At 34.2% G+C, this 144,179-nt stretch overlaps 1 pseudogene; it reads right to left on the bottom strand.

The window, feature by feature from the left end:
* Positions 1-44,404: 44,404 nt before the first annotated feature.
* LOC125921348 (40S ribosomal protein SA-like) lies at positions 44,405-107,531 on the bottom strand (annotated as a pseudogene).
* Between the last annotated feature and the right edge of the window lie 36,648 nt (positions 107,532-144,179).

Below are 144,179 nucleotides of genomic sequence, written 5' to 3'. Positions count from 1 at the left end.
CCCTAGCCATTTTAGCAATCTACAAAATACAGAATAAATAATTTCAATATATTTATTTAGTAATCATGGTTCTTTAATGGCAATATTCAGTTATGGAAAAGGTACAGGTTTCCTGATACACTGACAGTGGGCTTCTTCTTGATATAAATAGAAAGAAATTTATTAAAATTGTCAAAGCTGAAATATCACTTGGATTTCATAGTCCCACATGTAGGAATAAATATCAAGAAAATGATATTATATATAGAATAAAACTTCATGTTCTACAGTGAAATATTATTTTGAATGACATATTGGAAACATCTTAAGTGTTAAAAATTTTTTTTTAATGTGTATTATTTGAGAAAGAGACAGAGAACAGGCAGGGGAGGGGCAGAGAAAGAGGGAGACACAGAATCGGAAGCAGGTTCCAGGCTCTGAGCTGCCAGCACAGAGCCCAACGCGGGGCTTGAACCCACAGACCGCGAGATCATGACCTGAGCTGAAGTCGGCCACCTAACCGACTGAGCCACCCAGGCACCCCATTTTAAGTAAGTATTAATGCAATAATTGTTATGGAATATTGGTAATGGTGTAATTCTTCTGTCATTGAAAATGATGCTAATGGAGAATTTGTAATGTTTACATTAAGTAAAACATGTTTAAATCCCATGTTTAATTTAAGTAGAGAAAATAAAATAAAAATTCAAAATCTGTAAAAAAAATGAGGTTTAAATGTTTAAAAATGCATAGAACAAGAAAAAAGGATGCAGAACCCTATGTTAACAATAAATATTTCTGGGCAAAAAGTTATGCATAATCTACTTCTTTTTAATATATATTGTATTTCACAACGTTATATATGGACATTATTTTTACATATAAGTGAAATGATTTAAAATCCAGAAAAATAGTTTCCCAGAACACCCCTGGAGAAAAATTTTATTATCTCACATTTGTTAAGAACTACAGCGTAAACTGACCTTGAAATTATGCCAACATAAGTAAAAAATAGTATAGAGATGATTAAATTTGCTTCACATTCTTATGTCTCAAAAAAATATTTATCTCTTTTTTATATGGGAAAACCACAAAGGAACATTTTATCAATTCAGTTTCCTAATTTAAGGAATATATGATACATTTCTAAAACAATAAAATCTTTTAAACACTGAATTGGTTTACACACATGTAGCATTGTGGGTTCATGGATCACTAGTAATACACATGAAAGATTTCATATGTCTGTTCCCATCTGCAATGCTATCCATCACTTTCATAGATTTAGGACCTCCAGTAGTCTAGGCTGACTGCATGTTCATCCTGTCATTTTTTTTCCCCAGTTAACTTTATTAGTGTTGATCATGCCTGACTTTTCTAAGATTCCTTTGGCTCCTTTAACCTTGGCTTTACTGACCTGGAATAGATAGCAGCCAGGTGATACCTTGGCTAACTATATTTTTAGACAATTTCCTATGTTGTTGAGAAAAGAAATAAGGGATTACAGAGATAAGTTAAATGGATCTACCACAAGAAGGAAAATAAGAAAATATGAGTAATGCTTCAAATAACTGAGTGTTTAGTTCAGTATAAGGTCAGATTTAGGGGAAGTTATTTTAGTATGTGATTGTATTGGGCACAAACGTAAACAGAAAGGGAGAAGTTAGTAGAGAGAAAAAGCTGAATATATTCATGAGAGTTGTTTAAATTGATGAAACGGGTCACAGGAGGGATGAGAGGACACTGAAATTAGTGGACATGTGGACAGACTATTCTTTAACTAGAGAAGAGATAGAACTGAAACAGAAGAGAAGAAATTAACAATACATTTAGGTGCAGGCACATTTCTAAATGTGGTGGGGCAGCTGACTGAGTGCATAATTAGTTGCCTTTATTTTTCCTATGAAGGAGGAGGTGATTTAGGTAAAAAGAAAACTAAGTAGATTGAAAAAGCTTGAAAATGCTATGACATTCTTACAGGAAGAAAATGAATAAGTAATGGAGCTGGTCAGGGAGAAGATAAGTGCTTCTTGAGCATACATCATTAATGTTTGAACGAAATCAAGACATGGTTTCCTTTTGATGTATGTTGGCACCTGGTGCACTCATGAAAGACAATGAATTATTTCCTTTAATTGAACTAACGTTTGAGTGCCCAATATGCGACAGATACTCTGCTAGACACTGAGAAGAAAATCAAAAGACAAATAAAATTTAATCTTATATCTCAAAGACCCATCTAAACAGTACAAAAGTTAGACATATAGATAATTGAAATCTAAAGCAGAAGTGTTAGGCACACAGCAACTATTAAGAGCATGGGCTTCACCATGAGAGTAGGTAGGACTGAATAATAGCTGAACATACTTAAACAGTCCCCTTAACTCACGTGCCCTTTACTTTCTTCTTCTCTAAAATCTGGCTAATAGACCTCATAGCTGGATCATGTATGTGAATCACTTTATAAATTCTAAGGCTTTATGAAAATATAGTTTTCTTTATTACTATCTTATATGAATGTTTTAAATTTCTAAAAACCTTTAAAAATAAAAAGAAGGAGAGACAGAAAAGGAGAGCGGGAAGAGAGCAAGAGAAGATAGAGAAAGAGAGAGACTCTCTCTCTCTCTCTCTCTCTCTCTCTCTCTCTCTCACACACACACAAACACACACACACACACACACACAGGTGCTCTGGTTAGAATGTTTAGATACTCTTTACAGTGGAAGTGAAATTTGCCCCTGGATTTGTATAACATAGCCACAAGTAGAATTAAGGTCACAGAGTTAGAATAAGTAGAGGAAACCACTTCAGCAACATTTTAGAGAAGAAAAAGCACAAACCATATTGAGGAATAGAAAGAAGACCATATTACATAGAAAGTAGGGGAGTAAAAAGGCATAAAACGTAGTTGTGAACATTTATTAAGGGCTCTTAATTCCATATTAAAGAGATGTCACTTAAATTATGGTTAGAACATAATATAAAACTTAAATATTCTACAAAGTGGGCCTACATTTTCTGCATTTTCAGGAAGACTGTATGTACAACCTCATTTCAATTTCACTTCTCCTTTGCTATCCATGCTCCAGCAATACTGTTTTTCTTTTGGTTTCCTAAATGTGACAGACCCTTTCAAACGTCTTTTTGTCACAAAGGTCTGTGCAAATACTCTTTTTCAACTGCTTTCATTTGGTAGATTCATAGCTCACTCTTATCACTCAGTTCTCAGTGTAGAAGTCATCTTCTCAAAGAGGTCTTCTTTGACTATCTTGTGTAAAGTAGGACACCTATTACTCTGCATATGAACATTGCTTTCCTTTTTAACATTAGATATAATTTTAAATTACTGTTTTTGTTTAATTCATTTCTGTCCCTTACTCTCTCTTGTACATCTCCTAGAATATAATCCATGAGGTTAGGGATTATGTTTATTTTTCTCACTGTTCATTGCCTACCCAATTTTTTTTAATACATAGAGGTGCTTAACATTTATTGAATAATATATTAAAGGGTATTTTCTTTATGGAGGCATTGAATAATTTTGTGCATGGAAGATATTTTGGGGAAAAGGACTGTGCCTCAGAAAAAGTAAACTAATACTATATTATCTAATATATTAGAAAATATGAGATGGAACATAAATCACTTAGTTATTGCAATAGTGATGCATTTTTTAATGAAGATCAGATCTACCAAAGCACTGCAGAAGTGAGGAATAAGAATAGGGCTGTCCTGAGATTGTGAAGGAAAAAGAAATAGGAATAGAAATAAGGTAGAAGGAGACTGGGTTCAAAGATGACAAAAGTAGGAAACATAATTTTTCTGTTTCATCTGGTATGGGGTATCCATCTGGCTCTGTTTAACCTTCCTCTAGCTGGGAGAAGGTGATACTGAGCCATTTTAAGAGTCTCTGATAGTTAACTTGATTTAATCCAGTGTATTACCAAAAACTCTATAGAGCTGAACACTAAAGTACATTGTTAAGGTATTATTTTGGAGAAATTTATTACAAAGTTTCCATTTTTATCATTTGAGGGTAAGGTCATTCTGAATTTCTGTTGTAAGTTTCACATGTCAGTACTTTATAGCTCAACCATTTCAAATGACAAGCAAATCATTCTTCACTAGTTGTCAACACAAAGAATTTTATGTTTTAACTTCACCAAAATACTAAAAGAGACTTTCTCAGTTAAACACATCCAAGTTGCTTTCTAAAAATCCTTGGGAAATTTCCAAACCGTAATTGAAGGGTTTGATAAAATGATAAACACACAGAAGTCACATTAATTTCAATCAAGGATATTATTGCAGATAAGGAACATTTAAGGAAAACCTATTTCTTTCAAGCATTCAAATAGGAATACCTAAAAGGGGCAAATACAATCTCAACTAAAATTGATCAACATCAATTCCGAAACCTAACTGCTCATGGAATACATAATCTTCTCTACCTAGCAAAAAATTAACTAGTAGGTGACACCTAACTGGTAGTTCTAGTGGGTTTCATGGTACTAAAGATTTCTTTACCTGTGGTTCTTAGGACTCCATAGGAAGCGGAACTAATGTTTGTTGTGTGATGTTTTCTTGTAATGTTCGTTAATGCTATATTTTGCGACACACATTTAAAAATAAAATCTACTTACTAACATTTATATAATTTAGTTTGATTAGGATGTATTACATTTTTCATCCTTAAAACATTTTCAAATGTGTCACTTCATTTTTTCTATCCCTGCACAGTATATATTCCTTGTTTTTTATGAGAATGATAAACTGGGGGAATAAGTTGTCACTATACTGGCCTTTAAAATTACTACAGATGCCATTTAAATTTGAGTGAAAGAAATAAAAGCGAGGGAAAGATATCTATATTATTTTCACCAATGTTATCAAAACAAAACAATAGAAATTAACTGATTTTCACATTTAAACAGGAGTTTGTAGATTTTTTAATTTAAATCCATGTCTGTCCAACTCTATCATTCTACAACTATAATGCAATGGATAAAAGTGTGAGCTCTGGAGCCCAGGGCTGTGTGAATTCAATTCTCCCTCCACTGTTGAGTCATTATAGAATCATGGACAAGTCACTTGACCCACTATCATCTCAATTTGTTCATCTATAAAAAGGAAATATTAGTATCATTGCATAAGCTGGTAATATGAATTCAGTACTGAGTATTTAAAACAGAGATTGGTACATGATAAGAAAACCACAAATATTACTAATGGCAGCTTCTTTTTTTTCTTTTTCCTTCTACTCCTTTTTCTTTCTTTTTAAAAGCATTCTGCATCTTTCTTTTATCATTTGGGAATATATATGTATATATACACTTTCCCAGATATTTCTAAGTGGTAGAAATTCAGATGTGTAATACATTTTATCACATTTTTTAAGGGTGCAAATGACTTTTAAAGGAATATGGGCTGGATTTTATAAATTAAAATATACCAGAAATGTTCCACTTCCAATAACAAAAATTTATTTTACCATTTTTTATTCCTGAAGTTTTTTCTGGTGTCAGGGAAAATTTAAAGTGAGGATATGACTGTTATCCAATTGTGCTATTTTTGTTGAAGTATCACCATCTTAAAGGAATGATGAAAACTTGACCATAGATATTAATAAGAAATGGCTGCCAGACAAACCCATTCATCAGTAATGCTGACAGATCCAGCAAGAGATTATAACTCAATTACGATGAAATGATTGGAAGAATGATTTCTTGATTGAATGATTCTTTATAAAATCCAGCTTCACAGAAAAAAATCAACAAAACCCATTTAAAGATTTTTTTAGCTAGAAGTGCAAGTATTGTTGGCTCTCTCTGCAATGTCTTATCGTGATTTAAAATAATCTAAAAGGTAGCAAATAGTTTATTTTCTACTTTATCAAAACTGCAACACTTTTATGGCTTGTGAGTAAATAAAGTTTCAATTTCATGACTTGTATTATACTTTCCCATAATAGATGAACATTTTATTAGTCACTTTTTCTAGCCGACTTTGATATGTCCTCTTAAATGCTTTTTCCAATTTTGAAAGTTATTTATGCTCATTTTTAAGATCTAAGAATCAGAACTATGCATATAATATTGAGTAAAACTTGGTGTAATATGTGAAAAGATTTCTGTAGCCAAATCTAATTTTGGGTGTGTATATATGTATGTGTATACACACACACACACACACATAAATAAATATATATAAACAGTTTTGTAATACAATTTATAGTCATTTTCATCTTTAAAGAAAATGTTAACATTAACACCATAAAAATTTTTTTTAAATGTGCACACATTTAAAAATTCTTTCAACCTGAATTTATCCATATATTTACAAAGTTGTAAACATATGTTATCACAATACCCACAATATATTTCCTATATTCTATATTTTCTCTCAATATAATCACATGTATATTTTAATACTTGTCCATGGTCTCATAGTTGTAATTTTCAAAGTGAGCATCATTTCCTAACCAATGCTTGGTTATTAGTATCACCTGAGATGATTGTTAAACATGTGGATTCATGTTAACTCCCTGAGAGATTCTGATTCAGTAAATCTAAAATTGGACCAGGCATTTCTACTTTTAACAAGCATCCAAAATAACTAATATTAGGGGTCTTCCTATGGGAAACAATGAATATCCTTTAATTAGATGTTCATCATTGTTGAATAATCATGCTGTATCAAAATATTTTCCCACTATTAAGAAAAGTCACAATGAACATCATTATAGGTAGATTATATTATTTTATAATTATTTCCTTAGGATAAATATCTATAATTTAAATGATTAAATTTAAGATTTGTGATTTTAAGGCTCTTGATATATACCGTAAATTTATTTTCCATAAACTCCTAGTTTAAACTGCTTTAAAATTATATTCAATTATTCAGTTTCCCTGAAGCCTTATACCAATATTGAATATCATGTTTTGAAAAATTTATCAAAGTTAAATTATGCCTCTACAACTCCATTTCTTTGATTACTTGCAGTAATTGGAAAAGTATCCATATGCATCTTTCCTATGTGACTTCTTTGAAATTTTATTGTTTTTGTTTACAGTTTGTGGTATTCACATTTTATAGTTTGTTGGTACACTTCAGTTTTCATATAATTTAAAAAACATGTATAAAACAACTGACACAGGTAGGTTGCTTTTAGTATCGGATAATAGATATTCACAAATGAAACTGCCTTAAATAATAAAGAAATCATGTATCTCCCTTGAGAGTCCAGAAGGTCTAAAGCTTCAGAAGTAATGCAGACACTAGATGTGTGAGGTCAAGTCTTTGCCTTGGCCTCCGGTGATAATCCTGAAACTTCTCTCCTTAGCATGTTGGTTCAAGGTGATAGCAGTCATAGGTATCACATCCAGAGGCAATAACTTCCAGAAGAAAAGGACCAATTCATTCAGTATGTATTTATTGAGAGAGAATAAATGTTGGCCAGAAAATTACTGATAGACTTCCTCTATGTCATTTAAAAGAATTAGACTACCTTACTTATTTTAATGAGGCATCGGCGAAAGAAATAAGGTAATCATGATGGGTGAATATAAACAGCATCTTCCACTAAGGAGAAGGATAAAGGTATACAATTTATGGGAGCTAGAAAGTAAAAATAAAGAATTAGGCAACAAATAATGTCTAGTATAATAACTATTCATTGGTAAATTTCTCCTTCCTTCCTTCCTTCCTTCCTCCCTTCCTTCCTTCCTTCCTTCCCTTCTTCTTCTCCTTATCCTTCTCCTCATCTCCCTCCTCTTCTTCTTCCTTCTTCTTCTTCTTATTTTTCTTTTTTTGCTAATTCTAAGATTTGATTTTATATTTTTGTGGTTGCTATGAAAGTTGTCACTCAAATCTCCTAGAGAATCTAGGAGGTTAGCAACCCACTGCCACACCTTTGTATCCACTATCAGTTTCCCTCAAGCTGTTCCATATCCATTACTGGGCCAGCAGGCTGGAGTTACTAGTGCTGTACCATTCCTGTCTAAGGCTGGAATTTTCCAGCAGGCAACTTTTGCTCAGAGACACCGATGGCTGGTTAAAACTTTTTCAGACTTCACTAGAGCATGAGACTTCCTACCCAATCCTTTTTTCACTCTTTCTTTTCACAAGTATCTAACCTGCATTGGGTTCTTTAGGTTCTTCCTGCCTACTCCTATCCCCAACTTCTTTGTCCTTCCTATGACTTTTCCTCAGTAAATTTCTTATACTTTTTTTATGTTTATTTATTTTTGAGAGAGAGACAGTATGAGTGGGTGAAAGGGCAGAGAGAGAGACAGGAAGACAGAATCTGAAGCGGCCTCTAGGCTCTGAGCTGTTAGCACAGAGCCCAGCGTGGGGTCGGAACTCATGAACTGCGAGATTATGACCTGAGCCGAAGTTGGAAGCTCAACCAACTGAGCCACCCAGGTGCCCCTAAATGTCTTGCACTTCTAATTCTGCTTCTTGGGGGCACCCAAGCTGGCATGGTATTTAATCATTTGATCCATCCATGTTGTGATATATTAATTAAGGTATTTTCAACTATACTAATATTTATTTATTTATTTGGCAGTTTTATTTAATTGTGTCTACTATGCACCAAGCTCTGTGTTAAGCAACATATACACAAAAATAAGAGAAAAAGCTTACTTCTCCCAAGTACTTACAGGTTTAAAGGAAGACTCAAGCAGATAAATACATAATAATAATACAAAATTGAAGATACTCCAAAAGAGGTGTAAACTGAATTTGAAAATTCAGTGGAGTGAAATATCAATTCTTCCTGTTTCTGGAAGGCAGCATAAATCTCAGAAATGTTCTATTAAAGTTTAATTCCTTAGGTGGAACATGGAGAGATGAGTTTTCACATTGCATTAGTTAGGGCAATGCTAACTATGTGTAATAGTGTAATAGCTCAAGACAAATAGACATTTATTTTTCAATTATGTAATTATTTCATTCTTGTGGTCCTGGTTGTTGGGGGCTTTCACTCAGGAATTCACCTCTGGAGTTAAGGATATAATCTCATAATTCAGGGCATTTAGTAACAAAGGAATAGAAATAGAAAATGGGAATTGCGTTGGCAACAAATAATGTCCAATGTTCTAATCATTCATGTACAGTTAGATAAATATACTATTCCTTTTTGGATAGTTTCAAGATTTGATTTTATATATTTGTGGTGGTGATCAAACTTAATTAAGTCAGAGAAAGACAAATTCACATAATTTTACTTATATGTGGAATCTAAAAAAACCCAAAAGATCAAAAACAGAAACAGACTCATAAATACAGGGAACAAACTGGTGGTTGTCAGAGGAGAAGCGCATGGGGGGATGAGTGAAATAGGTGAAGGGGATTAAGAAGTATTAACTTCTAGTTATAAATAAGTCACAGAGATGAAAAGTACAGCATGGGGTATCTATAATAGACTTATTTCAGACCTAAGGACACATGCCAATTAAAGTGAAAGGATGGAGAAGCATTTCTCATTCAAATGGAAGTGAAAAGAAATCCAGGGTAGAAACATTTATATTAGACAAAATAGACTTTAAAACAAAGACTGTTCACAAGAGACAAAGAAGAATACTATATAATCATACAGGGAATAATCTAACAAGAAGATATAACAATTATAAGTACTTTTGCACCCAACATGATGGCACCCAAATGCATAAAGCAGTTAATAACAACCATAAAGGAAGTAATTAATAGTAATACAATAATAGTAAGGGACTTTAACATCCACTACGTGGAAAGATCATCCAAACAGAAAATCAATAAGGAAACAGTGGCTTTGAATGATACCCTGGACCAGATGACTCTAACAAATACATTCAGAATATTCCATCCTAAAAAGGCAGAATACACATTCTTTTCAAGTCCACGTGGAATATGCTCCTGAAGAGATCACATATTAGACAAAAAAATAAGTTTCAACAAATTCAAAAAGAACAGTCATACCACACATATTTTCCAATGACAAAGTTATGAAACTAGAAATCAACCACAAGAAAAATCTGGAAAAAGCACAAATACATGGGGGTACCTGGGTGGCTCAGTCGGTTAGGCATCCGACTTCGGCTCAGGTCATGACCTTATGGTCCATGGGTTCGAGCCCTGCGTCGGTTCTGTGCTGATGGCTCGGAGTCTGGAGACTGCTTCGGATTCTGTGTCTCCTTCTCTCTCTGCCCCTCCACCACTTGTACTGTCTCTCTCATAAGTAAATAAACTTCAAAAAAAATTTTTTTAAAAAGCACAAATGCATAAAGGTTATACAACATGCTACTAAACAATGAACAGGTCAAAAAGGAAATCAAAGAGGAAATAAAAAATACATGGAGACAAATGAAAATGAAAAAACAATGGTCCAAAACCTTTGGGATTCAGCAAAAGCTATTCTGAGAGGGAAGTTTCCAGCAATACAAATCTACCTCAAGAAGTAAGAAAAATCTCAAACAACTAACAACCTTACACCTAAAGGAGCTAGAAAAGATGAACAAACAAAACTTAAAAACAGTAGAATAAAGGAAATAATGAAGATTAAAGCAGAAATAAATAGAATAGAAACAACAACAAAAAAATAGAACAGATCAATGAAACAAGAAGCTGGTTCTTTGAAAAGATCAAAAAATTGATAAACCTCTAGCCAGACTAAAAAAAAAAAGAAAAAGGAAAGGAAAAAAGAGAGATAGAGAGAGGACTCAAATAAACAAAATCAGAAATGAAAGAGGAGAAATAACACCCTACATGACAGAAATACAGATTATGGGAGAATATTATGAAAAATTATATGCAAACATATTGGACAATCTAGAAGAAATGGATAAATTCCTGGAAACAAAGAAACCTAGTGAAAGTGAATCAAGAAGAAATAGAGAATTTGAACAAACTGATTACTGGTAATGAAATTGAATCAGTAATCCAAAAACTCCCAACAAACAAAAGTCCAGGACCAGATGGTTTCATAGGTCAGTTCTATCAAACATTTAAAGAAGAGATAATACCTATTCTTTTCAAACTATTCCAAAAATAGAAACGGAAGGAAATTTTCCAAATTCATTCTATGAAGTTAGCGTTACTATGATCCCCAAACCAGATAATAAGGACACCACAAAAAAAGGGAACTGTAGGCCACTATCTCTGGTAAACACAAATGCAAAAGTGCTCAACAAAACAGTAAACTGAATCCACAAATACATTAAAAAATCATTCACCACAATCAAGTGGGATTTATTTCTGGGATGCAAAAGTGGTTCAATATTTGCACATCAATCAACATGATGCATCACATTAACAAAACAAAGAATAAAGATCATGTGATCATTTGAATAAATGCAGAAAAAGCATTTGACAAGGTACATCCATTCATGATAAAAACCCTTAACAAAGTAGGTTTAGAGGTAAGACACTTCAACATGAAAAAGGTCATCTCCGAAAAATCCACAGTTAATATCATGCTCAATTTGGAAACACTGAGAGCTTTTTTCCTAAAGTCAGGAACAAGACAAGGATGTGCACTCTCACCACTTTTATTCCATATGCTACTAGAAGTCCTAGTCACAGCAATGAGAAAAGATAAAGGAATAAAAGGCATCTATCCAAATTGGTAAGGAAGAAGTAAAATTTTCACAATTTGCTGATGACATGATACTATATATAGAAAATTCTAAAGCCACCACCAAAAATTACTAGAATTGATAAATGAATTGAGTAAGGTGGCAGGATACAAAATCAATATACAGAAATCCATTGCATTTCTATACATTAATAATAAAGTTACAGAAAGAGAAATTAAGAAAACAACACCATTTATAATTGTATCCCAAATAATAAAATACCTAGGAATAAATTACCCAGCATAATTCTTTTTAATGTGCCACTTAGATATCTGTCAGGAGAGATATTAACTTTTCCAATCTTTTATTTTTAATAAGAAGAACCAGAAAGACCCTGTATGTGATGGTTTATGGTGAGACCTAGAAACAGCATGTCTCGTTTGTTCACATTCTGTTGTCTGAAATCCAGCGACATGGTCTATACAATTATGCAGGAAGGTGGAAATTAGCATCTATGCGCCAAAGATTTTTAACTCTCAGTAGTTCTTACCACACAGGTAAGAACAATATATGCATAATAGAGTTGTTGAAGTTCTTGGGATGTTTGAAGAAATAAATTGAATAAAATTGGAATGTAGGGTGATGAGGAAAATGAAAGATATAGTGAGGGTAGAGAAGCTAGTGGTTCTTCCAATGCTATTTATTCAATAAATTTTTAAATTTATGCACCTTTAATGCTTATTTTGTTCTATTGAAATTTTATATATAGTGCAATCTATTTTTGGAATCTTATCTTCTCTCTTGATGACTATTGCTATTTTTGTGACATTATTACACTGTTCTAGTTATTCTAGGAGCACTATATCACAAAAAGAGCTTGTTTGATTAGGGCTACCCAAATAGTTATTTTTTAATTATAAGCAACAAATTTGTAAATTTAAACTAACATTTACTCAAGTCTATAGTTAATCTGGCCTTCATTTATTTAGGGTTACTTCAAGTACAAAATCAGCATTATGTGTTTCTAAAATAGCAGAACAGTAGAAGTTCTCTGGCAAAATACAGCTTCCATTCTTCCTAGAATACATCTTTACATAGATCCTGTCTAATATATTCAAATTATTTCATTAATGGATGGGATTTAGAATAATATTTTGATATTTCTTTTGTTTAAAATTATTGAGATATAAATAGACTTACAGAAATACCCTTATTCCATCAGACTGGCAACAAAAATCTGACAATAAAAAGTGCTGGTAAAACTGTGAGGAATGGGAATTTTCATACCCTTCTGGTAAGAATGTAAATTGCTAAAAAAAATTAGAGTACAATTTGGCGGTACTTAATGAAACTACAAATGTACATATATCAATCCAATAATCTAAGTACTCCCTAGAAAACATTTTTTCAAGCGTAGACAGAAATTCCTTTTAGCAGAGTTCAGGATGCAGAAAAATATCAAATCAGCCAAAATGCCCTTCATCAGAGGGATGGATAAATAAGATGTGATATATTTATGAGATTCTACACTACAGATAACATATTGAGCTAAAACCATATATTGAATATAGATAATTTTTTATTTTTTGTTCTTTTTAATTTTTTAAGTGTTTATTTATATTTGAAAGAGAGACAGAGAGTATGTGAGTAGGGGAGGGGGAGAGAGAGAGAAGGAGACATAGAAACTGGAGCAGGCTCCAGGCTCCAAACCATTAGCACAGAGCCTGACATGGGGTTTCAACCCATGAACCATGAAATCATGACCCAAGCTGAAGTTGGATGCTGAACCAACTTACCCACCCAGGTGCCGCTGAATATGGATAGATTTTTAAAAATGAAAACAGTGAGTGGGAAAAGAAAACAAAGTTATGGAGTGATCATTTCTACATCATGTATGTTACAAAAAAATTAAACAAAATACACATCTAGTAGAGTGAAGTGAGTGATAGTCCCAGGGATGGGAATAAAAATAATTCAACTGTGTCTGTAATCCTTACACTTGTTAATTTAAAGTATAAATAAAATATGAAACATGTGAGAAACTGCCAGTCATAAGATATGTGTATTTATTTTTTCTTTATAATTTTCTATTTTAAAAATTTCTTAGAATATTTAAAAGGAAACAATAAAAGTACATGATTTTTCCTAATTAGCATTAAATTAGTAAAATAATAAGTTATTAGGCAAAAATGTCACTATTCCTCCTTACAGCCTTAGACTTAGAAGGGTTGGCTATAGGATGATAAATGCTATTGCTTAGTTTGAGGTCTGTTCAATATTCTGTATGATAGCATCTTGGACAGGCTGATTTAAAACTAATCTACTTGTGTGCAAAATTAACTCATAAATAGAGTGCCCCTCAGTTCCAGGAGGAAAGCAACATTTACCAAACAGGTTCTCCAGAATTTCAGCCAATGAATATTTCAGGAAAGAAATAAGATAAATACGCTAATTTAAATTACATACTTATACAGGAATTCTCATAGGGAAGGACTACTTATTTGTTTCTACAATAAATGATATGAAATTTAGTTCACAATATTTTAACATCCACTTTGGTTGCTCAGAGACCTATCTTACTTATTGATGACCTTCTATATTTACAACTATTGCTTCCAAAATAGATGGATGAGGTTGCTGTGTGCATTAAAAGGAGATGATATACATACAGATCCTCATCCAGAGACTGGCCAATAACAAAACAACTATCACTATTATTAAAGCAGAATATTATCAATGTAAGCTTTTAACTGAAGCTAAATTGTCTGTTATGCAATCCTTTCCCATATTTTCCCTTTTTTAAGAATAAATATAACAAAAATTTTTGTAATAAAAAATGAAGGCACAGAATCTCAATTAGAGTGTAAAAGAATAATCTACAGACAGACAAGAACATAGTTGTGTTAAAATTACTGACCATAATGATAATTTCACCTGTAATAGCTATTTATACTACAATAGCTTGAAGTGTATTAACAAGCTAAGTTTAATCATCTATATACACATTGCTTATGTTTCTTATTCTTTCCCTACCATATCCCATATTTGGGCCTTAATTGGAAATTTGAATATCTCAGTACCTCTAATGAGAAGCCAGGGCTTTGTGAAACTGAAACCATGGGCAAGTGTCAAAGCTTTCTACTTATTGATTATCATTTATCTGAGCATTCCAAAGGCCATGCAGGGGGGATGCTCTGAAGGCTTCACCTTAGGCCCCTCATTTAATCAGCAGCAAACTGCACCTGCAGGGCTCTGTGCCTCACCTAGGCAGCAAACACACTTGCAGTATCCTTGCCCACCAAAACATAGCAATAAGAAAGGGAAGAGAATAAACAGCTTTACTTCAGCAACGGATGTTAACTCCAGAAAATGCTGCCTTGTCAGGTGCCTGTCTTCTGAGCCTCCACAACAGAGAATTTCCCCCAGCTCATTGCTTACAGCACTGATCTGTAATTGTCTGATTTCCTGTATCTCACATCAGCTACAGATCTCAAGGCAAAATGGTGCCAGATTCATTTCTGTATCCCCAGTACCAAAGATAGGGACTAAAAAAAAACCCATTAGACAGTTGACATTTTTTGTTTCAGTGAATAAGTGAGTAAATGTTTAAAGATCTTACTTACTTTTTCCTCAATCTGAATGTTCCCCTTTATTTTCCATGGTCTAAGTCCTTTGTACACTGATTCTTGAGTCAAATCTGGACTGAGACTGAGATAAAAAGGACATAAATAAATTCATCTTTTGGCTGAGATTTGACACTATTTTGTCCCCAGTGTCAAAACCCTCTGTTTCCCATACTCATGGGTCTACAAGACTCTTTTTTGGCTAATAAAGATCAGTGCCCTTGTCCATTGTAATTTGGTTTCAGCTAATCTTTCTTACTTTGACTACACTTACCCCAAGAATTTACAGTGGTCAGAAAAAGAAAAAAAAAAGATTCAAGCAGTATGAGACCTTCACATAAAGTAGAAGACTGGTTAACAAAATACTAGTCATAGGATTACAAAAGGTTTCTAAGAGAGTGGGAAATAAGAGAATGAAAAAAAGAAAAGAAAGAAAGCAGCATGACAGTGTAGGAAGCTCTCTGACAACAAAGTGTAATTTGCTGAAAAGAAAGATATGTGACTAAAACATCTAAAAAATACAGAATTAGAGGGTTTTCAGAAAATAGATATAACCATTAACATATATTGAAATACTGTACTATTTTACTTATATTGATTTAGTAAATCCTTATAACCGTAAGAGATACTATTATTATTACACATTTTTACAAATGAAAAACCCAAGACACGGAATAAAAAAATGAGTTACCCAATGATCACACAAACTGGGCACACATTTTGCCAGGATCCAGAAAAGCCAAGATATCAGGGCCCAGGGGATGTGATTTCAATCTCTCTTACCTTGCCTTGTGTAGGATTAATTCTGAAAAGTATACATTGTTAAAGGCAATGGTTTATGGCTTCTAGTCTGACCATACCCTTCCAGTGATACTACCTGCATTCCATTCTCTTCATTCAAATTTGTGTCAAAAAAACATAAATTTGAACAAACATGTACTCCCCTATTTCAATGGCTCCTCTAAGGATGCCCGTTAAACACTGTTACACGAGAATGCTACTACCTAAGCATCATCTGCCATTTTACCTTACTCAACTTCTGTTCCAATCACAACTCATACTGATTTTGTTAGGCTTATTAACTATTTTGTTCTTTCCCAAAAGATATCTGCCCTGCTTATAATGCCTTTCCTATCCTTTTCGCTCAGGCTAATCTTGATTTAGTAGTTAGGGAGTTTTCTTAAACTACTGACTCATACTCACTTTTATCTTACATTGTTTATATATCCAATGGACTGTATTCCTTGAAAGATTATGTTCATCTTTACATACCCAGAGTTTATAGTAGGTTTATATTATAGCTGTTAAATATTAAATGAAAGAATGAAAGACTGAGATTTAGATGTTTTTCCTAATGTAAATCTTCCAGAATATCATGAATTTCAGTTAAATAGTTAGGCAATCAAGTTTTGTACAATCAGGTATTGATAATTTCCTTCAAAATGACTCTAATTACTCTTCAATATGCCAATGATATTTTGAAAAATAGAGAGACTGTGCCATTTTTACCTTGTTTTTAGTACCACTTTACACAATGTTATAACCCAGTCATACATTGAATCAGGTAGCCAATTAGTGAAAGGAGCAACTAAATTAACTGGATTTAATTGACCAAAGATTCAAAAAAGTTTAGGTGCTATTAGATAATTGTTTGGGTGAATTATTCAGATGGTCAGCTCCTGGATCCCTGTATGCAGGCAATAAGAATGTTCTGATGATGAATAGGTGCCCATAAACATACTTTACTCTCTAAAATAGGTGATATGTAAAAATAAGGTATTACTTAGAGTTGTCAATAGAAGAAGGTACAGAATGAGATATTTTATTGTTCCCATTCTCATGTTATGTCTTTTTTCCCTTCAGACAAACACTAAGGAAACCATAAAAATAAATCTATCTACAAAATGACTGGCCCCCAGGATTCATTTTCATTGTAGCCACAGTTTTCCATCTCAATACACTATACAAGGTAAACAAAGCAGTAGGACATAGCAGTACCTGTGTAAATGCATTCTCCTATTTTCTCTACCTTGTGCTTCAATAAATCTGAGATATAATGAAAATTCTTTAAACAACTGAAAGAATTAACACAGAACTTACATGTTTCTTATGAAATGGCTTGATGTTCCTTCCAATTACAAAATAAAGCATAATTTAAAAATTCAGCTAATACAGAAATGTCTGAAATTGAAAGTAAGGCTCACAGGTGACCCAATATCTAGAACTATCCACTGTTAATAGCATAATGTATATACTTCCAAATTCCTAATATACACATGTAAGAAACACATATATTTAAGAAAAAAAAAATCACTCTAGACATATCCTCTGCAGTTTGTTTCTTCTTCATATATTGGTACTTCCAATGTCAGTGGTAATGCATCTACCAGGTTCCTTTAACAGTTAAATCTCATTTCATTGTATAGATAAACTTATCTATTGTAACCATTATTTCTGGATTTGAATAATGTTGCTCTATTTGGGTGTGTGAATGTGTGTATGAACCCATAAAAACAATTTCAAAGGATAAATCCCTACAACCAGGTTGCTTAATTTACATTTAAAAAAGTGATGGATTTTATCATATTGCCTTCATAGAATATTGCATGAATTTATAATCTTATCAATAGTTAATATCAATGCAATTTTGCTCATACCCCTTCCACTTCCAGAATTTTCTAGGCTATTTATAACTTTTTCATTCCAAATAAACTTAACATTGTTTCAACTTCGAAATAATTTTTTTTATATTTTTATTGTTATTAAATTCTCAAAAGTAAAATGCAAGGTAGAGTTAATATCCAGAAATCAGGCATATATCTTTTATTCAAGGTTTTATTAGTATGGCACAGTTACAATGTTCTTTATATAAGAATTACACATATCTTGGGGCACCTGAATCATCTGAGTCATTTAAGCATCTGACTTTTGGTTTGGCTCAGGTCATGATCTCACAGTTCTGGTCCCTGAGTTCGAGCCCTACATCAGGCTCTGCACTGACAGTGAGGAACCTGCTTGGGATTCTCTTTCCCCTCTCTCTCTGCCCCTACCTGACTTGCGTTCTCCCTTTCTCTCAAAATAAATAAACAAAAAAAAAATTTAATGAAATGGTTAATGGATAACTAAAAAAAAGAACTACACATATCTCATAATTTCACTATGTTGTGTTGATGTTTATTGTGTCCATTATGCTGCTATGAAGAAAATAATTTCTTCTATTGTACATTCATATATTGCACAACATAAGAATAATGCATTATATGATACACATTTCCATGATATTCTATTTTTCTATTATATGTACATCACTGTTTCTTTATAGAGAAATGGTTGGGTTGCTAACTGTATATTTATTTGCAACCAACAAGCTTAATGAACTCTTATGTTTTAAAAATATTTTCATATGTTTCTTAATGTTATTTCTAGATATCTAAACCCCATATATAACCCATATATAACCCCATCTAAACCCATATATAACAATACGTTATAATAACATAGTATATAACACAGCGTATAACCATATTATATATAATATATAACACTGCATTTTTGCTATACTTTGGTCTTCTTTAATGGCATGGACTAATATTCAGAACAGTACATGGTTTCTGTGAAGATTTTTAGTCTTCAGCATGATAGAGTAAACTGATTAGTCTTATGTAATAACTTTTGATTTGTTTAGCTGTGTCCAATATTACTATTTTAACCTATTGTTCCTTTCTAGTAGGCATTGGCCTCATATTTTTGTTTTTGCTTCAATAATTTGTGTAATGATATATATCATTATATGTATATGTATGTATATATGTATATACATATATATATATCATTACACAAATTTCATATATATGTGTATATGTGTGTGTGTGTGTGTGTGTGTGTGTGTGTGTAGTCCAATGCTTTCCCATTTCCTCTTATCTCCACTCCTCCACAATCTGGAATTGTAGCCTAGTTCTACTAGTGGTTACCTTTATAACATTAAATACATTTTTTTCTCAATATCTCAATTATAGGGGTGAAGAAATAATCAAACCAGTCAGGAATCAGGCAAGAAAAGAGAAGCTGCCATAAATGTTTGTAGTAGGGAAGAGTTTTAACATGGGACATTAGAAGCTTACACCGCACTGGAAGTGTGAGTAGGGTGGACAGTGAGGGCAGCAGGTCATTTGGGCTGCTGGTGCCACCAAAGACTCTTAACACTCTTACTAAAGTCACTCTCCAGCATCCCTGCTGCCTGCAGAACAGAAGTAGTTTACTTGCAACTGTTTGGAATTTCAAGAATAGCAGGAAAACTGCCACCAAGTAGCTTAGCTTCCTGTAGCACCTGATTGGGTGACCACAAGAGCCTGCTGTGTGACTGCCTGTGGCTGCCTGTAACTGCCAATGAAATAAGGGCTTTTGCCTGCCTCTTCAGCAAGTTCCTCTCACTGACAGACACTAAACTAGAAGTAAATATTAAAAATGATACTGGGGCATTTGTTTGTAACCTCCTCCCTTGTGATAAAAAGAATAATATAGAAGAGAGAAGTCATGGATGGAGACACTAAGCAAAACCTAGTATCACAAATCCCTTAAAGAACAAAGCAGATGCCTTTTCTCCCTGTCCACCTGAAACTCCTCTTCTTCCTGGAGGGTTATGGGAGGATTCATACATGCTTTCATTGACAAACTACTTTTACATTAGGTAATTTACATTTCAAAAATTCTGTTTATACTTCCACAACTAACTTCACTTTTTAAAGTTTTAAATTCCATCTTTAACTTCATTAATCCCATAATTACAGCCAGTATTTTATTATTTTCCTTCTCCTTTTCCAAGCTGTTTTTATTAAGGTTTGTTTTGTGTTGACTGAATTATATCTTCAGTCATATCTATTTAAAGCATAAATTATTTTGTTAAAGATACTGGTAGTGTTTACCCTAGATTTCTGTTTGCTCTTCATGTCTGTAATATTTCATATTACTATAGCTCAGTCTTTTTCCTTATATTGTGTGATTTGATCTTTTTATTTTTCTTGTGTGATTTTCTCAAACTTTTAATTCAAATTGTTAATTCAGATGTTTAGGATATTTTTATAAACTGTTGCCTCTATTAGGACTTTTATGTATTTTTTTCCCATTTTGTTCCTAACTCAATTTCTTCTTTTTAACATTTACTTCTGTTGTATTACCATGTCTTCTTTGATAACATTGCATTTAATTTTTTGTATTATTTTTAATTTTGTTAAATAAAGCATATATAGGTAAAGAGCATGCAACTGAATGTACTGCTTAAAATTATTGTGCTTAGTATGAATATTATTATACTCCAGAAGCTTCTTGCATGTCCTGTTTTAATCATGATACTTTCTCTTACCTAAAGTTGAGAACAGCAAAACACTATCCTAATTTTATGGCAAATACTCCCATGCATTTCTTTTTTTTTTTTAATGTTTATTTTTGGGAAAGAGAGAGAGTCGGGGAGGAGCAGAGAGAGAGAGGGAGACAGAGAATCTGAAGCAGCCTCCAGGCTCCAAGCTGTCAGCATAGTCTGATGCAAGGCTCCAACTCATGAACCACAAGATCATGACCTGAGCCAAAGACAGATGACTGAGCCACCCAGGCACCGCTCCCTTGCATTCCTTATAGTTTTATGAAGCAGAAGAAAATCTACACACCATACAGTATACTAGTATCTCTTAAAAGTCCTGCTAATATAAATGGAATAATTGTGCATTTTTTTCTTTCAACAGTTGTTCTGTATAATTATCAAACTTTCATTTTCATTGCTGTGCAATATTCCCTTGTTTGAATACACCACGATTTATCCAATTCATTTTTTTTTTACGTTTATTTATTTTTGAGACAGAGAGAGACAGAGCATGAACGGGGGAGGGGCAGAGAGAGAGGGAGACACAGAATCGGAAGCAGGCTCCAGGCTCCGAGCCATCAGCCCAGAGCCCGACACGCGGGGCTCAAACTCACGGACCTTGAGGTCGTGACCTGAGCTGAAGTCGGATGCTCAACCGACTGAGCCACCGAGGCGCCCCTCCAATTCATTTTTGATGGGCACTTGTGTTGATTCCAGTTTTCAACTTTTATGGAAATTACAGACATAAATATTTTTAATGTATTCTTGTACAAAATGTGCCTTATTTTCTGTAGGGCCTTCCAACTCAAAGTGTGATCTGTGTAGAAGTATCAGCATCAACCGTGTGCTTGTTAGAAATGAACTAAGAATTACCCAGAATTCATGTTTGGATCTCACTTGAAACAAGAACCCCGAGTAATTAAGACATACATCAAATATGAGAAACACTGCTTTATGATACATTCATAGCAGTGTCACTGTATTAGTGTAATTTTATCATTTTCCATGTTATTTTATTTTCAAAGATATGAATTTAATTTTATTTATTGATTTTTGAACCTTTACTTTGGATGGCCTCTATGTGATGGATGGCCACTTACTTAAAGCACATGAGTCTACAGATCAAAGCTAAAATATAGAGAAAGGATTATAAAAACATAATAAAATATTTGCTGAGAGGTGATCAGGTAAATATAGCACATTTGTGGACTTATTTTAGAAATATAACTCTTTAGATTTCACTTTTTCTCATTTAATTTTGTCTAGTTGAGAGGTAGGATAGCTAATGGAAATAGAAAATAAAATTGGCATTAGCTCAGTTACTCATGGTCAATAGGCAACAGCACTGTGCCAGCATTTCACTTAGTGGAGGCCTTAAATCAAGTATTTGTGTTATAGGGAAAGCCATTCTGAGTTCTAATGAACCACTGAAAAACCTTTTGGATCATATTTAAGGTAAAATAGGGTAAGGTAAAAACACTCTCTGCATTTTTAAAACTTAATTATAAGACATAGGTTTTTTGTTTGTTTTTTTTACATTTAAAAATGTTTACTAGCAGAATAAAAGGTCCAAAGATCTGGTTTACTAAAGAGAAAAAACAATGTATTAGTGGAAATGTTTTATTCTTTAATCATCCTTTAGAAAGATATGCTGACTGTTATAAAACTATTCACTGTGGCTTCCTTAACTTAAAACATGAAATGGCATCTTAGCTGATAAAACTTAACCAGAAATAGCAGCTTGCTCATCAAAACTACCATTCTCTAACATTAGTAAATGAAATCTAGGGCAAGGACAATCATGTAAATGTTAAATTAGGTTGTGCCAATTATACAGAGACTGGAAGGGCTCTCTCATGAATATTTAAATTGTGAAACAGTTCAATTATCAGGAACTCTCAACCTTCTGTTTTCTAACGGCTACCTATCAAGTACCTTTGTTATATTTGTAGGAGGTAGTAGAATTCTGACTTTTGCTATTCCCACATAAGTACAGAAGGAACTGGCTGTTGGAGGAGATGTGTAACAAAGAAAGCTGAGTGAGGGAAGTAGTTAAATAAATTAAACTTCAGAAATTTAAGGGGCACCTTGGTGGCTCAGTCGGTTAAATGTCCGACTTCAGCTCAGGTCATGATCTTATGGTTTGTGGGTTCAAGCCCCATGTCGGACTCTGTGGTGACAGCTCAGAGCCTGGAGCCTGCTTCGGATTCTGTACCTCCTTCTTTCTCTGAATCTCTCTCTCTCTCTCTCTCTCAAAAATAAAAATAAACATTAAAACTTTTTTTAAAAAAGAAATTTAAAAATGTCCCACCTAGAAATGTAGTTAAAAACATTGTGGCTTCATGTATATTTGTGAGGTTAGAGAAAAAAAGTCCAAGTGGATTAGTTTTATAATTTGCATTTGTAAGGTTGCACAGGTAGAATTTTCTCTTTAATAGCAGTTAGTGATGAAATCAACAGAAACAGCCAATTTTTGTATTTTTGGCAAAAATAAGCCTGTAATCCTTGTGTCAACCGCACATCAACAACCCCAATATATCATCTTCAAATGCTGGGATAATAAAGGTAATAAGGTTTTTTCAGTAATTTTCCTTATGCCCATGTCTTAATTGAATCTTAACTTCTTAGTTTTCTTAAGTATTATTTGACATGTAGGGCATTTCTGTCTTGAGCACTGCTTCTCCATGATGCTTCCAGTGTTTCTTCCTAGCATATCCACGGTGGCGTCTGACCTGCACTTGTTTCCAGAATCTCACATTAGTGGAGAAACAGGTTTCACATATCCCTAAAAGTAGGAGATAATTTCAGTAAAACAGACATCAAAAATGTTTGCCTCATTGGAATCTAAGACCTGAATTTTAATATTCTTGCTCTCGATTCTTACAGATAAAATTCCTGTGGAGTCTTAGATTTTTGTTTTGATTTAAAATAATTTTTATACAGTCTTGGCCTGATCCACCTATGATGCTGATGATATTTATGGTGAAAGTTTATTTCCCTTTCTGCAGAGGAGATAAATTAAATTTAGGCATTACCTCTTACCTGCACCTGCAGAGCGAGTCATATTTCTTAAGCCAAGAGCAGAGTCTAAAATTGAAATAGAGTCCAGATACACATGCACTAAGTCCAAACTAAGCACTAATGTCTAAAAGATTGCCAAAGCCAAGTTGGTGATTCATGTGAAAAGAGGAGTAGATTCCAAGAATTAAACTATTCCATTTGTAAAAATTTGTCACTAAATCGGACACAGGTATCCATAAAAGAATGGCTACAGAAGCCAGTGCTATTATAAACAGTATTAATTAACAAGAGTAAATTGGCCAGGAATAATTCAGAAATAACAAAAATGACCAGCTGCTTCTGGTTAATATTTACTACAAAGAACTAAGGATGGAGGAGGTATGTTGCTGTGCACAGGCAAGGAATGGAAAGCTAGGAACTACTTTCTAAATTTTAATTGAAAGGCAGAGATGCTCTGGTGTAAAGCAAAATCCAATCACTTTATAGCAGTGGTACTTACACTGAAGCTGTATATTGGGAAATATGGGAATAATAAAGATAGTTCTGAGGAATAGGTGCTAATTATGTTAAAGATGTGGCCTGGGAATCAGGGTTTTGTTTTATTTTTTTTTTTTTTTAATTTTTTTTAAATGTTTTATTTATTTTTGAGAGAGAGACAGAGTACGAGCAGGGGAGAGGCAGAGAGAGCAGGAGACAGAATCCACAAAGCAGGCTCCAGGCTCTGAGCTGTCAGCACAGAGCCTGACGCGGGGCTTGAACTCACGAACTGTGAGATCATGACCCGAGCCAAAGTCGGACGCCTAACCGACTGAGCCACCCAGGCGCCCTTATTTTGTTTTTTAAGTTCCCCATGATTTCATTATACAGCAAGGTTAAAACCACTGCTTTATAGGGAGCTCTTAACTTCCAGTAACAAGAAAATACTTTAAAGATAATTTGGAAATTCTCTTAATGTTGTTTTCCTATTAGATTTGGAAATCTAGTCTTCTGATTATAGATTTAAAAATCAGGTGTTAGCTATTAGACGTACTATTGATCACTGATTTATTTAAGTGAAGGAAGTGTACTAATCAAATTTATATGGAATCTGGAGTCAACCTGAATTTTAAAGGAGGTTCTGTTGCAATGTTTGTGCAAGTCATTTACAATGTTGTTTTTGTTTCTTAATAGTGAAAGGATACTTAGAGTAATAGCAAGATCGACTTCCTCATGGGGTTGTTGTGAGGTTCATAAAATCTATTGTCCATTGAAGTGCTATATAACCTATAAACTCTGGCAAAACATGTTTTATGACTACTGTTGATATCATCATCTTCATAACTAAACAGCTATTATATTGCAACTGATATTATTTGGATTTTCACTGAAATATTCATCATTACACTTTAACATTTTAGAAACATCTAGTTTAGTGCATTTTATAAGAATGAAGATATTCGTGAGGAACATTCAGACTTTTAAATATCAAATACGATGTTACAATTTACAAAAAAATCTACATATATTGTTTATAGGTTGATTACTTTTGTCAAATGTATAACCTGAGTTATCACAACAGCAATAAATTGTGGAACATTTATATCTCTTCAGAATATTTTTTTCTTTTGCACTCAATTTCCCCTCCTCCAAGCAACCACTGATTTGATTTTGATCACAGTTAACTTTTCTTATTTTAGAATTCCACACAATAGAAACATCTTTTGTGTATTCTTTTGTGTCTACATTCTTTTACTCGGCAGAATGTCTGTGAGACTCATCCACGTTGTTGCATGTATCAGTCATTTGCTGTATTTTGTTATTGCATGTTTTTCTCTTGTACTAATAAACCAGAATAACCTTTCAACTTGCCTTGTGATGAGAATTCAGATTGTTTCCTTTCTTTCTTTTTTGTTTTTGCTATTTCCAATGAACCTGTTATGAACAATCGCTTCTAAGTCTTTTTGTTAGCTTGTATTTGTCTTTATCGTACATAAATTCCTAGAAATGGAATCTGTGGGCGATACATTATGTGCATGCTCAAACTTTAAACTACCAAACTGTTTGTCAAAGTAGTTGCACCATTTTACATTCCTACCAGCAATGTATTCGAATTCCAGGTGCTCCATCCTCAACAACACTTGATATTCCTGCCATCTTTATTCTTTTCATGATTCTTGTGGGGATGAAATATATATCACAGTGTCATTTGAATTAGCATTCTTATGACAATAATTTATAGTAAGCATCTTCACTTGTGCTCATTGGCCACTTGCATTTATTCATTTTTGAAGTGTCTATTGAAGTTTTACCCACATTTCAAGAGTTGTTTTATTATTGAGTTATAAGAATTGTTCATATATTCTGAATACAAATCTTCCATTTAATATATATAACACAAATAATTACTTCCAATCCATGACCTGCCTTTTAACTTTCTTGAAAATGTGTTTTTAACAAGAGAATATTTTCTTTTTGATGAAATAAACCTCCTTGTGGGAAAGTTCTCAAATATGAATTTAAAGTATTTAATAGATAGGTACAAGGCAAAACACATTTTGTATTTTAACCGTCAGTCAGTTTTGGTAAGCTGTCTCTCAGAGATTTTATGTGCTACATCTAAGTTATAGAATTTATTGACATACAGTTGTTCATAATGTTTCTTCATATTCTTTTATTGTCTGAAAGAATTATAGTGATAAGTGAACTTTCATTTTGGATATTGGTAATTTGTGTCTTTTTTTGTTGTATTATTTTACTACTGTTAGGTATGAGATTATCATTTTACTATGGATTTAAAAACTAGCTTTAGTCTTGGTGATTTCTTTATTGTTCTTGTGTTTTTTATTTCATTGATTTCTACTATTATCCTTATTGCTTTTGTCTACTTGGATAACTGAATTAAAACTTTTAATCTTTTCTGATAAATGTATATATATAATATATGCATTTATATGTCAGAAATACATATATAATGCGTATATATATTTAGGCTTTAAAGATATAATTTCCACACTAAGCAGTGCTTTATCTGCATCCCACAAATTTTTAAATGTTGTAGTTCCACTGTTACATAATTTGATATATTGCACTTATACAATCAATTCGAAGTATTTTTCAATTTCTTTGTGATTTCCTTTTTGATTCAGCAGATATTCATTGTGTTTCAATGTCCAAATGGGGTATTTTCCAGATACATATTTGCTATTGATATCCAATTAAATGTCTTTGTAGTCAAAAGTTCTGCTATGTAAGATTGCAATTGAAAATTCTTTCTTGACGTAACATCTGTGTGCAATGAAAAATAATGTATATTTGGAAGCTTTTAGGTGTTATTAGTCTGTAAATATTAATTATGGTAATTTGTTTGAGAGCATTTTTAATATAAATTTGTATCCTTACTAATTTTCTTTCTACTTGTCTTGTTAATTACTGAGAAAGCTGTATTAAAATGTTTTTTGCATCTAGAATTCAGATCAAGTGAGTTACCTATAAATAGCCATAGATACAATTTTAAAGAATTGGGAACCATTTGAATAGGTATGTACTAAGTTTTAATTATAGCAAAAATTATAGCAATGATTATTAGATTTTTAAATCTGATAAAGATAGCTCCAACTTAATTTGGGAGATAATTCACTGGTGGAGATAAAGTTTGGACAGAAATTGGAACCAGACACATCTCAAGGAGGAAATGTCAACAGTCCAACAAAAGTAATAAATGTTGAATTAAGGTAGAAAATGGATAAAGGAAAACATGTGACATGATATATTTACAAACTAATATTGGACTGGCTTGATGACAAATTACTGAGAGGGATGTGTCTAAAATATTGATATTGATTAATACAGGTTTTAAAACATACTATTGTTAACAAGTGGGCAGACTACTGAGCAGAGAGGAAGAATCAGCTTGCGGGGAATGGGGAGTACAGGGAAGATTATGGGTGTCTGTTGTACCTATTGGATAGATTTAGGACTGGAGAATATTTAATAGTTGAGAGGATCAGAGGCTTAGACCAGAACTCAGTAAGATTTCATATATATAAACACACACACACACAACACACACACGCACACACACACACACACAGATGTATATATGGGCAAAAATACATTCATATATATTGTATATATAACATCCTCAGAGTGTGTATATAATGTGTATATCCACTCTGGGGATGCTGAGTTAGTCCAGAAATGGGAGTAAAAAGAGTTTTCAGAAGGAGATATGCAGAATTAGATATGCAGATATGCAGAATTAGAGTTCAATTGTGAAATCTAAGGGAAGAGGACCTTCAAAATGAAGAGGGCTGTTAAAAGATACAAATTATTCATTGTCAAGCAAGAAGAAAGGTAAAAATGAGGTTTTTGGTATTGAATTTAAAATCTTACTGGTTATTTCATCAAGCCATGATCAAATGAGGAAATAAGTCTTCATTACTATGTATTCTATCTTTCTTGATTCATTAGGTCTCTTGTCGATTAACAGGGTATGTTGCTCAGTGTAGAAAGAGGTTCCTTAGCAACTGACTACTTTAGCTACTGAAATGTGTCTAGGCCTTGCAACTCTGTCAGAAGGGGAATGTCTGCAAATCATAGAAAGGAATGTACCATAACCAGGAGAATACTACATTTTGGTACTATGTTTTTTATATGGTGTTCACAAATATCAGGTAAAATGGGTGCGTGTGTGTGTGTTCTATAACCATACAAGTGTACAGCTTGCAGTTTGTAAAAACAGTTGTGATGTTACCTTAGCCTTCCATATGTTTAACTAAATAATAGAATTTTAACACCCAACAATTTGGGAGTATCACCTCCAGAAAATGGTATCTTTAAATAGAAGCCATAAGTTGAATGCTCATTGGTAAAACCCATATTTTTACAAGTAGTTAGAAAACTTCATCAAGATAAGTTAGTTAATGAAAAATCAGGGCTAAATACTGGTGTTTTTTCACTTTTATTTCATTGCTTTTTATTTTAATTATGTTAAATAAAGCCTAAGAGGAGGGCAATTGAATCCCTGATGTCATTCCAAATATTTTCTGATCAACTAAACACTGCTAAGTGGTATTTGAAAACATATTTAAAGTGATATTTATATTTACTAAGTGACATCTGAGATCAGATAATTTGTTGGAAGTGGAGTAGATTAGCCTAGGGGATAGTAGATATTTGTCTCTAAGGAAATATTAGCTACAGGAATGAAGTTAAGGAATCAAACTGTGATTTTAATTGAAAGTGAAACAAGAGCATGCAGCTTTTTAAAAAAAATGAGCTATGTTATTGAGAATGTTTGAGCAATCTTGTTAGGGTTTTATCTTAGTCTCATAACTGTATCTTTGTTGTGTGATTTCCAAGGCAATTTAGATTAAGAAAAATTATATGTTAGAGATAACTACCTGGATATTTTAGGATGTTAAACATATCTGAATGAAACTTTTTTTTTCTCAAAACATCTAATGTATGCATTCTTTGGGGCTTTCTGCCTAAATGTAAGCATATATTAAATGATGGTGCTTTTTTGCATTTAACATCATCCTACTTTGCTGCAATTATTAGATTCTAAACAGATTTTGAAAATTGTTCATTCTAAAGAGAGGCCAGTGTTGGATACCTAAATTGTGTTTTGTTTTCTCTACAAAATTGACGGCCTTGTATCTGGTTAATTCACTTAATTTTTGTTGAACCAAATTTTTCCAGAAGTTACTTAGGGTAGCTTACATTAGAGGAGATGGAACAATAACATGAAAAACTGTTTAATCCAGAGAAAAAGAAAATAACAAATAGGAAGAGTGAAAGGGGTGTCAAATACTGAGGTATAGTAGCTGATGATGGCTATGCAAATACATAAAATCCTAGCAAGGATAAGGGGATTAATGTTTTTAATATAAGTGATTCATTTATGCATCCCCCCCACCCTGTTTTACAGACACCACTGCGGCAGTGGTGATGGGAAAGGATTTGAATCAGTCAACCTGACACCAGAGTCACTGCTCCTTCCACTGTAATGTGACAAATGCTCCCTCCCCAACTGTTCTCAATAGCTTTAATTTGACTTGCTTTAATATATAATGCCAACTAATTAATAGAGTTCCATGGTTGATAAAAACTTCACAGTTGTTGAAGACATTTCTGGAAACTTCTTTCAACCTCTCCATTATCTTGAGACTGTTGGGGCCTCAGAAAACGGAAACTTGGAGCACTTGAACATGACATGCTAAATGTCACATGTGTAGATAGTGACTGAAGAACAGTTGTTGAGTTTCTGATCCTCAGCAAAGTAGCTTATTAACAGGAGTGAAAACTCAAATGGAATCAACCTGATAATCAGATGGTATATTCTTCATCAGGTCATTTGATGTTGTACAGCTGTGAGTGTTCAGTGAAAGAACAAGTAGGCATATAGATCACAAAATGACTACTTTTAAATGCCCAGAGCAGATTTTTATTGTGTGAAATGATGGCAGAGGAAACAGGAAGATAAAGAAGAAAGGTAGTTTCTAAAGTTAAATGTAGTAAGTTTAGTTGTATGCAGAATATCTGAAACTTAATATGAAAAAAAAATCCAGTTATCTAGGACTCTATAGCAATTCTCTACTCCCCTCAGCACACCTTTTCTTTCTTCCATTGCATAGAAAATCGTCAGACACAGCTTGGAATTTTTTACCAAGTCCTCAGGTTGATAAAAGCCAAAGAAAATTGATTTAGTATTCAGAGGTATAAACTGATTATCTCTTCAAATCCCCTATAAATTTTGAGCTAGGTAATTCATGGGGCCCAGGATAAGATGATAATTCAGGATTCTTTCAGTCAAAAATGATTAATAATTTCAAAAGTGACAAAAAAGCATTAAACTGATCACAGGGCCCTGAATGACTGTACAGGTTGTATGCCCATGTAGGTGGCCCTGTTATTTTTTTTAATGCTCATTTTATTTATTTATTTTTGAGAAAGAGAGAGAGAGAGAGAGAGAGAGAGAGAGAGAGAGAGAGAGAGAATGCAGTGGAGGGGCAGAGAGGGAAATAGAATCCCAAGCAGGCTCTGTGCTGCTGACAGCACGGAGCCCCATGTGGGGCTTGATCTCACAAACACTGAGAAATGACCTGAGCTGTCCCTGTAAGTTTTCCTTATTAACTAGATTTTCCATTACAAACACACACACACACACACACACACACACACACACACCTTTCCCTACATTTTACTCACCCTGTAAAAGAGACATCTTTAGTGTTGAGACATTGTACATTTTACTGATTAAAGAAAGCAAAGCTGCATTCAAATTTACCATGTAAAGGACACAGAATCAAGAAAGTGATTATAAATTTCTGTTCCCCTTCATTATAATTCAATATTACATGTAAGTTTCCTTAATTTATCATCTTCTTAGAGCCCAGGCTCTGAAATTTCCTTCATTTGGATCTATCTTTTCCTTTGTCTAAGGTCACTGCTTTATTTGTAGAGCACTTTTCATTCATTGTCAGCAGAAATTACCACTATCTTCAAATCTCCTGTTTCTAGGAATGCACATCTTACTAATATTCTCTTCAAGAGACTCTATTCAGTGACTACATTTTTGTTCATTCTTGAGTTAAAAGGCTTCTGGGGAAAGGAAATTCAAAGGGACATAGAATCCACCATTAATGTTTTGTGAAGTAGGTCACAAAACTACATGAAATCCATGTAATAATCCCTTATAGTTTTCATTTTGAATAGTTAATGGTTATAGTAAGAAGAAATTATCCTAGTCTTGTATTGGGTTCTAATAAACCTAAAAAATAAATAGCATTACCAAAAGCAAATAAGATTCCACTCTCATCTACAGTGAAAAGATTGAAAGTGCTTTGTTCCCATGACAATATCAAGACAAAGTCAAATTAAAACCATCTCTATTTATCAAGACAGTGTGTTGTACAGAGAAAAATCTCAAAAAATATATAATAGCATTACTACAATTAATAAGTTTATCAAGTTAGTAGGGTACAAGGTTAATGTACAAAAGTAACTTTTACATTAGTAGCGAAAAATTTGTAATTAAAAAAATTAAAACATGATTTACTCTATCCCTAAAAGACACAAAATACCTAGGTACAAATCCAACAAAATGTGTACAGTTTAAGATGCTAAAAACCACAGAACAAATATGAGTCACAGAACACCTAAGCAAATGGGAGTATTTAATCAGTTTATGGATTGCAGAGGATACTAAGATGTCAAATCTTCTAAAATGGAACTATAAATTCAACTTTAATTTTATTAATATTCTCTATTTTTCTATACTTTTTTCAGTTATTTTATCTCTAATACATATAATTTCCTTTTCTCTGCTTATCTTGGGTTCAGTTTGCTCTTCACGTTCTAATTTCTAAGAGTGAAAAACTAGCTTATTAATTTGAAATTCTTCTTTTTTTAAAGTTTATTTATTTATTTTGACGGGGAGGGAAGTGCACACAAGTTGGGGAGGGGCAGAGAGACGGGGAGAGAAAAAATCCCAAGAAGGCTCTGCACTGTCAGCACAGAGCCTGATGCAGAGCTTGAACTCATGAACCACGAGATCATGACCTGAGCCAAAATCAAACATCAGACACTTAACTGACTGAGCCACCCAGGTGCCCCTGAAATTCCTCTTTTACTATAAGGATTTAGAGCTATAAATGTCAGGATATACTCATGTATATTCATGTACATTTATTTTATAATCCAAAACTACTTTATTTTGTCCCTCAAAAAAGTTGTATAAGGCATTCAAAGAAACAATACAGTATGGCCCATGTACATGAGGAAAAAGGGAATCAATTGAAATTGTCTTTGTGGAAACCCACAAATTGGATTTACTAACCAAGAACTTTAAATGATCTATTTTAAATATGTTTAAAGAAGTGAGAAAGTGTAGAAATGATGTCTTATCAAATAGAGAATATCAACAAAGAGATATAAACTATAAAAATAGAAATTCTGGAGCTGAAAATTATAACAACTATAATGAAATATTAACTAGAGAAGCACAGAAATGGTTGAAACAGACAGAAAAATCAGTGAACTTGAAAACAGTCAGTTGTGATTATCCAATTTGAGGAGAATGGAAAAAGGAATAAAGAAAAAAAGAAAAAAACCTCATAGATTTGTGAAACACCATCAAGTATCCTATCATATGCATAATAGGAGATTTAAGTAGAGAGAAGAAAGAGAAAAGGAATGAATATTTTAAGAAGCAATGCTTAAAACTTCACAAATTACAATCATCTACACATCCAGATGCTTGAACAAGACAACTCCAAAGAGATCAACACTTAGACACATCATAATCAAATGGTCAAAAACCAAAGACAGAGAGAACCTTGAAAGTAGAGATAAGTGACTCCTCATCTCACACATGCAAATCATCCTGAATAACATTAACAGCTGATTGTCATCAGAAACCTCTGATCATCTGGAGGACTGAGGTCATGGAATAACCCGAGTGATGAAAGAAAAAGATTAACAACAAAGGATTCTATATCTGGCAGAACTCTCCCTCAAAAATGAAGATGTGGTGCTGGAGTGGTTCAATGGGTTAGAATCCGACTCTTGATTTCGGCTCAGGTCATGATCTCATGGTTGGTGAGACTGAGCCTCACGTCAGGCTCTGCGCTGTGCTGACAGTGTAGAGCTTGCTTGAGACTCTCTCTCTTTCCCTCTCTCTCTCTCTCTGCACCTCCCTCACTCATGCTCATTCTTCCTCTCTCTCTCTCTAAATATATATATTTTTAAATGAAGGAGCTATCAAGACATTTATAAATAAGCAAAAACTGAGAGTTCAATGCTATCATACCTGCTGTAAAAGAAACAATAAAAGTAGTCCTTCAGGATGAAATAAAAATATACTAGACAGTACCCTGAATCTACACGAAGAAACAAAGAACACCAGTAAAGGTAAAACAGTAAATAGATAATAAATATAAAATATAATTTATTTTTTATGTGTGAATTTTTTTCCAATCTGATTTAAAGACAACTTCATGAAGCAATAATTACAAATCTATATTGATGGACACACAATGAATAAAGGTGTAATTTGTGAACATAACAGCATAAAGGAAGGTAGGGTATGGAGCTATACAAGAGCAAAGATTTTATATATTATTGAATTATTAACCCTAACTTGATTATCATAAATTAAGATGGTAATTGTATTTCCCAGGGAGATGACAAAGCAAATCTCAAAAATATGTAATAAAATAAATAAGGGAATTAAAATGGTATATTAAAAATTATTTAACACAAAACAAGGCAGAAGTGGAGGAAATGAACAAAAAAACCATAAAATATATAGAAAATACAGCAAAATGACAGAACTAAGTCCTCATCAGAAATTACAATAAACAAAATGATTTAAACTCTTCAATTACAAGACAGAGATTGGCAGAATAGAGTTGTTGTTTTTTCAAACATACTGTTTATAGGAGATTTGCTTTATATATAGACATAAATTAATTGTATGTGATACTTTTCTTTAATGCCTGAATCTTCAGTAAAGTTATTGAATAACTGCCATCAAAAGCTTTCTATGAAAAAGGGAGAGGTTTCCATTGGTGAGTAAGAATCATCAGTTTACAGACTGTAATAAGCATAGAAAGATATAAAGCTCACTATGCGAATGTAAGTTCAGTCACTTAAATTGTTGTTGTTGTTGTTTTTAAGATTTTTTTTAAAAAATTTTTTTTTCAACATTTTTTTATTTATTTTTGGGACAGAGAGAGACAGAGCATGAACGGGGGAGGGGCAGAGAGAAAGGGAGACACAGAATCGGAAACAGGCTCCAGGCTCTGAGCCATCAGCCCAGAGCCTGACACGGGGCTCGAACTCACGGAGTGTGAGATCGTGACCTGGCTGAAGTCGGACGCCCAACCGACTGCGCCACCCAGGCGCCCCAAGATTTTTATTTCTCCAGATCATACCTTAAATTTCCAAGAATCAAGGAAGACCAAGACAGCTATATAAGGTTTTCCCTTCTGTGTCTTAGAGAATTTTGAATATTTTTATTAGGTGAGATGACCATGTCCTAGTATCAGAGAAATACATCTTCAACCATTTGTTTAAATTAATATTGATAAATTTTAAAATGTTCCAACTATTGTGGTTGTGACTGTCTGAGATGTTTTTGAAAAGAATAAGGCACTGGTGTCAGCTCAATCATATTCTATATTTGTTAGGCACAAAAAGTGAAAGACAAAGGAGGAAGATATACAGAGAGAGAGAAACTGATTCTATCAGGTGAATGATAAAAAAAAAAAATCAGCTCTGAGAAGGACATGAGGAAGTAAACAATTATTAGAGGAAGTGTTGTCTCTATAACATAGCTTTCTTTATTTCAAGATGTCTGCTTTTTTTCATAAGGTTACACCGGCATTGATCATTTATGAAAATATTAATAGTAGTTTAAACCTAGAAGCTAGATTTGAAAGTGAGAACCTGATAGAAATTTTAAATGGAAGAAGAAACAGGTAGTCTTTCTTGAGAGGGTAAATGCTTGATAAGCAATGTTTGTCAAGTTTCATTACTTGTCATAAATAGCTGAACTGGTTTCAGTGTTGTTGGAAGTTTGGGGCAAACAGTCGAGGATAACAATTAATTGGTCAACTATAAGGAACACACAAGAAAGAGTAGAAATATTTAAGGAAAATAACTATTAAGATAATTAAGAGTCTATTAATTGTATCTCTATACATATGGTCTACCATGACACATTCATATCATTATGTTGCCTTAGGAATAAAATGAAATCAATATTATTGATTTAGATGAATTCAATTTGAATTGTGGAATTACCAGGCTTCTGGTGAGTTTCTTTCTTCATGGAGCCTTCTTCTCCTGGTTGCAATGAAGTTATTAAATTGTATGAATGAGTAAATGCTCATCTTATTTAAAGTTTGGTGCTCAACTAATGCTGCTTTATTAACATTTTCCTTCTCAAATCTGAAATATATCTTCAGGTCTCAGATTATCTTGGAATCTAAAGGCTGATATCCACGACAATTTTGACTTTCCTTTTTTTAAAATTTTTTTATTACATTTCTTTATTTTTGAGAGGCAGAGAGAGACAGAGCATGAGTGGGGGAGGGGCACAGAGAGAGTGGGAGGCACAGAACCTGAAGCTGTGTCAGACCAGGCTCTGAGCTGTCAGCACTGAGCCTGATTTGGGGCTCAAACCCAGGATCCATAAGATCATGACCTGAGCCGAAGTTGGACCCTCAACTGACTGAGCCACCCAGGTGCCCCTTAACTTTCTAATTCATAGCACTACGTTAATGCAGAACAACAGGATAATCTTTTTACTCAAACCTTTGGATTCCTAACTTGTCTTGTACTCAGCTTTATCCTAAGTGTACTTCTCCTAAAACACAATAAATACTATGCATTGTTCCTTTCATTTTTCCTAGTTCAGGAGTGACACTTCAGTAATTGTCATCCACTATGATCTATTTTGACCACATATATAAGGACCACTTTAAAGACTGACGTTAGCAATAATTTATTAAAGATATTCTATACACAAAGCATGCTACATACTGAAAAGATTGAGTAAATATGACCTCCACATTTCTTGAGCAATTACAATTTAGATAGAGATACAAATATGTACAGGGGTAAGTTTAATGTTGTCAATAAATGCACCTGATATAGATAATACAGGGAATGGGAGCAGATAGAAAAAGCATTTAACTGTAACTACTGGGATGGGGGTTGGGGAAATCTTGGCAGTTATGAAAACTTCCTAGTGGAAATGACATCTAAGTTGAAGCCTAAAGTATGAATTGAAATTAGCCAGATGGAATAAGTCATAAAAAACACATAAACACAGGAAATAACATGCCTGAATGCCTGGAAGTAAGAGAAAACATTAGATGTTAGAGGAACTGAATACAACTTTATGTGCTGTAGCATACTGTGTGTGTGTGTGTGTCTGTGTGTGCACACGCATGTGTGTATGTGTGCATATGTGTGCATTTGCGTATGTGTGTGCGTCTATGTTCATTTGTGTGTGTGTGTGTGTGTAATGTTAATCAGGAAACTATAAAGGTAGACAGAGACCAAGTCAAATTCATTAAAAAAAAAAAAATCACTCTTGAACATTGCAACAAATGGCTCACAGACTTACGCCAGACATCCCAAATCTTTCTTCCTCAAATTGTAACTACCACATTTAATCTTGTTCCTTAACAACAGGATTCTAAGATGGTCCTATTCTCACCCGCTACAGAAGGCAAAGCTTGAAAAAGGAAAACCCAGATGTTCATGTAAAAAAAAAAAAAACAAACAAGAAAAGCAGAAAAATGGCAAGTACCCTCTGTTAACACACTATCTTACCTGCTCCTTATGTATTACTAACATGGCTTCTCTGAATAGTGTGTATCAAGAAAAGAAAATGTGTTTTCAGGGTTTACCATCAAATCAAATCACAAATTTAATTTCCAACAAGCTCAAGGAATAGAAAGTTCTGCTTACTAAAAAAAAAAGGTAGCAAAAAACATATACTTACATATAGATAATGCATTATGAAATTATATGTAAGGCATGTTTTCTTTATTTATTTAGAAAATCACCTTCAATGAAGTACTATTATTTAATTGTCAGTTGCGTTATGCAACAAAACAAATGTTTCAATACACTTTTCTGGGCCCCTTTATAAAACGTTGTCTAAATATCCCACTTTGCTTTTGGTGGAAAGACCTAGACCAATTTATTTGGATTTCTGTCTCTCTAAAATGACTATGTAATTTTGATATTATATATTCAAATTAATATTTTTCCTTCTTTTTGTAATCCTGAAAAAGTAACATTAAACATTTTTTTATTAATTTTTCAGCACTTTGGGAAATGGTGGAACTCAACAGGCAAATGATTTTAAGTGCTTGTTTTGGGTTATTGATGTTTATTAAGGAAAATAAATATTTAGTAAATGTCTTAAAAAAGACAACACAGCTCTTGAAAGAAGAGTCCAGCTATTCAGTTTTATAATTTAAATTATTGTAGAGGAATGTGGTAGGGACTAATAAAGTATATTTCTATTGTTTAATAAGTTCCCCAGAAACATTCAAGGTATAGATTTTACAGGTATAAATTTATTTCACTTTGCTCTATGGGATTGTTAGGGTCTTAAATATGGGTTGTTCTATATTTAAACACTCCACTAAATATTTCAATATTATGGGTGGGTAAATTAAAAGATTTCTTTTTGCAAAATTTTTAGCTCCTAAAGTAGAGAACTATATAAAGAATTAAAAACAAAACCAAAGCATAAAACAAATATAAACCCCATCAAAGCCCATAAGGTAATACCTCTCACCTGAACACCTTAAATAATTCATGGCCAATGTGGACCTATCTTTTGTAGTTGCCCTCCCTCCTTTGAATCCCTCATTTCTCATATTCTTTTTAATGCGGTAGCTTTTACACCAGAAAAAAAGTCTATTCTTTAAGACAGTGCTCAGTATTTCAAGTCTTCTCCCTAAAGACTTAGAAATACCCATGATTTCAGAAAAAGAGATCAGAGATCACTTCCCAAAGTATTAACCAGACCAGTAATTTCGGTAGAACACTTTTCTCCCCTAAAATAGCTGGGAGGCAGTGCACTTTAGTAGGAAAACACTAGGCTAGTTGTCAAGGGACATGAGATCTCATTTCAGGTCAAGAATAATAGAATTTGTGTCTTTGTCTCAATACTTTTTTTTTTCTATTTTTACCCTCATGGGTTTTATTGGTAGCGTATATTTCCAGCTTGTTAAAATAGATTTGAAAATGGTTTAGTAGAAATATCTGTAAGTAGTACAGCTTGCACATAGATTAATTTGAACACATAGATGCTGAGAGTTTTAATTTTGTCATGATTAATTTTTGGGCTTTCAGAATAACTATTTTCTACTGCTCTGAGGCATTCATTTCAGGCTTAGACTAATCAGCCATGGACATATGAGGGCTGTGATTGACAACTAAGCATTTTTATTTGCAAAGGATTAATTTGCATTCTTTCTTAGTTAAGTAAAAAAGGAATTTATTAATAGGACATTTAGAAAATCACTCAACTGATAGAGATATTGAAGAGAAAGTTCAGAAGAGGGGCAATAGTATAGGGATGCAAAAGTCATGCCACGACACCAGTCCACTGAGGAAACCAGTGCCACCAAGGGAGACTAAAACCATAGGTTACTCCATTGTCACTGCTTTTCCTGGAAACTGGATACTTCCTGGGAACTGCTGCTTCCTTCTAAATCCATTCTTTCTGCTTTTCTCATCACTGCCTCCTAATTTAGAGTCTTGCACAGACACAGACAAGTATCTGAGTCTGAGTGATGCTTGAAGGCCTCTTGCTGAAATTATGATACCTGAAACCTAGGAAGCTGACATTTTTTGTCAAAAAAGGAGCAGTGCTGTTGCATGATTACCATTTGAAAACCCATTGTGTCTTTAATTATGGGCTGCTAGTGACACGTTAGGGTCCAAACTATTAAGGTATTGGCATGATAGTAGTTTTTAAGGCACTGAATGGCATTTACATGTATAATTTACATGTATAATTTATATAATTAACATCAAGAAAATGTATAAATATGTAAGTTCTATAAAGCAATTTATTATAGGATATAAAACAGGAATGATACATTTTTAGCTCAATAAAGGTAACAATTCCATAAGCTATATCATTTTTAGAAGAGAAAATGCTGTTCACCCATTTTCCATTTTGAATAGAAAAGAACGTTATTTGTTATTCTATCTTCCTCCTTCATTAATATTTGTCCTAATAACAAATAATTTTAATTTATACTAGGGTTAAATATTAAAAAAAGATGTCTTACTCTATGCATTCGGAGTATAATTCTACCGTATTCATCTGGTGGTGAAATATATTTTTGTCAAAATTTATTTACCACTGGTGGCTTTTAATCACCAGATCATGACACATGTTGAGCATAAGTAAAACTTGAGTTGTGACATACGGCTAATGGTACTTCTCTAATAAATAACATGGCATATTTTCTACAGTGAAGTACTAAGGAAAGAAATGGAGGGCTGAGGAACAGGGAGAGCATTGAAGGATTCAGTAAGGATGAAAGGGATTCTTTGTCTTCCCATACACAAGAGAAAAGAAAGAGATACAGAAAGAATTATGGACAAGGATTAAAAAAATGACTTTTTCTCTTGAAAAAGATAGTGTGAGTGAGGATGGTGCCCTGGTCAGAAATAGGATAGATGAGTAGTTGTTTGTAATCTTTATTTTCCTGGATATATGTAAGTAAAGAAAACCAGCCAAAGACATAGCACCATTGCTAGAAGGGGAGAAAATGGAAAATAATGATTCCTCAAGTATTGAGGCAAAAAAAAGTCCTGATATTCTGATTTTTATCAAGAGTCCTAGGAAAGATGAGAGACTATAAAGAGGAGTAAGTTCTCACTGAGGTCACTTCTGCACCACTAGGGAATTAGAGTGCCAACGGATTAGGTAAATGGATTCTGTAGGATGGAGTTACTTAAAATTTTTCACTGTCCAGATACACAGTTGATATTACCTTAGATATTAATTATATAGGTTTTGTTTTACTTAAAATTTTCATATGCTTTCACAACAACAAAAACAAGGCTCACTGCATTAGCAGCCCTTTCCAGAAAGGCTGAGAAAAAGGAAGTAAGAAAACAAAGCAGTAGGAATTCCACAAAATTAATTTACTAGATTGTTTATCAGAACTTTTAAGGATGATGTTGTGACATCACAACATATAATTTTATAGGTTAAGAGGACTCCTCAAATTGAAGTTGAAGTTCATTCACAACCTAAGAATAGTGAATGGAAGGTAATAAAACATGACATGTGTTATCAAAGACCAGGACTTCCCCAGATAGGAAAGCAAAGATAATGAAAGTAGAACAGGTGAACTACTGGAACCAGAATTAGGCCTTAACAATGCACTTGATATGTCATAAGCTGCAGAGGTATGTTTTCTTGTGTTCTGCAGTTGAGTAATACTTTTATTTCCCTGGTATTCTTAGGCAGCCATTATTGGTGGCATTCAAACTGTCATTACCAATGGGTTTTAGTGAAGTTTTTACCTTCAGGAAGCTCTCACTAAAAACCAGACCAGATAAAAGATATATTAAGTGATGTGAATTTCCTTTTTTTTTTCTATTAGTGTTTATGTTAGACTCAATCCAGTATCATTTGGTTGACTACAGAGCTTAAAACCACTCAGATCTGAACCCTTCAAATTCCCATCATCAGTAGCTTTTTATTGCTCCATTGAAAGATGTTGTTGTTAACAGGTTTTGCCCTTGACCAAAGTGATACACCAGTTCAGCATTTCAAGTCCGTAGACTGTATTTGAAATCTTCTTCAACCAATTAACAAAACAGAGAATTTCATTCTATCTAATATTGTTTGACATTGTTCCTTTTTCTCACTCTGAAAAAAAAATTTAAAACAAGAACAAATTTAAACCCCAAACAAAATTAGATGGCCAAGTTGATTTACTGCATTTTAGAGGGGACCACAATTGTACTGAAGTATGACATGTAAAAGACAGTTTAGAGTTCAAATAATGTGTTTCAAAATGACCAAAGCTATGTAATCCCCACTCAGGTCAAAATACAGACCATGTAGATTAATTTGATTTCTACCATCATAAGATTAATCTTAAACTTAATTTAAGTGCAATTATACCAAATGTTCACTTTGATGTCTGGTTTCTTTTACTTAAAATTATGTTTGTGAGATTCATTTATGTTTTATTTGTTGTAACAATTTGTTTTTGTCACTGTACAGTATTCCAATGAATGAATATGTGAATAAGCCACATTTTAATTATTAATTTTACCAGTGAGGAACATTTGGGTAGTTTACATTTTGAAATCATTGGAGAAAAATTTTCAATTAACATTCTTGTAGATGTCTTTTGCTACACATATGTAATGCACACAGAGAATGCATATGTCAGTTTTTATTGGCGTTAATAGACAGTTTTCCAAAGTAATTATGCATTGATCATTACAGAATGATATGAGAGATCAGTTGCTTTTCATTGTTATGTATGCTCTGATATTTCAATATTTCTTGTGCTGCACACCTTTCCAAACTTTATTTTTTGATAAAAAATACATTTAAAATTTTTTAATGTTTCTTTATTTTTGAGAGATAGAGACAGAGTTCAAGCAGAGGAGGGACAGAGAGAGACACACATAATCTGAAGCAGGCTCCAGGCTCTGAGTTGTCAGCACAGAGCCCAACATGGGGCTCGAACTCACGAACCGTGAGATCGTGATCTGAGCCGAAGTTGGTCGCTTAACTGAGCCACCCAGCAGCCCCAGATAAAAAATATTTTTGATAAAAAACATTCCTAAACTGTAAGATTTGAATGGGCATATGCGGGCTACTAAAGGAAAAGATTCTTACATGTGACTGAACAAAAATAGAGTAACGGTTGAATAGTAAAGAAGTATTATCTATCCTTTAATGAACTTTGTAACCAGAAATAGCCATAGCTAAAAAGCAGAAAAAAACCCAGAGAGTAGAAGACTGCCCTGAGATAAGTCAGAGTGTATTCTTGTCTTATAGCAAACAAGGGCCAGTAAAGGAGTTAACTTTTCTCCACATAAAACTTAAGACAGTAATTATGGTCTTTATTGATGTTTTAGTATAATGAGATGCACAGAAATATTATTTATAATTTTACATTTCAGTCTATAACTTAGATATAAAAAGCAGTTTCCTGGTACATTTTTCCATGAAGCTTGACTATTGTCCTTCTATGAAAAGGCAAATAATGCCTGTTATATTTTAACAGTGAACATCCTGAGGTGTTTTTTTTTTTTAGTCTCAAAATGAGAAATATTTGAGAAAAGAGAAAACTTGATTTTATCTCAAATTTATAGAAGATGAGATATTAGAATGAAACCAGAATAACAGAAAAAAACCCTGACATACTAAGAAATATTAGAGTTTAATATCATATTTCACCTTAGCAATATATAACTAGTATACACACAAAAAAATCAACTATTGGTTTATTTAAAAAGTGGCACTCTTTACTTTTCTACATACAAGATTGTGATATCATGTAGTTCATTTCGTATTTGAGAAAAGACTGACTAAGCTGAGAAAAAGGGAACTATCCTCCAATTTAAACAGAATATATTTCTGTTCTACTTAAGGATATTATAGATGTAACATAATAGTATAAAGAGAATCTCCTTTGAGAGAACAGCAGTTATAAATAGTGAAAATAGTTAATGGTTACAGTTATATATTACAGAGGGTGCAGATTAAGTAGACAAGGCTCTGGGCTGGGCTTTGAAGGATGGAATCTTATCTGTATGTCAGAAATTATTTTATTTTGTGACCTTGAACAAGCTGCTTAAATTCACTGCCTCATAATTTTCCATAAGCATAATGAGTTTAGCAGTACTTGTTCTTCCATTCTAAAGATTGATTGGAATGCTCTTTCAGAAGAGTGATTGTATATTAATCTCATTAGTGTTATTTTTAGTATTTCATGTCTTCTCCATAGTATACTTGTATGAAAATACTTCAATAAGACTTTCCAGGAAAGATCTAACACTAATAGTCTGTGGTATCATAAATGATAAGAGTTGATGTTCACCTTAATACTTGTAGAACTAATAATAGAATCAGCCATGAATGATTTAAACAGTAATTCTGCTCATTAAATTAAACAGTTCATTTCCCAAATTTTATGCTTCATAGAAATTGTTTTTCTGCCTAATCAATCCTGTCATCAACTGAGCAATTAACTTGCCCATGGATATTCTGGGTGTTGATCTGTCATGAGCATTAGGTTTCCTTCCAAAAGATTAAATATTATAGTTAAAAAAATCTATATCTCTGCAATTATGTTTCCTCACAAGGAATCAATAACAGCAATGACTTGACCACTTATTTGGAGAGATTTCCATAAAGTATCTCATTTAATGTTATTTTCTTGTATAAAAGAATAAAACATTGCCTCATTAATAATAGGTATAGGTCTTAGATAGAATATTCTTTTTTTTTTTAAATAATGTTACAGCCCATATTCTTTTTAAACATTTTTTAAAATATTTATTTATTCTTGAGACAGAGAGAGACAGAGCATGAGTGGGGGAGGGCAGAGAGAGAGGGATACACAGAATCTGAAACAGGCTCCACACTCTGAGCTGTCAGCACAGAACCTGACACGGGGCTCAAACCTACGAACCGTGAGATCATGACCTGAGCCAAAGGTGGATGCCCAGACGACTGAGCCACCCAGGCACCCCTAGGTCTTAGAATATTCTTAACACAAACTTAAATATTTTGAAAGATATATGTATCACTGAAAAATATTGTGAGGCTGAAAGATAGCAACCCTGAAGCTCAGTTGGCTATGGGTTCAGCTCCAATCTTATTCCTATTGCTTAAATTTGAAACATCAATAGAAACATTTTAGACTAATAATGCTTATTTCTCAGGACTCTACAATATTTATATGTAAACTGTCCAATTTGCTCTAAGTAGAGGAAAATGTTTTCTTTACAATTCTAATTTCAAAATTTGAAGATGTGATAGAGTCTAAAACGAAATTCAGGTCCATTTTTAAAAATTTTTTAATGTTTATTTATTATTTTTGAGAGAGACAAAGATAGAATGCTAGTGGGTTAGAGGCAGAGAGAGAGGGAGACACAGAATCAGAAGCAGGCTCCAGGCTCTGACCTGTCAGCACACAGCCCGATGCGGGGCTTGAACTCATGAGCTGTGAGATCATGACCTGAGCCAAAGTCGGACTCTCAACCCACTGAGCCACCCAGTCACCCCCATTTTTTTTAACAAACAGTTTATTTTCCACCAACCTTCTTTTCATTTTGTATGCCTTTGTGGAAGAGCAGCTTAAGACCACTCAGTGGTTGTTCCTGCCCATTCAGTGGCTAGTGGCTAGAGGAGTGGGAGTTGTAGACCACTCATCAGTGGCAGACTGAGCACTCCTGTCTTCAGTAGGGAACTGCTGAATAGGCACAGAGGGCACCTGGACGCCTTCAGACCAGTCTGGGACTTAAGGTTGAGTGGCCGTGAACTCAGGAGCTGGAGCAGTACATTCATCCTGAAATTCCTCTTTGATCACAGCCTTTCCAGCAGTGGCCTGCTCTTCCTTTTCAATCTCTTCAGGATGTCTGTAGAAGTAGAGATCAGGCATGACCTCCCTTGGGTGTTCACGGGCAATAGTGCCACGCATGCGCTGAACTTCCCAGGCTAGCATCCACATCAGACAGACCCACTAAGTGAGCTCCCTTGCTGTTGCAAGTGATGACAATGTTCACAGAGTACAGACAAGAGTCTGTGTTACACAGAGCGATGGTAGGCAGGTTAACATAAGACACCTCTGTGAGAGGCTGGTGGTCAGCCTTGGGATCAGTAACCACCAGAAGTCTCAGCTTCCAGAAAGCTGCCTGGATATGGTTAGTATAGATTCCAGAAATGAAGCAGCCAGCAATCGGAGTGGCTCCAGTAGTAGCAGCAAACTTCAGCACAGCTTGCTGGCCAGTATTCCTGGATAATATGACACTGACATCAGGCAGGTTTTCATTGGGAACAGTGGCATGAGCTACCAACAGAAGCCTTTCCCAGGTTCTCTTCAGATTTATGATGCAGGCACCATCACTTTTCCTTTTGTAGATGTGCTGTTCCATTTGGAAGTCAAGGTTGTTGCCACCTAAGTGGGTTCCTGCTACAAGTAATTTAAGGACATCCTCCTCCTTCACTGTGAAAGTTTCCCTTTGAGTTACCAAGGGGATGAAGAACAATGCCGTATGGACACCTCCTTGGGTAGCACAGAAAGGTTAGGTCTATTCTCAACTTCTGCACATTGTTAATGGTATTTAATCATATTCGTTTTACTTTTTTTGAAGGGGAATATTAGTTTATTTCTCTAACGTGTAGCACACAATGTGAGAATAGATAACTAAGAACTCTGAGTGGAGAATGAATAGATGGATGTGTTTCCAGGTTTGCTTACAACAGATATGTTCTTGAGTCACAAAGAACCATCTTTCTTTCTTTACAATTTATTTCATATTACTTTCATATTTTAAAATCCCTGGGGTGCCTGGGTGGCTCAGTCGGTTAAGCATCTGACTTTGGCTCAGGTCATGATCTCATGGTTTGTGAGTTTGATTTTCACATGGGGCTCTCTGCTGTCGGTGCAGAGTCCACTTCAGATCCTCTCTCTCCCTCTCTCTCTGCCCTTCCCCCATCTCAAAATTAAATTAACATTAAAAAGTAAAATAAAATAAAATTCCTAACATGGCTGGCTCCCAATGGCATGTTATCATAAAGAAGATGAGTCACAATCTTTAAAAAATTTTCTAGATAAGAGAATTCTCAATTTCCATCCCTCTCCCAATTCCAGGTACTCCTATTTCATGAGCACTAACTATATCACAGATATTTTATAAAAGTCATTTCATTTAATCCTCAAAGCAACTGAATATACTGTACAAAAGCATTTTGTGTGTGTATGTGAGAAGAAGGAGGGAATCTGGCCAAATCATAAATCACATGACAGGCAAGTGGCATAGACCAAATTAAACTTCACATTTTATTATGAACTATGTAAAGCTATCTTCATTTTCCTCAACTGTCTTTCTTTTTCTTCCCTCTATTTTTAGGATTGTGAAATAACCTCCAACTTTGGGTTGGTAATCTCTGATAATTTGCTAAATTATCTGTCTTTTAAAATCAGTAGAAAGACAAAAAAGAGAAATTAAGACTTCAAAGAAATATGGATAGACCTAAATTGGATTATAGTAAGTTTGCACATCAATCTTAGCACATTGACAAAGGACATGGCTCCTTGTCATTATTCAGGTCTCTGGTTAAATGTCACCTTCCCTAGAGTTTTTTCTGGATTACTCTAATCTATTCTGGATTATTCTAGGACTTGGTATTTGTTCCTTTTGTTCACCACTGTCTCTCCAGTGCCTTGGACAATATTTGATAGAATTAAGTTGAATCAGTAATATCTGTTGACTTAATCATTAAATGAATGATTACGTACTTTCAGAAACAATCTATGTGTTTTAGGGAAGCTGCATAATGTTTGTAAGGTGGTTTTTCCATTTATTAAAAAAATAGCAACTACTTCACAGTGAGTTATAGGCATCACATAAAATTAAATGAAGTAATGTGAACTGCAATATTTATCCCTTACAAGACCCTCAAAAAGTGTTGCTATGGGGCGCCTGGGTGGCTCAGTTGGTTAAGTGTCCGAATTCAGCACGGGTCACGATCTCACAGTCCGTGGGTTCGAGCCCCATGTCAGGCTCTGTGCTGACAGCCCAGAGCCTGGAGCCCGCTTCGGGTTCTGTGTCTCCCTCTCTCTCTGCCCCTCCCCTGCTCATGCTCTGTCTCTCTCTGTCTCAAAAAGAAATAAAAACATTAAAAAAAATTTTAAAGTGTTGCTATGGTCACATAAAGTATTTATTTGATAAAACAATTCAGTGAAGTAGATGATTTATTTGTGAAATACACCCACATTTAGACACAAATGTAAAAAATGAAGAAATTAAGTCTAAAAGAAGGCAAGCTAGTTGTTGACAATTATATGGTCAAAAAAGTGATTGCATCTCAATTTTGACCCATATTTCTAACTTGAATCTCTCAACTTGCTGTTGAGGCACAGGGGTGACTAGAGACTCTATATACAAACTTTTTGTAAAAGGTAGTAGATAATACAAATGACTATGGGACTCTGCTAAACTCACCAGTTCATTTCACTTTAAACAGCCAATAGTCATTAAGCAGAATGGATTTAAAGCAATGACCTAGAAATCAAAGGCAGTGTATAACCTATTACAAATCTCTTGAGCCATCCAGCCTGCCAACAAGTTTTAAACACTCTTTTGGTTTTGAAGTTATGTCATAAAATAACATTTTGAAAATTGCAGAGTAAAATAATGTAGAGTATATATATATATATATATATATATATATATATATATGCTCTGAAACTTTAAATTTCACTATGTCACTGTAATTACCAAGGAGGCAGTGGTAACTTAGTAAAATCCAATTACATTTTTTTTTTTCAGCCAGGGGATCAGAGAGAAAGTTGTAGAGAGAAAAACGGCTTATGTTTTCCCTGAAACTAAAATTTTGCTCTTTCCATGTCCTATTCAGATCCTTCTCTTTCCCTATTTTTCAGAGCTATGTATATCATCACAGTTGATTACCAATTAACATGTAAGTAATTGTATGATGGTGATAATGATACTGTGGCTTTCCCTTTCTTTTCTCAGTCAGCCCTGCAGATAAATTATAAGCTATCGATTCCTGCTGAAGTGAATAGATGGCCTAGTTTTGCTGCAATATTCAAGTTTTTCCCCCACAGTCAATTCCCAGTGTCCTAGTGATTTATCTACCTTTGCTAAATTTCGTGTTCATGTTCTTTTTGGCAGTGGCATGGAATTTTAATTGGCTTTTGATAAAATGCATAAGAATACTTTCTAAACTAGAAATGGAGAAAAATTGCATTTTTTCTACCTCTACATGTCAAGATTTCTGCAAGCTAGTAGAAGCTAAAAGGCATTAATAGTTTGTGCATTTTTAACTAACGATGTATAGGGCTCAATGTGTGACAGTCTCTTGGTTGTATCCTGAGAAATACTAAGTTCTGTTAGGTTTCTCAGTGTAATACAATGTATTCGGGAACAATTGATTGTCTGTTTGTCATTATTTCTACCATTTTATTGCAAGATAATTTTAAACTGAGAGAACATTACAAAAATTATACAAAATAACAATTTTTGCAGGGTTATTAATTTTTAACGCTTTCCCACATTTGCTTTATCTTCTCTATATGAAATCATATAATAGTTTTATAAACCCATGATACTTCAGCATGCATTTCCTAAGACCAAAATTATTTAATCACATATCTATAATCCATAATACAGTAATCAAATACAAGAAATGTAACATCAATATAACTTTTATAAACTTTACATTGAATATTCCAGTTTCATCACTTGTCACAGTGATATGCTTTATTGTTTTTTATTTTCTAGTATAAGATTTGGTCTTCGGTCAGAAATTGTATTTAGCTGTCATGTCTATTTAGTTTCCTTCAACCTAGACCAGTTTCTTGTAGTTTCTTTCTTTCATATCATTAAAGAATATAACCAGTAATTTTATAGAATATTCCTCAACTTAGGATTTGCTGATGTCTCCACATGAATAGCTTCAAGTATGCGTTATAGACTAGGACACTACATAAGCAATGTATCTTTTTCAGAGTACCATATCCAGTAGCATATATTCCAGTAGGAATAGAATTCCTATTTATCTCATTTTAATAATGTTAATTTTGACAGCTTGGTGTCTTAATTATCTACTGTTGCCTAGCTGTGGGGCCACAAAATTAGCAGCTTAAAGAATACACAACTTTATTGTATGGCAGTTTCACTAGGTCAGAAAAGTGGTGTGGCTCAACTGGCTTCAGAATCATATGTTGCTATAATCAGTGTCAGTTGAGCTGTGGTATTTCAAGGCTCAACTGCAAAAGGATCTGCTTTAAATCACACATGGTTATAGGCAGAATTCAAACCCTTGCATGCCATAGGACTGTAGTCCTTAGTTTCTTGCTGGCTATTGGTCTGAAGCTTCCCTGAATTCCATGAGCCTCTCAACAGGACAGCTCAGAATATAGCAGCTTGCTTCATCAAAAGCATCAAGGGAGAGAGTCTACTTGCAACATGGGTTACAAACTTATGTAGTGTTGTCTTGTAAGTGGCATCTCATTATCTTTGCTGTATTATTGATTTAAGTAGCAGGTCCTGCCCATATTCAATGAAATGAGTTTATAATAGTCATGGCTACCAGGAAGAGAGTATAATTGGGAGCCATCTAAAAGTCTGCCCACCACACTGTAAGACCTGCTATGGTATTTTCTTATTCCTTCACCACTTAGCTACCATTTTTCATTTTGTCATTACTACATTTATAAGGGGGCTATTTGAGATTATGTAATATACCATTCCACAATACTCCCTCCACTCCATGGTTTTATTCCCCATCAATAGTTCTTACCAGAATGTAATTTACTACATTAATTTTAAAATAGTAACTTTCTAAGTCATAATCCATTCTAAAGTAATTAGAATTCTATTATCAGGAAAGGATTTATTCTATCACACATTTATCTGTTTGTCTATTTATCTGTAATCAATGTGTCATTTTTCTTTGACTGCCTTTAATATTTTCCCTTTATGTGATTTTCATTTATTTAATTATGATGTCTCTTTAAATGATTTTCTTTATTCTAAATTTTTTGTGGTCTCTTGAACTGCTTGAATTTTCCCATGTATAATTTTCTTCAAATTTGGAACACTCTGGCTATCATTTTTCTTCAATGTTTTTTCAGTCCCTCACCTCCAGCTTCAGTGGCTTTAATTAAATTTATGTTAGGCTATTTGAATACAAGGATATAAAATATAACAGTATATGCCTAAAACATGGGAAGGAGAGGAGCAATAAATGGGTTCAAACTTAAATGACCATCAACTTAATGTAGACTGCTATATGCAGAAGAGAGTATATACAAACCTAATGGTAACCATATATCAAAAACCAGTAATAAATATGCAAAGAATAAAGACACATATATCACTAAAGAAAATCAGCAAACCACAAAAGAGAGAAAGAGAAGAAAGGGTCAGAAAAAAAATCTTCAGAAACAACCCACAAAACAAATAATAAAATTACAATAAATACATATATATCAATAATTACTTTGAATGTAAATGGAACAAATGTTCCAATAAAAAGACATAGATTGATAGAAAAACAAGACCCTTCTACATGCTGGCTTAAGAGACTCACTTTAGACCCAAAGGCACCTGCAGATTCAAAGTGAGAGGATGGAGAAACACCTATCATGCAAATGAACATCAAAGGTAAGCCGGAGTAGCAATACTTCTATCAGACAAAGTAGACTTTAAAATAAAAACTGTAAGAAAATAATAAAAAATAATAAATAAAGAAGTAAAGACTGTAACAGGAGACAAAGAATCATACAATATAATCATAAAGGGAACAATCCAATAAGAAGATATAGCAATTGTAAATATATATATGCACTCAACATGAAAGCGCCAAAATGCATAAAACAATAACAAACATACAAGATCCAATTAATAATAATACAATAATAATAGGGTACTTCTATACCCTACTTACATCAATGGACAGAAACAGAAAATCAACAGGGAAACAAAACCTTTGAATGACACACTGGGACAGACTTAACAGATTTGTTCAGAATGTTCCATCTTAAAACACCAGAATATACATTCTTTTCAAGTGCACACAGAACATTCTCCAGAGTGGATCACATATTAGTCCATAAAAAAAGCCTCAAATTCAAGATCATAATCATTCTATGCATATTTTCTGACCACAGCACTATGAAATTACAAGTCAACTAGAAGAAAAAAAAACTGGAAAGACCACAAATACATGGAGTTTAAATAACATGCTACTAAATAATGAATGGGTCAACCAGAAAATAAAAGAAGAAAATAAAAAGTACATGGAAACAAATGAAAATGAAAACAAAACGGTCCAAAACCGCTGGGATGCAGCAAAAGTGGTACTAAGAGGGAAGTTTTCAGTAATACCTTAAGAAGCAGGAAAAAAACCAAGAAACAATGTAACCTTATATCTGAAGTAGTTAGAAAAAGAACAACAAACAAAACCTAAAACCAGCAGAAGGAAGGAAATTATAATAAAGATTAGATCAGAAATAAGTTATACAGAAACTAAACAACAACAACAACAACAACAACAACAACAACAAACAACAGAACAGATTAGAAGCTGGTTCTTTGAAAAAAAAATTAATAAAATTGATACACCTCTAGCCAGGCTTATAAAAAAATAGAGGACTCAAATAAATAAAACCACAAGTGAGAGAGGAGAAATAACAACCACACCACAGAAATACAATTATAAGAGAATATTATGAAAAACTATATGCCAACAACTCGAACACCCTAGAAGAAATGGATAAAATACTACAAACATATAAACTACCAAAAGTGAAACAAAAAGAAACAAAAAAGTTAAACAGACAAATAACCAGCAAATAAACTGAATTAGTAATCAAAAAACTCCCAACAAACAAAAGTCCAGGACTAGATGGCTTCACAGGTGAACTCTACCAAACATTTAGAGGGGTTAATACTTACTCTTCTCAAACTATTCCAAATAATATAAAAGGAGGGAAAACTTCCAACTCATTCTATGAGGCCAACATTACCCTGTACCAAAACCAGATAGAGCCTCTACTAAAAAAGGAACTATAGGCCAATATCCCTGAACATGGACTCAAAAATTCCCAATTAAATATTAGCAAACCGAACCCAACAATACATTAAAAAATTTACTACAATCAAGTGTGATTTGTTTTTGAGATGCTAACTATCAAACAGTGATGAAAGAAACTGAAGAAAGCACAAATAAATGGAAAGACATTCCATGCTCATGGTTTGGAAAAACAAATATTGTTAAAATATTTTTACTATCCAAAGCAATCTACACAGTTCATACAATCCTTATCCAAATACCAACAATATTTTTCACAAAACTAGAACAAACATTACTAAAATTTGTAAGCAACCACCAAAGACACTGAATAGCCAAAGTAATCTTGAAAAAGAAAAACAAAGCTGAAGGCATCACATTTCTGGACTTCAAGTTAAATTATAAAGCTGTAGTCATCAAAACAGTATTGTACTGGCACAGAAATGGACACATAGATCAATAGAACAGAATAGAGAGCCCAGAAATAAAGCCACATTTATGTGGTTAACTAATCAACAAAGCAGGAAAGAATATCTACTTGGTGCCTGGGCGGTTCAGTTGGTTAAGCATCCAACTCTTGATTTCAGCTCAGGTCATGATCTCTTGGTTAGTGAGATTGAGCCCTGTGTTGGGCTCTGTACTGACAGTGGTGAGTCTGCTTTGGATTCTCTCTCTCTCCGCCCTTACCCAGCTTGTGTGTGCTCTCTCTCTCAAAATAAATAAATAAACACTTTTTTAAAATATATAGTTTCTTCAACAAATGGTGTTGGGAAAACTAGGCAGCAACATGCAAAAAAAAAAAAAATGAAACTGGGCAACTTTCTTACATCATACACAAATATAAATTCAAAATGGATTTAAAACCTAAATGTGGGACCATACAAACTCGAGAAGAGAACACAGATAGTAACTTCTGTGACATCAGCCGTGACAACTTTTTTCTAGATATGTCTCACAGGTGAGGGAAACAAAAGCAAAATTAAACTATTGAGAGTACACCAAAGTAAAATCTTCCGTACAGTGAAGGAAACCATCAACAAAACTAAAAGGCAATCTATGGAATGGGAGAAGATATTTGCAAATGACATATCTGATAAAGGGCTAGTATACAAAATATATAAAACATGTCTAAAACTCAACATCCCAAAATGAATAATACAATTAAAAATGGGCATATTGACATGAGTAAACATTTTTCCAAAGAAGACATACAGATAGCCAATAGACACATAAAAAGATGCTGAACATCATTCATCATCAGGGAAATACAAATCAAAACTACAACGAGCTGTCACTTTGCCTGTTAGAATGGCCAAAATCAACAACGCAAGAAACTAAAAGCGTTGGCGAGGATGTGGAGAAAAAGGAACACTTGTGAACTATTGGTAGAAATGCAAATTGGTACAGCCACTGTGGAAAACAGTATGTAGTTTTCTCAAAAGATAAAAATAGAACTACCTTGTGACCCAGCAATCACACTACTGGGTGTTTACCCAAAATATACAAAAACACTAATTCAAAGGGATACATACACTCCTGTTTATAATAGCACTATTTACAATAGCCAAACTATGGAAACAGCCCAAATACCCATCAACTGATGAATGGATAAAGAAGAAGTGGTATATGTATACAATGGAATATTACTCAGCCATAGAAAAGAATGAAATCTTGCTATTTGCAATGACATGGATGGAGAGAGAGAATATAATGCTAAGTGAAATAAGGCAGAGAAAGACAAATACCATATTATTTCATTCAAACATGGAATTTAAGAAACAAAACAAATGATCATAGGAGGAAGAAAGAGAGGCAAACCGAGAAACAGATTCTTAACTATAAAAAACAAACTAATGGGTACCAGAGGGGAGGTGAGCAGGGGGATGGGTTAAATTGGTGATGAAGATTAAGGAGGGCATTTGGGATGAGCACAGTGTGATGTGTGGAAGTTTTAAATCACTGTATTGTACACTGAAACTATCACACTGTATGTTAACTAATTGGAATTAAAATGAAAACAAAAAAAAATGTTAGGCTGTTTGATATTGATCTACAGCTTATTGAATCTTTGTCTATTATTTTTAATTCTTTTTTTGTCTTATTGCATTTTGTATATTTTTGAAGTATACTGATATTTTCTTCTGCTGTTTCAAATATACTGCTTATCCTATCCAGTATGTTTGTGTTTTCTTTTTCATTTTTGATCTCCAGGATTCCATTTGAGGTTTTGATATATTTTTTCTTGTTATATTTAATGTGTTACTGTTTTTCTCAAACAAGGAAAATAGATTTAGAGTAGATCTGAAGACTCTACTCCATTACTCATGCACTATGAAGTTTTTTCATTCTGACAGGTGGAAACACAAACTAATCTCTGTGAATAATATGAGTATATTAATATATTGCCCTCAAGTGATTCTTTCATTTTTCTCACATAATTTCCTCTCCCACATGTGCAGATTAGTTTTCAGTCAAAAAGTTGAGGCGAATCTTTTTAGATCTCTCAAATTCTCCATGAAAATCTCTCTCATAAGAGAGACTCCTTCTCAAATTCTAGCTACCATGGCTTTTCCAACAATAATCTTTATCATGTATATCAGTAAGATTCTTGGTTCTCTTTGGATTACCACTCCGTGCCCTGAACCTGAAAACTCTTTAAGTAGTATGCTAGGACATTCACGATACTCAGATAATTTTTCTTCTCTTGGTTATCACAGTGCTATTATCTAAGACCAGAAGAAAGTGAGTACATATCTTCTGACACAATCATACCCATATGTATAAATCCTGGTATAATCTCTGTGTATATGTGTGTGTTATACTCACCTAATGTTTTAATTTATTCAATAATAATGATCAATATTTTTTGAGCCAAGCACTTTTCTGACACTTCATACATAGAAACACTTTTGGTCCTTCTAATATCCCCATGAAATAAACACTATTTTTCTCTCTTTCTCTTCCTTCCTTCTTTTTTTCTTTCTATTGAGACACAATTGACATATAACATTATTTTATTATTTTTTTTGAATTTTTTAATTTTTATTTTTGAGAGATAGAGAGAGATAGAGCATGAGTGGGGGAGGGGAAGACAGAGAGGGAGACACAGAATCCAAAGCAGGCTCCAGGCTCCGAGCTGTAAGCACAGAGCCCTATTTGGGGCTCGAACTCACGTACTGTGAGATCATGACTTGAGCCAAAGTCGGACACTTAACCGACTGAGCCACCCATATAGCATTATTATAGCACCCATTATAGCGCCCTGACATATAGCATTATTTTAGTATCATCTCATGGTAACATCTCTTAATGTGATTTATCTGCAATATTTTTATTTTTGGAATATTACATCAACAATCACGATACCAATCTGTTGTTCTTGTACTATTTGTCAGGTATTCATCAATTTAATACTTGATTCATTAAATGAATTAGGAGATTTTTGTTCAGTTTTTTAATGCTCTGAAGTTATGTAGAATTAATGCCCTCTATTTTCCAAAGATTTGTTGAATTTCCTTGTACAGCTGTTAACCAGTGCATTTTAAATGGGATGTTCTCTTGATAACTTCCTGTATATCCATATATGTAAATTGGTCTCTTTAATCCTTTAATCTTCACTGGGATTCATTTTGGTAAACTGTATTTGGCTAAGAAATGATCTGGTTCATTTGCTTTTCATATTTACGTGTATAGAGATATACCAAGTAATAACTTCAGATTTTTTAAAAATTTCTTATGTGTGGATATTTATTTCCCATTTGTCATTTCTTGTTTTCTACGCTGGTGCTGCCTCACTTTTTAATTAATCAAATTTGTCAACTGATTTTTCAACTCTGTTCAAAAACCAAGATTTCATTTATTAATATGATCTGCTATTTTTTCTGTTGTCTACCTTTTCTGTTATCTACTATGTATTATTTTTTCATTGTGCTTTTTCTGGATCACACTGTTGAGCTTTTTCTTGTATTTTTAGTCAGGGACTAATGATCACTGCTTAAAATAACATGTCATGGATTTGATATGTTTTGTTTTCATCATCATTTTTTTAAAGTTTATTTTTATTTATTTTGAGAGACAGAGGAAGAGAGAGAGAGCAAGTGGGGGAGGGACAGAGAGAGAGGAGAGACAGAATCCCAAGTAGGCTTGGTGCTGTCATTGCAGAGCCTGACATGGGGCTCAAACTCACTAACTGTGAGATCATGACCTGAGCCAAAATCAAGAGTCAGCGCTTAACCAACTGAGCCACCCAGGTGCCACTCATCATCATTATTTTTCAGAAATTCTTCATTTATTGTTTTATCTCCACTCAGTGCTGTTTAATAAAAGGTTATATATTTTATAATTAACTTAGATATTGATAACTTACATAACTTAGATAAAAATAATTTTATTTTTAAATTTAAATTTAAGTTTTAGTTTATCCCATTATGATCAGAGTATGTTGTTTGCAATTGTTATATTTTATGGAATTTGTTCTTTTTTTTTTTTTTTGGCAACCTAATATATGATCAGTATTTTATAACTGTGACAGGTCCTTGAGAAGAACACATATATTTGCTATTATCACGATATACTATGTAATATATAGCCATAAGATCTTCCTTAGATCTTATTCTTACTAACTTTTTATTTTTATTTTTTATATTTATTCATTTAATGTTTATTTACTATTTTGAGAAAGAAAGACATACAGAGAGAGAGAGAGACAGAGAGAGAGACAGAGAGAGAGAGAGAGGCAGAGAGAGAATCCTGAGCAGGCTTTTTGCTGTCAGTGCAGAGCCTGATGTGGGGCTCAATCCCATGAACTGTGATCATGACCTGAGCCAAAATCAAGAGCTGGACACTCAACCAACGGAGCACCCAGGCACCTCGTTACTGACTTTTTAATCTCTTGACATATCTTGCACTAAAAATGTTACATCACAGTATTCAATCATCAGAGTATTTCTTTTTCTTCTTTCACCCTCTGTAGTTTCTGCTTCAATATGTGGTTGCTGGGCACAGCAAAATTTAAAATGTTATATCTATATTGTGAATTTTGGCTCAACAGTTTTACTAAATTATGTGTCATAGTGGATTTTTCTGTGTCAATTTTCCCAAGTTCATGTGAGTTTTTTTTTGAAAAAAGAACATTTTTCTTGTATGATAATTTTAAACATTTCTGGTTTTTTATTTTCTTTTTCTTCTTCATATTTTCAAATTATATATATAGTGTGTTTAATAGGTTACTTGTTTGTTTGTTTTTTGGTTGGTTGGTTAGTTTTTTGCCTGTCTTCCATTTCAGTCACTTCTAATCTGATCCTTTTTAGAATGTAATTTTTATTCTCTTGACTATTTTTCCTATCATTATTCAAAGGCCCTTACTAGATTATTTCAATCTATATTCTCTTGGGTATTTTGTAATTATTTTTCATTTTAATAGCGAGATTGACTGTATTAAAATCAATTTTTTTAAGTTAAATCAACTCTCATTATATTTCATGCCACAATTTTTAAAATCAAATTCATTCTAAATTCATTCTTAATTTTTGAATTTCATATTCCACTCTAGTTTAATATTTACTCATGCTTGACTGAGGATTTTCAGTGTTTTAGCACAGTTGCCTTTCATTTTGAAGTTCTTTTGTTGTGAGAAATTTTAATCAGCTGATTTAAATTCTCTGTATGTTTAATATAGTAGCTTCATAGACAGTTGGTCTGACTTTCTCCTATTTCTGGATATCCCATCATGTCTTCTATCCCATTATTGACATTTCTCTAAGAAGGACTGTTTGTCTCTATATATCCGCTTTCTTCCTAGGAAAAAAAATGCTTATTTGAGGTTGTCACTTCTGGTCCATTTCTCCTTGAACCCCTTTTATGGTAGGTTTTATGGTAGGTTTTAACTTGTGACCCGTTAAGTCCTAGATGTGTGATGAGTATTTCAAATTTAGTGTTAGCCTTTCTCTTCCTGTAGGTGATTTTATCTGTGCTTTGTATAAGACCTCCCACTCCCTTCTCTTTTTCAGAGTCTTTTACTTCTCCTCTCCCTCATTCCTTTCGTGTACAGTATGCACTAGTGAAATTTGGTGTATGTTTCTCTATAAATAGTTTCACCTGTGAAAATCTCTGCCTCCTAGTATTGCTAAGTTGTGAAGCATGTGCTTTTATTTCATATTTCTTTGTTGTATTTTGTTTGTTCATATTATGCTTATCTGGGACGACGTGTTGAGAAATTTAGATGTAGGCAGCTGCTATTATCCTAGAGCAACCCTATTTATTCTTCAAGTAATTCAGCAGTGCTAAATGGTGGGATAATAGTGCAATCATAAAATAACATAACCTAACATGATTGATGATATACTTTGTTCAAAATAATGTTATAAGACTTTCCATGTTTTTTTGCGCTTAATTCCTGTGATACTCTAAGATAAACATCATTTATCTTTTCATTTTAAAGATAAGAAAACTAAGGTTTCATTGGTAATTGGCAGAGCTAATATTTCAACTAAGCTCTATTTTCCTACAACAGCTATGCTCTTTTCACAACATATCCAACGTATAGATTTTGCTCTCAGTTCTGCTATGTATATATCTTAAGCAAACTTCTTAAATTATCTCAATCTCTTGGCTTTCTGAAAGTAATAGTTAAATCATAAATAATAAATTATACCTCATTGGGTTGTTGAGAAGATTAAATTTATATAAATCACCTAGTTTGTTGCCTGGTAAACCATAAGCACTTAAAGAATAGCAGCTTCCTATTAACTCAGCCATTGCATGTAACTTAGAATGCAGTGACTTGTGCCATACACTGAGCACTGAGATGAAGTGCCCACTGAGTATGGTGGTTCAGCTAAAGGCTTTGGAAAAAGCTTAGAGTCAAAGACAAAGAAAGGCAGATTGTTAAAACAAATAACTTAACTGAAAACCAAACAAGAATAAGGATCACAAGCAGAAGACAGAAACTGGGGCTAGTTGCTTCTGCCTTTATGGGACATGTGAGCACATGACAAAGGCTAGGAGGTCAATTTTCATGAGACATACCTGGTTCCAATATTGAAGAATGGCTAAAAATTATTCTTCCTTTATTGTATTTTTTGACTGAACCTGATGGAATTGTTTCAGTTAAGGGACCTCATACATTTCTGAAATTCCATTTAATACATTCACAATTATAATAAATCAATGGCTAGTGCACATAACCTGCTAAAAATCTGTGGGTAACTTTTGGGCCAATGTAATTTGTATTCTCTTTAGATTACTTGGTCTAAATCGTAGCTTATAATTTTTAAAGATAGAAGGTTATTTTTGACAATTCAATTTTAAAACTACATTGTGTCCATCTTTCACAATAAACACTACATTAGAATTGGGTACACGGTTTACATTTGTAGAAATTGTTTTATAATCAAGTCTCTAATTAAAAAAAACTTCTAAGAAATTTGTAAGAAATTAAGATTTTAAAAGACAATTTAATGGACTGTCTATTCAATCTCACATTAATAAACCTAGTGTGTTTTTAAATACACATTATCTATGTTCCTGCACATACCCATTTTGATCATTCTAATTAAATATAATTAAACTGAATTATGTGTATAGCTAGGCACCATCTGCCAATTCCTGATGTTGAGTCACAAATTATTAACACTTCTTGAATAAAATCCAGAGGCAGCTTTATTAGAAAGAGTACTGAAGTCAGCAAAACTAGAATCAGATCCTGACATTGCACTTTCTTCCTAAATGAAAAAGCACAGCTGATTAAATCTTTCTGAGTTTTGCCTTCTTATTTGAAAATAGTAATAATAATATGAACCCGTGCTATTGATGTGAGAAATAAAGTATCTATCATGAAATCTGGATAAGGCATAGTTTAGATCATTTTTATATGAATATATTATTTCATCAAGATATTTGCAAAAAAAACCAAAAAACAAACCTAACTACATGTGTTAGACTTTTATTTGTGCCTTTAAATTTTTTTAAATATCGGTTATGGGCTGAATTGTATCCCTCCTAAATTCTATGTTGAAGTCCCAGCTCTCAGTATCCTAGAATGTAACCACATTTAGATATAGGACCTTTAAAGAGGTGACTGAATTAAAATGAGACCATTAGAGTGGGGCAAAAATCCAATATGGCTGGTGTCCTTAGGAGCAGAGGAAGAGACACTGAGGACAAAAGTGCAAAGCAGGAGGACGATGCGAAAATGTTGCAAGAGGAAGGCCATGTACAAGCTATAGAGAGAAGCCTCAGGAGAAACCAAACTTGTTGGCAATTTGATCTTGGATTTCTATCCTCCACAACTGTGAAAAACAAACACACTACAGCACAGTTTGTAGTGTTTTGTCATGGCAGCCCTGGAAAACTAAATACAATATCCCTTTTTCCCCCATTTATTTCCATACACTGAAACAAAACTGCAGAGAACAGACATTATGGAACAGAGACATAGTTTTAAGACTATAATACTTGTTAATGTATTTTTAGTTACATAAAAGTGTTATTCTACTGATAAAGCTTCACTTACCAATATTCTCCAAGTCCCTTTGCTCTGTCTTTCCCAGAAAAATCCCTGTGAGTAATTGCTCATTAAGAATGGTGCAAAGGGCAAATCAAGGCATCATTATTACAAGAAGCTCTTGCTTTAGCTGAGCAATGACCTGATGTAAAGTTCAGATGTGCATCTTAGAAAGAATTAATGGGGAGAAAAAAGCTGACAAAAGCAAGCAAACCATTGTATTTTTCTGTTACTCTCACTTGTTTAGAATTATGTGGATGCTTGCAACACACAACAAAGAGTAAAGGGCAGTGCCCTCTTTTGAAATATGTTTGTTCACTGCAATGCTTTTGCAGCATCTGCCTCCACTGTGGCTTTCCTGGGTTTGTTACTTCTTATATCAACTTCTGCTATCTTAGAGTTGCTAGACCTCAAGTTCTAACAGGTTAAAACCATGACTAGGCAAAATCAATCATTGTCTTTCTTACTCCATTCTGCTCTTCCATCAAGTGTAGTGTTTTTCATATGGCCCCATACCACTCATTTTATAATCACTTCAAGGTACCTATTTTGATACATAAGAATAATTTCATTCCATTTTTATTTTAAATTATTCATAGGATCATAAATTTCAGATAATAACACAAAACTATTTCTCTAAAATTCAAAGCTTAAGATCTAAGTTGTTGGCATGAAGTAAATTCTATATTAAGCTTATATACACTCTCAGTTTCTCTTTTACAAATCACAAAGGCTCAAATTCAAGAATGAATCAAGCAATAAGTTTCTTATTCCATATTCCATATCACGCGCACACACACACACACACACACACACATGCACACACACATTGCCATTACCACATAAACCTGTTTATTATCATCTTTTAGGGCTTCATTCTCAAATTCGAACACCTCCTTATCTTCCCATGATACTTCGCTTTAGGTCCCATACAATATGCTTACCGGATGCGTCATGATTTATTGTATCTCTGATTCTATATCTTCCAAGCCTGTCAGCTGAATGGTGAACAACTTTTTCCTTTAAATTTGATAATTCTTTAATGTCTAGAACATAACAACAATAGACGGCTTTTTTTTCCTAAAAGAAATTTTGCTTATGTGAAAAAAGGGCAATTAATATTAACAAAAATTGATAACTTGAGCTTGTATAAGTATTGCATTCTTCTCTGTGTTAACCTGGCTAAGCTGCTGTGAACCTGGCTGAAATGATACTACTTCTTATGGTTCCATTGTGATTGTTTAAACTTGGCTCAGCTGAAACTGAGTTTTCTGAGAATACCTCCTCTGTTTGATTCTAGGTTAACATTAGTCAAAAAAAAAAAAAAAAAAAAAAGAAAAAGAAAGAAAGAAAGAAAAGAAAACCAAGAAAGTCATGAGCTTTGGGATGTGATAAGTGAAACAGCAGGCACTCTACACAGAATGTGTCATTGCTGCAGGCAGAGTGAGATATTCCAGCAGTTTCCAGCTTATCCTTGTTTGTATGTACTACTATGTATTTTTCCCAATTTTTGGTCACGATGGACAATAGCAACCCAAAGCCCAAATATGTGGCGATGAAATTACAGAAGCTTTCACTATGGCAAGGCAACAATCACCAATAAAAACCAAGTATTGGGTGAACACAAAATTGCTGCAAGAGTGAAAATAATGTCATAATTGAACATAAATAATATAATGAGTTTAATCTGTTACTTTTAATTGCATTGAATAACTTGGAGAAATAAAATAATAAGCTTAGGCTTTTAATTCTCTACTCAGGTTTTGGCAATGATCCACACTTTGATAACTGCCCTAAAAGAAACTATTTTCTCCTATAATTACAGGACTTTCTCAAAAATAAACACAAACTCTAATCCTACAGGTCACTGCATTACTCCACAAAATATAGTTACAATCTTGCAGAATCTAATGTTAAACTTAAGGCTTTATTACAAAGAAACCCCTTAAACTTGATATGCAGTCATTCGGGCAATTTCCAGGAGAGCCAAGGATTTTGAAGACCTGCATCAACTGATCCTCCTTTGACAGTACAAGCAACCCTCTTTCCACATTGGAGGGGGTGAATCTCTCCCTAAATAAAGAACCTGTGATGACATCCACTCTGCATGGGTTGCTGATCCCCCTCATATGTACTACCCCTATCACTTTTCATCGCTTCTAAGCTGGGGAAAAAAGTGACCAGTGTTACGTGGTGATGAAAAATTAAGCCACCAATGATACTTAAGCAAATTGGAAAATGAATAATATACCTAACGGAATTCAGTATTTGGGTAAGAAGATTTCTGGGCAGAAGCTTGAAAGTGCCAACTGGTTTCAGTAAGGCTATCTATTTATCTATCTGCCATCTGATATAGAGAAATGAACAAATAAGAAATATAAATTTCTAATAGAATCTAGAGAATACATTTCCATTTAAGGAACTGCTGGGTTTGAAACTTCGTTTTCATATAGGTTTCAAAATAAGAAATAACCTGAAAGAAAAGATCAAATACAGGGCTCTGTCAGTAAAAGAAGGTCTGGGGGTTAATATCCCAAGGGTGTGGCTGTAATACTTTATTGTACAACCTCTGGAAGGTCTCACCACTTATGATGGTGCCTCATAAATGCTCTCAGATAGACACAAAGATTTCTATGAGCATTCTTCTTAGAGCCTCTCTTCTAGAGGGTTTGTAAAAGTCTGTTAAAGTTTTCTCACTTAGCATCTTTACTCTCAGCCCAAGGGAGAGATAAACTTGTCTCAAGATTTGTAGGTATGGCTTCTATGTAATGGAGTGGATTGTAACTTGATACACAGAAAGTCTGCAAAGATTTCAAAGACGTTACACAGTTTGAAAAGAAAAGTACAAATATAGTTAAAATGCAAAGTGATCTTTGAGTCTCCAGTTTCTTGCATGAGGAACCAGGGTAGGAAAGCTAAGGCAATATAAAAAATGGACCATTTTTCATGGTAAATGGAAAAGTTAAGACCTCAGTAGGCAGAACTCAGTTGAGTAAAATGAGGGAATAGAAATAGAGCCTAATCAGTGGAGCAAGAGAAACCGTCAACCCACACCTAGCTGGATTTTAGCACTGCTATGGCCAGGGGCTGCTATGTGCCTCCCATCTTGACATTCACCTTCTTTTGTTGTTGTTGTTATTTGTGCAGTTCTCCTGAACCTGTTTCACAATTTTATGCTGTGTAAGTGGAGTACAGATAATTTGTCATTTTAGTTCATAAGTTTTCAGAATAAGAGAAACTCAAGAAACCACATCTATATGGTTAAATGACCTCATTTAAAGGAAGATTTATTAAGCCTTAAGATTGAGCCTGGTAGGGTAGGCTTTTAGGAGTCTTGGATTTCAGTGTAGTTTTATGTAATAAGAGTATTACTCTTTAGGGGCCACAAGGTCAACCGTGGTTGCCAATTTTCAAAGCAAGTTGGTAGCTTGCAATAACCAATAGAATATGTTAGAACTGGAATTGTGTAATTTCCAATCCTTGTCTTTAAGAGGACTGAGAGCTTCTGTTTCTTCTCCCTTAGAACTCTTGCTTTTGGAAACCCCAATCTTCCATGTAGAAAGTATAACTACTCTGCTGGATAGATAGTTTGTAGAGACCTATGTAAAAAGCTATGTGGAAAGGTGAGGCACTGTGATTACATGATAATGAAAAGAAACTCAACCATTCTAGCATTTCAGTTGAGACTCAAGAAAACTCCAGCACCAGCTGGGGTCTTCATTCAACCTCACAAAAGATGTCAAGTAAAAGAACTGCCAAGGTGAACCCATCAACCAACAGAGCAGATCATAAAATGAATGATGTCTTAATCCACTCAGTTTAAGACCAGTTTATTAATACAACAATATATAACATGTCTTTTTATTTGCTGAGATAATAAACAGAAGCTTCTGTGTTTATATTTTATTTCTGAGGATTCATGAACACTCTTCCCTGACCCTAACTTATCCTACATAAGAGATAACATTTCCCTCATGGTGGTCAAAATTTTCACTATTAAAGTGAAATTCATACATGAATAGTGCCTCTTATCTCCACTTGGTATTCTGAGCTTTTGAGATTCATGAGCCTAGATAAGCCAGTTCATTAGGCTAGATATTTGCTCGGAGAGCATCACCCTTGGATATTAACGTGTAAAAGGGTAATGCTAGGGTTGTGTGGCTTCTTGAACATAAAGAGCTTTTATATATTTTTTTTCTCCATAAAATCCTATTTTTTTAGCGTAAGTTTTGTAAGTGTGAAATATTTGGAACATTTCAAAGCTTTTAATTATTCTAGCTTCAAAATTTCCTCCAAATTGTTTGTCATTACTACTAAACACTAAAACAGGGATGGCAAATATGTATCATTTTTGTTTCTTTTTTACCTCCATATATAACAGACATTGTTACCTAACCGGGGTATTACTTTCCATTGAGCTCAGACATGACTTTGGAAACTTTCACAATGTATTTCTCAAAGCAACTACTATTAGTAGTTTGGATTCAGCATTATAATATAAAACAAATTTGCCATACTTACAATAAAGGTATTTCCAATGATATCAGAAAAATGAAAATTATGTATATTTCAACAGTATTATATCATACTGCTCTTGAAATTCCAGCATATGCAACAGAGTAAAAATTATTAAGAAATAAGAAAAAGAGAATGCTATAGAATCAATACTTAGAGATAATATGATTGTATACTTTGTGCTCCAATATGTTAATTGAGAAAGAATGAAAATAGAAGGCACTATGCAAATAAATCTTTAGATATATAATCATTGAATATCAATAGTTTCCTATATTCCTTTAATAAAAAGAAGTATACTAAAATTATTTCAATATCTAAAAACATTAGCAGGAAATGGATAAGAATGAAAGACAAAAAATTTTAAATATCTTTCTGATACACAGAAGAATAGAAAGAAGTAAAAGCATACAAAATAGCTAGATGGAAAGATATCACAAAAATAATACTTTCAAATCAATTTGTTAGATTAATGTGATTATAATAAAATAATAATGATAATTATTTTTGGTACCTAAAACATAACCCAAATTATATTCCGGGATAATCAAGAATTCAGAGTATTTTAACAAGCTACATAAATTAAGATAGAGTAATGCAGTCATAATAATGGTCAGGCAGAGAAAAGAGCAGAATAGAAAACCTAAAAACAAACCCAAGGAAAATGAAGATGTCAATTCATATTTGTAGGGAAAGTTTGGATTATTTAATAGTTGGTACGGGGATAACCAGTTAAGTTTAAAAAAATAAAGTTATGTTCATACTTGCATTACATATGAAAACAGTGTCACTTGAAATATATGTAAAACAAACAAAGCCCTGTGAAAAGTAGAAAAAAAAAAAAACATGGGAAAATGTATAGGTCATCTTAAAGTGGTATCAACATTTTATAAGTAAAAGCAGGGAAAAAAGATTTAGATCTTTTACTTCTATAGTAAGCACATTTTGTTAAGTCTATTCAGCTCTCAACAACTCTCTTTTCTCGTGGAAGTACTTTTCTGTGCTGGGCTCACAGAGATGGGAACCTAAACACCATATTTAATCATGATATCTTTTATTGTTGTTTTTGTCAGTTTCTAGAATAGTACTTGGCAAATAGGTACTTGATGAACATTTTGTTAATTAATGCCTGACTAAGCAGGACTGTGCATATTATCCCTGTCAGGAATCTGGAAATCCAACTTCGAATAGGTAAAGAAAATGATGAGAAGATGACATATACTTCTCTGAAAACACAAGAGGCACTTCAACCTCAGAGGTAAGGAAAATGCAGAGAGAAAACTTAGAGCCTAGAGGTTTAATATCCAAAAGTGAAGAAATTACAAAAAATGTAGTGCATTCATAAAATATATAACTGTGCATTCAATAAATAACACATTCTTAAACATACTTAAGAAAACAGTGGAAAATGCATTATATAAAAGTTAAGGACAAAAGAATACAGTAACACTTATTTTTTTTAAGCAAATACAACTTCTTATTTTTTTCATTATTTTACTTCATTTTATTTTTTTGAGGCGGGAGGGGGCAGAGGAAGAGAGAGAAAGAGAAAATCCCAAAAATCTCATGCCCGGCCTGGAGCCTGATGCAGGCCCAATCCCATAACCCTAGGATCATGACCTGGGCCAAAATCAAGAGTCAGATGCTTAACCAAATGAACCACCCGAGGTGCCCCTAAAATCTTTTCTTTTTACACCATTATTAATCTACTAGATAACAGTTCAAAATAGTAATAGTAACTATGTACCTCTGATTATAGAATAAGTGAAATGGGTAACAGCAATTTTATAAATGATAGGAGGCAGTAATGGGAATAATAGCACTATCAGTGAAATAATAGTGTGAATTGAAAATGGATTTTTAATGGGTCAATTAGTAACTCCCAATTTTAGGTTTATCATCCTGAAACAATACATGGTTCTACCTCACAGTTTTCATAAAACTTTGTGTAAGAGTGTACTATTTTAAACTGTAAAGTGTGTTGTCAATTTAAATTCTTCTTATTAATTGACATAGTAATATATATAGTTGACTTCCATATTCATTTTTTAAAAAATTTAATACCTCCTTCACCCATTCTCTGCATGCACCCCCCAATACACACACCCTAATCCTTAATTCTGGCAAGTATCAGTCTTTTCTCTGTTCTCTATGAGCTTGTTTTTCTTTTAAGAGTCCAATATAAGAGAGATCATATGGTATTTATCTTTCTCTGATCTATTTCACTTATCATAATGCCCTTGAGGTCTATCCATGTTATTTCAAATGGCAAGATTTCATTCTTTTTCAGAGCTAAATAATATTCCATTTTATACACATGCCAGTTTTCTTTATCCATTTATCTAAAAATGATCACTTAGGTTTGTTCCATATCTTGGCTATTATAAATAGCACTGTAATGAACATATGGGTACATATATCTTTTCAAGTTTGTGTTTTCATTTTCTTTAGATAAATACCCAGAAGTGGAATTGATGGAACATATGGTAGTTCTATTTTTAATTTTTTGAGGAATCTCCATACAGTTTTCCATGGTGGCTGAACAAATTTACACTCCCACTAACAGTGCATGAGGATTCCCTTTTCTCCACACCATCACTGACACTTATTGTGTGTCTTTTTGATAATAGCCATCCAAACAGGAGTGAAGTGATATCTCATTGGGGTTTTGATTTTTGATGATTAATGATGTTAAGGATCTTTTCATGTACCTGCTGGCTATGTATTTTATTTTGAAAAATGTCTATTCGGGTCTTCTTCCCATTTTAAAATCAGATTGGTTTGTTTGCTATTGAGTATTATGAGTTCTTTATATATTTTGGATATTAACCCATTATGAGATACATGATTTGCAAATATTTTCTCTTATTCAGTATTTGCCTTTTCATTTTGTTGATGGTTTCCAAATGTTTATTTTTATGATTGATAATATATGGGAGGACAGTAAAAATCACTTGGATATTATTCATTCAGAAACAGTCTTTGGTTGGATAACTGATAAAATCACTTATAATTATAAATATAAACTTTAATTTTATACACACATATACACAGATAGACATATATAAGCATATAACTTTAAATTAATTCATTGATTAGGATATGTCATTTATAACAAACCAAGCCTTTGCATAGAAAAAAAATAATGGCCATGATTTAATGTAGGGCTAAGTTCTTTTCTTTAAGACTGCTGATTAGAGGTCCATAACTGAAATTATAATACATCACGAATGGCACAGAATTTGGTATCCCTTTAAAATATAATATTCTTCTTTGAAGAAGTGTGATAAAAAATAACAGCCACTCTGTAATCCAACTTAACTAGTTTTTGTATTCTTTTATAACTCAGCTGGTCTAAAGGAAGCATCTAGGTTAGTGAAGAGTGGCCCACTAGCCATGAGCGCTCGGTGTTTAGCATAGCAGAAAAGAAGCCCTCCTGTAGTAACTGATAGACTTAGTTAACCTTTTTCCCAGTTAAGTGTGGATCTTTGAGGAGAACTACACACTGTGAAGCTATTTTCTGTTTATGGCCTATCCAATGTACAGGAATGCAGAGTTTTAAATATGTGTAACACTAACTTACTGAATGAATAAACTCAGTAGAGTACAAACAAGACGCTGCTTTATTACCAGTTATTTTAAAATTTTATATTGCAAAAATAATGCACGCACAAAAAAGGCACAAAACATAATTGCACAACTTCACAAATATTATAAAGTGAAACCCACATAACCATCACCTGGGTCAAGAAACTGTTAGCACATCTTACCAATCATAATGTCTTCCTTCCCACAAAGGTAACCACTGCCTTGAGTTTCATGATAATCATCTGTTTTCTTTACTTTTACTTTTTTCCAACGTTTTATGACTAGTTTTCTTTTATAAGTTTACTTTTGCTTGTTTTAAAAATTTATAAACAAGGAATCTGTCCTCCTTTTTTTCTTTAACTACATATATGTAAGATATATCCAGATGGTTGCAGGTAGTGATACAGTCCTATCTTTTCTTGGTGTTCTCTCTAGAACATACATATACTTAGTATTATCATCCTCATATTGGGGACTATTGTCATAAAATGAAATCCCCTTCAATATTTGGTTTCATTTGTCTCTTTAAGTGTATTCAAATACATATAATGAGGCATATTGGTTAAATAAAATAAACTTTAAGATTCTGTGAATGTGCCAGACATCAAAATCCAGGAAGCACAGAGGACTCCCATTAGATTCAAAAAAATTGACTATCAACAAAGCATATCATAGTCAAATTCACAAAATACTCAGGCAAGGAAAGAATCATGAAAGCAGAAAGGGAAAAAAAGTCCTTAACCTACAAAGGGAAGACAGATCAGGTTTGCAGCAGACCTATCCATAGAAACGTGGCAGAGAAGAAAGGAGTGGCAGGATATATTCAATGTGCTAAATTGGAAAAATATACAGCCAAGAATTCTTTATCCAGCAAGGCTGTCATTCAAAATAGAAGGAGAGATTAAAAGTTTACCAGACAAACAAAAATTAAAGGAGTTTGTGGTCACTGCAACAGCCCTGCAAGAAATTTGAAGGGGGACTCTCTGAGGAGAGAAAAGACAAAAACAAGCAAAAAAAAAAGACCAAAGCAACAAAGACTAGAAAGGACCAGAGAACACCAGAACACCAGAAACTCCAACTCTACAAGCAACATAATGGCAATAAATTAATATCTTTCAGTACTCACTCTAAACGTCAGCGGACTAAATGCTCAAATCAAAAGACATAGGGTAACAGAATGGATAAGAAAACAAGATTCATATAATATGCTGATTATGAGAGATCAACTTTAGACCTAAAGACACCTTCAGATTGAAAGTAAGGGGATGGAGAACAATCTATCACACTAATGGTCGATAAAAGAAAGCCGGAGTAGCCATACTTATATCAGACAATCTAGACTTTAAAATAAAGACTGTGATTTTTGCAGTCCAGAAGGATCCTGGGAAGATGGCAGCGTAGGAGGATGCTGGGCTCACCCCGCGTCCTGCTGATCACTTAGATTCCACCTACACCTGCCTAAATAACCCAAAAAACCACCAGAAGACTAGCAGAACGGAGTCTCAGGAGCCAAGTGCAGATGAGAGGCCCACGGAAGAGGGTAGGAAAGGCGGAGAGGCGGTGCGCCCTACACTGACTAGCGGGAGGGAGCCGGGGCGGAGGGGCGGCCCACCGGCCAAGCAGAAGCCCCGAGTCTGGCTTGCAAAAGCAGAGGGGCTGTATGGAGTGTGTTCTGACAGCAAGCGTGACTTAACATCTGGGAGGTCATAAGTTAACAGCTCTGCTCGGAAAGTGGGAAGGCTGGAGAACAACGGGAGGGAGAGTTATTGAGCCCCGGAAGACAGAGCTCGGCTTGGCAGGGAACAAAGGCGCTCGCCAGCGCCATCTCCCTCGCCCATCCCCCAGCCAAAATCCCAAAGGGAACCAGTTCCTGCCAGGGAACTTGCTTGCACCTTGCAAACACCCAACACTGTGCTTCTGCGGATCCATCCCTCTGGCGGGTCTGACTCCCTCCCAGTGCCGCAGGGCCCCTCCCGAAGAGGATCTCCGAAGGAAAAGCAAGATGAGCCTGCCCCTCCCGCCCCTGTGCACCTTGCAGATCCACCCCAGCTAATACACCAGATCCCCAGCACCACAAGCCTGGCAGTGTGCAAGTAGCCCAGATGGGCCACACCACCCCAGAGTGAATCCTGCTCCTAGGAGAGGGGAAGAGAAGGCACACACCAATCTGACTGTGGCCCCAGCGGTGGGCTGGGGCAGACATCAGGTCTGACCGTGGCCACGCCCACCAATACAAGTTATTCAAGACAGCACAGGAGAAGTACCCCACAGTCCCGCACCACTCGAGGGACTATCCAAAATGACGAAACGGAAGAATTCCCCTCAGAAAAACGTCCAGGAAATAACAACAGCTAACGAACTGATCAAAAACGATTTAAACAATAAAACAGAAAGTGAATTTAGAATAATAGTCATAAAATTAATCTCTGGGCTTGAAAACAGTATAAAGGACAGCAAAGAATCTCTTGCTACAGAGATCAAGGGACTAAGGAACAGCCAGGAGGAGCAAAAAAATGCTACCAATGAACTGCAAAATAAAATGGACACAACTACGGCTCGGATTGAAGAGACAGAGGAGAGAATAGGTGAACTAGAAGATAAAATTATGGAAAAAGAAGAAGCTGAGAAAAAGAGAGATAAAAAAATCCAGGAGTATGAGGGGAAAATTAGAGAACTAAGTGATGCACTAAAGAGAAATAATCTATGCATAATTGGTATTCCAGAGGAGGAAGAGAGAGGGAAAGGTGCTGAAGGTGTACTTGAAGAAATCATTGCTGAGAACTTCCCGGATCTGGGGAAGGAAAAAGGCATTGAAATCCAAGAGGCACAGAGAACTGCCTTCAGACATCACTTGAATCGATCTTCTGCATGACATATCATAGTGAAACTGGCAAAATACAAGGATAAAGAGAAAATTCTGAAAGCAGCTAGAGATAAACGTGCTCTTATAAAGGGAGACCTATAAGACTCATGACTGATCTCTCTACTAAAACTTGGCAGGCCAGAAAGGAATGGCAGGAGATCTTCAATGTGATGAACAGAAAAAAATATGCAGCCAAGAATCCTTTATCCAGCAAGTCTGTCATTTAGAATAGAAGGAGAGATAAAGGTCTTCCCAAACAAACAAAACTGAAGGAATTCGTCACCACTAAACCTGCCCTACAAGAGATCCTAAGGGGGATCCTGTGAGACAAAGTACCAGAGACATCGCTACAAGCATGAAACCTACGGACATCACAATGACTCTAAACCCATATCTTTCTATAATAACACTGAATGTAAATGGACTAAATGCAGCGACCAAAAGACATAGGGTATCAGAATGGATCAAAAAACAAGACCCATCTATTTGCTGTCTACAAGAGACTCATTTTAGACCTGAGGACACCTTCAGATTGAGAGTGAGGGGATGGAGAACTATTTATCATGCCACTGGAAGTCAAAAGAAAGCTGGAGTAGCCATACTTCTATCAGACAAACTAGACTTTAAATTAAAGGCTGTAACAAGAGATGAAGAAGGGCATTATATAATAATCACAGGGTCTATCCATCAGGAAGAGCTAACAATTATAAATGTCTATGTGCCAAATAAGGGAGCCCCCAAATATATAAAAGAATTACTCACAAACATAAGCAACCTTATTGATAAGAATGTGGTAACTGCAGGGGACTTTCATCCTCCACTTACAGAAATGGATAGATCATCTAGACAGAGTATCAATAGAGAAACAAGGGCCCTGAATGATACATTGGATCAGATGGACTTGACACATATATTTAGAACTCTGCATCCCAAAGCAACAGAATATACTTTCTTCTCGAGTGCACATGGAACATTCTCCAAGACAGATCACATACTGGGTCACAAAACAGCCCTTCATAAGTATACAAGAATTGAGATCATACCATGCTCACTTTCAGGCCACAATGCTATGAAGCTTGAAATCCACCACAGGAAAAAGTCTGGAAAACCTCCAAAAGCATGGAGGTTAAACAACACCCTACTAAAGAATGAGTGGGTCAACCAGGCAATTAGAGAAGAAATTAAAAAATATATGGAAACAAATGAAAATGAAAATACAACAATCTAAACGCTTTGGGATGCAGCAAAGGCAGTCCTGAGAGGAAAATACATTGCAATCCACGCCTATCTCAAGAAACAAGAAAAATCCCCAATACAAAATCTAACAGCACACTGAAAGGAAATAGAAGCAGAACACCAAAGACATCTGAAACCCAGCAGAAAAAGAGAAATAATAAAGATCAGAGCATAAATAAACAATATAGAATCTAAAAAAAAAAAAAAAAAAAGCTGTAGAGCAGATCAACGAAACCAAGATTTGGTTTTTTGAAAAAATAAACAAAATTGATAAACCTCTAGCCAGGCTTCTCAAAAAGAAAAGGGAGATGACCCAAATAGATAAAATCATGAATTAAAATGGAATTATTACAACCAATCCTTCAGAGATACAAGCAAGTATCGGGGAATACTATGAAAAATTATATGCCAACAAACTGGACAACCTGGGAGAAATGGACAAATTCCTAAACACCCACACGCTTCCAAAACTCAATCAGGAGGAAATAGAAAGCTTGAACAGACCCATAACCAGCGAAGAAATTGAATCAGTCATCAAAAATCTCCCAACAAATAAGAGTCCAGGACCAGATGGCTTCCCAGGGGAGTTCTACCAGACGTTTAAAGCAGAGATAATACCTATCCCTCTCAAGCTATTCCAAAAAATAGAAAGGGAAGGAAAACTTCCAGACTCATTCTATGAAGCCAGTATTACTTTGATTCCTAAACCAGACAGAGACCCATTAAAAAAGAGAACTACAGGCCAATATCCCTGATGAATATGGATGCAAAAATTCTCAATAAGATACTAGCAAATCGAATTCAACAGCATATAAAAGGAATTATTCACCATGATCAAGTGGGATTCATTCCTGGGATGCAGGGCTGGTTCAACATTTGCAAATCAATCAACGTGATACATCACATTAATCCAAGAAAAGATAAGAACCATATGATCCTGTCAATCGATGCAGAAAAGGCCTTTGACAAAATTCAGCACCCTTTCTTAATAAAAACCCTCGAAAAAGTCGGGACAGAAGGAACATACTTAAAGATCATAAAAGCCATTTATGAAAAGCCCACAGCTAACATCATCCTCAATGGGGAAAAACTGAGAGCTTTTTCCCTGAGATCAGGAACACGACAGGGATGCCCACTCTCACCGCTGTTGTTTAACATAGTGTTGGAAGTGCTAGCATCAGCAATCAGACAACAAAAGGAAATCAAAGGCATCAAAATTGGCAAAGATGAAGTCAAGCTTTCACTTTTTGCAGATGACATGATATTATACATGGAAAATCTGATAGACTCCACCAGAAGTCTGCTAGAACTGATACATGAATTTAGCAAAGTTGCAGGATACAAAATCAATGTACAGAAATCAGTTGCATTCTTATACACTAACAATGAAGCAACAGAAAGACAAATAAAGAAACTGATCCCATTCACAATTGCACCAAGAAGCATAAAGTACCTAGGAATAAATCTAACCAAAGATGTACAAGATCTGTATGCTGAAAACTATAGAAAGCTTATGAAGGACATTGAAGAAGATATAAAGAAATGGAAAAACATTCCATGCTCATGGGTTGGAAGAATAAATATTGTCAAAATGTCAATACTACCCAAAGCTATCTACACATTCAATGCAATCCCAATCAAAATTGCACCAGCATTCTTCTCGAAACTAGAACAAGCAATCCTAAAATTCATATGGAACCACAAAAGGCCCCGAATAGCCAAAGTCATTTTGAAGAAGAAGACCAAACAAAGCAGGAGGCATCACAATCCCAGACTTTAGCCTCTACTACAAAGCTGTCATCATCAAGACAGCATGGTATTGGCACAAAAACAGACACATAGACCAATGGAATAGAATAGAAACCCCAGAACTAGACCCACAAACGTATGGCCAACTCATCTTTGACAAAGCAGGAAAGAACATCCAATGGAAAAAAGACAGTCTCTTTAACAAATGGTGCTGGGAGAACTGGACAGCAACATGCAGAAGATTAAAACTAGACCACTTTCTCACACCATTCACAAAAATAAACTCAAAATGGATGAAGGACCTGAATGTGAGACAGGAAACCATCAAAACCGTAGAGGAGAAAGCAGGAAAAAACCTCTCTGACCTCAGCCGCAGCAATTCCTTACTTGACACATTCCCAAAGGCAAGGGAATTAAAAGCAAAAATGAATTACTGGGACCTTATGAAGATAAAAAGCTTCTGCACAGCAAAGGAAACAACCAACAAAACTAAAAGGCAACCAACGGAATGGGAAAAGATATTTGCAAATGACATATCGGACAAAGGGCTAGTATCCAAAATCTATAAAGAGCTCTCTAAACTCCACACCCGAAAAACAAATAATCCAGTGAAGAAATGCACAGAAAACATGAATAAACACTTCTCTAAAGAAGACATCCAGATGGCCAACAGGCACATGAAAAGATGCTCAATGTCACTCCACATCAGGGAAATACAGATCAAAACCACACTCAGATATCACCTCACGCCAGTCAGAGTGGCCAAAATGAACAAATCAGGAGACTATAGATGCTGGTGAGGATGTGGAGAAATGGGAACCTTCTTACACTGTTGGTGGGAATGCAAATTGGTGCAGCCACTCTGGAAAACAGTGTGGAGGTTCCTCAAAAAATTAAAAATAGACCTACCCTATGACCCGGCAATAGCACTTCTAGGAATTTACCCAAGGGATACAGGAGTACTGATGCATAGGAGCACTTGTACCCCAATGTGTTTAGCAGCATTCTCAACAATAGCCAAATTATGGAAAGAGCCTAAATGTCCATCAACTGATGAATGGATAAAGAAATTGTGGTTTATATACACAATGGAGTACTATGTGGCAATGAAAAAGAATGAAATATGGCCCTTTGTAGCAACATGGATGGAACTGGAGAGTGTGATGCTAAGTGAAATAAGCCATACAGAGAAAGACAGATACCATATGTTTTCACTCTTATGTGGATCCTGAGAAACTTAACAGAAACCCATGGGGGAGGGGAAGAAAAAAAAAAAGAGGTTAGAGTGGGAGAGAGCCAAAGCATAAGAGACTCTTAAAAACTGAGAAGAAACTGAGGGTTGATGGGGGTGGGAGTGAGGGGAGGGTGGGTGATGAGGTTGAGGAGGACACCTTTTGGGATGAGCACTGGGTGTTGTATGGAAACCAATTTGACAATAAACTTCATATATTGAAAAAAATAAATAAAAGAAAAGAAATAAAAGAAAAAAAATAAAGAGTGTAAGAGAGATGAATAAGGGCATTATATCATAATTAAGGTGTCTATCTACCAAGAAGATCTAATAATTGTAAACATTTATGCTCCAAATGTGGAAACACCCAAATGTATAAACCAATTAATCACAAACATAAAGAAACTCATTGATAATAATACCATAATAGGAGGAGACTTCAATACTCCACTCACAGGAACGGACAGATCATCCAAACAGGAAATGAACAAGGAAGCAAAGACTTTGAATGACACACTGGACCAGATGGACTTAACAGATATACTCAGAACATTTCATCCGAAAGCAGTGGAATATACATTCTTCTCCAGTGCACATGGAACATTCTCCAGAAGAGATCATATACTGGGACAAATCAGCCCTCAACAAGTACAAAAAGATCGAGATCATATGGTGCATATTTTCAGACCACAACGCTATGAAACGCAAAATCAACCACAAGAAAAAATTTGGAAAGATAACAAATACTTGGAGACTAAAGAACATCTTACTAAAGAATGAATGGGCTAACCAAGAAGTTAAAGAGGAAATTAAAAAGTACATGGAAGCCATTGAAAATGATAACACCACAGCCCAAAACCTCTGGGACGCAGCAAAAGCAGTCATAAGAGAAAAGTATATAGCAATCCAGGCCTTCCTAAAGAAGGAAGAAAGGTCTCAGATACACAACCTAACCTTACACTTTAAAGAAATGGAAAAAAAAAACATCAAATAAAATCCCAAACCAGCAAAAGACAGGAAATAATAAAGATTAGAGCAGAAATAAATGCTATTGAATTAAAAAACAAAACAAAACAAAACAGTAATATAGATCCATGAAACCAGAAGCTGGTTCTTTGAAAGAATTAACAAAATTGATAAACCACTAGCCACTTTGATCAAAAAGAAAGAGGAAAGGACCCAAACAAATAAAATCAATAGTGAAAGAGGAGAGATCACAACCAACACAGCAGTAATAAAAACAACAATAAGAGAATATTATGAACAATTATATGCCAATAAAATTGGCAATCTGGAAGAAATGGACAAATTCCTAGAAACATATAAACTAGCAAAACTGAAACAGGAAGAAATAGAAAATTTGAACAGACCCATAATCAGTAAGGAAATTGAATTAGCAATCAAAAATCTCCCAAAAAATAAGAATCCAGGTCGAGATGGCTTTCCAGGGGAATTCTACCAAACATTTAAGGAAGAGTTAATCCCTATTCTCTTGAAGCTGTTCCAAAAAAATAGAAATGGAAAGAAAACTTCCAAACTCTTTATATGAAGCCAGTATTACCTTCATTCCAAAACCAGACAAAGACCCCACTGAAAAGGAGAACTATAGACCAATTTCCCTGATGAACATGGATGCAAAAATCCTCAACAAGATATTAGTCAACCGGGTCCAACACTACATTAAAAAAGATTCACCACGACAAAGTGGGATTTATACCTGGGATGCAGGGCTGCTTCAATATCTGCAAAATAATCAATGTGATTCATCACATCAATAAAAGGAAGGACAAGAACCACATGATCCTCTCAATAGATTCAGAGAAAGCATTTGACAAATTACAGCATCCTTTCTTGATAAAAACCCTCAAGAAAGTAGGGATAGAAGAATCATATCCTGAGATCATAAAGGCCATATATGAAAGACCCAATGCTACTACCATCCTCAAGGGGGAAAAACTGAAAGCTTCCCCCCTAAGGTCAGGAACAAGACAGGGATGTTCACTCTCACCACTGTTATTCAACATAGTACTGGAAGTCTTAGCCTCAGCAATCAGACAACACAAAGAAATAAAAGGCGTCCAAATAGGCCAGGAGGAGGTCAAACTTACAATCTTCACAGATGACATGATACTCTATATGGAAAACCCAAAAGATTCTACCAAAAAACTGCTGGAACTGATCCATGAATTCAGCAAACTTGAAGGATATAAAATCAATGCACAGAAATCGGTTGCATTCCTAGACACCAATAATGAAGCAACAGAAAGAGAAATCAAGGCATGAATTCCATTTATAATTACACCAAAACCCATAAAATACCTAGGAATAAATCTAACCAAAGAGGTGAAAAATCTATACACTGAAAACTATAGAAAACTTATGAAAGAAATTGAAGAAGACACAGAAAAATGGAAAAATATTCCATGCTCCTGGGTAAGAAGAACAAATATTGTTAAAAATGTCAATGCTGCCCAAAGCAATCTACATATTAAATGCAATTCCTATCAAAATAACACCAGCATTCTTCACTGAGCTAGAACAAACAATCCTAAAATTTGCATGGAACCAGAAAAGACCCCGAATAGCCAAAGCAATCTTGAAAAAGAAAACTGAAGCAGGAGGCATCACAATCTTGGACTTCAAGCAGTATTACAAAGCTTTAATCATCAAGACAGTATGGTACTGGCACAAAAACAGACACTCAGGTCAGTGGAAGGGAATAGAGAACCCAGAAATGGACCCACAAACGTATGGCCAACTAATCTTTGAGAAAGCAGGAAAGAATATCCGATGGAATAAAGACAGTCTCTTCAGCAAGTGGTGCTGGGAAAACTGGACAGTGACATGCAGAAGAATGAACCTGGACTACTTTCTTACACCATACACAAAAATAAACTCAAAATGGATGAAAGACCCCAATGTAAGACAGGAAGCCATCAAAATCCTCGAGGAGAAAGCAGGCAAAAACCTGTTTGACCTTGGCTGCAGCAACTTCTTATTCAGCATGTCTCTGGAGGCAAGGGAAACAAAACCAAAAATGGACTATTGGGACCTCATCAAAATAAAAAGCTTCTGCACGGTGAAAGAAACAATCAGCAAAACTAAAAGGCAACTGACAGAATGGTAAAATATATTTGCAAATGACATATCAGATAAAGGGTGAGTATCCAAAATCTACAAAGAACTTATCAAACTCAACACCCAAAAATACAAATAATCCAGTGAAGAAACGGGCAAAAGACATGAATAGACACTTCTCCAAAGAAGACATCCAGATGGCCATCCAACACATGAAAAAATGCTCCACATTACTCATCATCAGGGAAATACAAATCAAAACCACAATGAGATACCACCTCATACCTGTCAGAATGGCTAACATTAACAACTCAGGCAACAACAGATGTTGGTGGGGATGCAGAGAAAGAGGATCTCTTTTGCACTGCTGGTGGGAATCCAAACTGATGTAGCCACTTGGAAGACAGTATGGAAGTTCCTCAAAAAATTAAAAATAGAACTATCGTATGACCCAGCAATTGCACTACTAGATGTTTATCCAAGGGATACAGGTATGCTGTTGTGAAGGGGCACAGGTACCCCAGTGTTTATAGCAGCACTATAAACAATAGTCAAAGTGTGGAAAGAGCCAAAATTTCCATCGATGGGTGAATAAAGAAGATGTGGTATATGTATACAATGGAGTATTACTCGGCAATTAAAAAGAATGAAATCTTGCCATTTGCAAATACGTGGGTGGAACTATAGGGTATTATGCTAAGTGAAGTTAGTCAGTCAGAGAAAGACAAATATATGACTTCACTAACCTGAGGATTTTAAGATACAAAACAGATAAATATAAGGGAAGGGAAGCAAAAATAATATAAAAATAGGGAGGGGGAAAACATAAGAGACTCTTAAATATGGAGAACAAACAGAAGGTTACTGGAGGGGTTGTGGGAGGGGGGATGGGCTAAATGGGAAATCATTGTTGTATGCTAAGTTGGATATAAATTTAAAAACATAAATAAAAAGAAGATTCTGTGAGTGTGCTTACCTTCTCATTTCAATTATTTGTAATTAAACTTTTGAAATTTAACTAAAGTTATTTATGGTTTTCATAGCAACATATTAATTCAATAATAAGTACTTGAAGAATAATATTATACGGCTAATAGACAACTATACAACTATTTAAATAAGCAATGTAAGGTCTAGAAGGAAAAAGTACAAGCATTAATATAACCACAGTATTAATGTTATCTATCTTGGCCTTTGCAGCTCAGGTATGCTCCTATATCCAACCATTTTGAAGAGTTTGCTTTCTCACTATTTAAAAATCATATGCTAAAATAAAACATTTACTTTTTATTTTTAACCTTAAGGATAAACTATAGATAAAATTATAATCGTAAATAATAGTGGTAATTTCAAAAATGTTTATAAATGTTTCTGATTTTTAATTTTTTCACATATTAGAAGCTCTTTTTAAATGTGCACCATTATTGAGAGTTACTTAATAAGGTTATTTGCCTAAAGATTTTATAAGCCAAGCTCAAATTCAACCTTTATTTAATTATAAAATATTTAAATGCACTATCTTTATTTTTATGATAAGCATATAAGATTCTGAGTTTAAAGTACCTCAAATTTCAACATAGATTGCTGACTCTTTAAACTATGTCAGAAAGGAAATTAATATAATACAAACAACTGAAGATTTTTGTTATAAATGTACTCCTATCAATATTTATTAATTACCTAAAGAGAAGGATTATTTCATTAATTGACTATCTCTGTAGCATAAAGCATCACGTTTCATCTGTTGACTCAAATTGTCCAAACAGAAAAAATATATGTCTTAAGGTCTCTAAACATCTCTACACTCTAAGTATTTCTTGATAACTAATTATATATTTGTTTTGACGAAATTAGAAGGTCCTGAGATTGGAGCTGGAGCAATTTAACACATTCTGCCTGAATGCCACAATCAAAAATTGATATGAACCTAGAAAGTTAATTTAAAACATGCATTATAATTATTCTCCAAATGCTTAATGAAGTACAAAAAAGGCAGGTTTAGAGTACCTTTAATTTCAAAACATAAAGTACTTCAGAACTGCAGAATCACTTCACTTTCACCTCACTTATGGCTCTCATTTTCAAAAATGGTTTAACAAGGCAGCCCCTGTATTTCTCATGAAGATGAAATACTGCCTAATCGGTTATTTGAAAAAAGTGATTATAATTCCTTCAGAATAAAATGCCTCCCCAGGAAGTAAATTTTGCAATGATTGCAACTGAACACATTTTAAATTATTATTTTTACTAAATCGAAGAAATAGAACTTCTTTGGCATGGGTAAGTCATATAGAACTACTAGATCTAAGATGCAGGATTTCCAAATTAGAGTTTAATTTATCATTCTACAAAGCTAGGTAAGGTGATTATGGTTACTTACTGATGCATAAAAATAAAAATAAAGTGGGAAATAATTACACCCAAGATGAACATGAGTCAGACTTTCAGTCTTTTTTGGTATTGTTCAATTTTACAGCAGATAATATTTTCACTACTTGGTTGTAACTTATTTTTCTAAATATTTTTTAAATGTTTATTTATATTTTTTGAGAGAGAGTGCTAGTGCGTGTGAGTGGGGGAGGGGCAGAGAGAGAGGGAGAGAGAGAATCCCAGGCAGGATCTGCATTGTGCACAGAGCCGGACTCAGAGCTCAAGAGCACCAACCACGAGATCATGACATGAACCAAAATCAAGAGTCAGATGCCTAATCACTGAGCCATCCAGGTGCCCCATTGCAATTTATTTTTTTACATTTGTCAACACCCTCATCTCACATTCCATAAAATTTACAATGAATTCATGTACACATATATATTACCCACCATTCCTCAACACCATGTTTCTTTATCACTTTATACATTCTCACACACTGTATATTACAGTACTGTTTAAGATGGCAAAAAAGTGCAGAAGACCCTACAATCTAATAGTCATAAGACTATCAAACACTGACATTAATTCTATAAGGTACTAAAATAGAAACATGTTCATGATGTTTTGCTAATTTAAAAATAGTGGTTAACGTAGCCCAAGGAATGTGCTATTATCTTAATTGGGAAATATGTTAGTTACGTTAGGGTATACATAGAAATTCATCAAAATATACAGACACTACAAGATTAATAGTAAGTATTTTTGGAATAAAATTTTATTTTTTGTTTATGATTTTCTGTATTGTTGACTTGTTAATAACATGTTTTAGTTTGAAAATAAAAAAGAAAGCTAATCTAACTTTAAAATTTCTTGGATAGGTATTTCTAATTATATTTGCTAGTATATTGATTGAAACACTGTAAGCCCTGTCACAAAAAAGTTCTTTTTATATAAATGAAAATAATATATAACATGTTTTATAAAAACTTTAACTCCATTTGCTTTTAGACTTTATTAAGAAACAAAAATATTTTAAATTTTGTATCTGTATTTGTATATCTTGTGTGAAATCTCTTAATTTTCATTTATTTGCCTTTTTATACTGAATTAATTTCATGTTTTCCCTTCATATAACTGATTGATTTCACTGTTCTATTTTTTCTCTCATAGATAAGAGGTAAATTTCCTGCATTTCAATTTTAAAAATAATTTTGCTCTAATTTCCCTTTATTTTTTTCTGGCATAAATCTTAGAGATGGATTCGCTAACTCTGAAATGTTCTATACATTATTTAAATAAGTTACATTAATTATAATAAAATCAGAAAAGTCATACTTACTGAGTCAAAATTAAAGTTAATAATTATGTGTAAATTGTATAACAAAAATACATTAAGTAAACATAATTTCTGACAGCAAACATATAAAAAATTACAGCAAGGATAGCCTTGAAGTAAGCAGTTATAGTTCATAGGAAATAATAGAAAACCATTATAGTTAAATAAAATTCTAAGACACCTTTTGACAAGCATACTGTCAGAAAATTCAATTTCATGGTGAAAGTTGCAGATTATATACCTCTCTAAACAGAACTGTACTTCATCTGGATATTGTTTTTATAAGCATTTATAAATTATCGTTTACCTTCTATATTTTTGGCCCAGTATTTTTGTTTGTTGCAAATGCTTTTTTTCTGAAAAAGCATTTGTGAAAAACATCTGTTGATACAAATTCTCAGTAAATTCTGTTGAAATGTATGACCTGTAGTTTGAACTACAATTTTGGCAGAGGCTTATGATTTGTGATCTTTTATATCTGCCTTTATAAGTATGGATTTTAATATTATTGGTACATTCTTAGGTATTTTACAATTCTTTCTTATATAATTTCCTTCATCTTTCCTCCTCTTCCTATTATTTTTACATTTATCTTGTCATCTCATTCTGTTCTCTTCTCTGAGCTTTCTGCTTTTATTTGATGGAAGTCATATCTTTTTGCATTCTATTGAGGATGGAAACAGTTTCATGGGATCTTCTACTTGATGCTACAGTGGGTAAGTTTTAAAAGTATGCTTTTTCATTAAGACTAAGATATTTTTCATTTCCCACTGTTGCCATTTTTAATAGCTTGTTTTTATTTTGTATTTGCTTTTTTTTCTTACTTGGTAAAATTCACTCATAGACAGTACATGACAGCAGGCAGGGGTGTGGTTTGACTTCAAGACCCCTGTGAAGCACTAAAATTTCTTTATAGATGTAGAATTAAGGGCATACTGACGAAACTGCTGACTTTTCAATTTCCACTTTGTAATGGGCTTTTATCAAAGGCAGTTATGTTATTTCCTATTAGCAAGTTCAGAATTTCTATTTTCTGGAGTGATTATTGAAAATTCTCAATTTCTGGTATTCCCTTAGGGTGTTTTATGTCTCTTCCACTACTTAAAAAAAGTAATATATTTCATATAATGCAATTAACTATTAATATTCCAGTTTTGTTTTTGGATAGCTGCATTGCCTAAGTGAATGTGGGATAAAAGGTAGTAATGACAAAAAGTACCAGGAAAGGTTGAAGGCAAACATTAGGGTAGGTGGGAAGGGGGAGCAGATCTGGTAGAATAAAATAAACACTTTTTTATCAAGGTAGTCTTCTTTCGGGAGGTTGCAAAATTGAGGGCTTTCTATTTGGATATATCAGTACCTTTTTAGCAACTGGTGCAGAATTATGGAAATGGGATTGCCAGATTTTACAACTTGGTGAATCAGAAACTCTATTAGGAACTACTAACTAGTCTTATTTATTTTTTATATAACTTTTTTTAAATGTTTATTTACTTTTGAGAGAAAGACAGAACAAGCCAGGGAGGGGCAGAGACAGAGGGAGTCACTGATTCCCATGCAGGCTCCAGGCTTCCAGCTCTCAGCACAGAGCTCAAAGCGGGGTTCAAACCGACAAACTGTGAGATCATGACCTGAGCTGAAGTCAGACGCCTAACTTACTAAGCCACCCAGGCACACTGTAACTAGTTTTAAATAAGCATTTTGGAAGTTTTAGAATTATTGTAGAGAGCACAGAGATTTCCTGTATAACCTATGCACCATAGTCCCATTAGTTACATCTTTCATTAGGATGGTGCCTTTGTTACGATTAACCAAAAATTAATACTTTATTATTAACAAAAGTTCATATTTTATTCAGATTTCCTCAGATTTTCATTAATGTTATTTTTATGTTCTAGAATCCCATCCAGAAAATCATAGAAAAGCCAGGCTCTTCCTGGCTATGGCAATTTCTCATATTTTCTTTGTTTTTGATGACCTTGACAGTTTTAAGGAGTACCAGTCAGGTAGTTTGTAAAATGTCTTGCTATTGAGCTTTGTCTGATATTCATCTCATGATTATACTGGGGTCATATTTTGGGGAAGAAGAACACAGAGGTCAAGTGCTATTCTCATCATATGTCAAGAATAGGTATATCAATATGACTTACCACTGTTGATAGTAACCTTGATCACCTGGCTAGTATTCACATTTCTCACTTGTCAGATTTAAAGCTAATTCCTGCGCCCACCCCACCCCCCATTCATGTTGTATTCTTTGGAAGAAAGTCATTATGGTCAGTTCCCACTTAAAGAGTGGGGAATTACACTCCACCTCCTTAAGAATGGAATATCTACGTGAGTTATTTGGAAAGTTTCTCCATGGGAGATTAGTCTAGTCTTCCCCATTTATCTACTTATATCAGAAGGGACTCATGGATATTTATTTTCTATTTGGGGCTGTAATCCAATACTATTTTCCTTATTTAGTTGTTTGGATTGTTCCAGTTTTGACCTTTGGGAGCTCTTTCAGTTGGCTCCTGGATCCCTCTGACACACTCTCATTATTATTACTGTTATTTTTAGCACATTCTTTCTGTCAATACCAGATGTTGCAAGCTCATCTTGTGTAATCCTGCTCCAGTATCAGTTGTAGGATCAGTGATTCTCTAAGGGGCCCTGTTTGCTTTCATTGGAGAATAGTATTTGAATCCAAGATCTAGATGCGGCATATGCTCATTGTTACTGGGTCCTCTCAGCTGACAAAACAAGGACATAGATTTGTGTAGACTAACCCATGTGCAAACATACTAAGCCCCCAGCCTCCACACATATATTTTTATATTTAATCATATATATCTATATTAAGTTAAATGTGAGTCCATATTGATGTCTCCAACTCTAATCCATTACCACATGAAACATTCTAGCCTACTCCCCTCTCCTATCTGTATCTTCTCACTCCACCAATGAGACACCTGGCTCCCACCACTTGCCTCCATTTACTTAATTGTTCAATTCTAATATACATGAACAGTGATTTCTGAACTATTAATCCACACCCATACAAGAAACAACTTTATCAACAATACTACAATGATTATATAGAATTCCTTTGTCTTTAGTCTTAGAGACGCCACTCATTTCAAAATTTACTTAAGTCAGCACTTTATTTCCCTGTTCCTTTCGGTGATGTTTTATACATTGTACTATATTTAGACTGTTTTGTAACTTCCCCAATTCCATCCTGAGATTCCCCTAACCACTTTGTTGATTTTTTAAATGTGCATACATCAAGGTTTAAAGCTGTAAAGTTCTGGGTGATGTAAAGTTCTATGGTTTTTGACAAATGCCTAATGTTTTGTATTCACCACAGAGTATCATATAGTATGGTTTCACTGTTTAAAAATCCCTGTGCTTTACCTCTTAAGCCTCCCCACCATCCCTAACTCCCTGGAAACCATTGATTTGTTTACAATCTTTATTGTTTTGTCTTTTCCAGAATGCCATATAATCAGGATGACAGAGTATGTAGCTTCTTTAGGCAGGTCTCTTTTACTTAGTAATTTGCATTTATAAAGCATCCATGTCTTTTTGTGCTTGATCTTTTTTTTTAAATCGCTAATACTATATTGTGTGGATATCCAACAGTATATCCATTTACCTATTGAAAGATATCTTGGTTGCTTCCAGTTTTTGGCAATTATGAATAAAGCTGCTATAAATATGTGTGTGTAGGTTTTTGGGTGAACACACATTTTCAAGTCAGCTGAATTAAACACCTAAGAATGCAACTGCCAGATTATATGGTACAATTGTACTATATTGTTATAAGAAACTTTCAAACTGTCTTTCAAAATGACTGTAGCATTTTGCATTCCCACCAGCAATAAGAGAGTTTCTATTGCTCCGTGGTCTTTGCCAATAGTTGGTATTGCCAATTTGTGGGGATGTTACCTATTCTAAAGGTATGTAGTGGTATCTTATTGTTTCAATTTGCAGTTCCATAATGACAAATGCTACTTAGTATCTTTTTGTATACTTATGTGTCATTTGAAATCTTTGGATAAATGTTGAGCTCCTTTGTCCTTTTAAAACTATATGTGCATGTGTGTGTATGTGCATGCAACAAATTTTGGTTAAAACCTAAACCCCAATTTCACCAAAACTTCTTTATTGCTTTTTTGATTCTCTATTTAATTTCTTCTCCAATATTTATTATACTCTCCCTTCTGCTTGCTCTAGGTTTAATTTACTCTTCTTCTTTAGTCTTTTGTTAAGTTTATTTTTTTAATTTTTATTTGAGAGAGAGAGAGAGAAGGGGAGGGGCAGAGAGAGATGGAGACAGAATCCAAAGCAGGCTCCAGGCTCTGAGCTGTCAGCACAGAGCCTGATGTGGGGCTTGAACTCACAGATCCTGAGATCATGACCTGAGACAAAGTCTGATGCTCAACCAACTGAGTCAGCCAGGAACCCCTTTTTTAGAGTCTTAAAATGGAAGGTGAGGTTATTGATTTGAGACTTTTACTTTTTAATTATAAGCATTTACAGCTTTAAATCTCTAAGCACTGCATTAGCTGCATCTCATAAATTTTTGCATGCTGTTGCCTTCATTTTCATTCATCCCAATGTATTTAAATTTGCTTTTGATCCATTGGTGATTTAGGACTGTCTTTTTTATTTTATTTTTTTATTTTTCACAAATCCTTGAGTTTTCCAAATTTCATTTTGCTATGATTTCTAATTTCATCCCATTGCATTCAATGATCAATTTTTTTTATCATTTCCATTTTGTAAAAATTGTTTTTTTTTTTACGGCCTAACATTGCAGTTTTTTTTCCAACATTTTTTATTTATTTTTGGGACAGAGAGAGACAGAGCATGAACGGGGGAGGGGCAGAGAGAGAGGGAGACACAGAGTCGGAAACAGGCTCCAGGCTCCGAGCCATCAGCCCAGAGCCTGACGCGGGGCTCGAACTCACGGACCGCGAGATCGTGACCTGGCTGAAGTCGGACGCTTAACCAACTGCGCCACCCAGGCGCCCCAACATTGCAGTTTTTGAAGAATGTTCCATGTGCATTTGAGAAGAATGAATAGTCCACTGTCATGGGGGAAGTGTCTATAGATGTCTGTTAGGTCTAATTGGTTTATAGTTAAAGTCTTCTATTTCATTGTTGATTTTCTACCTTGTTCTATCAATTATTGAAAGTAGGGTTGAGGCACCTAGGTGGCTCAGTCAGTTGAGCGACTTTTGATTTCTGCTCAGGTCATGATCTCAAGGTTTATGGGATTGAGCCCCACAGTGGGCTGTGTGCTGGCAGCACAGTCTGCTTGGGATTCTCTTCCTGTCTCTCTGCCCCTCCCCTGCTCACACTTTCTCTCCAGATAAATAAATAAACTTAAAAAAAGTAGGGTATTGAAGTCTCCATTTGTTATTGTTGAACTGTTTATTTCTTTTTTCATTTCTGCCAGTTTTTGCTTCATCATATTTTGGGGCTCTGTTGTCAGGCGAATATGTATTTATAATTGTTATATCATTCTATTGGATTTACCCTTATATCATTATAAACTGTATTCCTAGTGACTTTTTAATTTTTGGTTTAAAGTCTATGTTTTCTTATATTAATATAGCCATTTCACCTCTCTTATGGGTGATGGTTGGATGATTTATCTTCTCTCAGTCTTTTGAGGTTTTCTTTACTTTTCATCTGTTTTTACATTTGAATCTTATTTCCTCAATAAACAGTATATAGCTGGACCTTATTTTTAATCTAGCCTGACAGTTGCTGCCTTTTGGCTGGATTGTTTAATCCATTCACATTTAGTGTTATTGCTGGTATAGATGTGTTTACATCTGTAATTTTACATTTTTAACATGTCTTATGTCTCTTTTATTCATCTGTTTCTTCCTAACTGATTTATTTTGTATTAAATTTGTATATTCTATGTAGCATTATAAATTTGCAGTGATTTTTCACTGTATCTTTTTTTAAATGTTTATTTATTTTTGAGAGAAAGAGAGAGAGAGAGAGAGAGAGAGAACAAGCAGGGAGGGGCAGAGAGAGAGGGAGAAACAGAATCTGGAGCAGGCTCCAGACTGAGCTGTGAGCACAGAGTCCAACATGGGGCTCAAACCCACAGACCACAGATCATAACCTGAACTAAAGTCAGATGCCCAACTGACTGAGCCACCCAGGCGTCCCTGTATCTTTTGAATTATTTCCTTATTGGATGCTATAGGGTTTATCACATATATCTTAACTGATAAGAATCAGGTTCAGTTCTATACAGATATGCTATTCATTTAGTCAGTTGTGGCAGTTTTATCTTTGTAGGAATTTCATCTAAGTTATCTAACTTGTTGGCATATAAATCTTTTTTTTTTTTAATTTTAGTAAGGCCTGCAGTGATATTCTCACATTCCTTGTTTGTAACTATGATTGAAGACAAGTTTGAGTTAATATTGATTATTTTTCTGGAAACATCTTAAAGATACAAACTAGAACTATTGAATGATGGGGAGAAAAAGCATTGTACTTGTTCAAAGTTGAGGGGCAAGCAATAGTTGCCTGGACCAGGTTTTAAAAAATGCTTTAAAAAAAAAAAAGAGGTTAGAGTGGAAGAGAGACAAAGCATAAGAGACTCTTAAAAACTGAGAACAAACTGAGGGTTGATGGCGGTGGGAGGGAGGAGAGGGTGGGTAATGGGTATTGAGGAGGGCAACTTTTGGGATGAGCACTGGGTGTTGTATGGAAACCAATTTGACAATAAACTTCATATATTGAAAAAAATGCTTTTTTAAATGAATTGATACGAAAGACCTCTATTTTGCTATAAAATTAGAGGCAGGTAAAGCAACATTGCTTCATCTCTAAGGCAAATATTGAGAGAGATTATTGATACCTAGATAGTGAATTTTTAGTAAAACAGCAATAATTGCTTTCTAATGAATTAAACCATTTAAAAACGATTATATCTATGACTTCTGCTGTAATGGATTAAAATGAATTACATCAAAATGTCCAAGTTAGAGAAATACACATAAGAAAATGTACGCTTCTTCAAAACTACAAGGAAAATTTCAAGTTTTGTGAGGAAGTATATAGGCCTCCTCTAAAAGTACTACCTGTATATACACACACATATACACCCCCTAACTAAGTAGTCTTCTGGGTGGAGGAGCTGGTAGAAGTGGTTGTGACGTGTTATATTTATCTGTGTCTCTCTCTGATTTGCTTGTCTTCGGGTTGCAAAATGGCCTAGAGTGGAATATTAAACAAGTACGTCAAAAAGCACAATGAACTTAAAGGTGGTGGCACAGATAGAGTGAATATGTTATATTAAATGTACAAAACAGGATAACATTAGATTATCGGGATTCCTTTAAAAGCTACCAATTTTATTAGAGACACAAAGAATATTTTTGGAAGATAAAGGTTGTAATGAATATTATGGCCTTCTCACCCATTCCTTAACTGCAATCAGAAACAGTTGTAAATATTATTTAAACTGAAAGTTAATTTAGCTTATATAAGCAATCTTGATACTGTAGAGAATGAACAAAGAGGACATCAATGTCATTGCAAGGTAAGATTTGTTTTAAATCATGTACTAATTGCTTCTACACACACACACACACACACACACACACACACACACACACACACAAATGGTGATATTCCAACCACCAGAGATTCTATCACATAGTATTTAAAATAGTATGTTTAATTGGTCTGAATACGGGAGTAACTAAAAACTTATGTTAAGTCCCAAAAAGCTAAGTAAATCACCTACGATTATACAGTTAGTAAGAAGTAAAGGCAAAATATGAACCCAGGCATATTGGCACCAAAGAACCTACTTCTAGCTTCTCTTAAGGGGCACAGGATAGAGAATGCTTTACAATAGCCATCATCCTAAAATATAAACTTAAAATATGGTAGTTATATGCATTGTTATATTCCATATATGACACAAAAAAATGAAATTTGTGAAATGGGTGAAATTAATCCAATCATACATTTAAACATCTGAAGGAGCCAATTACATCCTCTATGTGTGGTGCAGCAAGCATATTAGCAGCCTAAATCATACTGTTATTTTTTATTTTTTAGCAGAGCTGATATATGTCATTGAGAGAATGCACAGTATTACCCCATCCCCACCTGTTGCCTTGAAAAAATATATATAGGTATTTAAAATGTTTTTAATAATTTTATAGTATTATATTATTCACATTATTATTATATTATGCAGAGTTTTGCCAAAGTCTTTGGGTATTATGAAATGGAAGTACTATGGGATGACTTTCTAAAAGAGATGTTCAGTTGATTTGGATTACCACCAATTATTATATTTAGTGTAAACTCGTTCTTTTTTTATGTTATCTTGGCAGCTCCATGATACAATTAAAATGCCCTTAAAGAAAAAGAAATTATTTCATTAATAAAATGTAGACCACTTGATATCCTGCTTTAGGACAAAAACTACAATGATATTAGTTGCCATACATGGAGCTCCTGTGGTATGTCAGTCATATTACTGTGTATTTGACAGATTGTTCAGTCTATTTCCTCCTCTTCGTGTGAATATGAAAACTATTTGGGGCTTATGGTCTCCAGCACTACTTTCTAACCTGTCTCTATTGCTGCCACTTGATATCCTACAATTTGCTCTCATTTCTGGCTCTCAGTTTACCTTTGACATTAATTATTTTTATGTGTCTTCAATGACCTCAAGGTTAGCCTATCCATACCTGAATCTCTGGCTTCCTTTCTCTCAAGTCTATTGAACTTCACCTCCAATCCACTTCAGGCATCTACACTTATAGTTCCTTGGTGATTCATCATTACCTGGAAGTGTTCTATGTATTAATTCTTGAATTTTTCCATAAAATATCCCACTATCTTACATCTTAACCTTTCAACTTGATTTCTGTTATTCCCTTCACTGCCAATGATTCCTCAAATCCGTTGAGAAACTGCTCATTTTTTTTCTACTACAGTAATTTTTAAACATGATTTCTACTTACTGAATCTTAACTAACACATTTTCTGGATTTTACGATGGGCAATTTTTTAAGAGCTCCAGGCACTTTGTTGTTTTTTGTTCTAAAATCTACTCTTCCTTAAATAAACAGAGCTTTTTATGACTTTGATATCTTCCCAAAAGCAAGAGAAATGAGATTCTTTGCCAACATCCAGTGCACCTGGTTACCATCAGACCCTACCCAATGTACGTTAGATTAAATGCTTAGTTGATATAAACGTACGTTACTATCTCAGCATTGTACTACTTCCAACAGAGTTGGAGCCATAGGCAGTCTCAGCACAAGATGTTTGACAAGAGTTATGTGTGTGATGAAGGTTTTGTGTACACTCTGTAAGGAGCCAATTTTGCACATCCTGGAAGTTTTGGCCCAGGCATTACATCTGTTACAAATTATGTCTTTGCCTAGCTTTGTTTCCATTGTTATAGGATAGTGGTACTGCCAAATTAAAGATAATCTCATTACTGCTGTTTGCCTTAGATTAGCTGTTGCTGTATTACTTTTAGCTTCCTAAGAAAAACTGTTTTCAAATGCTGGTGATCCAAGCAGGTAAACAAAGAGCTCCTATTGGCTTACTTTCTCCTTCAGTCCTTACTCCTTACAATCTGGGGACATTAATGATGTGTTGTATATGTGCCATTTTCTCTCCTTTGTCTTCAGGAGAAGTAACTACAAATCAACACATTTCCTACTTTTATTCTCTATAAGCAAAAGATTCTGGCATATGGATGAATAGTTTTTCAAGTTTCAAAGCTATCTGTGATCCTCCTTGAATCTTGTATTTCTGATATTAATGTCAATAGTGATCAGGATATGGGAGGAGTGAATTCATTTCCTATCAATATTGTTTGCAGATGTCTCTTAAATATTTTGATAAAGATAATTTTATAATTATTTATAATTTCTATAGTTGTCTTTGCTTCTGATTCTACAAAAGAAGATAAATCCTTAAATAATCTATTTATCAAGTTTAATTAAATGAAAACATTTATTATGATAATATATAAATTAAAAAGAAAATTAAAGTGCTTGTTCAATAAATAGTGTTTTTAATTTTTCAAAGTGTCATTCATTCAAGTACTGTTGTTCTAATAGCCTTTCATCTCTAAAATTTTCATGCTGAATTTAGTCTGATAGTAAATAAAAATTGACAAGAAAGCCCTGTAGCAATAAATTTTAAGAATCTAAATAAAACTTGTTCTAATTTAAAAAAATAACACTCATCTAAACTATAATTTTCTTATAAAGATTTATATATATGCATATATATATATAAACACATATATATGATGTTATAGACATGGTTCATCTTTTATATAATCTATTTAATATCATTTTTGACCTAAGTACTAAACTTCCAAGATGATTTCCCTTGAAAATTAAGAAAATATTCTTATTTCTATAACTATATTCATAACTTATAAATTCACAAATTTATAATGCCTATTTTTATATATTTGAAGACAGATAACCTGAAAACACAGAGCTTTAGGGTTATGAATCATATCTTTATTGGATCTGGAATAGTTTACACTTGTTCTCTCTATTAAACTCATTTATAAATGTCACTTATGAAACTGAATGGCACTGCTTTCACAGTTATTTCTATTTAGGTATATTTTCTGTTCTTAGCAGCCAACATTATTGATTTCTCACATAATCCATGCTAGGATTATATGTTTCTGTATCTTTTATAGATTGTCAGCCATCCAATGAGGAATTTAAATAAATGAATGACACTAGGATTCTAAAAGTAAAAAAAAAAAACAAAACTACCATAGCTTTAACAGTTCTACTTGTGTATGCTTTAAAATAGATTAATTATAAATATGTTGACTATTTTACCAAATTAATGTCAAATTAGATGTATTAGATTAATGTTGATTATCACATGTATCCACCACAAAATGAATGTCAGAATAGGATTGAATAATTTGCAGAGTATAATAAAACATTTCTGTATGGTGTAGAGAAATCACAGGGATATTGCAGCAATTTGGGCTAGCAGTAGTGAGGCTATATATCCTCCCAGGCATAAAAAGACACGGGATAGAGTGGAAGGTAAGACAGCCCCTAACTGGAATGCAGCCAATCCTAGATGACCTGCAGAACAAGTGCCAGAGGCACATGAACTGTGATCTTATCCCCTTCTCCTTACTGACAATTTTTAATGGTGCTCCCATTTGCCTGAAGCCAATAGGAAGCCAGAAGGCAAAAGAACCGGCCAATTTAATCAATGGAGGTCAGTTTTCTGGGGCAATCCGATGAGAAGATGAAGAATGAATCTTAAAAGGCAAATGAAAGACCGCATAGCATGTTTGGTATTTAAGAAAATAGCAACATCCTACTCTTTAGAGTTCTATAGCCATTTGATAATGACCATTTTAAACTTATGTGCTATAATTACAGCAAAACAAAACAAAACAAAAACTGTTCTAACCAGGTTGGACAAATCCAATTGCACTAAGCTTGTGGTACCTACTCTCCCTATCTTTCCCCTCCTCTTCATCACAACAATAAAAATAATGCAATCATAGTATATGGTTGAGGTTCATTCAGTATGCTAAAGAACATTCCCAATTCATTGATTCGGTGAACCTTTGCTAAGTACCTTCTATGTGCCTGGAATTATGTCAGGTATTGAAATACAAAGATGAATAATCCTAGGTCTCTGAGTCCACATATCTCCACCATCACAGCATTTCTCATTCTTTCAGTTTCTGTATCTTCCTGTTCCCATGACAGTCAATCTATTTTTATAAGGATACAAGTTTACATCCTTGATCCTTATATTGCACTTGTAATCTCCTCCCTTTTTTAAAAGTTTATTTATTTATTTTGAGAGAGAGAGAGAGAGAGAGAGAGAATGAGCTGGGGAGTGGCAGAGAGAGGAAGAGAGAGAGGATCCCAAGCAGGTTCCACTGATAGATAACACAGAGCCTGAAATGGGGCTTAATCTCATGGACTGTGAGATCATGTCCTGAGCTGAAATCAAGAGTCGGACGCTTAACTGAGCCACCCAGGTGCCCTAATATATTCTTTTTCTAAAGAACATTTGTATTGAGTACTCTCCTCATGGCTATTTCTGAGAATTAGATTGAGTGACAGTGGAACAGGTAGAAACAAATTCATGTGGTAGACCAGTGAATTCCAGGTAAACCTGAGTATATTGTCTTTGGAGTCTAAAATTACGTTTTCACTCTTATGTGGATCCTGAGAAACTTAACAGAAACCCATGGGGGAGGGGAAGGGGAAAAAAAAGAGGTTAGAGTGGGAGAGAGCCAAAGCATAAGAGACTCTTAAAAAATGAGAACAAACTGAGGGTTGATGGGGGGTGGGAGGGAGAGGAGGGTGGGTGATGGGTATTGAAGAGGGCATCTTTTGGGATGAGCACTGGGTGTTGTATGGAAACCAATTTGACAATAAATTTCATACATTGGAAAAAATATAAAATAAAGAGGGAAGTAAAAGTCTAGGATCTTATTGATTTTGTTAACATAAGCTTCCCTCTGTCCTCCCTTCTTCCACTTCTTTAAATTTTTCCTTCTCAGACTGTGGTCATTGCTTATGGTCACCCTGTTAGCATCCCCCTTACTCCATGTTTGTCCTTGTTATTTCTGTTATTTTGATGTAATTTTGTTAGTTTTAAATTAAAGTCCATTACTCCTGCATGTGGCATTTGTTCAACTACCCACATATAGTGATCCTCAGAAAAAACAGCATGGACTGATGGAAATAGTTTCTAGAGACCAGCAATTAGGTGGGGGTGTTGGCATCTAGTAGTATTACTTCCTATGAACCTGTCTGTTGTGTGCAGGGATACATAAACTGTTTTAATGGCAATGTCAGCAGGATAGTTTCAGATGACAGAGTTGATCATTCTGCTACTTGTAAAGCCTAGGACATGAATTGAGAAGATGAACTCTAAATTTCAGCTTCTGTGGTAATTTACCAGTCTATTTATTATGCCTGCTATCTTCACCACCCACTGGCTATAGCGATCTAACTCAAATTCCAAATAGACACATTATATTTCTGCATAATGATATTCCCATCTTCTTCAGGATAAAATCCAGATTGGCCACAGGCAATCCTACTCATTCTTTGTTTGTCCCCAAACTTATGCATCAGGATATACTAAATTAACCGTAAGATCCTAAGATTTCTATCCCTGTTCATAATCTTATGACTTTTCACATGTCCTCTGCCTTAGCTAGAGTATCTTCTCTAAGACCAATTGCCTGAAACCAACATAAATTTCAAGAACGAGTTAAGCCTTCCCTCTTAAGCATTCCCTATATTTTCTAAACATGTCACAATGGCTCTTCCTCTTTTTAGTGTTCTCATTGTAATCTGTGCATTTATCTTCTTGCATCACTTCAACTTTTTGCATGGACATTGTATCCCTTATACCACCCTCTATAGTATAATTTGTACAACCTTCTTCTTTTAGCTTGGTATCATTTTTTCCCCTTTAGATGGGGAATATCTTTTTATCTTTCTGGCTCTCATAGGACCTTGAAATTACTAGGCACTAAATAAATATTTGCTGAATGATTATATTTGCTAGGAAGTTTCTGGAACATCCAGAAAAATGGTATTGCTAAAAAATATAATAACTCTGCCTTCCAATCACTATTCACAGGGAAATTATGTGCATAGTTTATATATTCCAGTTATTTTATTGAAAAATTAGCTGAGGTAGAAAAAGCATGAATAATTTAGATTCAATTATTCTAGTATATTATGACTTTTCAAGAAAGGAAATGAAAGAGAATGTAACAGAAAACAAAGAAAACCTCATTGGGAATTTTTTATTGATTCTTCTTTTTGTGTAAGATTATTAACATGACTATTTCATGGAGTTTATCTAAAACTAAATCTGCTCATAGAAAAAATAATAATTTAAGCACAAAGTTTCACACTCTTTTTCTAATTGTAAAAGCATAATGAAAGTCATAAATCAGTAGTTTGCCAGCTCTGAGATAGATATGCCCTTATTTCCCCCGTTAATACTTTTTAAACATTTTCTGCCTCTTGCTTAAATTAATAACACCTGCTTTCAAAGCTCACAGAACTTCCATTTCAGAGATATCTGCAGTTCACTCTTAGGAAATGTAGTGAATGGAAAAATGGATATATAGCCATCATATCAAGGAGCACAGTTCTTGAAGTAAAGTAAAAGAGCCTATTTTTTATGAATAAATTTCCTGCTGTTGATTCTTAGAGAAATCACATACTGTTGAGCTAAAATAGATAAAGATGGAAAGAAATGATGTACAACTTTCTATGTTGGTTGGATTATCTATATAATTGTGGAATTATAAAAAAATGTTACAAGTCATATTATCTACTCCCCACTATTGAAAGCTGAATAATGCACTAATTCAATAAAATATGAACAGTGTATATAAAATATTAAGGAATGAAATAAAAATAAATTATTTTTTACACTATGTTGGTAATGGAAACATGAAAAGGCAAGTGACAGAGTGTGAGAGAATATCTGAAAATTCTTATTTATAATATAGAAATAACAAGTATAAATCAATAAGAAAAGATGAAATTGACATGAAATTTTGTAATTGGTTAAAAAAACTTGATTTGATACTTCACAGATGAGAACATTCCCATGGACAATAGTATATATAAAAATGCTTAAAGTAATTATGCATATGAGAAATATAATTCAAAAACATAATGACATAAAACTACATACCCACACAGTGGTTTATATATCTAATCTTCAGTATATATATATATATATATATATATATATATATATATATTCATGTCTATATACATTAGTAAAATTAATTCAGGTATATCTTTAAAATATGGGCATTTTAATAGTTAAAATTATACCTCAATGTAAAAAAGGCAAAAGAACTCAAATCAGAAGGATCTGGATCATCAGACAAATAATTGTATACATGGATATGGGACTCATTCTGGAAGGTTTTTTTAATAATTCATAGAGGGGGCAAGCCATATATATTAAAATTCACCTTATTCATATGCCCTTCAATGCTTCCCTTGTATTTTTCAGTTTTAAACAAAAGTCTTCCTTTTGATGTCCATGAAATGTGCTTGGGTACAGGTTGGGCATGGAATTAAAGGAAACAGAATGACAGTTTAGTAGATTTCCTTGAACAAGGCAGGAAGAAGGCAAGTAGGAAGGTAGGAAGGGAGGAAGAGACAAGGAGGAAATGGAGATAAAGAGAGATGGAAAAGAAAACAGAAAAGATTAATTTATGAATTCTTTCTACTTTGACAATTTGTGTTAATGAATGCTTTGAGTTGGGAATTGTCTGTAATACATAGTTTGGATACAAAATCAAATTTAGTTATTATTTGTTTGTTTGGAACCATGGAATATTCTAAATAATTTATTCTCTACTTAAATACTAATATATCAATTTTATAAATCATGTTAATTCTAAGATCTGTTCATTAATGTAAGATTTGGGGCTAAGAAATTTATCCATATTTCATTAAAGAAAATAGAGCAAACTGTTTTAATGTCTAAAGGCTTCGTATTTCATGTTTAGATATATATTTAACAACAAAGTGAAAGTATTTTAATAATTTTTATACAAATAAAAATAAAAAGCAATTTTGGAAAGTAAAAATATTACCAAAATACCATATTCTACATTTTTATTCCTGTCCTTTCTGATAATTCATTATTCAGACACTAAAACAAGGATTAAAAACACATTGGGCCACAAAAGAACACACACTTACACCATGTTTAGTTTCTGTGGTGACTGTGTTGTTTAATAATTACAACAACAAAAACCAGAAATCAAGAGCCAAAATATACACATGAAAACCAGCATTATGGTACAAAAATAAGCACATGCTTTTGAACTACTAACATTTCTCTGTGACTATGCAAAATATCATCAGTATTATCCACAGTATCATCAGTAACTTCATCCACTGTATTATCAATTAAAAAATTAAGATTTAGGGGGCACCTAGGTGGCTCAGTCGGTTAAGTGTCTGACTTCAGCTCAGGTCATGATCTCAGGGTTTGTGATTTCGAGTCCTGTGTTGGGGGTCTGTTCTGACAGCTCAGAGTCTGAAGCCTGCTTCAGATTCTGTGTCTCCCTCTCTGTCCCTTCCCCACTGAGTCCTGTCTCTCTCTCGCATTCAAAAGTAAATAGACTAAGATTTAGATGTGTTAACTGTTTCATTAGATTATGGATGCAAATATTGAGATTCCCTTCCTTTCAAAGTGTTCTAATCATCCTCAATCTTTTATTAACATTATACCATCTGCTCCAAGTGCCTAGCTTTTATTTTCCTTTATCTTCTTGCTCTAACACCAATGAGAAAGCAGCCTTCCCTGGGTTTTCATAATATATTGCAATCCTCTGGTGTGAGCTCTTATCCTTCCAGACACCATTCTCATAAACTGGTGGCATCTTATGCTGTTTGTTATGGGAGGAGGGCTGTTTAGAGATTTTTGAGAACATCCAAAATTCTCCTTTTAACTATACCCCACCCACTTGTTTTCACATTCGGATCAGTTATGGTTGCAGCCAAAATCACTGTTTAAAGCCTCTCTCATCTCTTGGGAGCTGTCATCTTTCAAGTCTTTGGATCTCTTCCTGAAACTACCGACCTCAGCTCTTTTCAGGTGACCCATTTGACCCAGGCTCTTCCTGTATCATAAGCACAAAGCTGATTTGTCAATTTCTCTGAGGATTCCTGTCATTTCTGTTTAACCTATCTTGATTTCAATTAAGACACAAGGTAGGAACACCTCTCCTGGGTTCCTGTATCATCTGGGAAAGATCTTTATGTTAACAAATGTTTTCAGCTAGTTTTTTTTCCTTCCCCATATCTGGGCAATATATTCCAATTTATACACTACTGACACTAATTTTCCAACACAGGATTCCCTTTCCTTTATTCTTCTACTTCATTTGTAACACTCAGCCTCTACTAGCATCTCATCAAAATTACTATTGAAATGTTCCTACTAGTTTATGGCTCTAATGATTTCTGTTCCAGATAAACAGATCTTGGTTCCCATCTCTATAAGCATACGGACATCCAGATCTCGGGGTACAGTTTTCTATGAACCTTAAGTCTCTGATGAGTCCAACAGAGCTCTGTGATTTCAGTTTGTTCAGCTTTGTCTTGTAAAAATGGGAGTGACATTTTCTAAGCTCTTTACATTTCAATTTAAACCAGAGATCTTTGCTTTGATTTTTAATCTGCCTGGTGAATTTTGAAACCTTCCGTATCTCATTTATGTATGCAGTCACTCTTTTGCTTACACATTTAACACAGTTAATTTTTATGTGAATATTTGGATTACTTGGTGTCTAAATATGTTTTTGTGGTATTTAATTTTTGAGAATTAAGTACAGAGTTATGCCAGATTTGCTTTCCTCTGGAGGCAATCTGAGTTTGATTCTGCTGGGTTTCATTAGGTAATACTAATCTGTAGCCACTGTCATTTAATATCTTGGCTTGAGGTTTCTCTGACCTTAAGGTTACTAAATACCCTATCCTCAGGACCACTGAGAGAAGACTATCATTACTTATTCTCAGATAGGACTTTTATTTCCATTTTCTATTTAGAGTAAACCAGACATGTTCCTTCTTTTGTTTTCTTTTCTTTTCTCTACTTTTTTTTCCTCCTCACTTTCACTGCAGTTGTAGCCACTGCAAGGGACCCCATTCAGGTTCAGCTGTTAATTAAGACTGTCCATTCCTAAAGATCTATGTTCCGAGGACTGGTATTTTTCCCAGGACACTCTTGGTGTCTGAATTTGCTTTATATTTTTGTTTCTGAAAAATGTTTTTTTAAATGGGTCCTTTCGTGATTTCCCTCAGTTTTGTTAGTTCAGCAATACATTTTAAATGTTCAACAAAATTTTTTTGGTAAAAATCTACGTAGTTTGCATCATGAGGGCTTTTCTTGATATCTAATCTTGATAAGTCTGCTAGAAGCTAAATAACACAGTCACTCTTCAACCCTCTCTAATTGCCTTCTATTTTCTCAATTACAATGAAAATGTCCTCTCAAGGTCACCAGTGATTTCTATGATGACAATTCCTCTGGCTACTTGACTTTTCTTTCTATGATTATATCATCCTCTCAAAGCATTCTGCACAGTTGACTTTGCTTCTCCTTTTGAAATGTTCACATTCTGGTTTCCTGGCTAATAATTATCCACTTCTTCTAGGCAAACTTCCTGTCAGCATACCATTTATTAAAAAGGAAAGAAACAAAAAAAAGATGAAGAAGGAAGGGGTGCCTAGGTGGCTCAGTCAGTTGAGTCTGACTCTTGATTTCAGCTCAGGTCATGATCTCATGGTTCTCTGTGCTGGCGGCGTGGAGCCTGCTTGGGATTCTCTCTTTCCCTCTGTCTCTGTCCTTCATCTGCTTGTGCCTACATGTAGTCTCTCTCTCTCTCAAATTAAATAAATAAACTTAAAAGAAAAAAGAAGGAAAGAAGGAAGAAAAAAAGGGAGGCAAGAAGGCAGGAGAGAGAAAAAGACATTGCTGAAAATTTAGGAAATTTTATCTGCCTTTTCTCCTTTATCTAAAGCCATTTTCTAACTTTCCTCCTTTGTAAAATACTCCATAACTTTCCCATTCCATACTATGTCAATTCTCTCAACTTTTATTGTACATTTTAACAGTCCCATGTAGTTTAACACTAAATTATTGCTCAAATTTTCATATGTATTATTCTTGAATCAAACACATTGTAAAGGCTCTAAAAGCAGGAATTACTGGCTCATAAGTAATCTATCTCTCAACTATAAAACTTAGCACAGTGCACAGTCACGAAGACATCATACTTGTATTCTAAGTTAATGGTTCAGTGCCTGCACATGATTGTCAGACTGCACAGTGGCTTCCTGTCTTGTTCTGACATTCTTTTTTTTATAAATTTTTTTTTTACATTTATTTATTTTTGAGACAGAGAGAGACAGAGCATGAACGGGGGAGGGTCAGAGAGAGGGAGACACAGAATCTGAAACAGGCTCCAGGCTCTGAGCCGTCAGCACAGAGCCTGACGCGGGGCTCGAACTCACGGACCGCGAGATCATGACCTGAGCCGAAGTCAGCCACTTAACCGACTGAGCCACCCAGGCGCCCCTGACATTCTTAAAAAGTACCACAAATCCCTGCCCCCGTTCCCTTAATCTCTCTGACGTCATCCATTGATTTCCTCACTCTATACCAGCTACTTTGGCCACGCTGCTGTTCCTTGAACATGCTAGGCAAACTTGTACCCAGGGATTTTTGCAGTTGCTGATTTCTTTACCTTCTAATTTTTCTTCACATATTAAAATGGCCTTCTCCTCTATCATCTTTTCTGGCCTTTATTCCAATGTTAACTTACTTCTCAATAACTATACTTTTTTAAACTGCATCTTTACCAAAAAAAACCAAAAACCAAAACAAAAAAACAAACAAACAAACAAACAAACAAAAAAACCCTGCACTCAAGAATACTCTATCCAGCAAGGCTATCAATGAGAATAAAAGAAGTGATAAAGAGTTTCTCAGACAAACAAAAGTTAAAGGAATTCATGACCACTAAACCATCTCTACAAGAGATGTTAAAGAGGACTTTTTGGGTGGAAAGAAAAGACCATAAGCAGGAATAAGAAAAGTAGGAAGCACAAAAATGGTAAAATGAAGTATATCTATAAAAATCAGTGAAGGGATTTACAAAATAAAAGGATGTAAAGTATGACACCATATACCTAAAATGTGGAGGGGAGAAAAATAATGGATTCAAATTTAAGCAACCATCAATGTAATATAGACTGCTATATGCATAAGATGTAATATAAACCTAATGGTAACCACAAATCAAAAACCAGTAACAGATAAGCAAAAACTAAAGAACAAGGAATCCAAATATATCTCAAAAGAAAGCCATGAGAGAAGAGAGTGAGAGAAGCAAGGAACAGAAAAGACCTATAAAAACAACCATAAAACAAGTAACAGGATAGCAATAAGTACATACCTATTAATAATTACTTGAATGTAAATGGACTAAATACTTGAATCAAAAGACACAGGGTGACAGAGTAGATAAAAAAGCAAGACCTACCTATATGCTGCCTACAAGAGATTCATTTCAGACCAAAAGACACATGCAAATTGAAAGTGAAGGAATGGAGGGGCACCTGGGTGGCTCAGTTGGTTAAGCATCTGACTTCAGCTCAGATCACGATCTCACAGTTCATGGGTTCGAGCCCCACATCAGGCTCTGAGCTGACAGCTTGGAGCCTGGAGCCTCCTCCTTCAGATTCTGTGTCTCCCCGCCTCTCTCTGCCCCTCCCTTGTTTGTGCTCTCTCTCTCAAAAATACATAAACATTAAAATTAAAAAAAAAAAAAGAAAGTGAAGGAATGGAGAACTATTTATCATGCAAATGGAAGTGAAAAGAAAATCAGGGTAGCAATACTTATATCAGACAAAATACACTTTAAAACAAAGACTGTAACGAGATAAATAAGGACACTATATAATCATAAAGGGAACAATCCAGCAAGAAGATATAACAATTATAAATATTTATGCACCCAACATCAGAACACTCAAATACATAAAGCAGCTGTTAGCAAACATATAGGAAGTAATCAATAGTAGTATAATAATGGCAGGGGACTTTAACACCCCACTTACATCAATGGAAAACTTACCCAAATAGAAAATCTATAAGGACACAGTTTCTACAAGGAAATCAGGAGAAATCACAAAGTACATGGAGACAAACAAAAATGAAAATGCAATGGTCCCAAATCTTTGAAATGCAGCAAGAGCTGTTCTAAGGGGGAAGTTTATAGCAAAACAGGCCAATATCAAGAAGCAAGAAAAATCTCATATAAACAACCAAACCTTACACCTAAAGGAGCTAGAAAAAGAACAAACAAAACTAAAAACCAGTAGAAGGAAGAAAATACTAAAGATTAGAGCAGTTATTAATGAAATACAAACTAAAAAAAAGAAAAAAAACAATAGAATAGATCAATGAAAATAGGAATTGGTTCTTTGGGGTTTTTTTGTTGTTGTTTTTGTTTCATTCTTTGTTACTTTTTTTAATGTTTTATTTACAGAGTGTGAGTTGGGGAGGACCAGAAAGAGAAGGAGACACAGTATCCGAAACAGGCTCCAGGCTCTGAGCTGTCAGCACAGAGCCTGATACGGGGCTCAAACCCACAAACCATGAGAACATGACCTGAGCCGAAGTCAGATGCTTAAGTGATTGAGACACTCAGGTGCCCCAGGAACTGGTTCTTTGAAAAGATCAACAAAATTGATAAGCCTTTAGCCAGGCTCATCAATCAATAAATAAACAGAGAGATAGAAAGGACTCAGTGTTTATTTTTGTTTTTTTTTTTTATTTTTTTTTTCTTTAACGTTTATTTATTTTTGAGACAGGGAGAGACAGAGCATGAACGGGAGAGGGTCTGAGAGAGAGGGAGACACAGAATCTGAAACAGGCTCCAGGCTCTGAGCTGTCAGCACAGAGCCCGATGGGGGGCTTGAACCCACGGACCGCGAGATCATGACCTGAGCCGAAGTCGGCCGCCCAACCGACTGAGCCACCCAGGCGCCCCAAGGACTCAGTGTTTCTAAACATTTGTTAATAAATAAAATCAAAAATGAAAAAGGAGAAATGACAACTGACACTAGAGATATACAAGGGAGTATAAAGAGAATACTAAGAAATTATATACCGAGAAACTAGAAGAAATAGACAAATTCCTAGAAACATATAACCTCCCAAAACTGAATCAGGAAAAAATAGAAAATTTAAGTAGACTGATTACGAGCACGGAAATGAAAGCATTAATTTAAAAACTCCCAACAAACAAAAGTCCTGGATCAGATGGCTTCATAGGAGTATTCTATCAAACATTTAAAGAAGACTTAACACCTGTACTTCTCAAACTATCCAAAAAATAAAAGAGGAAGAAAAACTTCCAAATTCATTCTATGAGGCCAGAATTACCCCAATGCAAAAACCAGATAAGGACACCACAAAAAAAGAGGACTATAGGCCAATATCTCTGATGAACACAGATGCAAAAATCCTCAACCAAATATTAGCAAATCAAATCCAACAATACATTAAAAAAAATCATTCACCATTTTCAACTGTAACTTATTCCTGAGATGCAAGTGTGGCTCAGTATTCACAAATCAATGTAATACATCACATTAACAAGAGAAAAAATAAAAACCTTATGATCATTTCAATAGAAGCAGAAAAAGCATTTGACAAAGTACAACACCCATTCATGATAAAAATCCTCAACAAAGTAGGTTTAGAGGGAACATACCTCAAAGTAATAAAAGCCATATATGAAAAACCCACAGGTATCGTTATACTCATTGGTGAAAATATAAGAGTTTTTTCCCTTAGATCAGGAACAAGACAAGGAGGTCCACTCTTACCACTTTTATTCAACACAGTACTGGAAATCCTAGCCCAGAGTTTACATTAGGGTATGTACATGGTGTTTATATTTTATGGGTTTGGCAGATATATAATGACATGTATCCCCCATTATAGTATCATACAAAGTAATTTCACTGCCCCAAATTTCTATGTTCTAATCATTCCGTTCATTACATTTAACTTTTAATTTAACTTTTTCTCTTGACTCACAATGTTATAACTGTTTTGCAGTACTGAGCTGAAGATGTAAAACAAGGTTCAAATTCAGCCTCTACTCCCCTACCTTACTTGAGCACCCTGGCACCAGCCTATATCTATGAAGAGAATACCTTTTTCATGATTGAAAGATAGTATTTTCCTGGTAAACTCGAGTTCTCAGGAAGGGGTAATTTTACGAAAAGCACTCACAATGTGCTTTACCATAAAAGGATAAACCTGTGTCACAGGAGAGCAGAATTACCTAAAATGCAATATTGTTGAATTTGTGTTGCAAAATTTCCTTTGTCATCAAATAATTGGAGTATATTTGATATGGAACATTTAATTCTACCTTTATCAGCAAAGAAAGAATTATGAAAACTTATCACTTATATTTTGACACAATAATACTTAATAAAAAAAACCATGAAACTTCTGTGGTACACAATTTGTATATATACACTCTTCATGTATGTGGAGACCTAGACTGGGCTAGTTCAAACTGGCCCTGCAACATGTGTCTCTCCTCCTTCCTCTGGGGCTAGTAACAATCTAGGTGTTTTCTTTTTAATTTTTTTTAATGTTTATTTTTTTATTTTTGAGAGAGAGAGAGAGAGAGAGAGAGAGAGAGAGAGAGGGAGAGTGTCAAAGTGTAAGCAGGGGAGGGGCAGAGAGAGGGAGACACAGAATCCGAAACAGTCTCCAGGCTCTGAGCTATCAGGACAGAGCCCAACATGGGGCTCAAACTCAGGAACCAGGAGGTTATGACCTGAACCAAATCGAAGGCTTAATCTAGTGAGCCACCCAGGCACCTCTCTAGGTATTTTCTTATTAAAGAGATTGCAAAGGTGTAAAAAGGCATATAAAAATAGCCTAGTGATCTTCAAACCTATATTGTATTACATCTAACAGAACCCCATTGGCCAAAGCAAGTCATGACAAAGCCCAATGGGAGGGCATTGCAAAGTTTCATGACAATTGGCACAGGTATGGGAAGAGGTGAGGGACTGAGGACAATAATAGGTACTAGTATGAATCTGGCATACATGATACCTGCATACTTAAATGACATAAGATATGTCAAAAGATTTAAGTAGTGTATCCAAGTGTTTGAAGAATTCAGCCTATAGATGCATTTACAAGGCTTTTAACTAAAGATAGCCTATAGAAATGCTTTGCCCAGTACTGGGAAGTTTGTCTAATTGTCTGCTTCACTTCCTTCTTGTTGAGGGACAATCTAACCAAAAAAAAAAATCAAAAGTAGCCATAATGGTAACAAAAAGACATTGATTTTTTTTTTAATTTTTAATGTTTATTTATTTTTGACAGAGACAGAGAGAGAGCATGAGCAGGGGAGGGGCAGAGAGAGGGAGACACAGAATCCAAAACAGTCTCCAGGCTCTGAGCTGTCAGCACAGAGCCTGACGCAGGGCTCGAACTCACAGACTGGGAGATCATGACCTAAGCCAAAGTCAGATGCTTAACTGACTGAACCACCCTGGCACCTCTGATTTTTTTTTTTTAACGTTTATTTATTTTTGAGAGAGACAGAGTGTGAGCAGGGGAGGGGCAGAAAGAGAGGGAGACACAGAATTCGAAGCAGGCTTCAGGCTCCGAGCTGTCAGCACAGAGCCCGAGGCGGGGCTTGAAGCCCTGGACCACGATATCATGACCTGAGCCGAAGTCGGCCACCCAATCTACTGAGCCACCCAGGTGCCCCAAAAAGACTGATGTTAAGGCATAATTTTATTCCCTTGAATAAAGTAGGCCAAGCCATGCAAAAACTAATCTTTTTCTGAAAGTGAGTTTTCATTTTCTCTCAAACAAAAGAAAACAGAACACCCATTCTAAATCCAATCAAGTATTTAAAGATCTAGATTGTGGAAAGAAAGAAAGAATTTGTTTAGTAGAAGAGGACAAGTGCATATTCTCTTTTCATTTCTTTAAAAAACTTCTTTAAAATGCCTAGACTCTGATGGTAATGATTTTCATTTCAATAAATAAGATGGTTTGAGGATCTCTAAGCCAACACTTGCCAATATCAAAGCATAAAATTTACAGAGACATCTGTGCTTATTTCTGTATAAAAACAGCAAAATCACATGTATTGAAAGGCATCCCTGGGGATACATCTGTGGTCAGAGAACCAAGATTTTCATTCCAGGCTGTTTTTCTAGGAAAGGATATATTTACCTCTTTAAAGAGGCACCGCCCATTAACATTTCACAAGTGGTTCAACAGTTAGGAAATCTACTTTGCTGGTATCAGCAAGAGTATACAGCAGTTGAAAATCAGCTGCTGTCTGAACTGAAAACTAACAGTAAAATTATTCAATTGCATGGTAAAAGTAAAGGACAGTCGTACACTTTTCTTTTCTCTTTTCCCATAGGATGCTTCCAATTACGGAATATAAAGCAGATTTGGTATAGGGTTGATAGAATCATTGTTAAAAGAATCTGTTTCAACATTCTTCCACTGCTTCAAGTCATAAAACAGCTCCGTCATTCCCAGAAAACTTGTCTCATAAATATGGCACCAAATGTGTCTGATTTCTTTGGCTTGGCAATACAATTCTAAACTTTCAAGCAGCCATGGAGGCAATGCTTTTAGATTTATGTTTTTGCTTGATCAGTTTCATATGATTCCAGCCTTTTACATTTCAGTATTCTTCATGCCAAAACACTCAGCAGGGGAAGAAAAGGATAAAGATGGACACACTTAAGGTAGTTCTATAGTCTTGTTAGCTTCTTGCTTTCATTAGCAAGAGATCTGAGCTCACAAACTCAAAACTGTGAGTTCTGTGACATAATAACATTGGTAATAAAAATAAAACCAAAGTTTTGTAAATTACAGTGTTCATAGATTTTCTTAGATGCTTTCCACTAAAGTTAGGCCTGTTGTAAAGGTAAATAAAGATATTCATAGTCTTCATAGCAAGGCACAGTCCCTTTGATTTCATTTAAAGGAAGTTCATGGGATTCATACATGGCACTGATAATGGTGATTTGTTACTTGAGAATGTGATCATAAATCGTTACTTGATTTATGATACAAATCATCCATCATTTTATTTAGAGTGAAACGATGGCATATTAATGTGCCTTTATAAAAATTGATGATATTTTTGAAAGAATGAAAGAAAATTACAGATCTAAAAATCTTGTGTATTCACTTGCTTTGGGCTATGGGAGACTAGAAGCCTTAACCTAATAGTTATCTACTTCTCCAACCTTATTTCTGACCTCATTTTATGAGTCTGATTTGAATCCTGGCTCAACAACTTACTGAGTGGGACATCTTTAGGCTATTAGTTAACTTCTTGGAAAATCAATTTTCTCATGTTTAAAATGGGAATAAATTCTATATTACTATTTTTTACATGAATTAAATGATATGATATATGTTTCACATATAAAATATATATATAAATCTTAAGCATTTGTTACATTAATTAAATAGCATGATATATATATATATATATATACATAGTATGTATAACATATATATAGTATGTTCTTTAGTATGATGTAATATATACATATAGTATATATACTACTTAAAGTCACATACAAACATAAGCACACACACTGCTTTAAATGGTATCAGATACCTAGAAAAGATGCAATAAATTTTATCTAGCTTCTACATCAAGGGTATTACATATTAAAGACATTCTAGAAAGATTTTTGTATGAATTAATACTATTATCATTATCATTGTTTTATCATGTCTTTCAGCGATACAAATCTACTTTCAATTTTATGAGCACATGGTGCTCATTTTGGTTTCTGACAGTTTCCATAGCTTTTTCTTTTCTTTTCTTTTTTCTTTTTGGAATGTCTCCTATTTTTTTTCTACCTAGCAGTTACCTCTTTCATTGCTATAACTCATATCTAGTGTCATCTAATCTTTAACTTTCCTTGACTAAAACCCTGATATCTGAGTTGTTTCTAAAATACTGACTTTATTTTTAATGGAAAGTGTTTGACCACTAATATAAGGTACTTTAAATGTTGTCTACTGTTGATATCCCTCACTAGAATATTATCTCACTGAAGGAAAGGGTTATGCATTGTTCATCTATTTTTCTCAAAGAAATAGCATGCTGTATTAAGATGAAAAATGGCTGGTTTCATTACTTCTTTTTGCAAATCAAAACTATTTTCTCTAATGCATTCAATATTCTCTGTCCAGTATCTAGTATTTATCTTGAAGCCATACTGGAATTAATGAGATGCAGAGACAGGAGAGAATGGTCTCTGACCCTACATTTCAAGCTTCATTTCACAGTATCTATGATATTTAATGGTAGATGAGGAACTAATTTGACTGAATATCACTGCAGTAGCAATTCAAGCTATTGTTCATTGTATGTTTCTCTGAAAGGAAAAGACACATTATATTCCATTTAGGACAATTAGGATGATTGTCTCTCTTTGGAGAGATTATAAATGTTCTGTCATACATATAATTTGAATAGCTTAAAATGCAATTTGTTTTCAGGCTGGGGATTTAGTACTATGGTGATCCTTAGAAAACCAACTGATGTTCCTGAACAATTTTTGGTTGTAAAGCACACATTTCTATTAAATTGCTAATTATATGCCTACTGTACATTTTCAGAGCCAATATACAGATAAATTCCTTTTCATCCTGAATAAGATTCTTGAAAACAAATCACTTAACTGATGAGTTTGGTCAAAATTTGAATAATCTGGAGAGACAAATATTCATTCTATTTTCAAAGATCTCCTCTAAAACATATTTTTTGCTTTGCTCTCTCATTGCTCAATGTAGCTAATTGTATCTCATATAAGCCCATGAAATTATAATTCTTCATGTCCCTCATACTGAGGCCAGGATTTTTCAGGTCATCTTCACTCATCTTCTACTACTAAATCTATTCTTCCACCTGTGGGTCATGAGAGTCTTCACACTGGTTTCACAATACCTTTGTACAAAGATGGATTGCAAAAACCCCAAAGATCCTAATTGTCTTAAAGACATATATTGATTTGGTTGAGCTTGTTCTTCCAGATTCAAGGCGAATCATTGGATATAACTTCTGAGCTTGATTTTACCCTAAGCTGTATGGAGAACTCAGTATTGGAATTTTTAGTAAGTGAAGAATTTTCTGAAAAGTACCCCCCCAGGAGTAATATTCTTTCTTGTAATGTGACTGATTAAGATCCACAATGGAAAGATACACATTGTTAGCTTTTCTTATGTGTTTCTAAATTGTATTTAATTTTTTAGTTACATTAAAATACTACATAAAATGTACCATTGCAACCATTTCTAAGTGCAAGATTTAGGGATGTTAAATTCAACATTGTTGAAAAACCATCACCATCATCCATCTCCAGAACTCTTTTCATCTTGCAGAAGTGAAGCCCTACGATCAGTAAGCAATAATTGCCATTCATTCCTCCCTCCAGCCCCTGGTAATCACCATTCTGTTTTCTGCCTCTATAAATTTGACTATTCTTGCTGCCTCATGTAAGTGGGATCATATACTCTTTGTTCTTTGTGACTGGCTCCTTTCACTTAGCATAATGTCCTTAAGGTTCATCCATGTTATAGCACGTGTGATTCTGATTATAGATATATTCTATATTTGCACTAATATAATAGTCATTGGTCACATGTGACTATTGAACACCTGAAATATGGCTAGTGTGACTTAGGACTTGAAATTTAAATGTAGTTTTTAAAAATTAAGTTTGAATTGCCACATAAACTAATGGCTAGTCTATTAGACGGCACAGCTGCATTTAATCTGCACCAATTATTTTCCTGGTTCATCAATTTTAGATATGATTTTTATTGATATATTATGGTTTAGCTCATATATATCCATCCATTCAACTACTAACACTTTAAAAAAATTAAGTTTATTTATTTATTTTGAAAGAGAGAGTGTGTGTTTGAGCCGGGAGGGGCAGAAAGAGTGAGAGAGAGAGAATCCCAAGCAGTCTCGAACCCACGGACCATGAGATCATGACCTGAGCCAAAACCAAGAGTCGGGAGTTTAACTGGCTGAGCCACCCAGGCATCTCCAACCCCTATCACTTTTTAAAATAATTTTTTCTCTCGGTTATCTTTGTAACTTTTAAATAATGCACCAATGCTTTATGTCCTTCTTTTAACAATTATAAACAAACCTGTGAAATGGTATCACCACTCTCCCTTTTCTTATAGCTTTCTGCACTTTTATTTTTAATATCATCAAAGTTTATGACAATTATGCTTTCTTCTGTAACCATAATTTGTACTTCATTGTTTTGAGCTACCAAATATTATTTACTGTAAATCCTAATGATCATTTTGTCTCTTTCGTCTTGCACTTTTTCTAAATCAATATTTTTTTCTGCTACTATTAAACTTATTATTTTTTTTCCAACTTCATTTAATCAAATATCCTATAGAGTTTTTGTTTCAGAGACCTTCATGGAATAGCTTCAATTTAGACTTACTGGTCTTTAGATATGCTAAACAGTATTGAACTAGCCTTTCAATTCTCCGCTTTCCAGAATTCTTTACATTGGTTTCTACATCCCATGTTTCTATTTTTTTTCTTTTTAATTTTTAAGTGGTTTATCAAGTAACTTTCCAAGAAAGAATGGGTATGCCATAGGTAAACTTGCTAAGTTACTGTCTATTTTAATATGTCTCCTTTTTATGCTAAAACATATATGATTGGTTGCAAAGTTGCCTTCACATAGAATTCTGGGCTGAAATAGTTTTCCCACAGAACACTGAAGCCATTGACTGCTGGGAGTCTTGTCTGACTATCACTTTTGAGAAGCTATGTGCCATGTGTGTACTCTCTTTTTAGGTGACCATCAGTTTTTCCTGAAAGATTTTAGTATCTACTTTTTTATACTTGGTGTTGTTCTGAATGATGGTAGACTTCATATTAGAAACTCATCATACCTTGGTATATATATTTGGGAAGAAATGAAAACTTATTTGGGATATATATTTCTTGTTTTTGTTTGGGAGGCTTTGTTCTATTTTTTTTAATCCCTTTCATACTCAACTAGAGGCCTCATTTCTTCTTATAAGCTATGCTACACCAAAAACATCTGTTAAGAAGCTATGGTACTTTTTGGGCATTTCATGCAGATTAGGGTAGATCTCACTATGTGATGTATTTATTTCTGAAAAGTTCAGCCCCTTTAAAATTCTGCTTCCAATAATGAAATGATGATATTTTGAGATAATTTCACTAAATATGCATACTAAATGAAGTTAAGTTGAATCCAACATTACTGTATACTTTAACCACCTTGTTAATTACATAGTCCACACTTGTTATTTTTTTCCTTAGGAGTAGCACTCCTTGGGGTATGGCAATGTCTCATATTCAAAAAGGAATATAGAAATGAAAATTATTTAAATTTTGGATGGTAGAATAATGGAATTTAGGACTTACAGGTCATACCAAGCCCCAAGCAATATTTCTCCTATACATTAAAATGAAATTCCCATCAGTTACTGAAAATATTTTATGGAAATCCCCAGAGGGATATTCGGATTAGTTATCTTGACTACTTTATGGTAACCAATAGTTCCCTTCTCCCATGCTTCAGCTCAGTGAGGGGCTATCTCCTGTTAATACCAACTCTTAATGTGGCAATGCACTGTTAATATTAATCTGTGATTATTTGAAAGATATATACAGTTATTTAATTAACTCTTTTCTTAAATCACAATGTCCTCACCTTTGGACACAGGCATATTTTCTTGAGGTGAGGCTTGTAAGAATCCATGATTAATAATGTCTTTATGCTTAGAATAACCTCAGAGAATAACCTAATTATCCTACTTAGTATTTTACTAAATAATTAGGAAACCTGCCCAAAGAATATAATCTAGGGCTACAAAGTCCCAAATTTTATTTTCCTCCCTCCACTAAAATGCCCTAAAACAAAGAGGGTATAGTTTCTTTCACAAACCAAATGAGCAAAGGATCCTAGAGAGATAAGGAAACTGAGGTATTTTTCTTATATTAGAAGATAAATCAAGTCTCAGTTTAGAAAAGGAAGGTCAATAAAGAGCAACCACATCATCCTTCTCCCTAAGGTATAATGTCAAAATCTTAAAACAGTGAGTTTAAAGTTTCTTGGGTAATTTCAAACTTCTAATGTAATATTTTTCTTCACTTATGGTAATTTATTCCAGTTATTTTTATCTCATCTCATCAGCAGCTCAAACTGACTCAAAACTGAAAAGCTCTTCTAGATGTGTCTCTTTTGATTTTAGTGTCTGTCAATAGAATTTTCATAAGGCAAAAATCCTGATGAGAAGGGAAGCACACACGACAATAACCTGCTAATCCGGCTAAATTTGAAGTTGCTCAAAACAAAATTGGTGTCAACTAATTCTTCACTTGTACCTGGAGGATTCTAACAATTTATTTTTCCCTTGGGTCCAGGCTTTACTAAGGTTCCACATATCAAATATCACCTAAAGTTTCTTTAATTTTTATCTTGAAATTTCTCATCTATGGCATAAAATTAGTTACTCATCAGAAAAGCTATATTTTCCTGAAACTCTTGGTTTCAAGTTCCCATTGAAAGGACAGATTTTTAAAAATTGAAAAGCCTAACTTGTATTTGAGAATGTGTTCTGAATTTTTTAAACATGTAGCCTAACAACTTCCTTCCCGTCCACCCATATGTCACTAAAAATCACCATGTTTTTCTTTATATTGATTAGGTTTCTTTCTGTTTCATTCTGATGGCAAATAGGGCCTGAGTTTTTCATCCTTTCATTATTTTTTCAGCACTTATTCCCTTGTGATTAATTAGCTCTGAATTATGTTTGAACCTCTCTCCATGTGCATCAGACTGATGGAATTTCTTTCCTGTAGGAAGCTTCTGTTGGGAAACAAGAACTGAGCTCAGAATAAAACTTCAAAATTAATTAAAGTGTATGGCTGGTCTCGGGGGCAATAGCAGCATGGTATACCCAAGAAGATTTCCCTATTATATTTTCTACTTTTCTTTTTTAGACTGCTGGTGGTCAAAAGGATTAAGGAAGATACGAATAACTCTGCCAGTTTTTAAGATACTAAAATATATTTATTGTTATTATAAAAAGAAATAAAGAATGGCATGTTTTCCCACTTGCTTTGGAAGATAAGATTTTGCTATCCATTTAGCTGTTGTCACTTTTGTTTCTAAAACTAAGGAAAAACATCATGATAAAAGTTAGCTAATGACAAAGAGTTAACTAACAAGTATCTCCAGAGAACTATCAAAAGAGTGAGTATTTCTCACTGGTTCTTGGAAAGCAAAGCCAATGTTACCTTTGACTGTGCAGATGTGTGAGTGCAAATGCATGTCTGTCCATGTGCTTAAAGGGCAAAACTTAACCCCATGTGTATCCTAATCATTCACTGCCACCCAACATATGCTGCTTTCCAGAATAGAACGATCAAGTGTCTGCTGTAGTGATTTATGGATGGAAGTGTGTCGGGTGTATTGTGGATGTGGTTCATGTGTGTTGTGGCAGCAAGAATGTTGGGAAATACCCTTCAAGTGGATGAACAGCTTTTAAGCAGTGGGCAACAGCGATAGGGGAGAAAACAATCCTCAAAAGTGCTGAGGCATCAAGGTGATTTTCCTGAATTAAGACTATCAGAATATCAACTCATAGGATAGGTCCATAATCGCTGAAAAGGTGAAGCCTGAGAAATCTATTGTCTGAACAATAGAGATGTGTTAATTATTGGGATTTAAAGAATATCCCTGGATTCTTGTGCAGAGATTATGGTGCTACTGAAAAATTACATAAGCAGGATTTCTCTATCCATAGGCACTAACTGCATTTCTATTCCTTTTGGAATAAATCTGAATGACTTTCTATCTCTCCTTTTTCTATTGACCAGGGGAAGCTCCATGAGTTAAACTCTGTAATATACTCTAGGCGCTAATCAAATTGGCCCATTACATATCAAGAACCTGAAAAATGTGTCTCCTCATTGTTGCTCTTTTTCCCCCAAATCACCAATACAAAATGTCTCTGAGCCCAACTATATGACTTTTTATAAAATATATTTTCTTTTTGTTTAAAGAAATCAACTCAAAGCTATGTATACCTCAAAACAAACAAACAAACAAACAAACAAATGCACATACACAATAAAATGAAGGTCAAAATAGAACAATTCTACTTCATTTAACATTATGTAAAAAGCTATATGGTGAAGTCTTGAGGCATATATGTTGGGAATGCTTTGTGAATAACAAGAGGGTATTTGTCAGCCCACTAACCCCCTACATTCTGGTTATGTGACTTGGAGACATTTACTGAGCATGTGCTTGTGCTTTACCATCACTGATAATACTGAGTCCTACACCAGACAAAGGAAGAAGGCAATTCGCATTTCTGTTTGATGTTTTTCTCAAAATGTAAATGTTATGTGAGCCTCAGAGACACTGAGATAAGTGTAGTGGAATGTGATTTAAACGTCCCTCATTAAGGCTACCATTTACAAAATAAGAGTAAATTGAAAAGTAAAAGTTAAAAATTGCATAGAAAAAAATTGGAAATGTAGCACAGTGAAATATTAAGTGATGTGTTTAGATAGTGACACTCTTGCTTACTACTTTTGGTTCCATTTTAAAATTTTATTAATACCCATGTGCCATTTTGAATATAAAAATTATTTTTAAAGCAATATTCCTTGTTGATAATCACAGAAAATATGTATTTTTTTCCCAATGACAACACATCAAGGAAGGTGCAGCCTCAGAGGAAAAATATTCCATGTTTCAGAGTTTTGAAGTGTTGAATTCTTTTTATAATAGGTTTCATTCATTTACTTGTCAAAAGTCAGTTGGAGCTAAGTTCTGAAAGGAACATGATACTGCATGGAGTCATTCTTTTAGAGATAGCTATTAAATATTTAACAGCATATAAAAATTGCCTTTGCAATAGGATTCTCACAGCAAGATTAATCTGAGGGTTAGAGTACAATATGCCTGAGCACAGTTCTTCAATAATGAAAAATTTTTTTTCATATTCTGGTCAGAAAATCCTCCTGCTTAGTTAAATTTGCAATGCAGGAGCTAATAGGTTGTTTTGTTGTTTAGCTAAACTGCAAATGCTTTCTCTTAGAACGTAACTTTTCTGAATTTTTGAAACTCACTATGTCAAAATCCTGAGTTCTGTTTAAGAATACATTCTCATGTAGCATGAGTCCTAGGGACCTAAAATTATAGAATTTAAGAGATTTTATTGACTTTGTCTTGTTCCTAATAACCAATGATATTATGAATTTTTTCAAGTTCACTCCTGACTTAGTGATTCTATAGGCCAGTCTTCACTTCTCTAGTTCTCTATCATACTCCCCTGACCAAATACAAGTTATAAGGCTTGGGAGGTGAATAACAAGATGAGGGTACATGGAGAGAATGTTACCAGCAAAGGAAAAATAAATCAACTGCTAAAATTCTACCTTTTGTTCTGTGAATGATCCCTTGAAAGTCTCCTTAAAATTCTAGGCATTTTTTTTTTATCACTTTTGACACCCACTTACAAATCCTTAAATGACTAAACGTTATTATATATCTTATACCTTGCAAACTTTATCTTTGCTCAGTATTATTAGTTCAGAAAGCAAATACAGGAATTGTATAAGTCAAACACATGGCCTGTGGACATTGATAAATCAGAGGTTTTTCCAAGCAGTTCAGTTCTCTTAGTAAGGAAATGCAAGGTGAAGACTACACATTCCCTAACTCTGTATCATGTATGACTTCCATTCCCAATTTACATGAGAAACCCTAAATATTTTCCCAAATCCAACAAATCTATGTAAAATCTCTCCTCTTATAAAAACTTGCACGGAGATGCCTTAAACAAATCCCAATCATCTCTAAATTTACCATTTCCCTGTTTAAGGCAGAATACCCAGGATTTTAGGGGAAGAAGAAAAAAAAGGATAAAAATTGAGGAGGGCAAGTGCTGGTTATTTTCATTTACCTCTTTCCCAGGAATACATTACTCACTCTCTCTTCTCTGATATGTGAAATGACGACTAAGCCCTATGGAATATTATTTCACTCAGACTTCCTTTATACTCAGTTTCAGATTGGGTTCAGCCCATGGATATTACAACAAGCAAAGATCAGAAGGTAGGAGGGGAGAGACACTGAGATATTTCTTACATGCTCCCTCCCTGTTCTGACATTAGTTGTATCTCGCTAGGTCTACAGTGACCCTCAGGAGGCCTCTCTGTCAAAATTCCATCTCACTTAGCTTCAGTAACCCATTTCTCCTTTTGTTCCTTCACTCCTGGAATGGTAATAGCTTCTCTCTTACCATGAGTGTCTGAATCCACCCTGATGGATCTGTGATGTTCACTCTTGAAATAAACTTCCCCCTTACTATTTATAAAGTTGCATCTGTTCAATAAACTAACATGCTGTCTTGTTTTCTTAGTTTTCAGTATTATGAATTGTCCTAGCTTTCTGTACCTTCGTGGGTACTTGTATTATTGAATTTGTTTTAGGAGATGTTGGCCAGGTGCCAATTTTAATCTTATGCATTTAATTTGAAAAGAGTCTTTTTCCCAAAATGTAAAACCAGTGTCTGAAATATAATTATGCCCACATCATTCCTATGCTTAAGATATTTAAATGGCCATGGGATAAAGTTGAATTTCCTTTACAACTTTGGTTTTCAAAGTATGGTTCACAGACTTTTGGATATCTCAAAGATCCTTTCAAGGGATCTGAGGGATTAAAACTATTTTCATAATAATGCAAAAATATTATTCGCCTTTTTCACTACCCCAATATTTACACTGATGGTTCAACAACATGGATGCAGAAACTGCTGCTGCCTTCTCATGAGTCGCAGCAGTTGTGACAGATTGAAGTAAGTTGTCACTGTATTCTTCACTACATGAACTTGCCAAAAAAAAAAGCAAATTTCACTTAACAATGTATTTATGGAGTAGTAAAAATTATTAACTTTATTAAATCTCACCCCTCGAGTGTGTATCATTTTTCTGTGTGAAGACATGGGAAGTATATATAAAGCAGGTCTGCTACATATGTTAAGTGTGATGGTTGTTCAAGAAAAGAAAATCTCCTGTGTAATTGTATAGGTTATATAGTCAGCTAATGGCTCTTTTATGGAACACTATTTTTATGTGACTTTTTAATGGAACACTATTTTATTTGGATGAAAGAACAGCAGAAAAACTATCATTATTCAATCCTGAGTAGGATTCTCAAAAATGGCAGACATATTCTCAAAAAAGAAGGAAAGGAAAACAAGTGACAATCTATGTTTCCAATGATAAAATTTGAGCTTTCAAGAAAAAAAAAAGAATTTTGCAAAACTTGTATCCACTATAAACTCCACACTTTTCCTAATAATAAAGGCTTTTCTGATGAGATTGTATTCCTATTAATATCATATTTTTGATACTATGTAGTAAAATGTGTCACCATTTGAAAGATCTGCATAATGACTCAATGAATGACTATTTTCCAAATAACACATAATGTTATGAAATCATGCATGGGTGAAAGGTTCACTCAAGATGCAAGACAGATAAATGTATTTTAATGTAGCTGCAAAATTTACATCGTATTATATTTCACATTTCAACTAAACTTTATAAAACTACTTGTCAAATTTTGTTGTCTTATCAAAGAATATCCACAATTATGTGAAATGTCTCTTAAAATATTCCTCTCCTTCTCCTTGTGTGAGATCAAATTTTCTTCAAGTACTTCAACCAAAAATTGTTGCAACAAAATGCAGAAGCTAATGTAGTTATTTTCTATTAAGTCAGTAATTTTAAAGAGATTTTTAAAAGGTAAAACAATGTCATTCCTTACATTGAGTTATAGCTCTGGGAAACAGCCATTTTTTTTCATAAATATATATTATTTATACTAACTTTACTTACTATGTAAAAGTTACATATAGTAGTTAGCCCATTTAAAAATAATAAACAAATTTTATATATTATTTAAATATATATTTAAATTATATATCATTTAAATATATTATAATAATAAATATAATAATAAACATTATTATTTTTAAATGAACTAATTACTATATGTAACTTTTGTTTTTATTTCTAGCATGGTAATACTTAAAGATATAATCCACATAATCAAAAGTTGTTGGGATTCTCAATGATTTTTAAAATTGTAAGATCCTAGAATTAACATGTTTGAGAATTAAAAAAAAAAACAAACAGTTAAGATTTCATCCAGGTCTATTTCTCCAGCCTCATCTGCCACCCATACCAACCTCTCTAACTTCCAAAGTATCAGTTTTCATAACGCCTGAACATGCAAAGTTTCCCTTCACTGCAACTGCTTTAACAGATCCTCTTCCCTTTAAGTGAAATGTGGGGCTGAGTATGCCAAGATTAATGTCCCTGTCCGTTGCTGAATTTGGTTGTTAATTTGTTACAGTATAATTTTAATAGGCAAATTTATGTAAAATCTATGAAGATTGCAGATATCTACTTCTCTTATTTCCTCTTAAGTAAAAATTATGGGTTTGGGGTGGGGGAGGGTGCTGGAAAGGAATAGATGGCTTAATTTTAAAAATTCAAGTGTGATTTGATTTATCTACACGAGAACTTACTTATATGACATAAGGTAAGTAAGGCCTATGTCTTATCCACAGGAAATGGAGAAAGGATGGAAGATAGCAATGGTAAACCAGGAAAAAATCCATCTGTATGAAAATTTACAAAGCTGACAAAGGAAAATGATGAAAAATTTCAGGGTGAGAATAAATTAGAGAGACATAGATAATGGTATTTCAGTAGAGAATTTGGAATATTGGAAAATTCTGTTTTTAAAATTTTATTTTGGAGTGAGCGTCAGCAGGGGAGGGGCAGAGGGAGGAAGAGAGGGAGGGAGAGACAGAGAGAGAGAGGGAGAGAATCTTAGGCAGGCTGCACACTCAGACATGGAGTTTGATTCCACAACTCTGGGACCATGACCTGAGCCAAAATCAAGAGTGGGACACTCAACTGAGCCTGTGCCACCCAGGTGCCCCTGTTGATAAAGTCTTAAAAGGGGTAAATAAGCTAAGAGAGACCCAACAGGGTAACGTTATTTAATCATAATAACTTTGAAACAACAACTTTGAATACACCAAAAGTTTGTAAAAAACAAATGAAAAAGCATTTATAAATAGATCCACCACAATGCAATTAGAATGTCACATGATATAGTCCCTTCTGTATGTCTCCTGTTCTCAATTACAAGACAAGTTTTTACAAGCTACTTAATATCACTTTCCTCAGTTTGTCCATATGTAAAATGGAGATGATAATAGTATCCTATTACAAAGAGTTGCTATGAGGATTAGATGAACTAATATATATATATATATATATATATTATATACGACATCCTTAGACCAGCACTTGGTTCTGTGCAAGTACTCTACAATTAGAAGATGTTATCATTGGCATTAGTGTTGGTTTAAGTGCTTAAAAAGAGACTGGTAGGGATTGAATGTTTGTGTCCCACCACCTCAATTCATATATCGAGGCCCTAATCCTCAATGTAATGGTATTTAGAAGTGGGGCCTTTGGGAAGTAATTTGATTTAGATGAGCTCATGAAGGAGGTGCCCCTATGATGGGATTAATGCCCTTATAAGAAGTGACCAAAGAGCCCTCACTCTAAATCACGTAAAAATATAGCAAGCAAAAGGGTGGCTTGTCTGCAAACCAGGAAGAGTATCCTACTGGACACAGAATGCTAGCACCTTGATCTTGGACTTTCAGCTTCCAGAATTATGAGAAATTAATGTGTGCTGCTTTAAAAATAAAATAAAATAATAAAATAAAATAGAATAAAATATAAATAAAAATAATAAACAAACAAATAAACAAATAACTACATAAATAAAAAGAGGCTTTCAAGCCAACTGGCCAGGTCTCTTCAACAGTCCACTATTGAATAGTCCATATAAAGGACATTGCAAGAGTAAAAAAAAAAAACAAAAAAACAAACAAACAAAAAAAACAAATCAAGCACCATAACAACTAATATAATGTATGCTAGATAGGATAAAGATACTACTAGATTGGTTACAGCCAATGTTTTCTAATGGAAATGAGGACATGAGGGTCGTGAGTGCAGCATTAGTTTGCTCATAATACTTTGTATTTTGATTTTTTCCCATTTATATATCTTTATAATTTAACTGATACAAATTAATATTTGAAAGTATAGAAAGTATAAATATGTAAAGAAAATTTCTTCAATTCTAACATCTATTACATGATAACTAACATAAAACATATTTATCTGGAGTCTTCTTTATATGTTTTTAAGCTTACTAAACTATCATTTATTCATTTGGCTTATTATTTTGACATAAGTTTACACATAAAGAAGAGTTTCAAAAATACTACAGAGAATTTCTGTATATATTTCGCTCAGATTCCCTTAATGTTGACATCTTACATAAGTATGATACAATGATCAAAACCGTGAAATTAATGCTGTTATTATGCTATTAAGTAAACTACAGACTATTCAGAAGTCATCAGTTTTCCCACTAATGTCTTATTTTGGTTCTGGGAAAATAAGATACACTGTATTTAAGTTGTTATTTCTCCTTACTCTTCTGCAGTTTGTAACAGGCTTCAGTTCTGTCTTTTATGATCCTGACACATTTGAAAATGATTGACAAATATTTTGATGAATGGCCCTCTATTTGTTTTTTATCTGATATTTTGTCATAATTAGATTGAGGCTATTAATTATTAAGAACACCATCACAGATATAGTTAACATTATTTAAAGTATTCCCTTTAAACAATGGGAAACTATTTTCTCAAGATACTATGTCATACATTTTCCCACAAATCAATGACAATTTTTGTGGGTATTATTTTTTCATCTGAGATAATTAAAGGGAAGTATTAAATAGATTATATATACACTAATAATAAACTAGTACAACAATATGGCATGATTTAGATAATGTATAAAAAACCACCTGGGTGGTTCAGTCAGTTAAGCGTCGGACTTCAGCTCAGGTCATGATCTCACAGTCCATGAGTTCAAGCCCCACGTCAGGTTCTGCGCTGACAGCTCAGAGCCTGGAGCCTGCTTCAGATTCTGTGTCTCCTCTCTTTGCCCCTCCTCTGCTTATACTCTGTCTCTGTCTCTGTCTCTCTCTCAGAAATAAATAAACATTAAAAAAATGTTTTAAAAATCATCAACGTCTAATACCATGAGAGATAATTAGTTACATGGACAGAATTTGAGATGGACTTTGCAAAGTAGGGGAAATTGCTAACTAGGGAGACTGAAACTTTATATATCAGGCAAAGAAAGTAAATTAGAAATACCAACAACATAGTACATAGGATAGCATGAAGATGCTATAAAGAGATTATCCAGCCGATTTTCAAATCCTTTCACAAATATCTTACTATATTCTAAAAATATACCTATGAAGTATCTGCCATTATCTATTTTCATTAATGAAATTAATTGAGGCACAAAGAAATGGAAAGATCTCTTACTAGATCAGCCTCTGTAAACATGACACAAAGAATCAAATCCAGATGATTTGGATTTTTAGTTTTATTGTCTTCCCATCACTTATTTTGGGTTCTTTAGCATTACCTTGGTATAAATTGGTGTTGTAATAAAAAAAATCATTTCATCTAAATCGTGTCTTCTCTCTTTTTGAATTATTTGTTGAATCTTGTAGATAGCTGAGACAGTTAAACTTTTTTCTTTTTTCAGAAATCAAATTTTAAGCCTTGAATATCTACAAATATTTCCTTTATATTGCCTTCATATGTAAGAGAACATTTGAATCAGGAAGAAGTTTTGGATTAATTATTTTTCATCAAAATGCTATAGAAGTGGATCTTATGGATTCAGTAAAACTAAGAAGCCTGAATTAAGCCTGATAGTTCCTATTTTTAGAAAATCCAGTAAGACAAGAAAACATAAAACAGATTTAAAAAAAATAGGTGTGATGTATATTGTTTTCACCTAATTTTAATAGGCAATGCAGGCAAAGTTTTCATAAAACTATATACACACATTTATTTGTTTTTTTCTTATTTATTATTCTCCCATGCTGTCATCCATTTGTCTAGTTCCCTCTCATGCCTATCCATAAATAACCCATTATTAATTTCTTCTTTATCTTTCCAGCATTTTTTTATATACATATATGCATATGTGCATATTGTATATATAAACAAATACATTTTTATTTAACACAAATGGAGTCTGGTATTTATACTGTTCTATAAATAGCTTTTTTCATAAAAATTAAATATTGGAGACCTTTTCACATAGAGTTTCTTTATTATTTTTACAACTAAATAGCAATCTATTGTACTGCATGCTGAATTTAGTGTATATTGACCCATGGAAAAACAGTTTGTAATTACATCTGTTAGGATAGGGCTCAGATAACTATTACGGTTTGTGTTCATCTAAGTGAATGTTCAGTGGCACAATGAAAACTTGGTGGAACATGAGCCCATTTTTCACTTACAGGAATGTTCTGTCTTTTGCATCTGTCTGACATCCTTGGCCTCTGATCACAAAATATCATTAATGCACCACAACCACTGTGACAAATAACATGTCCTCTACAGATTTACAAAATAATTCTGTAGGAAGTTGTTATCCTGGTTGAGAACCATTCTATTATAACTACTGTTGAGATTTCTATCTCATAAACACTTGACAACAGTTGACAACTGTATCTACTTTTTGATGGCTAGTCTTGTCCACCAGTGAATGGCCTTTTGCCAAGGCCATAGTCCATGGAGACAATGCTAGAGAAGAATGTTGTGGGTCAGCTAGAACTCTTCGAGATAGCACTTTTGTAGTAGAAGCAGTGTTTAAGGCTGGATGAAAAATGTGCCATCTGGATTACATTCTGAGATTGATTTAGATGAGTCAAAAGTTATAGTAGATGACCTACTGACACTCCTATGATATTCCCTAAATCTCTGTAAAAAATCCTGGCTATGACTGAAAAAAAAAATTCCAATTACAATGTACTTCCCATGCTGCTATTTCAAGTAATCATTCGCTTTTATACATACATTTTTGTGGGAACTAAAAGGCTTGAAGATGTGGGGTTGTCATTCTTTCACTCACATTCTACTACTGATTTTAAGAAATAAAAAGATGTGTTATTTTAACTTTGCTTGTGTTGAGTGATGTAGTTTCTTAACTAAGCACAGCCCAATTAAATCATGTGTTCAGTGCTAAAATGTGACATTAAATCAAACATTAGACATTTTAATTCATGTTTTAGTACTTTCAGGTGGTTGTATAGAAACATTAGTCATTGTAACTGTTCACTGTGCTCAATAATATAAGATCACATGTCATTGTACTTACCTCTGGAATAACATTCATTCTGACTATTGCTCTCAGTACAGTTCTGGAAAACAAATACAGGATCATAAGTTAATTTCATATCACCTCCTCATCTCCTAAAATATATCTTCTTTTAAGATACAGATATATAAGTAAATGCATTCTCTTTATGAAATCAGGAATTTTAAAAAGTTCAATGAACTTTAATTAAAATTTAATATAAAGTTAATGAACTTTCAATAATCATTCAGTTATTTTATAAGCTAGTCATCCTTTAATTATAAATATATACATGTGTTACAAACCATGCTTTTAAAGGATATTGGTATTTTATATTGGATTCATTTGCCAGCTCCGTGATGCACATGTTAATTTGTTATATATTATAAACCTTAAAATGTTTAACTTTGAAAGAAAAATATTTGGGAAACATTCTGTCTCTGCTAATTATTATTATTATTTTTTTATTTTTTGAGAGAGAAAGAGAGAGAGAGGGCATGCATGCAAGCGGAGGAGGGGCAGAGAGAGAGGGAAAGAGTGAATACCAAGCAGGGTTTATACTGACAGCAGGGCTGGATTTCACGAACCATGAGATCATGACCTGAGCCAAAATCAAGAGTTGGACACTTAACTGACTGAGCCACCCAGGTGCAGTCTGTGCTAATTGTTAACTGAGGAAATTTGTTCATATTAAATTTTTTATACTTCTATTTCCTCATCTGTGAGGTAAAAATATCAGCATCTTTTGTTCATGGCTAATGAGAGGAATCATTATGATACATGTATTTTTCTTTTTGGTACATATAAGCCATTGGTAAATGATATCTTCTATAATCAACCACTTTTCTTGTAGAAGATAGTATTTTTAAAAAGTTTTATTTAATTTTGAGAGAGGGAGAGAGATCACAAGCAGGGGAGGGGCAGAGAGAATGGGAGATAGAAGATCCGAAGTAGGGCGCTGTGATAGATACAGCAGAGAGCCTGATGCGGGGCTTGAACCGACAAACTGTGAGATCATGACTTGAGCCAAAGTCAGACACTTAACTAACCCAGGTGCCCCAAGAAGGTATTTTTCTTTTTAATACCAGCCATAATGATTCCTCTCTTCTCACTTTATCCAGTGATTGTCAGTTGATGTCTTTCTACCTTCAGGCAGAAAATGAAATTATTAAAATAAAATTCATGGATCAGGGGTCTGAATGCAGCATACTGTAATTAGGTACTTTAGTCCAAATTTCTGAATTGTTTCATGTAGGAACACTACTTTTATCAGTAAATACTGAGAAGAAAAAATAGTAAATATTCTATATACTTAAAATATCAGAGAGACTTACATATCCTGAGGAGATGATGAAAATCTTCTAGATACCTAAGGTCTGTGACATGAACTCTAACCTGGCTACCATTTGAGAAGAAAATCTAAAACAGACATGTGAATAAACACTGGAGAATATGAAAAGTCAAAAAGAACTGTTTGAATGAAAATGCTGAATCCACTTAGATATTTCTTTGTTGAATGGCCAGTAATGAGAAGAAAATAGTGTTACCTGAAGTGAATAAAATAATATTTCAGATGAAGTACAGAGATCTTTAACCTTGAAGATTCAAAGAAAGAACCCATGCCCCAAAACTAGAGGATCCATAAGAATATAGGAATGTTTGGCATAATAAATACTGCAATATTAATATATTATAGTTTTCATACTATTTCCTCAGTCACATCATAAGGAAGACTGTGTGCAGGGATGGGAAAATTGCTGCAGCCCTTTTTTCAAACAGACTACCATAATGGAATACCACACATATCCAGCAAATTCTCCACTAAAATGGAAAAGAAAAAAAGGAAAATGCCAAGTATTGGTAAAGATGAAGGACAACAGGAACATTTACATACTACTAATGAGACTATAAGCTGGCACAACTATTTTGGTAAAATGACATTATGTACTAAATCTGGACGCATACATACTCCATTATCTAAAATCCCATTTCCAAGTATATATCCAATATAAATTGTACATGGAAATAATTTTATCTTAAAGAAAGTAATTAAAATATTCATAGCGGCATCATTCACAGTATAAAAAAACTGAAAACATCACACGTTTTTATTAACAATAGATTTTTTTTAATTGTAGTATGTTCACACAGTGAAATACTGTATGTACAGTGAGGGCCAGTGTCCCATGAGTGCTGTGTGGGAAGCCACTCAGAGCCCTTTAGTCAAAGGGGCCCTGGGCTTACTTGGTTTAATATGCTGCCGTCATGAACTAAAATTCTTAATAATTTTTCAATGAGGGTCTCTTTAAGTTATGTAGCTAGCTATTTGTATGGCAATGACAATAAATAATAATTAGCAAGTGTAGGAAAAGATATGCATGAATATCCCTAGCAAAATATGACACAAAAGTGTATATATTTTATTATTTCAATCCTGTCAAGTAAAACAGAAAAAATGAATTAATTGTTAGAATTCAGAAGAGGGTTTAGTAGGTAGGGAGGGGCCCCTGGGTGGCTCAGTCAGTTAAGCATCCAACTCTTGATTTTGGCTCAGTCCATGAGCTCATGGTTTGTGAAACTGAGCCCTGCTGTCAGCACAGAGCTTGCTTGAGGTTCTCTTCCTCTCTCTCTACCCCTCACCTGCTTGCACTCTCACTCTTTCTCTGTGTTTCTCTCTCTCTCTCAAAATAAACAAATACTAAAAGAAGAAGAAGAAGAAAAAGAAGAAGGAGGAGGAGGAGGAGGAGGAGGAGGAGGAGGAGGAGGAGGAGGAAGAGGAGGAGGAGGAGGAGGAGAAGAGGGTTTAGTAGTTAGAAGTGGATCATAAAGGAGATTCTTGGGTACTGATTCCTGGGTAAATCACATTTCATAATGTGTGTCTCAGTTACACATGTGTGTTCCCTTTGTGCAAATGTATTGAGCCATACTCTTAATATTTGTTCACACTGTTTTATGTACATTATACTTCAATAGAAAAAATTAAGCAAACATCATTGAAATCTTGATGTGTGAAAATAAGTAAAATTGAAGGAGGAAAAGGAGAAGAAGGAAAAGAAATGAAAAATGATCTATAAAATTTAAATACAACATAATTATAAACCAGTCACATTTTTATATTCCTCTCTCATTATGGTATAGTGCTCTCAGACTACAATCTGTGGTTTACCTCCCTTAGCTTATATCTCATAATGATACTCAGGATTGGGTCCTTATGACAACACAGCCCTCTTCATTGTTTTCTATTTTATAAATATTTAACCATAATTAACTTACATATAATAAAATTCACTCATTTTATTTGTAAAATTCAATAAGTTTTGAAAAATGTACACAACTGTGTAACCATTATCATAATCAGAGTATTGAACATGCCCACCACCCCCAAAGAATTCCTCCAAGCTCCTTTGAAGGCAATCCTCATCTACCACCATGAGCCCAAGACAACCACTAATCTGTTTTCTATTACCATATTTTTGCCTTTTGAGAACATACAATAAGTGAAACAATCGTGTGTGTTGCCTTCTGAGTCTAGCTTCTTCAACACAAAATAAAGCTTCTGGGATTCACCCATGCTGTTATGTGCATCAGGACTTTCTTTCCTCTTTTAATTGCTGAGTAGTATTTCATTTTAAGGATGTACCACAATTTGTTTATCTATTCACTAGTTTGTGGACGTTCTGGTTGTTACCGCTTTTTGGTGATTATGAATAAAGCTGATATGAATATTAGTGTACAGATTGTGTGCGAATATGTATTTTCATTTCCTTTTGGTAACTATCTAGGAGTGTGATTTCTCAGTTACATAGTAAGCATACACTTAACTAAACTGCCTATGATTCAAAGTGGTCATACCATTTTGTATTCACACAAGCAACAGGAGAATGACGTTGTTACACGTTATTATATCTGTTATTGTCAATGTGTTTGATTTTAGCCAATTTAGCTGGTATGTAGCAGTAGCTTCTTATGATTTTAATTTGTGTTTGTCTAATTATGGACACATATAGACATCTTTTAATGTGTTTGTTATTCATATACCTTCATTGATAAAGTTTCTTTTCAAGATTTTTCCTATTTTTAAACATTCAGATGGTTTGTCTTCTCGTTTTTATGCGCAAGAATTCTTTATATACTCTGGATATAAGACCTCTATCAAATACATGTTTTGCAAATATTGTCTCCCTGTTTGTGGTTCACCTTTTCATTGCTTAAGCATCTTTCAAACGGGTAGGGGGGGGAGTTTATACTATTGATGATGATTCATCACTTTATTCTTTTATGACCTCATTTAAAAAAAATTTTAACATGTATTTATATTTTGAGAGAGAGAGAGAGAGAGACAGAGCATGAGCAGGGGAGGGGCAGAGAAAGAGAGGGAGACACAGAATCTGAAGCAGGCTTGAGGCTCTGAGCTGTCAGCACAGAGACTGATGTGGGGCTCGAATTCACAGACTGCGAGATCATGACTTGAGCCGAAGTTGGACACTTAACCAACCGAGCCACTCAGGTGCCACTAACTTATTTTTTAAGAGTGTCTAAGAAATCCTTCTCTAACACAAGGACACACAGATTTTTTTCCTATATGTTCTTTGAAAAGTTTTATAGTTTTAAGTTCTTATATGAGGTCTATAATCCATGCCAAGTTTTTGTTTTTTGTTTTTGTATATTGGTGAGAGAAGTTTTGAGTTTCATTTATTTATTTTCAACTGAACATACAGGTATTTTAGCACCATTTCTTGGGAAGATGATCACCGGCATGTTTGAGGAAGATCAGTTTACCATCCAGCCTCTGGCCCTGGCCCTTTCACCCCATACAATCCCATGTATCCTGCATTCTTCCATCATGGACCTAGACATGTCAAGAGCTCCCTCTTCTTCAGTATTCTGCCCCACAAATTCTTACTACCCCTGCCTTCTTAAATCCCAGTCTCTGTCTTCTCAAATTAATGTGACTGACATACTCTTTTTGGATTCTTCCTCCCTGCTTTATTGCCTCTAGCCAGTAACCCGGAGATGATCATCAGACCCGCCTCATTTGTTTCCCTTTTTTTCTGAGATCACAATCTTGTGCTACGTGTTTTCCAGGGTCTGAAAAAATGTGGTCTTATATATTTTTCCATTTTTCCTGTTGTTTAAAGTGGAATGGCAATTATCACTGCGGTTAACTTATAGGTAAAACTACAAGTCCAACAATCCTGTCTTTTAAAAGAAGAAATGAATTTACAACTTATTTTATATATTTTCAATTGGTCTATATATACTAAATATAGTGTATATATTTTCAAGGTCTAGAGGACCTTGGGTCCTTCATATTAGAGATTAGTATGCTTTGTTTTAAATTAAAATAAATTGTTTCAGTGTATTTTTTGCTTTTAATTATGGTTGCAGGTGTCTAAGTGGCACTAGTCAATTTTTAAACCAGGTCTCTAAAATATGAGTAGTTAGTTGATAGCATGTATCTGAGGTAGGAAGTATTGCACACTGTTGAATGAATTCTGAGGAACAGAATCTTAATGAGAGGGATAAAACAATGTACTATTTCTTGTATTTACTGATTTGCATAAATTTTAGGCCCAATATGGTTCCATTTCCCTTCAATTCAAAAAAGATAATTTAATACCCAGTTAATATGTTTCCTGTATAATGAGGTCTCTTATAAATCAAAGGATACATGTATGGAATGAAGTGATTTCTCTTTGTAGCTCTGTGAGTCTTAATTGTAACAATCAGTTTACCATTTGTCACTGACAAGCTTCTTTTATTAAAGGGAGTAAAATATTCCCTTTTTCAGAAAATATTCAACATACATGGTCTCGAAATTTCATACATTCTAGGGGTGCCTGGGTGTCTCAGTCGGTTAAGCGTCCAACTTTGATTCAGGTCATGACCTCATGGCTTGTGAATTTGAGCCCCACGTCAACAGTCTGTGGTGACATCTCAGAGCCTGAAACCCACTTTGGATTCTGTGTCTCCCTCTCTCTCTTCCCCTCCCCCATTCACACTCTCTCTTTCCTTCAAAAATAAATAAACACTAAAAAATTTATTAAAAAGAATTTTCATACATTCTAAATAAGTCTGAAAGGCTGTTTTGTCACGGCTCTCCTTGCTTCCCCTTCAGAATGTATCATTCATGAGTATTGGGTAGACTCATTTTATTTAAGACTTAAAAGTGTTAGGCTTACCTGAACATTTAAACAACAGATTAGAAACACAGGTAACTGTGTATGATGCATGTATAAAGACATAATCTGAAAGCAGTATTTATACATATATAAATAAATTCTAGTCAGTAATTAAATGTGCGAAGGTATAAGACACAGATAACTGATTTAGGAGTAACTCCAAAACGACTCATTTGATTAACTCCAGTTCTTCTCCCTCCAAATCTTGCAAGTACTATCCCTGGATCCCCCCTGCCTCCTTTTGTTTTTTTTTTTTTTTTTGGAGAGAGAGGGAGAGAGCATGAGTGCAAGCAGGGGAGGGGGGCAGAGAGAGTGGGGATTGAGAGAGAGAATCTCAGACTCCACGCTCAGCACAGAGCCCGATGTGGGGCTCCTGTGGGGCTTGATCCCACGACCCCACAACCATGGGATCATGACCTAAGCCAAAATCAAGAGTCAGATGCTCAACCCACTAAGCCAATCAGGCACCTCAACCCCCCTGCTCCTTTTGAAACATTATGGGAGTCTTCTGCTATTATTTGTCCCTTCCTAAGCACACTAATAAAACTTAGTTTGTTTGACTACAACTATGTTGCTCGTTATCTCTGGCTAACAGAATTTAGAAATAACTTACTCCAAGGTAGTCCCTAAGTTTGTTTCAGAGCAAAAAAGTCCTACTTTGGTATACATATTTTGGTATATAAATTGTACTCACATTTAGTTTCTAAACAATGCAAGGTCTGAGGCATAAAATAGTATATGGTATCTCCTGACATCTGAAGTTTTCTATAATGACTTCAAAATTAATAATTCAACTTGGAATATTCTCCATCAGCTAAAATGTCTGTTATGCACTAAATATTTTGCGCCCCCCCCCCAATTCATATTTTGAAGCCCTAATGCAGTGTGATGGTAATCAAAGTGAGACCATGAAGGGTGGTTAGGGTTAGATAAGGTCATTAGGGTAGACCCTCATGATGGAATTAGTTCTCTTATAAGAAGAGATACCTGAGAGCTTGCCCTCTCTCTTGCTCACTCATGCTCTTTCTCCTTTCTCTCTCCCCTCCACACTGCTTGCTCCCTACCTTCTCTCTCCAGCATGTGTGGACACAGTGAGAAGATAGCCAACTGCAAGTCAGGAATAAAGCTCTCACCATAAGCTGACCATTATGACACTCTGATCTAGACTTAACAGTCTTTAGAACTGTGAGAAAATGAATTTCTGTTAAGTCACCCAGTCTATGGTATTTGTTATGGCAGCCCAAGCATACTAATACAATGTTCATAATATCATTTAAATGAAAAGAGCAATTTATAAGGCTATCTATACAGCATGATCACAATTTTATCATATATATACATATATATATATGTTTTTATATGAATTCATCTACATGAAAAATATAGTGAGATTTATGTGTGGTTTTTATTTTTTATTTTTACTTTAACTATTGTTCATTGTCTACAATGCAGAACACTTTGCAAACATTTTGAAATAACTACTTTATCATCTACCCCATAAACCCTCTTCCCCTATGTTCTCTTGCTCACAAGTAAACAATAAGCAGAGTCAGGGGCTTTCACTTCCTCTTTTACCGCCGAGGCATTCTCAAATCCATTTCATTCTTTCTATTCCAAATATTACGGCCTCCGACTGGTGCTCACTTTCATTTTCTTCTTCTCATGATTGGCCTCCTAACATGGTATCTTACACCTCCCATATTCATTCTCCACAAGGCAGCCATGGTGACTAACATCTCTAACACATAAATCTGAGCTTTTTTATTATCTTGCTTCACTTTCCTTTAAAGTCTTCCCACTTGTCTACAAATTAAAAACCAAGAATTTAGTTAGTCACAGTATATATACTACATTCAAACAAATTTCTGAGGAGGAAGTGTCTGTTTGCTGTGATTTCTCCACTGGAATGACAGCAAGTTCATTCCTGTGACTTAGGGTTGAAGACATGGGTATGGGTGACTGTCAGCCTTGGGCAATGAGCTCATTGCAGAGTACATTTTGGAATACTAATGATCTTTATCTCCCCCCCTAATTTCAAAGAAGTTAGAAAGTGTTTAATGACTGACTGATTATCTGTATAGGATAACTATGTAGGATTTGATCAATATATGCTCCAGGGCTCTTTAAGAATTCTAGCTGAAAAGCACAGACATAATGAATAGAAGATGGATATTTTAAGAAATAACCTAATATTATTTTTCTAAAATTTCTAAAAGTTTACCTTTTTCATTTAAAAATTATGTATTGAGTACCTTCTATTTATTAGGGACTCAGGTCATAGGGACAAGAATATTAGAAAAAGCACGAGGTAGACATTTTAATATGTATAGCTTTAAATAATTAATACCAATGTGTACAATAAACTGTTATGTGATAATACCAAGTTTAGCAAATGCAAATTATCTCAACTTGCTGAGTTAGGAAAAAAGCTTCTCTGCACACCATTTATCATATTTGCCTACCTCGTCTATAAGTAAGCACTTTGCAACTTACTGTTCAGGTTGCAAATGCTCCTGATTTCACAGAGTGCAGTAGGGGAAATAATTGCTTCACCAATGATAATTGAAAAGATAGCACACAAGTAAACCTTGAAGGTGGGGTGGGGGTTGCACTCTGTAATTTTTTTATTCAGTAAGCTTTAGTTGTTTTCTAAGGAAGGAGGCTTTCCCCAGCTACCTTAGATGTTAACTAGACTCTTGGGGGATTTCCAGGGGGGAGTGTAAACACTGGGAAAGAGGGGGGAAAAAGATGGAAACAATAGTTTTGCAAAATCAACTTTGTCAAGAGGTTTTATATGCAATAAAGGATAGATGTCATATATAAACAGCATTGTCTAGGAAACTGAAATAAGCAGTTTAAAAAATTCACTACCTCTTTATTATATCAGGATCATATTAATAATACAAAGTGAACCTTTCTTGAAAAATTGGCTAATTTTACATGTATTTGTCAAGAGAGTTGCAAATGACTTATTTTAACTCATGTATCAATATTAACAAAGGTTGAAATTATTTATTTTGAGATTAGTATGTGAAAGTTACTTAAGGATAATTTTTTTTAAGAACAAATTTTTAAGGTGTAATTTCATGGCTAATGTATTTGGACAATTTATTTTTTTTATTTTTAATTAAATTCAACCTATACCCACTATGACTTGTACTTTGCCCATCAATAACAAAGGTGGTAAATAAATACAGGGTAAGATATCAACAGAGAAATATGCTGAATGCAAAACCACCCACATAATTTATTGAGTTTTTACCCTGTATTTATTTTTCAGGCTTATTATTTTGAGAGAGAGAGAGAAAGAGAGAGAGAGAGAGAGAAAGCATGAGCTGGGGAGATGTAGAGATTGAGGGAGGAGACAAAACACCAAGCAGGCTCTGCACTGTCAGCACAGGACAAGATCATGACCTGAGCGGAAATCAAGAGTCACTTAACCAACTGAGCCACTAGGCGCCCCGTGATTCTTCTCCCTTTAGAAGAAGCATTACATGTAGAAAAGGAAAAGAACAGACAGATGAAACTGTTTAAATAGGATAAAACCACTAACCTGGGTTATATGTGCAAGGGCATATTTCAACAGGACAAGAAAAATAAACCTTGCTATAAATGCCTGATCTTCATTTTCATTATTCTACAACTTTTCTATTTGATCTGATTATAGAAAGGGAATTATAATTAATGCAATAACATGCAGGCATTCATTACTAGTGATATGAGAAGAAAAAAAAAGACTATTTAGTAGCATCAATAATAATAGCTTACATTTAAAGAGTGCTTTGAAATTTACAAAGCACTTTTTACATACATTGTTTCTTTAGTTATCTAATGAACCTTTAATTAATGGTTTTCTTCAAAAAACTTTTCCAACTAATCACCCACCCCCTGTTCTCTCCTTGTAATATTATGAAAGTAACATGAAAAAAAGAGAGCCTACTGCAGCTATTATTAAGACAATGAAAATATAAAATAAATTAAAATGTAAGAATTATATAAAAATAAAACCTGAAAACACTGAAATCTAATACATAAGAAAGGCATGATGTCTTTGGCATTCATTTAGGATATACTTTTGCATATATACAATCAAAGGAAGAAATCTTTTAAAAATTATACACAATGTTAGTCATAGCTATATATAAAAAAGGAACTTTATGCCAGTTAACACGTCAAACAGAACTGAAGGCAAATAATGGACTAAGAGTACCTGTAACACATGTAAAGACAAAGAATACTGCTAAGTTTGCAATATTAGCTTTCACTGGTATCATGCTTTAATTTATGCCTGATTTTCTGCACCCAAAATAGGGGTGCAGTGCCTTAATGTATAAGTAACCTCAACAAGAAACTAAACTAATGTTCCAGGGAAGAAATGTATTGGAAATTAATAGGAAATATAATGAAAATAATAGAAATGGCTGATAATATATTTAAAAAACTGTTAAGTCACAGCAAAAATTAAATACATGCAAATAAACCATTAATGATACATATATTTCTATTATCATGATGGCAAAATACTTAACATTATTTTTTAACAGCAAAGTATGGGAGAAATCAAAATGCCCTTACAATGTCATTATTAGTTTAAAAAATAAGGAAATAAATCAGGATTTGAAATGTTTAGTAACTTATGACATTCAAATGACAAAGTGGAAAATAGCATTAAATAAAATGTCATTCATATGTATATTCATATGTATATGTAGTAATTTTAATATGCAGTATCTCATACATATATATGTCAAATATTAGAAAAAAATAATAAATTTTGTGTTAAACTTAAAAGGCTGCACTTGAAAATTTGGATAGCTCATTATGAAAATATCCATTTTTATAGTAAGTTTTGGATGGTTTCTATAACTACAGAGGCAAATAAAATTTATTAATTTTAATCACAAAAGTATAAAAATACTTTTAATAAGGATTTGATTAAGATAATTCTTTGAAACCTTTCATCTCTTATTTGTTGTTTAAATAAAGAAAACAAGACTGGAACAAAAATGTCATGAGGTTAGCAATTATCCTTTCAAAACACGGGGCAGAACCTCAAATATGTGAGGAGCTTTTTCTCATGTTTTATGTTAATCTTCCAAAAGTGAAGGCAGGGAAAATGCTAAGTAGGCTGCTCTATAGAAAAACTGACAAGGTAAATAGAAGAACAGATTAGAGAATTTAATTTATACATCTGCAGGTGCTTTAACTGCTATCTGACAGATATCGCATTTAAATCTGTTGGAAAGAACTGGCTGATTATCCAAAAGAGAAATATATATACATATATATATTTGTATATATATATATATATACATATATATATGTATATATATATACACATATATATGTGTGTGTATATATATATACACACATATATATATGTGTGTATATATATTTCTGATAAATGGAATAGCTATAGTGTATTTGTGGTTTAAAGCTGAAATGTTTAAATCCTCCATGTCATTATGTTACCTTCAAAGATATTCTTAGAAAACTATATTCATTTTTCTTGTACCAAGCTCCAACAGCAAAATGCTGCCACAATTCAAAGGGTGTATTTCAAATATAATTCCACAAATAAGCCCACGTGAGCTGCTCATAAAAAGTTTTTTCTTGGCTGCAGAGCTAAATCCACTGAGCTGAAGTCTTTTTCAAACACAATTTATCCACGCTGATTATTCAGAAATGGATTACCCAGTTTATGGGTTTTCCAGGTGTTTGACTTCCTTTCTTTTTACAGTTTTTGTTTGGTTGTTTGTTTCGTTTTGTTTTGCTTTTCGGGTTGGTCAACAAGAGCTATGCTACTACCCAGCTCAAACCAAGCATAAATTCTGAGGTTCAAATAGATCTTATTGAAAATGTTAACTAGGTCACACGTTAGACTTGAAACCTTCAATGAATAATTTTGTGGAGTTTTATTTGTAACAGGGAAGTATCTAAGAGATAAAATATTATTTATTGAGTACTTGCTATGTGTTGGTCATTTCTGTAAGCATGCTACATTAATTTATTAGTCTTCACAACAAATTACACTGCCCTCTTTTGAGAGAGAGACTGTCTTTTTCCAAAAGATACTCTTTCCTGCTTTGTTAAAGATTAGTTGGCCATACATTTTGGGTAAATTTCTGGGTTCTGTATTCTATTCCATTGATCTATGTGTCTGGCTTAATGTCTGTCCCCTACTGTCTTGGTGATTAGTCTTGTAATACAGCCTAAAGTGAGGAAATTTGATGCCTCCGGCTTTGGTTTTCTTTTTTCAACATTACTTTGGCTATTTGGGGTCTTTTGTGGTTCCATACAAATTTTAGAATTGTTTTAGCTCTGTGAGGAATGCTGGTGTTATTTTGATAGGGATTGCATTGAATGGGTTGATTGCTTTGGATAGCATCAACATTTTAACAATATTTCTTCTTCCAATCTATGAGCATGGAATGTTTTTCCATTTCTTTCTGGCTTCTTCAATTTCTTTCATAAATTTTTTACACTTTTCAGTGTACAGATCTTTTAATTTTGTTAGGTTTATTTTAGGTATTTTATGTTTTTTGGTGCAAGTGTAAATTGGATTAATGCAACCGATTTCTGTATGTTGATTTTATATCCTGTGACTTTGATGAATTCATGGTTCAGCTCTAGCAGTTTTTTGGAATCTTTTAGGTTTTCCATGTAGAGCATCATGTTATCTGCAAAGACTGGAAGTTTGACTTCTTCTTTGCCAATTTGGATGCCTTTTATTTTTTGGTTGTCTGTTGGTGAAGCCAAGACTTGCAGTACTATGTTGAATAACAGTGGTGAGAATGGATATCCTTTCTGTTCCTGATCTTAGGGAGAAAGCTCTCATTTTTTACCTATTGAGGATGATATTCACTATGGGCTTTTCATATATGGCTTTTATGATGTTAAAGTTCCTTCTATCCCTACTTTCTTGAGGGTTTTTAATCAAGAAAGGATGTTGTATTTTGTCAAATGCTTTTTCTGCATCTATTGACAGGATCATATGGTTCTTATCCTTTCTTCTGTGGTGTATCATGTTGATTGATTTGCGAATACTGAACCAGCCCCGTAGCAGCCCAGGAATGAATCCCATTTGATCATGGTGAGTGATTCTTTTAATATACTGTTGAATTCGATTTGCTAGTATCTTGTTGAAAAATTTTGTATTTAGGTTCATCAGGGATATTGGCCTATAATTCTCCTTTTTAGTGGGGTCTTTGTCTGGCTTTGGAATCAAGGTAATGCTGGCTTCATAAAATGAGTTTGGAAGCTTTCCTTCCATTTCTATTTTTTTTTTTTTTTTGGAACAATTTGAGAAGAATAGGTATCACCTCTGCTTTACATGTCTGGTAGAATTCCCCAGGGAAGTCTTCTGGTCTAGGACTCCTATTTGTTGGGAGATTGTTGATAACTGATTCCATTTCTTTGCTGGTTATGGGTCTGTTCAAATTTTCTGTTTCTTCCTGTTTGAGTTTTGGTGGTAAATAAGTGTCTACGAATTTGTCCATTTCTTCCAGATGGCCCAGTTTTCTTCTTCACTCAAAGAGTCCCCCTTCAAATTTCTTGCATGGCTGGTTTAGTGGTCACAAGCTCCTTTAGTTTTTGTTTGTCTGGGAAACTCTTTATCTCTCCTTCTATTCTGAATAATAGCTTTGCTGGATAAAGAATTGTTGGCCGCATATTTTTTCCCATTCTGTATCTTGAATATATCCTGCCACTCATTCCTGGCCTTCCAGGCTTCTGTGAAAAGATCTGCTGTGATCCTGTCTTCCCTTTTAGATTAAGAAATTTTTTTTCTCTTGCTGCTTTCATGATTCTTTCCTTGCTTGAGTATTTTGTGAATTTGACTATGCTATGCCTTGGTGATGATTGGTTTCTGTTGAATCTAATGGGAGTTCTCTGTGATTCTTGGATTTTGATATCTGTGTCCATCCCCAGATTAGGGAAGATTTCAGCTATAATTTACTATCATCAACTTTCTGCCACTTTTTCTTTATCATCATCTTCTGGGACTGTTATTATACAAATGTTATTCCTCTTTAATAGATCGTTGACTTCTCTAAATCTTGTATCTTATGCCTTTCTTTCCCTCATTTTTTCTGTTTTATTTTCCATAATTTTATCTTCTATATCACTGATTTTCTGCTCTGCTTAGTCCATCCTTGTGATCATGGGATCCTTTTGAAACTGCATCTCAGTTACAGCATTTTTAAATTTCAGCCGGACTATATTTTAGTTCTTTTATCTCTGCAGAAAGGGATTCCATGGTGTCTTTGATATTTTTTTTAACTCCAGCTAGTATTCTTATAATCGTGGTTTTATATTTTAATTATTTTTAATGTTTATTTATTTTTTGAGAGAGAGTGAGAGATAGCGCTTGATTAGGGGAGGGGCAGAGAGAGAGGGAGACACAGAATCTGAAATAGGCTCCAGGCTCTGAGCTGTCAGCACAGAGCCAAATGAAGCGCTTGAACTCACGGACTGCAAGGTCATAACCTTAACCAAAGTTGGATGCTTAACCAACTGAGCCACCCAGGTGCCCCATAATCATGGTTTTAAATTCTAGTTCAGACATCTTACTTATACCTGTGTTGATTAAATCCCTGGCCATCATTTCTTCCTGCTCTTTCTTTTATGGTGAATTCTTCTGTCTTGTCATTTTGTAGAAATAAAGTAAATTAATAAAATAAAATAAAATAAAATAAAATAAAATAAATAAAAACAAAACAATCAAGAAAACTAGATCCTAGGTGTATTTTACCGTGCTTGTTGAGAGAAGCTTGACAGAAAAGGAAAAAAAGAGAAAGGAAAAAAATGTTAAAAGTTAAAAGTTAAAAAAATAACAGAATAAAAGAGAATTTTAAAATGTTCATTCTGTATCCAAGAAACAAGAAAAGAAAGAAAAAGGAAAACATAAGCAAAAATAGAAGCAAAGAAAACGAACAAATGAACAAAGAGAATAAAACGAAGTTAGATCCAGTTTCCCCTAGAACTGAAACTTTGCAATAAATACACTATGGTCAATAGACTAAGCGAGCGGAAGGGATTTGTGCTGATCTTCTGGGGGATATGCCTGGAGTGCCCAGATGGGCCTGGCATGGTGTAACGGTTCCACTCTCCACTTGGTGGCACTACTTTGTTCACTGGGGGCCGGTCCTTGCACATGAACCATAGGTGAAAATGGCTTCACCCTGCTCTCTATTCTCTGGTGTGGGAAATTTGTGCACTCACAGTGAGCAGCACGGTCAGTCACCCCTACTTTGTTTTAGGCCTCCATCCGCTCCCGTCTCTCCCCTGTCTGTGTCCAAGCTGTCTGCCTGCCAGGCGGCACCTCTCTCCAAAGTTTTATCTCAGATGAGGCTGTGTTTCAAAACCCCATACTTCAGAGACGCCCATGGCCTGGATCCATGCTGATTTTCTGGGGGAGGGTCTGCCAAGCAATAGCCAGGTACTGACTTGTCCTAGAAAACACTCATGTGATCATGCATCAGCAGAGGCTCAGAGTTTATGGTAAAGCACAACACACAGCCTATATCAGGTTTTGCTGTACTCAGCTGGCGTCTTTGTCCCAATACTGGTAAACAGGGCAGCTGTCCCAGTTCCGCTAGGACTTTTGCCTGCGGGGAGGCTATATGACCTCTACCAAATGCTCTCCAAGCAGGGAAACTGCTTCTCCCTATGTAGCACAGGGACTCAGCTTCTGCTGCCTGTTCCTGGGGATTCACACTACTTTCTCATTGGAGCTCTACACAGGCAATGATTTCCGAATCTTCAGAGTCTGCATTCCATTCTTTATAGAAAACTGGTGATATTGAAACCCTCTTCCTTTTCCCTGTTAATGTTTTTTGGGGAACAAATTTCTTGTCCAGTCCCCTACAAGTGTTTTCACTGTTTCTCTCTTTCTCTCCACCTACTTTTAGGAGGAGTGTTTTTCTTGCACGATCCTGACAGGCTGCACTTTCTCCTTTTTCTCTGTCTTCTCTCCGCGAAAAGGGCTCCTTACCCTCCGTGGTTCTGTGGCTTTTCTCTCCTCCAGTACACTTCACCCCACCACATACCTGTCAAGTTCTCTGGCTTAAATTATGCACATTGCTGCGTTAATCCTCAGATCAATTTCTTAGGTGTTCACAATGGTTTGATGCTGATCTAGCTGTGTTTCAGGGGTGAAACAAGCACAGGTTCTCCATATCACTCTGCCATCTTAATTCTCCCCAACATGAATGTGTCTTGACAATATGCTAATTAAAATAAACCAGATGCAAAAAGATAAATGTTATATGGTTGTACAATACACAAATGTACAGAGATAGGTAGTAGAGTTGAGATTACCAGAGGCTTGTCAGGGGGATGGGAATTATTGTTTAATGATTGTAAAACTTTTGTTTTGGGCACCTGGGTGGCTCAGTTGGTTAAGCCTCCGACTTCAGCTCAGGTCATGATCTCACAGTTGGCAAGTTCGAGCCCTGCATCAGGCCCTGTGCTGACAGCTCAGAGCCTGGAGCCTGTTTCGGATTCTGTGTCTCCCACTCTCTCTCTGCCCCTTCCCTGCTCGCTCTCTCTCTCTCTCTCTCAAAAATAAACATTAAAAAAAAATTAAAAGAAAACTTTTGTTTGATGATGAAAAAGTTCTGAAAATGGACAGTGGTCATAATTCCACAACATTAGGAATGTACTTACTGGTAATGGATTATACACTTAAAAATAGTTAAAATAGTAAATTTTATGTCTATCTTACCACAATAAATCATAGCCCCCTGAAAATTATAATTTTCAAAATAGATCTAAAAACATCACTTCTCTCTGTCTCATCATTTGCTGTTATACATCAAGCCAATATCATCTTTAATCTAGATTTTTGCATTTGCCTCTAATTGATCTATTTCTGTCCCCGGCCATTTCATTCTATTTCCACACAGTATCTAGATCCAGCCTTTAAAATACAAGACAGATCAAGTTACTCTTTTTATTCAAATCCTCCAGTGACTATTTAATGCAGATTAACCACCAAAGTCCTTTAAATAATTTTAAGGACTTATATGATCTGATTTCCCCATTAACATTTGATCTCACATTTCATCAGGGTCATACCAAAGTAAATGTGATGGACGTGGTCTGCCCTGGGGGAGAGGAAAGTGTTATCACTGACATTGTGTATCACCAGGTACATGGTAACAATTAAAAGCAATACTACTTTTGGTTAGTTTTATCATAATTTATATATTTTCTACAGAAAATACATCTCTTTCTGCTTTTGGCTGGGATTGGGCATCTGCCATGAACTCCTTGACTCCACTCTTCCTTTCTTCATTCCACTCTCTCCATTTTGATCTCCTGTTAATTAAATTCACTAAGCAAATGTATGACTCAGGGCCTTTGCATTTACTATTCTCTCAGGCTGAAACACCAGGTATCTATCTGAGTGGTCAGCTCCCTCATCTACATCAGTCATTAACTCATAAATCACTTTCTCTATGTGGCCTTCCTTGACTTCCCTACTGCAAGGTAGAATTACACTGTTACCACCATATACCACACTCCTTCCATCTTCATTTCTTGGAACTTTTGACTGTCTAACATGTATTTTTCACTAATTTATTATATTTATTGTTCATTTCTTCCACAGGAGTAAAAGCTTCCTGACTTCAAAGATTTTTAATCCAATAGTTTAATGTTGTAAATCCAGCAGAAAGCACTGCCTGGTTCACAGTAAACATTTAATAAATTCTTGTCCAATGAATGTATGAATGAATGGAAAAAATCATTGGTGCTTAACTATATACTCAGTAGGTGCAGATGCCACTATCTGCCTAGCCAGAACACATATAAAAATGTTTAACATCACTAGTAATTGGAACAAAGCAAAGTTAAATATGCCTCCATTTTATCAATTATCAAATAGAGAAACATTCAGGCTGTCCCTGAACAATACGGAGGCTAGAGAGGTTGACTCCTGCACAGTTGAAAATCCACATGTAACTTTTGACTCTCCCAAAACTGAACTACAAAAGCACTACAGTTGACTGGAAGCCTTACCAAAACATTAAGTTGATTAACACATATTTTGTGTGTTACATGTATCATATACCATATTCTTACAATAAAGTAAGCCAGAGAAAAGAAAATGTTATTAAGATAATCATAAGGAAGAGAAAATACATTTAGAGTAGTGTACTGTAAAAATTCCACATAGGTAGAACCACACAGTTCAAGGGTCAACTGTATATTATTGCAAAAAGGTTAGAAAAGGAAAATGAAACAGGTCTCTTTATACTATTTGTGACAATGATAAATGATAAATTTTGAGGAAGAGTAAAAACAGTTTTAATATGGTTAAAATTATGACTCAACACTTAATAATACTTCTTTTAAAATTAAAAACCCATGAACACTATACATATTTAGTAATAGATTTGTATATACATATATATTTGTGTGTATGTGTGTGTGCCTGTGGGCTATGAAGATATATCCTTTTTAGGAGACCCTCCAGAAGTACTCTTTTCATCTTTTAATATATTTCTGTGCACTAATTATGGAGGTCACCACTAGTTCCTATGAAAAATAGATGCTGTATTCAAGAGTAATTTGATTATCTACAAAGGACTCTATGTCTGACTAAATTAGACCTCTAAGGAACCAACTATTTGGTTGATTTGCAAAATGAATCTATGAATAATGACATCAAGAGACGTTGGAAATTTGGATTTTGCAGTATATTATTTACCTAGTGCAATACCCTAGCCACCAAGGCCTGATTTATACATACCTTAGAATCAAACTGTGTGAGAGGTGCACATCAAACTGAAATGTTTCCCCATATTATTAATGTATGCAAAAATTTTAGACACTTGATAGTGCTTTCTAAAAGCACTGCTATTGTTTACCTGAGAAATTATTGAAATATTTTTAAGCAAGGAGTAAACATCTGAAATTATTTATAAATTCAAATAAGATATATGAATGAACTTTGGGACTAGAAAGCTTATATAAAAATGAGAATCATCATTCAAGAAATAAGAGCAAAAATTCAAAGTGTCAACCGCAGAATTAAGTAAAATACTTATTACATATGTATTAATTCCAGTGAAAGACCTCCTTCCAATTAAATACCCTCAGCGTAATAGTTTTTGGCAGCAGTAGAGGTCCCTGATCTATGATTTCATCTGCACATACTAAGCCTGAGTCTAACTCAGTAAGGCACCATACAGAAGAGGAATATCCTACAAGTAAGCACAAAAATACTCTGATTTATAACTACCAGTATATACCAACAGTAACTACATAATTATAAATGATGCCCGCATACCATTATAAGGACCAAAGGATGAGATCAGGCCCTTTAAGTTTTCAAATAATTTTTAGATGGTCTTTTGTGGCTTTTTAAAACTTACAATACTGACAGGTCATTAAGTGTGACTTAATTTTGCAAAACTTCCACTGAGAAGCAAATGGTGGACTCAAGCTGAATAAATGAATTGTTGAATGAATGAATTAACTCATTAATATTCAAATAACACATGTTGTAGCCATTTGGGCTGCTATAACAAAAATATCATAGATCAGGTGGTTTATAAACAACAGATTTTATTTCTCACTGTT

The sequence above is a fragment of the Panthera uncia genome, chromosome D4 (assembly GCF_023721935.1).
Source record: "Panthera uncia isolate 11264 chromosome D4, Puncia_PCG_1.0, whole genome shotgun sequence".
Classification (NCBI taxonomy): domain Eukaryota; kingdom Metazoa; phylum Chordata; class Mammalia; order Carnivora; family Felidae; genus Panthera; species Panthera uncia.
Note: the sequence above shows the minus strand (reverse complement) of the source record. Positions and strands in the feature narration are given on the sequence as shown.